Here is a 144,179-nt window from a genome sequence, read left to right on the forward strand (position 1 = left end):
CTGAATGCATCTTTGGGTTTGAAATGAGTCTCTTGTAGACAGCAAATGGATGGGTCATTTCTTTTTATCAAATCTGCAACCCTGTGGTGTTTTATGGGAAGGTTCAAACCATTCACATTAAGACTGAGTACTGAGAGATATTATTTTAATGATGCCATGTTGCCAGTAATGTCTTTGTTTATTGGCTGTGACTTTCTGTTCTGTATCACTCTTGGGGCCTTTTTACTTTTATAGAACCCCCCCTTAATATCTCCTGTAGGGCTGGTTTTGTGGTTATGAAATTGGTTAATGACTGGCGATTCTGAAATGTCTTTATTTCTCCATCAATTCTGAATGACAGCCTTGCTGGATAAAGGATCCTTGGCTGCATGTTTTTCTCTGAAAGAGCTTTAAATATGCTCCCCCAACCCTTTCTCTCATTCCAGGTCTGTATAGACAGGTCTGACGTAATTCTGATGCCTTTGCCTTGGTACGTGAGAAATTTCTTTGCCCTGGCTGCTTTCAATACTGTATCCTTGGATCTCATATTTGCGAAATGCACTATGACGTGACGTGGCGTAGGTTTGTCGTGGTTGAGCTTGGGAGGGGTCCTCTCTGCCTCTTGGACACGAATGTTTGTTTCCCTCGCTAGATTAGGGAAGTTTTCAGCTACAATTTGTTCAAATATCTCTTCTAGACCTCTGTTCTTCTCCACCCCCTTGGGGATGCCTATGATTTTATGATTCTAACATTGGATCGTTTCATTGAGTCAGTAATCTCCCATAACCTACATTCGTGGGCATGGATTTTTTTAAGACCATCTTCTATTTTCATTTTTTCCTCTATTAACCCATCCTCCAATTCACTAACCCGTTCCTCTGCTTCTGCGACCCTGGCCGTCAGAGCCTCTAGTTTTGCCTGCATTTGGCTCATAGAATTTTTAATTTCTGTCAGATTCACTCTCATTTCTGTCCTTAGGGATTCTATATTCTCAGTAACCTTTTCGTTAATAGTTTTTTCAATTCTACTCATCATTTTGACCATCGTTACTCTGAATTCCATTTCTGATAATTTGGTTACATCCATATCCATTATTTCTGTGGCAGAGGCCACAGACTCACTGTCTTTTCTTTGCTGGGGGGGGGGGCTTCTCCTTCTTGTCATTCTGATGAGGAGAGGTTGCGGGGTTGTCCAGAGCCCAAATTATTGACTGGGTCCCAGGCCGTGCGCCTTGTTTTATAGGGATCTTAGGGATGTGGGCTTCTTCTTTAAAGATTTTATTTATTTATTTATCTGAGAGAGAGAGACAGACAGTCAGCAAGAATGGGAACAGAAGTAGAGGTGTGGGAGAGGAAGAAGCAGGCTCCCAGAGGTGGAACCCAATGAGGGACTCCTTTCCGGAACGCTGGGGTCACGCCCTAAGCCGGAGACAGGCGCTCAATGACTGCGCCACCCAGGCGCCCTGGGTTGTTGGCTTCTTGAATTTTCAGCCTGTCTTCTGTGTTCTGGGGGAGGGGCCTGCCGCGCCGATACTCAGGCAACCCTGTTTGGGTAGAGTCTCCGTGTCCCCTGCGAGGGGATGGGCACTCTCTGAGCCGGTATTTCCAGGCTTTTGTTCTCTGGCAGCTTTCCCTGGCGGTTTACTGTGCCTCCTCTGAGAGTCAGATCAGCAGAGGCTGAATTGTCACAGAACAGAGGGATTGCGGCCTGTTCTCCACTGATGTTCTGGCCACTTGAACTCTGTTACTGTTGGTGTTGCTCAACCCTGCAGCGTCCCGGGATGTGCCCCCCACACCCGGCGTCCCCGCCCTCACTTCCAGGGCTGGTGCGTCTCTGTCCTTTGTGTTTCTAATGCCGCCAGCCGCCAGCCGCCCCGCGCGCTCCCGTATCTCCCGGTCTCAGTCTATGCCCGGTGAGCACAGCGGGATTCCGGAGTTCCGTGAGAAGCCTGGTGGCACGCGCACCCGGTTCAGGGTCTCAGTCTGCTGTTTCGTGGGTGCCCACCGCAAGTCCGCCCACTCCCCCGTGTAGGTGGCCCGCCAGCCGCCCCGCGTGCGCTCCGGGAGCTCCCGGCCTCAGTCCGGATCCCGTGAGCACACCGGGATTCCGGTGTTCTGCGAGATGCCTGGTGGTGCGCACTTCCGGCTCACCGGTCTCAGTCCGCTCTCTCTCGGGTGCCGTCCATGAGTCCGCCCGCTCCCCCGTGCAGGTGGCTGCCGCTTCCCGGCGCCCAAACTTGGCGGCTCCCTCCCCCTTCCGTTTATCTTCCGATATCTGTGCGCGGTTTCACGGCTCCCCTCTTCGTACCTCAATACTCAGCACTGGAGATGTTCATTTGTCGAGATCCAGATGTATCTTCCTGCATCTCAGGCTGATTCCATGGTGATTTAGGCTGGTCTGGTACCTATCCAGCTCGACTCGGGGGATCGGCTGAAAAAGGTGTCTCCTACTCCTCCGCCATCTTAACTCTTCTCTCTGGCATTCATTTCTTGGCATGAGTACCGCTGAGTACAACACCGGGCAGAGTCTTCTTTCTTCACCTGCAGAAACGACTACTAGATCGGAGATAGATAGTGACAAGGCTTGAGCACCTGGCAGGTACAGACGCGGTTGGTGAAAGGGTTTCCATCGAAAATGGAAGCCAGCATACCCTCCTCTTTATTTTTTGTGTGGTATGGACCACGTTTATAAAACCTAATTTGCTAATTATGGAAATCTTCTTTGTAATTTATGCCAATGATCAGTAATTATGTGCGTGAATATGCAAGACAGCAACTGTGCCTCGTGCATTTTTGTATCTCAAGCATCAAGCCAAGGTCAGAATTACAGCTTGTTCATATAAACACTTGTGCTTTTAATATTTCGCCTTTAAACGCAATGTAACAATTTCAAAATATAGTAGAAATATCAGTGAAATCATTTTGTGACTCCAGGTACACGAGTACTCAATCGGTCTTTTGCAATTTACAATTAGTATCTATCTAGGAGGATTATTTCTCTCCTCTCTCCTCTCTAATTTTGAGTCATCTTAGTGATTGCTCTGATGTGAAATTATTGCTTATATGATTTGCCTTCCTTTGCATCCTCCCCAGAAATCTCAGGAGGGTTGTTTCCCTTTAGGATCTGACATCTCTAGAGAACGGAAGAAGACCTAACAACTCAGGCAACCTAATAGCATAAACAACTAAAGCCGTCTAAGAACTCTACAGGGGCTTAATGCTAATTTTCTAACCACTTGCAAAGCTTTAAAACTCCCTGCAGTTTAGTGTGTGAGAGGAACGCTGGGATTGCGTGGGGATTTGCGTTATCTCCTCTCCCTGGGCAGCAAGGGGAGGGATGTGTTTTTCTGGGGTGGCAGTTTCATCACCCCATCTCAGGGACTGCGGAGTGCTCATCCTCCCTTGTAAGGGAGCCTGTCCTTAAGCTGAATACTTACTTCCTCCCCTGGGTCAGTATTTCAGGGAGATTACATTCCTTTCTCTCTTCATTTCCAAGTTATATGTGAAAAGTTACATTAAATCTAATGCCAATATTGATTTGGTCAAATAATTCAGTTGTGCAACTAGTTTGACCACGTCCCTAGAGATTTGCTATTTTAACTAAACGGGGGTTTCCCAGTTCACTTTTTTTCAGAAAACCTTACCTTTTTTTGCTTCCCAAATTACCCACCTATGCTTTCCCAAGCCCTTGTATTAACTTAGGGAAGAGTTAATGGCTACATCCTCTCAGGTTTCACCAGATGGTGCTAAAAATAATCTGTATATGGGCTTATGCTGCTAGCAATAAATGGAATCCATTAATTTTATTGATACAACAATATTCAAAGAACTGTGCTTTGTACACTGTGCAAAGCATTCTAAAATCTTGTCTTCAGTGGTTTTGCAGTTTGTTTTTCCATTGAGAACTCTAGATCCTTGATCGGGGCAACGGCTTCTATTCCTGTTGGCCATCTCCAGCTAGAGAGTGACTTAATGTACAGGTTTAGGTATTTCTGTTTGCCTTGTTTCATTTCGTATCTGTCACCAGCATCATTTGTCTTCTGCCATCTGTACTGACCATTCTCTATACCTCCAGATTTCCCCTTCCAAAACTAGAACACAGGCATTGTTCGAACGTAGACAACTGAGGCAGGAGCGGGATGTTGTTGATGTGCCACAAGAGCAGGACGAGTAAGAGATCCACCGCTGGCTTTTTGTAGCCCGTGAACTCAGCTGACCCTCCGCTTCAGACTCTGGGTGAGGACAAGGGCAAGCGCCTTCCTTGATCACTGCTTTCCTTCTTGGAGGAATGCCCTGGCTGCCCTCTTCCACCACCTGCCCCATTGACACAAGGCGTTGACTCTGGGAAGTGACTTCATCAATCTAGGGACAACCTCTCGTCCCAGACCTACTCATCGTTTCTTCTGAGAACTTGGTGCAGGTCAGTATAAACAATGGTGGTGCTGCAGTGAGGGGAAAACTTACCCAAAAAAGACCTGCTGGCAAGTGTATTTCATTTGAGGTCATGGGCTCCCAGAGCACTGTCCTAGAATACTGATGATTTTGTAAGTTTAAACATATGAGTCTTATGTTTTTGGAATTATTTTGTTATTTTTTCCTAGCAAATATTCTGATTTTCATTTTAAAAAAGAAGCTTTAGAGTGCCTTTAAATACAAGTATTTTAAGGAATGCTCTGAAAAACCCCGTGATACAGTCATTAATATTTCCTTGTAAAAGGAAACCAGTTCTCGTGATCATACTGGGATCCATGGGGTGTGTGGACCTACACCTCAGATCCCAGGACAAAGGGCTTTAAATGCTCCTGCAGTCCCACAAACCTGACTAACAGGCCATTGCTATACAGGTAATCAGGGAGGTGGATGGTTAGGCAAATGTATTTTTCAGATGTGTGATAAGCTTTCTAGATTTCTATGCACTTTTCTCAATATTTAGTAGTCTGTTTGAACATAAATTTCAGGAAGCTCGAGAGTGTTCAGACCAACCCCTGCAAACTAATACAGTATTCAGAAAGTCCTAACAAAGAGCACATCTGGCATTATTAACTGTGTTCTGTGGCAGAGGACGTGGGCGCGGAGAGCTGGAATTCACTCAAGGGACCTTCCTTAAACATGTGACCTCTAAGGTGTGGTGACTGAGCTCAGGTCACATGGACTTCTCAGCCCCGTTTCCAATGGCCAAACCATTAGAACACATGTCTGACAATTCTGGGGCTCCTCGGGAAGCATGCCGTCATTGGGAAATGTGCAGCTTACCTCCCTTCCAAACATCTGACTTCTCCTGAGGTCACAAAGGTCTCCTCTCCCCATGTAATTGTCTCATCCCATCTGCAATACCACCACCCTCAGAGCTAATAACGGGGGCATGAGAAGTGGGCAAACCTCTCTAGACCTTTGCCAGAGTAATTACACAGATGGAAACGTCCTCCTGTGTGAAGCTCATGGCAGAAGCCCTCTTGCTCTGTGGTGAGTCTGTAAATACACCTTTAAAATATTGATTGGTGGGGTGCCTGGGTGGCTCAGTCAGTTAAGTGTCTGCCTTTGGCTCAGGTCGCGATCTCAGGGTCCTGGGATCGAGCCCTGTGGCATGCACACTGCTTAGCGGGGAGTCTGCTTCTCCCTCCGCCTCTTCCCCTGCTCATGCTCTCTCTCTCTCTCAAATAAATCAGTAAAATCTTTACAAAAATAAAATATTGATTGGTTATGAAAAGGAATGGTAACATTATAAGGATGTTTGTACCTTGATGAGATAGCTGTAGGTCCAACAACTTTTTGTGTTCATGGACCTAATGTTCAGGCAACCCAAGGGCAATTGAGCCCAGGAAGCTTACTATTCCTAACCAAACCCACAGGATTTGGTTGAGAAGACCGAATGCTGTTTACTAGTAGAAGGGACAAGGGGTCCCCGGGAGGGCTGGACTATTGTCATTGAGGGTATGGCATTCAGGCCAGCAGGTGGAAAGCAAGTTGGCAGAGCAGGGTGGACGGTGGGAGGACGGTTAGCTGGTCCAGGGGGTATGAGAGGCCCACGACCTCTATGCCGGAGTGCCTGCCACCTACAGGAGGAGCTCCCACACCAGAGAGGGGGGACAACTTTCTTGCGTGTTTCTGAAAATGCCCAAGGGGATAATTATGCCTCTACTTTCTCTTTCCTTAATTCCATTCAGGTAACTCCTGTGACTCTGCTGAGATCATGGATTTTGGTTTAGTATCTTTAAGATATCAGACTCCAGACCTGGAGCAAAGCAGTGTGTGAACACATGGGGCAAGTGTTGAGCTCGTCATGCTAAGACAGTACAGTGCTCTTGCACGCACGCACACACACACGAACATGCGAGGTGATGGGTGTGGGGATGAGTTAGATGGCGGTTCCTTTCACAGAGCGTACATTAAATATCTTACAATTTTACATGCCAACCTCAATAAAGCAGACATACATATGTGTGTATGTGACTCATATACAAATAAGTTCTAAAAATCTGGAAGAAGAAAGTAGAGAAAGCAAGTTTATCAATAACCATTGATACAATTATTTTTTTTCTTTAATAGTCTTTTTTCTGTAACAAATGTGTATTGCTCTTATGCTGAGTTGTTTTAAAGTAACTAAATAGATAACAAGCCCTCATCTTTAGGGTATCACTATTCAGCTAAAAATAAGAAAGAAAAGTAAAAGTGTTGTCCCCTTTATGTGTGGTAATTACAAATCAAATGTTACGTCTCATTACAACGTGGTTTTTAAATTTAACTTTTAAAAAAAATTGGTGTGAAGAGTCTTCTACTAAAAAAAAAAAAAAAGAGAAAATATTCCTTGTGTCCATATTATATTTTCCAAACTTGCAATTCATGCTGACGTACTTTAGCTCTTGGTATGCATTTCCAGCAGGAGCTCTGCAGAGATGGTGTGCTCATAATATACTCCATTTCCAAGCCATCCCTTAAGCTAGTTTGTCTACCACTTTCAATTGATTTTTTTTTTTTAACCCTGGCTCTCATTGTCCTTTGTGTATGGCTTCACCTCAGACAGTAACTTCTTCCTGAGTTTAGGGTCTGTAGGTCTTTCTGACTGGACCACAAGTGGACATGCCTCACAGGTAGGCATGCGTTTACAGGCGTGCGACTCCCAATTTATGTCTTATTCTAACTTCTCCAGCAGCTAGCTCCTTGTCAACCCCAAGCAAGTTGATGGCAAGAAACTGTATACGTACGGCTAGCATTTAATTGTCGATATGGAGGACTTACATCTTTTTCTGTTAATTTCTGAATGTTAGAGGAGCTCACAAGCCAAATATTTGATTGGTGTCTGTTCAATAATGTAAATATTTAGTTCACTCTCAATGAAGCAATACAGGTTAACCACCACACCGTCATCTCCCAAACCTGCTACAAAAGTAAACTTGCACAATGATTCTTACTATTTCCTTCAACTGACCCATTGCGCAGAGTAGTATGTTGAGCTGGAATGTGCAAAAGAACGTCCCTCATTTCTGCTCACTCTGTGAATGCCCGTGGCAGGGAAGAAAACCCCCTCACCTCTGCACGGTCCAATCTGCTTTTGGTCTCTTGGGTAACTCGACCTTCATCACTGGGCCAGGAGACTGGACCAAATCATTAGCAGCTCAGAGTCAAGTAAATTCAGGGCTGTTTTATTTCAGGGCCCCAGGCCGTGACTTTCCTGACTGCGAATAGGTAATTTAAGTATTTTATGAATTGATGCTGTCTCTCATTCCTGTCTATACCTCAGAGTAATTCACCAATACATTTTTTTCCCACTTGAATTTATAATCATGGAAGCATGAGAGTTGATGCTATTAATGGAAGCTATTGTTCCACAAATTTTAGAGGATAATTTCTCAGTGAGCAGAGAAATAGGCTCAAAGTTAGTGGATTCTGACAAAATACAAAAGTATTTGCCTTTTTTTCTAAATTACTTTATTGTTAATTATGTCAGTAAAAGCTTATTTTTTAAAAGATCTATCCACTTATCTCACTTAACCAGATTATAAGATATTGAGGAAAAAGTTATAGCTTTCATTGCTTTACAGACAAATATGTTTTTAGCACCTCAGCTTACAGTTCCAGCATGTTCACCTCCGCGAACAGGTTTATCAGCCAAGAGTGATGGAAACGAGTAACTTGAGCTCTGGAGGAGACTTCATTCTGCTGGGGTTCTCTGACCGGCCAAAGCTGGAGACCATCCTGTTTTTCATTAACACGATTTTCTACCTTCTGGCGGTGGCGGGGAACTCGACCATCATCTTCCTCTCCCTGGGGGACCCCCGACTGCACTTGCCTATGTACTTCTTCCTCTGCAATCTGTCGCTCCTGGATCTCTGCTACACGACTAGCAGCGTTCCTCAGATGCTGGTCCACCTCTGGGGCCCCCGCAAGACCATCACCTATGTGGGTTGTGTTGTCCAACTCTTCGCTTTCCTGTCTGTGGGCGGCACTGAGTGCATTCTCCTTTCAGTCATGGCCTATGACCGCTTCGTGGCTGTCTGCAAGCCCCTGCACTACCTGGCCGTCATGCACCCACGGCTGTGCCTGCAGCTGGCGGCTTTTGCCTGGCTCAGTGGGATCGCCAACTCCGTGCTCATGTCCCCACTGACGATGTCCCTGGGGCGCTGTGGCCAGCGCCGCATCAACCACTTCGTGTGTGAGATGCCAGCCCTCATCCGCATTTCCTGCGTGGACGCCAGCCGCGTGGAAGGCCTGGCTTTCTTCCTGGCCATCCCCATTGTGCTGGTGCCTCTCGCCATGATTCTCGTGTCTTACGGCTATATCGCAGCTGCGGTCGCGCGCATCCGGTCGGCGGCCGGGAGGCGCAAGGCTTTCAACACCTGCTCTTCGCACATGGCCGTGGTGTCCCTCTTCTACAGCAGCATAATCTACATGTACATGCAACCTGGGAACGTGGCCAGCCAGGACCAGGGCAAGTTCCTCACGCTCTTCTACTGTCTGGCGACCCCCACTCTGAATCCTTTCATCTACACGCTGAGAAACAAAGACGTGCAGGGGGCGGTGCGCAAGGTTCTCGGGAAAGACTGCGGCGTGTGAGGCGCGGGAGCGCGCTGAGCGAGGCCGGCATCCCCGCGCCCAGGTGCGTCGGTCCGCGGAGACTGAGGCGCTCCGGTGCAGGAGCAGCGCACAGGGCCCGCCAGACGGGGAGGGTGGGCGCGGCGGGTCCTAGACTGAAGCATGGGGGTCTCTGCTTGCAGGGGCTGGACAGGACCCCTGTCGTTCCAGGGGACGGCGTTAACCGCAGGAGATACTGTGCTGCTGGAACAGGAAATGCTACTTCCTCTCTGCTCAGGGGCGTCTCACCTGAGACAGTGGTCTTTGCAGCGGACCTGTGGCTCGGACGCCAGGCACCTGTAATGTCAGTACGAAGGCAGCCGTCAGGGAGAGGACCGCAGGGCAGAGCACGTGTGCGCATGTGTGAGGGGGTGCTGGGATGCTGACGTTCCGTCCCATAAACCCTTCTGAGAGGAACGTTCTCGACCCCCCTGGAGATGGTGCTGTGACTTCTGCGGGCTGCTGTCACGTCTTCCTGCTCTGCTTCTCCAACGACAGTGGCTCTTTAAAATGTCAGGTCATGTGCCACTTGTTGATCATTAAATCAACTTAACGAGCACTCACGGCAACAAGGGAAGAGAACATTTCAGAGACGATCACATAGGGTAGGGTTAGGTCAGTTGTGTGCGTGTCTATCAGACGTGTTCCTCGCAGCGAACCATCGACACAGACGTTTGAGAGTCACCGCCTTAAAGAGTCGTTACTGCAGCAAGCTCCCATGCAGGCAGTCCATCTGCACTGGGGGAAAACACAGGGATGCAATTCTTTCTTCTTTTTTTTCTAAAGAAGTTTTTAAAATTTCAGTTAGTTAACATACAGTGTAATATTAGTTTCAGGAGTGATTCATGGCTTCCACCCATCACCCCGTGCTCGTGACAGGTGCCCTCCTTGTCCCCATCCCTGCTTCCCCCACCCCCCACCTCCTCCCCTCTGGTGACCAGCAGCGTGTCCTCTAGAGTCAAGAGTCTGTTTCTTGATTTGTCTCTTTCTCTTTTCCCCTCTGCTCATCTGTTTTGTTTCTAAATTCCACATATGACTGAGATCATAGAGTGTTTGTCTTCCTGTGACTGACTTAGCATAATACTCTTCAGCTCCATCCACATCCCCACACTTCCCTACAACACCTGGTGTCTATCACAGGTGCCCTTCTTAATGCCCATCACCCATTTAACCCACCCGCACCCCCGTGCCCCTGGTCACCATCAGCTTGTTCTCTGTAGTTAAGAGTCTGTTTCTTGGTTTGTCTCTCTCTTTAGGATTACCGTTCTTACTAATTCAAGAACCGAGGGTCACAGAAGGAGATAGTAGCGTGGGAGCACGTGGACGGGAAGAGGGTGGAAAGCCATGAACCTGCAGCTGCACAGTAGGCCAGAGTTGCCGGGATAAATGATGCTTATGATGAGGGTGATGATGCTAATTATGATGAAGTGGACCTGTACTTCATTAACTCATGTGTTTCACCTTCTGACAGTTCTGAAGTAGGAACGATTCAACATTCAGTGGGAAGGCGGAGTTTACTTTGGGATATTTTTTTCTCAGATTTACAGCAAAAGGTGAACATGAGAATCTAAGTTGTAAAAATTGATGAAATTAATAAAATTTCAATGAATTCTAGGAACTAATTAGTCTCTATAATGGTGAACTAGGCCACGGCACCCAGGTATTTGATCAAACACCATTCCTGATGTGGGTGTGGGTATTTCTTAGAAGAGATTAATGTTTAGATCAATAGACTTTGAGTAAAGCAGATTGCTCTCCATTGTGTGGTGGGCCACATCCTATCAGTTGAAGGTCTTCAGATAAGATAGAGATTCCCCTAGGAAGAGGGAATTCTGCTTTTAGACCACTGTTGGACTTCAGCTGCAACATCAACTCTTCATTGGGTCTCCAGCCTGTCCTGCAGATTTTGAACTTGCCAGCCCACAAAATCACAAGAGCCATAATCCTTAAAATCTCTACTTATCTACCATCTATCATCTATTTATCTATCATCTATCTATCTATCTATCTATCTATCTATCTATCTATCTATCATCTATCTATCATCTATCATCTATCTATATGTACATGTTCTATTGACTCTGTTTCTCTGGAGAACCTTAATGCTTTCCAAAAAATAATAAAAAATTAAGTATGTGTGGATTAACTTTTGCATAAGTTTTACTTATTTTTTTAACCCTAGATTCTTTAGGTTCATACTCAGTTTTCATATTTCTTCTCTTATGTTCAACCAACCATCTCCTTGAAGAGAAGCTTTGCTTTTATTTTCTGTCACAACTTCCTCACTGGATTTATAGAAATTAAAAAGAAAAAGTGGGTATTACAGAGAATGAGGAGGGCAAGTTAGTATATGTGTATACTACTTTGTTTTCTGATTTCTCCAGGTAAAAGGAAGTTCGTTGTAATCTTTGTGTCTTTTATGAAATCTCTGACATTTTTTCATGGTTTTGCCTTTTGGTGGTTTTGACACATTTATATTTATATGTACTTGGCATTGCAAGTTGTAAAGATAGGCACAGGTACTCTGGGTAGCTTCTGGTGCAATGTCATGTACCTGTCCTGTGGTCCTATATAAACGACGGTACTAAAACCAGGTTTTAGGCTATGTGAAAATAAGTCATTTAGGATTATTAATTTACTTTTTTTCATTTATATTTTTGGCCAGGAAACAATCCTATAGCACCATTCTAACTGTTTAGAGAATCCACGCAACTTTTTTTTTTTAAGAAAGGTATCCCTGAAATAAGATTTTATTTATTTATGTGAGAGAGACAGAGAGAGTGAGAGAGCACAAGCAGTGTGAGGAGCAGAAGGAGAAATAGAGTGCCTGCTGAGGAGGCATGTGGGGCTGAATCCCAGGACCATGACTGAAGGCAGACGCTTAACCAATGAAGCTACCCAGGCGCCCCACCCAGTTTTTATATACCTGCAGTATTAATTATAACAAGATTGATAAATGTCAATTAGGATAAGGTTGTAAGCATTTTCAGCCATTTATGAAAAACATCACTGATAAGTATCAGTGAGCATAAATAATTTTGTCTAATAAATATTCTGACATACACAGCTTCCCATAGCTAATGTACATAGGAGTTAAACATTAAAAACTTCTATGTTTTACCAAAAAGAACTTGAAAGCTTTTGAGTAAATGTATGTAGAGACACATTTTTCTTCATTATGACAAAATACAGATTTAGAATAGTTGCATTGTTGGATCATTTTTAGTTATGCTTTAAATGTACCCCCTTCCCTTATAAACAAAGGAAATCTCTGTGCGAGCCTCTTTCCATCACAAACGATTTCACGTCAAAGTGTTCTCAAGATTTGACATTAAATGTGATTCCAGTTTGTACACATGGTTCCCAATAGGATTTTAGTTAAGGTCTATAATACCTTTAGTCTATGCAACTGTACCACTCTATCTTGCTTCCTTTTCTTTCTTTCCATTTATTTATTTCATATATATATTCAAGAATAATTAGCATATAGTGGTGTATCAGGTTCAAATGTACAATATAGTGATTCAACAAACAATTACCTACATTACCCAGTGCTCATCATAAGTGTGCTTTTAACCCCTTTTACCTATTTCACCCATCCCCCCACACACCTTCCTCTGGCACCTACTACTTTCTTCTCTGTATTTAAGATTTTTTTTTGTTTGTCACTTTTATCTTTGTTCATTGGTTTTGTTTCTTAAATTCCACACATGAGTGAAATCATATGTATTTGTCTTTATCTGACTGATTTAGTTTGCTTAGCATAATACACTCTACTTCCATCCAGGCCATGGCAAATGGATTATGGTTTCATATCTCATATTTGGGTCTTTAATCCATTTTGAGTTTATTTTTGTGTATGATGTAAGAAAGTGGTCTTTCATTCTTTGCATGTAGCTGCCCAGTTTTCCCCATGCCATTTGTTGAAAAGATTTTTTTCCATTGTATTTTCTTGCTTCTGTTGTTGTAGATTAATGACCATAAAAGCATGGGCTCGTTTCTGGACTGTCTGTTCAATTCAGTTGATTTATGTGTTTATTTTTGCAGCAGTACCATTTGTTTTGATCTCTAGAGCTTTGATTTACTAGAGTTACATATAGTAAGTCTTGAAATCTGGGATTGTGATCTCTCCAGCTTTGTTCTTTTTCGAGATTGCTTTGGCTATTTGAGGTCCTTGGTGGTTCCACACAAATTTTAGGCTTATTTGTTTCAGTTCTGAGGAAAAGTGCTGTTGGTGTTTTGCTAGGAATTGCCTTAAATCAGTAGACTGCTTTGGGTAGTATAGACATTTTAACCATATTTGTTCTTGCAATTCATGAATGTGGAATGTCTCTCCATTGGTTTTTGTCATCCTCCATTTCCTTCATCAGTGTTTTAATAGTCTTCAGAGTACAAGTCTTTCATCTCCTTGGTTAAGTTTATCCTTAGGTATTTTATTATTTTTCTGCAATTGTAAATGAGATTGTTTTATTATTTTCTCTTTCTGCTGCCTCATTATTGCTGTATCGAAATTCAATAAATTTTTATACACTGATTTTTGTATCTTGAGATTTTATTGAATTCATTTATCAGTTCTAGCAGTTTTTTGGTGGAGTCTTTAGGGTTTTCTGTGTATAGTATATGTCATTTGCAAATAGCAAAAGTTTTACCTTTGCCTTACCAGTTTGGATGCCTTTTATTTCCTTTTCTTTTCTTCCTTTTCTTTTCTTTTTTCTTTTCTTTCCTTTTTTTTCCTTTTCTTTCTTTTCTCTTCCTTTCCTTTCATCCTTTCCTTTCCTCTCCTCTCCTCTCCTCTCCTCTCCTCTCCTCTCCTCTCCTCTCCTCTCCTCTCCTCTCCTCTCCTCTCCTCTCCCCTCCCCTCCCCTCCCCTCCCCTCCCCTCCCCTCCCCTCCCCTCCCCTCTCCTCTCCTCTCCTCTCCTCTCCTCTCCTCTCCTCTCCTCTCCCTTCCCTGCTTTCCCTTCCCTTCCCTTCCCTTCCCTTCCCTCCCCTTCCCTTCCCTTCCCTTCCCTTCCCTTCCCTTCCCTTCTCTTCTTTTCTTTTCTTTTTTCTTTTCTTTACAGTACTATGTTGAATAAAAGTGGTGAGAGAGACATCCTTGTCTTGTTCCTGGCCTTAGAGGCAAAGGTCTCAGATTTTCACCATTGAGTATGATCTTAGGTGTGAGTTTTTCCTATATATGACTTTTATTATGGCAAAATATTTTCCCTCCAAATCCACTTTGCTGAGTTTTTATCATGAATGGATGTTGAATCTCGTCAAATAATTTTTCTGCACCTGTTGAGATGATCATATGGGTTTTTATCCTTTCTGTTGTTTATGTGGTACATCACATTGATTTGTGAATATTGAAATGTGTTTGCATCCCTGGAAATTATCCCACTTGATTGTGGTGAATGACATTTTAATGAATTTTTGGATTAGGTTTGCTAATGTTTTGTTAAAGATTTTCCCACCTATGTTCATAAGATATTGATTTGTGTTTTTCTTTTTTGTAGTATTTTTATCAGGTTTTGGTATCTGGGTAATGCTGGCCTAATAGAATGAATTTGGAAACTTTCCTTCATCTTCTATTTTTGGAATAGTTTGAGAAGAATAGGTATTAATGCTTCTTTAACTGTTTGGTATAATTCATCTGTGAAATGATCTGGTCTTGGACGTTGTTTGTTGGGAGTTTTTTGATTACTGATTCAACTTCAAATTTTCTATTTCTTCCTGATTCAGTTTTGGAAGATTATGTGTTTATACAAATTTATCCATTCTTCTAGGTTCTCCAATTTGTTGGCACATAATTTTTCATGATATTGTATTTCTCTGGTGTCAGTTGTTTCTCCTCCTTCATTTCTGATTTTGTTTATTTGAGCTCTCTCATTCTCTGTGTCTCCATTTTATGAGTCTGGCTAAAGGTTTATCAATTTTGTTGATCTTTTCAAAGAACCAGCTCCCGATTTCAATGATCTGTTATATTGTTTTCTTCATCTTTATGTCATTTATTTCTACTCTGATCTTTATTATTTCCTTCTTTATACTGACTTCAAGCTTTGTTTGTTCTTTTTCCAGCTCCTTTAGGTGTAATGTTAGGTTTTTTTGTTTGTTTTGTTTTTTAAAGATTTTTCTTGCTTCTTGAGGTAGGCCTGTATTGCTATATACGTCCCTCTTAGAACTGCTGTTACTACATCCCAAAGATTTGGACCTTAGTGTTTTTACTTTCATTTGTCTCCATGTATTTTTTAAAAATTTTCTCTTTGATTTCCTGGTTGACCCATTCATTGTTTAGTAGCATGTTATTTAACCTCCACGTATTTGTGCTTTTTCCAGATTGTTTCCTGTGATCGATTCCTAGTTTTGTACTGTTGTAATTAGAAAAGATGCAGGATATGATTTCAATATTTTCTAATATATTGAGAGTTGTTTGTGGCCTATCATGTGCTCTATTCTGGAGAATGTTCCACGTGCGCTTGAAAAGAATGTGTTCTGCTGTTTTACGATGAAATGCTCTGAATAGATTTGTTAAGTCCATCTGGTTCACTGTGTATTCAAAGCCCTTGTTTCCTTGTTGGTTTTCTGTCTCAATGATTTGTCCATTGATGTAATTTGGGTGTTAAAGTCCCCTACTGTTATTGTATTACTGGCAGTTTCTTCTTTTACTGATAATAGTTGATTTATGTATTTGGATGCTCCATGTTGGTTGCATAAATAGTTACGATTGTTAGATCCTCTTGTTGGACTGTCCCCTTCACCGCTATGTAGTGTCCTTTGTCTCTTGTTTCAGTTTCTGTTTTAAGTCTATTTTGTCTGATGTAAGTATGGCTACTCTTGCTTTCTTTTCACTTCCATTTGCATGACAAATGTTTTCCCATCCCTTCACTATCAATCTGTAGGTGTCTTTAGGCAGCTTATAGATTGGTACTGATTTTTTATCCATTTAGTCACCCTATGTCTTTTATTTTTCACCCTATATCTTTTGATTGGAGCATTTAGTCTATTTATATTCAAAGCAATTATTGATAGGTTTGTTCTTATCATCATTTTGTTACTTTTTTATAGTTGTTTTTGTAGTTCTCTGTTCCTTTCTTCTCTTGCTCTCTTCCCCTGTGGTTTGATGGCTTTTTAAAATTATATGCTTAGATTCCTATCTCTCTATTTTTTGCATATCCATTACAGGTTTTAATTTGTGGTTACCATTAGTTATATATGTAAATATATAGCTATATATATATATATATATATATATATATATATATATATATAAAACATCCTTTGCATATAGCAGTCTATATTAATTTGATGGTTTCTTAAGTTTGAACCCACACTAAAAACACTAAATTTTTATTCACCCCCTGCCACACATTTTACATATATGATGTCATACTTTATATCTTTTTTATTTTGTGACTCCTTCGGCTGATTTTTGTATATATAATTGATTTTACTGCTTTTATGCTTTAACCTCTGTACTGGTTTTAGAAGTGATTAATCTGGGGCGCCTGGGTGGCACAGCGGTTAAGCGTCTGCCTTCGGCTCAGGGCGTGGTCCCGGCGTTATGGGATCGAGCCCCACGTCAGGCTCCTCCACTGGGAGCCTGCTTCTTCCTCTCCCATTCCTCCTGCTTGTGTTCCCTCTCTCGCTGGCTGTCTCTATCTCTGTCAAATAAATAAATAAAATCTTAAAAAAAAAAAAGAAGTGATTAATCTACTACATTTATTATGTTCTCATTTACTGTGGAGTTTTTTTCAGTCCTAGTTTTCTTTCTCCTGATTATGGTCTTTTCTTTCCACCCAAAGAATTTCTTTTAATATTCCTTTTAAGACAGGTTTAGTGGTGATGAATTCCTTTAACTTTTGTTTGCCTGGGAAACGTTGATCTCTCATTCTGTTCTGAATGGTAGCCTTGCTGGATAGAATATTGTTGGTTGCAGGATTTTTTCCTTTCAACAGTTTGATTATATCATGTCACTTCCTTTTGTCCTGCAAAGTCTCTGCAGAAAGATTAGCTGATAGTTTTATGGGGTTTCTCTTGTTTGTAACTATTTTCTTTTCTCTGCTGCTTTTAAAATTCTCTTTATCACTACTTGTTGCCATTTTATTTTTTTTATTTTTATTTTTTTTTAAGTACTTGTTGCCATTTTAATTATTATATGTCTTGGTGGGGACCTCTTTGGGTTGATTTTGTTGGGGGCTTTCTGTCCTTCTGTATCTGGGTGTCTGTTTCCTTCCTCAGATTAAGGAAGTTTTCAGCTATTATTTCTTCAAATAAATTTTCTACCCCCTTTTCTCTCCTCCTTCTGGAATTCCCGTAATGCAAATGTTATTATGTTTAATGATGTTGCTGTGTTCCCTTAAACTAGTCTCATTTTTTATTATTCCTTTTTTTTTTTTTCCTGTTCAGCTTGGTTGCTTTCCATTACTCTGTCTTCCAGCTCACTGAACCATTTTCTGCTTCCTCTAGTATACTATTTATTCACTCTAGTGTAGTTTTAATTTCAATTTTTGAGTTCTTCACAACTTATTGGTACTCTTGTGTGTTTTCTTTGTTGAAGGTCTCACTGAGGTCCTCCACTTTTTTCTCAAGTTCAAGATATCTTTATAATCATTACTTTGAATTCTTTGTTAGGCATTTTGCCTATAGATGAAGAGAACAGGGTTCAGCAAGGTGGATTTATTAACTGAGAACACATTGTCACTAAGGAGCCAGGTTCCACAGCAAGTATGACCTAACCTAATGCCGTACTCCAAAGCCCTGTGCTCCATGGCTTTTGTTCATTATGTACACAGTGGTGTTGGTCCTATAAAAATGTGAATTCTCCTCAAATTAATTTACACATTTAGTACAATACCAACAAAATCTCAATGAGATAATTTTTGCAGTTAGTAGGAAGGGACCCTGTTATGACATTTAATCTGGTAAAACAAAACATTGTAACAACCATGAAAAGTCTAAATTGAAAAAAAAGAAAGAAAGAAAGAACAACAATCCATGCCTTGATCTACTAAATATTGAAATATCCTATAAATTCAGTTACTAAAAGCATGTTACTCATATAGAGACTAGTAAATATTACCTGATCAGAATTGATATTCCCCCAAAGAAATGTATATATATTGGAAATTTAGTGTATGGCAAAGGTATAATAGAAGGACAATGGTGAAAATATAGCTAATAAAATTAATTGGGAGCTCTTAAGTAAACATTTGGAAATATTAATTATCACTTCTTTCTTTCTTTCTCTCTTTCTCTCACACACAGTCATTGCAGATGGAATGGATTCAAAGGCTAAGTATAGGGCGCCTGGGTGGCTCAGTTGGTTAAGCATCTGCCTTCGGCTCAGGTCATGATCCCGGGGTCCTGGGATTGAGTCCTGCATCAGGCTTCCCACTTGGTGAGAAGTCTTCTTCTCCCTCTGACCCTCTCCCCTCTCATGCTCTCTCTCTCTCACTTTCTCTCTTTCAAATAAATAAATAAAATCTTAAAAAAAATAAAAGGCTAAGCATAAAATAAAAAACTGTAAAGCACCAAGATAAACATAATCTCTAAGTACAACTTCAGGCATCCAACTATAAAATCGTGTCCTTTCCCAAATAGTCTGAAAAGGCAAAACAATATTCACCTGGGGTCTCTCAAACCCTTTATTACTGGGGCGCCTGGGTGGCTCAGTCGTTAAGCATCTGCCTTCGGCTCAGGACGTGATCCTGGTGTTATGGGATAGAGCCCCACATCAGGCTCCTCTATTGGGAGCCTGCTTCTTCCTCTCCTACTCCCCCTGCTTGTGTTCCCTCTCTCTCTGGCTGTCTCTCTCTGTCAAATAAATAAATAAATAATCTTAAAAAAAAAAATAAAACCCTTTATTACCTAGACCTCTGGGTCTCTCAGAACTCACTACCTTCCAGCCACACCAGACCTTTCCACATATGAATCTCTTCTTCCTCTAAACCCTTTGTACTCCTTCCTCTTGTGAGTTCCTCTACACCCTCGTTGTGAGTCTCCCTCCCTCATTTCATCAGGGAGAGCTCACTGGGCAATTCCCAGATCTCTTGTTACTTCCTCTAGGCTCACTCCATTGGATTGTTGGTCTTCTTCACCTATATTCTCCATTGGCTTGCTTACTTGGTGAACTTGTACATCTCTTAAAAGCAGTGACACCATTTCCTTGCTCTTGCATCTCCAGACAGGCTACATACATAAAATATGTTCAAATAATAATAATTCACTGAATTGAATGAAATAAGGAACACAAAAAGTCACATGTGCATGATTGACAAAGTTTAATACACAAAAAATAAAACTTTTGTACCACAAAGAAAATAAAAATAGCAAAAGTGTAAACACCCCACTGGAAAAATTATTCATTGCTTATATGATGACGTAGCAAAATAGATTTATACAGCAAAAGTAAGAAAAAAAAGGAAAAAGAAAATAAATCAATGAAGACCACAAATAGCCCCAGAACATTTCAGAAGGTGTTAAAACTCACTCTTGATCAAATAAATCGATAATATGTAAGATTGATAAGCAAAGACTGAAATATACAATCCAATGTTAGTGAAATTGTGACTATATGTCTTTCTAAATGTGGTTGGTAAAAGTCTAAATTTATTGTTTCTGAAGGAAAATTTGAAGATGTCTATAAAATATAAACATATGAGCATCATTTGACTGAGTATTCTAAGGTCCATCATCTAGAACTAGTAGTCAAGTTTGCAAGGATTTTAACACATGCAGATTCAATGTAGCTTCATTTCTAATTGTGAAAATGGGAGAATGCCTTTGGTAATTAGGTTTTCAGGATACATGTGCACAGCATATATTGATATGAAAAATATATCTATGACCTTGTCAGTGATGAAAATTGCCAGGAAGTCCTGAACCTGCTCTCTGGTTTGGTTCCTCAATTCTTGCATTCCTCTCTTGGAATGAGGAGCTTTCTATGTTGAGTGTGTTTATAATTTTTAACCTTCACATTTTTGATACCATCTGCCTCCTGACACTTCATCCACTGTTCTGTCCCAAACTGGAAGACAAATTGGTGTGTGCTGAGATTGAGGAAATCACCTTAGTTTGGGTGTCCTCAAGGCAGAGGCTGCGCCCAGTGCAGTTGTTCTATGATCCCTAAGAGCAGGGATGCAGGGCAAGGGCAAAGATGGATTTGGCCTTAGCCAAGAATGACTGGTGCTCTGTCCCAAGGGGGCCAGAGAGATTAATGAAATTCTGATATTATGATGTAATAAAAAACATATACATTGGTCTATTTCTATAGTCCACAATTCCTGGAATATAACTCACCAAACCCTTGTAATTTCCTCAGTGATTAGAGCAATAATCTTTCATTATAATATTGTTTTTTTTCCCCTTGGTTCCTGAAATATTTACAGAGATAAAAGTTAAATGGCTGTCATTTGTTATTTATATAAAAAAATCCCTTTCAACCACACTTGAGCTTACGGCAATGAAATGACTTTTGGAAAATCTCTTGATAAACACCAGATCAGGGTCATTGCCAGGTGACCACTCACATGATTAGAAAATTGGAACTTTCAGTCTCCACTCCTGCCCTGCTATCTGGGGTGGGGAGAGTGGCTGGATGTTGACTCAATCACTAATGGCCAATGATTTCCTCAATCATGCCTAGGTAAAGAAGCCTCCATAAGAACACAAAAGAAAGGGGTTTGGGGAACTTCTGGGTTGGTGAACAAGAACCTGTCCATGGGTCCAGAAACTCTTGTGCTTGGGACGCTTCTGGACCTCACCCTATGTATCTCTTCATCTGGGTATTTATTTGTATCCTTTAATATCCTTTGGAATAGACCAGTAATCTAGTAAGTAAACCCTTCTGAGTTCTGTGAGCCAGTTTAGTAATTAAACCTGAGGAGGGAGTTGTAGGAACTTGATTTGTAGCTGGTTGTTCAGAAGCTCAGGTGAGTACCTGGACTTGCAACTGGCCTCTAAAGTGGGGGTGGTTTTGTGGGACCGAGCACTTAACCTGGGGAGTCTGACATTATCTCCAGGCAGAGAGTAAACAAATTGGGTTAAATTGTAACACCCAGAGAGTTGGTTGGTGTGAGAAGAACCCCCACATAGAAATACATCTCAGATCAGTCCCCTGAGGGATGAAGGGGAAACACATCTCCATCAGCTTCTGTTCCTGTGGTCAGTCTGTCTTCATTTCCAGGCTGTGCATGCTTAAATTCAGCACCATCTTCACAGCAAGCAGTATGCAAGGAGATCCAGGAGGGGGGACCCATGAAGGGGTTCTGGGGTGATCCAGGATCTGTTGGCTTCTCTGAGAAGCCATCCAAGATTGTGCAACTTGTTGCAGCAAGAGGAACAGGAGTGACAAGAGAAGCACTGGAGTCTAGAATGTTCTGATGTGTTGGGCAGAAAAGGGACTCAATAAACGAAGGTAGGTGGTTGGTTTCCAGTATGGCATGTAAGCATCTTTTCTCCTGTTACTCTGACTATAGGACTTATACCCAAATACAATAAAAAAAATTCACTCTATTTAGGAAGACCTTCCCTCACTCATCCTCAGGCTGCACTGCCTCAGGGTTGCTCTGTTGGAGGCTTCCCCAAGTTCTACTGGACGTGGGGCCAGAAATTGTGTAATAGTTGGTGCTCATTTCACTTACTTTGGACACCAATCTGAGGCACAAATCATACTTCGAGTATATCTTCTTGGATTCCAGAGAGGATATCTTAATTTCATGTTAAATATTTAGGTAACAGTAGGGTTAGTAAATGACCCATCAGCCTGGGCACTGAAGGAAAGTGGAGGAAAATACGAGTAATGGTTATCATTCTCTGTGCCAGACAGGGGCTGAGAGAAGAGCAGGGCACCCTGTGCTGTCCTTCATGCTTCTGCGAGGACCTCAGTGGTTGGCTCTCCCTGAATAAACAGATGAGGACTTGCACTGCTATCCTGAGTTGAGATCTAGCTTTGAGATCAGGAAGATCCTGCATGTTTGGGAAAATGGGGAGCCCCAAGGGTCCTCCTGCCGCTTCCTTGCTGCTGTCTTTGGATTCTCTAGAAGCTTGTCTACTGAGCTTGAACACAAACACAAGCAGGCAAACCCCATTGATTTTTCATTAATCTTTCCAAGTAGTTAGGGAAAGTTAATATTCAGATTGAAGTTTTTTTCTTCAGATTGAAAATTTTTATGTAATACTTTAAAAATTATTTTCTTTTATTTTTTTCTTTTCATTTTGTGGGTACTAAATCAAATAAAAAATGTTAATGGATTCCATTACTCCCTTCCTGAGTCATGGACTAATGTTATGTATCTCTGACTCCAAAGGTAACTGCTGCCCTACTTTCTTACTTCTCTTCCCCTGTCTCTAAAGCCCCTGTCTCTAAAGCCCACAACATTTATGCTGTGTAATGTTTAATTATCAAAGGAGGAAAAAACATGTGCCATTTTATTGCTGAAACTACATTTTATATCAGCATCAGAGAGAAGAGAACATAATCATACTATGGTCCTGTTGGAATGTCCTAAAAGATAATGGTAAAAGGAAGCTTTCCCAGCGGGCAGACTGAAGTAAGTTCATCTAAATGGATGAAGAAGATGTGGAATATGCATACAATGGAATATTTCTCAGCCATAAAATGCATATAACCTTGCCATTTGCAACAATGTGGATGGAGCTAGAGTGTATTATGCTAAGCGAAATAAGTCACTCAGAGAAAGACAAATACCATGTAATTTCACTAATATGTGGAATTTAAGAAACAAAACAGATGAACACGGGGTGGGGGGGCAAAAAGAGAGGCAAACCAGAAAACCGTCTCTTAGCTATAGAGAACAAACTAATGGCTGAAGGAGGGAGGTGGGTGGGGGTTGGGCTGGATGGGTGATGAATATTAAAGTGGGCACTTATGATGAGCACTGGGTGTTGTTTCTAAGTGATGAATCACTTAATTCTACACCTGTAACCAATATTACACTGTAATAATATGTTAACTAACTGGAATTTGAATTAAAAAATGGAGAAAAATGTAAAGGCAGTTAATCTAGTTGTTTATTTTTCTATTGTTTATCATGGAAGGAGATATACACTTAAGTTTCGATATGCACTGATTTGGAGGCTTTGGCTAACAGGTTGTTCTTTTGTTCAGGGATTTGAAGAGAACAAGACTGGAAAATTAATAACAGGGAAATCTTGGGAAGAGGATGCAATGAACTTCTTGAAAGGGGCATAGGGCATGAAGATATCTGTGTTCTACAAAAATGTTCAGAGAATGATCTTGATAGTAAGGTAGATGAGATGACTCTCCAAGGATGTATCAGCCAACCCTTTTTTCTTGCCATTAGGTTTTCTCCTGGGCCCATGAAAAGCTGAACATGGAAACAGAGACAGAGACTCAACATTATGAATTTTCTTTAACCAAGGTTAGCCTCTTATTTGGCACATTCACAGGTCCCTGGGGCCCCACTCATGCCACGTGTATTGCATTAGACTCCTTTTATCATGGATTAAGTAGTGTTTGTCTTTGTAGGGGTACAAAAATATGCTGGGTGCAGTTCTGTCTTTCCTGAAGTAACCATATACAGAAGGGACTTTACAATGCCTTAACCACCACCATGGCATCTCACACAATACCACCTGTGTCCAGGGAACACATTTTCAAGAAAAGGGAGAGTAGCATCAGGGTCACTATTGGAATTCATGATTCTTACTTCATATTTCAGTGTTCAGAAACAGCAGCCTAGTAGATCGATGGAATAGACCACTAAAGGTTCAGATATGGTGTAAGCTGAGAGACAATGCTGTACAGATAAGCACTACTCTCCTACAGGAGCAGTGCATGCCCAAAGTCTGCAGTCAGCACGTGAGGTCACCTTCCCCATAACTTGACACCTGGATCCAGAAACCAATGAGTGTGACAGGAGTGTCTTCACTCACTGCTATATGTTAAGAGTCTAGTTGAAAGTATTTGCTTGGAGAATGTCACTGAAAATTTTGGGTTGGTGAGTGTGATGGTTAATTTGATGTGCGCCCTTGGCTAGACAATCGTACCTACTTTTTGTTCAAATAGCCTAGATGTTGCTATAGAGATATTTTTTAAAGATGTGATTAACACTAAATCAATAGACTTAAAGTATTTTATCTTCTAAAATATTGGTGGATCTCATCCATCCAATGAAGGCTTTAAGAGAAAAGACTGAGCTCCCATGAAGGTGAGGAAATTCTGACTTCAGACTGCCTTTGGACTCAAGATGAAACATTAACTCCTGTCAGAATTTCCAGCTCGCTGGCCTGTCCTGCAGAATTTGGATTTGTCAACCCCCAAATCACATGAGCCAATTCCTTAAGATTAATCCCCATTCTCCATCTTTCTTTTCTCCCCTCCCTCTCCCTATCCTCCTCTCTCTCCATATCTATGTATCTATCTATGTCACTTATATCTGTATCTATATAAAATTTGCACTGCTGTTATAGAATGTTTCAAGGGAAATAATTGGGGGAGAAACTTCTAGTACTTGCCCAATAGTCCTAGACAAGGAAACATGCAACATTCCAATAAAGCTAAGACATCAAATATTCAAATCCCACATGAGTTAAAAAGGGTGAATATATGGTTCACCTCACCCAGGTAAGATGCTGGAAGGAGGTTAGGGGGACATGGATTGGGTGGTGAAAGAAAATAGCTGTGGTAAAAAAACTCTTATACTTATCAAGAGTTATGGGGATTGTTAGCAGCTATATTTTATGTTAAATTATTGTCCCCTTCTATATTACTAAGTTATGTGAAAAACAATAAAGTGGTAGCTATCATTTTAGGTCTCAAAGAGCTTATTCCTTAACTGATAATCACTTCTTGTGATATGGTAACCAATAGGAGTTTCTATGTACTTGAAGTTGGAGATGTGAACTTTCACCTAAATTAAAGACCAGGATAGAGACAGAGAGCAATGAAGATGGACTCTGCCCCAGTAGCTTCACTCTCTACTTTCTCTAACTTGCTCTGTGCTCCACCTGCAGGGACAACACCAGCGGGACCTTAGCCTTTAGCTTGTGGTTGCATTCAGACAATGGGGGGCCATGCCAGGAGGTAGTAAGGATGGAGTAGAGTTACATCAACATATTGACCCCTGCTTTTTCTTCCTGGGAATGCCACATCTGGATGTTTCTCTCCCCTAAAAATAACAGCTCCTGTTGAACATCTGTCCCCACACAGCCCTTCTGTCCTCCAGTTCCTGTAACTGCTCCTGTCCTCTTGCTTTTGTCCATAAGTAGTATGGTCCCCATTGGGACTAGCCCAGGTTAATATACTACCCCTGGAAAGTTCCCTAGAGTCTGACCACACTCTAGGTGATTTTCTCTTTATTAAAATTATTCAAATTACCCAAATTATGTATCTGTTTCTTGGTGGGATCCTGATTAACATAATTGCCTGTAATTGGTTGACAAGTTTAATTTTTTTTTTTTAATGATTTTTTATTATGTTAGTCACCATACAGTACATCCCCGGTTTCCGATGTAAGGCTCGATGATTCATTAGTTGTGTATAACACCCAGTGCACCATGCAATACGTGCCCTCCTTACCACCCATCACCGGTCTATCCCATTCCCCCACCCCCCTCCCCTCTGAAGTCCTCAGTTTGTTTCTCATAGTCCATAGTCTCTCATGTTTCATTCCCCCTTCTGATTACCCCCCCTTTCTTTATCCCTTTCTTCCCCTACTGATCATCCTAGTTCTTATGTTCCATAGATGAGAGAAATCATATGATAGTTGTCTTTCTCTGCTTGACTTATTTCACTTAGCATTATCTCCTCCAGTGCCGTCCATGTTGTAGCAAATGTTGAGAACTCGTTCTTTCTGATAGCTGAGTAATATTCCATTGTATATATGGACCACAACTTCTTAATCCAGTCATCTGTTGAAGGGCATCTCGGCTCCTTCCACGATTTAGCTATTGTGGACATTGCTGCTATGAACATTGGGGTGCATATGGCCCTTCTCTTCACTACGTCTGTATCTTTGGGGTAAATACCCAGTAGTGCAATGGCTGGATCATAGGGTAGCTCAATTTTTAACTTTTTAAGGGACCTCCACACTGTTTTCCAGAGTGGCTGTACCAACTTGCATTCCCACCAACAATGTAGGAGGGATCCCCTTTCTCCACATCCTCTCCAACAATTGTTGTTTCTTGCCTTGTCAATTTTTGCCATTCTAACTGGCGTAAGGTGGTATCTCAGTGTGGTTTTGATTTGAATTTCCTTGATGGCTAATGATTTTGAACATTTTTTCATGTGTCTGTTAGCCATTTGTATGTCTTCATTGGAAAAGTGTCTGTTCATATCTTCTGCCCATTTTTTGATTTGTTTATTTGTTTCTCGTGTATTGAGTTTGAGAAGTTCTTTGTAGATCTTGGATACCAGTCCTTTATCTGTAGTGTCATTTGCAAATATATTCTCCCATTCCGTGGGCTGCCTCTTAGTTTTTCTGACTGTTTCCTTGGCTGTGCAGAAACTTTTAATCTTGATGAAGTCCCATAAATTCATTTTACCTTTTGTTTCTCTTGCCTTTGGGGATGTGTCATGAAAAAGGTTGCTTTGGCCGATGTCGTAGAGGTTGTTGCCTATGTTCTCCTCTAGAATTTTGATAGATTCCTGTCTCACATTGAGGTCTTTCATCCATTTGGAGTTTATTTTTGTGTATGGTGTGAGAGAGTGGTCAAGTTTCATTCTTTTGCATGTAGCTGTCCAATTTTCCCAGCACCATTTATTGAAGAGACTGTCTTTTTCCCACCGGATGTTTTTTCCTGCTTTATCAAATATTAGTTGCCCAAAGAGCCGAGGGTCCATTTCTGGTTTCTCTATTCTGTTCCATTGGTCTATGTGTCTGTTTTTGTGCCAGTACCATGCTGTCTTTGTGATCACAGCTTTATAGTACAGCTCGAAATCCGGCATTGTGATGCCCCCAGCTTTGTTTTTCCTTTTCAACAGTTCCTTGGAGATTCGGGGCCTTTTCTGTTTCCATACAAATTTAAGGACTGTTTGTTCCAGTTCTTTGAAAAATGTCCTTGGTATTTTGATCGGGATAGCGTTGAAAGTGTAGATTGCTCTGGGTAGCATGGACATTTTAACTATGTTAATTCTTCCGATCCATGAGCATGGAATATCTTTCCATCTTTTTATGTCTTCCTCAATGTCTTTTAAGAGTGATTTATAGTTTCTAGAATATAGGTCCTTTACGTCTCTGGTTAAGTTAATTCCAAGGTAACGTATGGTTTTTGGTGCTATTGTAAATGGGATGGATTCCCTAATTTCTCTTTCTTCGGTCTCGTTATTCATGTAGAGAAATGCAACTGATTTCTGAGCATTGATTTTGTATCCTGCCACGTTACTGAATTGCTCTATAACTTCTAATAATTTGGGAGTGGCTTCTTTTGGGTTTTCCATATAGAGTATCATGTCATCTGCAAAGAGAGACATTTTGACTTCTTCTTTGCCAATTTGAATACCTTTGATCCCTTTTTGTCGTCTGATTGCTGTTGCAAGGACTTCTAGTACTATGTTGAATAATAGTGGCGAGAGTGGGCATCCTTGTCGAGTTCCTGATCTTAAGGGAAAGGCTTCCAGCTTTTCTCCATTGAGAATAATATTTGCAGTAGGCTTTTCATAGATGGCTTTTATGAGATTGAGAAATGTACCTTCTATTCCTACACTCTGAAGCGTTTTAATCAGGAAAGGATGCTGTATTTTGTCAAATGCTTTTTCGGCATCGATTGAGAGGATCATATGGTTCCTGAGTCTTTTCTTGTTGATATGATGTATCACGCTGATTGATTTGCGAATATTGAACCACGCTTGCATCCCAGGGATGAATCCCACTTGATCGTGATGGATAATCCTTTTAATGTACTGTTGGATTCTATTAGCAAGTATCTTGTTGAGGATTTTGGCGTCCATATTCATTAGGGAAATCGGTCTGTAATTCTCCTTTTTGAGGGGGTCTTTGCCTGGTTTGGGGATCAAGGTAATATTGGCCTCATAAAATGAGTTTGGTAGCTTTCCTTCTGTTTCTATTTTTTGAAATAGCTTTAGGAGAATAGGTATTATTTCTTCTTTGAATGTTTGGTAGAATTCCCCAGGAAAACCGTCCGGGCCTGGAGTTTTGTTATTTGGAAGGTTGTTTATCACTGACTCAATTTCTTCATAATTAATTGGCCTGTTTAAGGAATCAATTTCTTCCGGTTTCAATCTTGGTAGTTTATAGGTTTCCAGGAAGGATTCCATCTCTTCCAGATTGCTTAGTTTATTGGCATATAGCTGTTGATAGAAATTTCTAATAATCCTTCCAATTTCAATGGTGCTCGTTGTGACCTCTCCTTTTTCATTCATAATTTTAATAATCTGGGTCCTTTCTCTTTTCTTTTGGATAAGTCTTGCCAGTGGTCTGTCAATTTTATTGATTCTCTCCAAGAACCAGCTTCTAGTCCTGTTGATCTGCTCTACTGTACTTCTGGTTTCTGATTGATTGATTTCAGCTCTAATTTTGGTCAACTGCTTCCTCGTGCGTGGATTAGGCCTGTCCCTCTGTTGCTGTTCCAGCTTCTTGAGGTGAGAATATAAAAACTGCATTTTAGATTTTTCTATTCTTTTGAGTGTGGCTTGGATGGCTATGTATTTCCCCCTTAGGACTGCCTTTGCAGTATCCCATAGGTTTTGGACTGTTGTATTTTCATTCTCATTGGTCTCCATAAATTGTTTAATTTGATTTTTGATTTCCTGGTTTATCGAGTCATTCCTGAGCAGGATGGTTCTTAGTCTCCAAGTGTTTGAGTTTCTTCCAAATTTTTCCTTGTGGTTGAGTTCCAATTTCAGAGCGTTGTGGTCTGAGAATATGCAGGGGATAATTTCAATCTTTTGGTATCGGTTGAGACCTGTTTTGTGTCCCAGAACATGGTCTATTCTTGAGAATGTTCCATGGGCATTAGAATAGAATGAGTATTCTTTGGTTCTGGGGTGTAGTGTTCTATATATATCTATGAGGTCCAACTCGTCGAGTATGGCATTCAAAGCCTTTGATTCTTTGCTTAGTTTTTGCCAGGGTGTTCTGTCTATTTCTGATAGTGGAGTGTTGAGGTCCCCTACTATTAATGTATTTTCATTTATATGTCTCTTTATTCTGGATAAGAGTTGGCTTGTGTATCTTGCTGCTCCCCTGTTGGGGGCATATATATTTATAATTGTCATATCCACTTGTTGAATACTTCCCTTAAGAATAATATAGTGCCCTTCTGCGTCTCTAACTATAGTCTGTAGTTTAAAATCCAATTTATCTGATATGAGAATTGCTACCCCAGCTTTCTTTTGAGGACCATTTGCGTGAAAGATGGTACTCCATCCCCTTACTCTCAGTCTGAATGCATCTTTGGGTTTGAAATGAGTCTCTTGTAGACAGCAAATGGATGGGTCATTTCTTTTTATCCAATCTGCAACCCTGTGGCGTTTTATCGGATGGTTCAAACCATTTACATTAAGACTGATTACTGAGAGATATGATTTTAATGTTGCCATGTTGCCAGTAAAGTCTTTGTTTGTATTGGCTGTGACTTTCTGTTCTGTATCACTCTTGGGGCCTTTTTACTTTTATAGAAATCCCCGTAATACCTCCTGTAGGGCTGGTTTCGTGGTTACAAAATTGGTTAGTGACTGGCGATTCTGAAATGTCTTTATTTCTCCATCAATTCTGAATGACAGTCTTGCTGGATAAAGGATCCTTGGCTGCATGTTTTTCTCTGAAAGAGCTTTAAATATGCTCCCCCAACCCTTTCTCTCATTCCATGTCTGTGTAGACAGGTCTGACGTAATTCTGATGCTTTTGCCTTGGTACGTGAGAAATTTCTTTGCCCTGGCCGCTTTCAATACTGTATCCTTGCATCTAATATTTGCGAAATGCACTATGACGTGACGTGGCGTAGGTTTGTCGTGGTTGAGCTTGGGAGGGGTCCTCTCTGCCTCTTGGACACGAATGTTTGTTTCCCTTGCTAGATTAGGGAAGTTTTCAGCTACAATTTGTTCAAATATCTCTTCTAGACCTCTGTTTTTCTCCACCCCCTCGGGGATGCCGATGATTCTAACATTGGATCGTTTCATTGAGTCAGTAATCTCCCGTAACCTACATTCGTGGGCGTGGATTTTTTTAAGACCATCTTCTATTTTCATTTTTTCCTCTATTAACCCATCCTCCAATTCACTAACCCGTTCCTCTGCTTCTGTGACCCTGGCTGTCAGAGCCTCTAGTTTTGCCTGCATTTGGCTCATAGAATTTTTAATTTCTGTCAGATTCGCTCTCATTTCTGTCCTTAGGGATTCTATATTCTCAGTAACCTTTTCGTTTATACTTTTTTCAATTCTACTCATCATTTTGACCATCGTTACTCTGAATTCCATTTCTGATAATTTGGTTACATCCATATCCATTATTTCTGTGGCAGAGGCCACAGTCTGTCTTTTCTTTGCTGGGGGGGGGGGCTTCTCCTTCTTGTCATTCTGATGAAGAGAGGTTGCGGGGTTTCCAGAGCCCAAATTATTGACTGGGTCCCAGGCCGTGCCCCTTGTTTTATAGGGATCTTAGAGATGTGGGCTTCTTCTTTAAAGATTTTATTTATTTATGTGGCAGCCAACCAGCGAGAGAGGGAACAGAAGCAGGGGAGTGGGAGAGGAAGAAGCAGGCTCCCAGCGGAGGAGCCCGATGAGGGACTCCTTTCCGGAACGCTGGGATCACGCCCTAAGCCGAAGGCAGGCGCTCAATGACTGCGCCACCCAGGCGCCTCGGGTTGTGGGCTTCTTGATTTTTCAGCCTGCCTTCTGGGGGAGGGGCCTGCCGCGCCGATACTCAGGCAGCCATGTTTGGGTAGAGTCTCCGTGTCCCCTGCGAGGGGGGATGGGGTTGGGCACTCTCTGAGCCGGTATTTCCAGGCTTTTGTTCTCTGGCGGCTTTCCCTGGCGGTTTGCTGTGCCTCTTCTGAGAGTCAGAGCAGCAGCAGCCGAATTTCAGCCTCTGTCACGGAACAGAAGGATTGCGGCCCGTTCTCTACTAATGTTCTGGCCACTTTAACTCTGTTTCTGTTGGTGCTGCTCAACCCTGCAGCGTCCCGGGATGTGCGCCCCACACCCGGCGTCCCAGCCCTCACTTCCAGGGCCCTCGCGTCTCTGTCCTTTGTGTTTCTAATGCCGCCAGCCGCCAGCCGCTCCGCGCGCGCTCCCGGATCTCCTGGTCTCAGTCTGGATCCAGTGAGCGCACCAGGATTCCGGGGTTCCGCGAGATGCCTGGTGGCGCGCGCACCCGGCTCACGGTCTCAGTCTGCTGTTTTGCGGGTGCCGACCGTGAGCCCCGCCCGCTCTCCCGTGCAAGTGGCTGCCGCTTCCCGGCGCCCGAACGCGGCGGCTCCCTCCCCCTTCCGTTTATCTTCCGATATCTGTGCACAGTTTCATGGCTCCCCGCTTCGTACCTCAATACTCAGCGCTGGAGATGTTCATTTGTAGAGATCCAGATGCGTCTTCCTGCGTCTCAGGCTGGTTCCATGGTTGTTTAGGCTGGTCTGGTACCTATCCAGCTCGACTCGGAGGACCGGCTGAAAATGGTGTCTCCTACTCCTCCGCCATCTTAACTCCTCCCCGACAAGTTTAATTTTAAACCCAGGTCCTCTGGTTCAAATCCAGACTCATTTCCATTCTTCCTCATAGCTGCAGTGGGGTGGCAGTTGGAAGACCATTTTGGGTTCTATTACCTTATTAGCTCAAAGAAGAGGAGTGCACACCCTTTTCTTCACTTCAGAGGGAGAAGTGGTACGTGAGTACCACTCCTGAGTCTGGTACTTGCAGTGCTTTATAGAGAAGTATAGGGTAGTACAATATGGAATAGAGAATCAAAGAAAACAAATAGGTATGATATAATATTTGGTATGCAGGTGGATTTCATTTTTTAAGGCAGATTTGTGAAGTAAATTGAATTGTATCAACAATCTGTTTCCCTCTCCAGCTGCCAGTATGTGGGCAATGTTTGTAAAAAAAAAAAATGCAATTCTTGTAATATTTTCCCCAAAGATATATATTCTGTGGAGTATTTTAAGAAAATGGTTCAATAAAAAAAAGAAACTTACATACATCCTGTAACGTAGCAAAACATAAAATAAAAATAGCCTGATATGTCTACAAACAGAAATAGTTGGAAACCAGGGAATATGTACTGATTAGATTGTTACACATTATTTTCAAAAAACATCATGAGACTGTGTCAGTGTGAACATTTTTGTGTCATTTAATGTAGAAAGTACTCAAGAAGCAGCAGGGGTACTCTGAAACTGACATCTGGATTAAAATATGAGCTTCCTGCATCCAGGCTCTGTTAATTTGGGCCTCAGTTCCCTCATTTATAAAATGGGGACAATGATGGTGCCTAATTAATAACTTCGCTGTGAAAATTAAGTGAGTGAAGCCAGGTAATTTTTTTAGAAATGTGCCTGGCAATACTAAGCAACTATGATGTCTCAGTCCCTGGGATCGAGCCCCATGTCAGGCTCCACGCTCAGTAAGGAGTCTGCTTGAGATTCTCTCTCTCCTTCTCCCTATGGTCCCCCCCTACCCTGCTCACGCATGTGCTCTCTCTCTCAAATAAATATATAAATCTTAAAAAAATAAAAGAATGAATGTATGTATGTTTGGATGTATGAGAAAAGTAAGCAAATGTACAAGTGAGTGAATGAAAACATCTTTACATATCAGGCAAAAGGAAGACCTAGAGTTGAACAGGAAAATCACTGGCTCAATAGTTATAGATAAATCAGTGCAGCAAATTATTGATGCAATCACTGACCTGCTGGAAATCTGATTACAGTTCTACTCTTGAGATGCTTGCATTTTCCAATTCCTCCTCCCAAAGAGGTGTGAACTGTTTCACTCCCAACACTTCTGACACTGAATGTGTGAGATTTTTCCCACCGACAACCAATTCTCCAACTCTCTGGACACCTATATTAAATGAAATTTTGACACTAACACCCAGAGTTAGCACCGACCCCTGAAGTTTGAGGGCTCATTGGCAAAATCAGGTATGATAGAAATGGCCTCATTCTGAATAACAAAAGATGTACCCCTCAACCAGATCATTCAGGAAATTCCAAGAGTCCTAGAAACTCTGTATTATCAGACACAAAGAGCAAATTTACATATATATTTCTTATTTACCGTTAGGGGTTACAGGCAAAATGGTGAATATGTGTATAATAGATAGATCTAGAGTTAAATCTCAGCATAAAATCTTAATAGTTTTGTAATTGCTTAACCTTTATGAGATTAATATTTGCCTTCGCAGTTGTTACACATATTAGGAAAAACATGTAAAAGACTTTACACAGATCATCATCTCCAAAGGCAATTATTATAAATGATTAACAAAATAACAATTAACATATATACGGCTATACAAGCAATTAACAATAAGCAAATTAGCATATATATTACATGTATACGACAATATAAACAACTAACAAAACAATAGGATTATTAGCAAAAAATAAAACAGAAAATACTGTATCTTTACCTTGGCCTGAAAATGATGTGTGAGAGCACATTCATATCAGACTGTCAGCTACCTTGAACTCAAGCAATATTGGAACAGAAATTACCTCCCACGTATCTTGCCCCCCCCCCCCAGTCAATTTTGATACCTTTTAATCTTTTCTTTCTCCTCACAAGTTACGAAAGACTCTAAATATGCCTCCGTGACCCTACAAAGCCACAGCAATTCTCTAACGTGATGCGCCCCAGAGCCTTCTTCACATCCTTGTTCCTGAGTGTGTAAATCAAGGGGTTCAGCATCGGGGTGACAACAGTGTAGAAGAGGGCTATGAACTTGCCCTGTTCGTGAGAGTTACTCTTGGCGGGCTGGAGATACATAAATATAATGCTCCCGTAGAACAGAGCCACAACCGCCACATGGGAAGAGCAGGTGTTGAAGGCCTTTCTCCGTCCCTCTGCTGACCCGATCTTCATCACAGCCTTGGCGATGTGGCTGTATGAGACCAGGATGAGACCCAGAGGCAAGACAACAAAGATAAAGCTAGCCACATACATCTCCACCTCGTTGAGGCTGGTGTCCACGCAAGCCAGTTGCATAATGAGGGGCATCTCACAGAAGAAGTGGTCAATGCGATTGTTCCCACAGAGGGGCAGGAGCATAGTGAGTGTGGAGCCCACCATGCTGGTGGTCAGACCCCCAAGCCACGAGGCAAGGGCCAAGCTGAGACAAAGCTGTGGATGCATGATGACAGTGTAATGTAGTGGCCTACAGATGGCAGCATAGCGGTCATAGGACATGACTGCCAGGAGGACACATTCAGTCGCTCCCAGCCAGTGGGAGATATAGAACTGGACCGCACACCCTCCATAGCTTATGGTTTTCTGTGGTCCCCAGAGGTTGACCAGGAGTTGTGGGACAATGCTTGTGGTAAAGCTAATGTCCAGGAAGGAGAGGTTGCCAAGAAAGAAGTACATGGGAGTGTGGAGGTGCACATCCATGCAGGAAACCAGAATGATGATGCCATTGCCCAAGATAGATGCCACATAAAACCCTGAGACAACGATGAAGAGGATAGGTTCTAGTGAGGGTCGTGCAGAGAAGCCCAGGAGTACAAAGACTTCTGGAGAACTTACATTGGCTATTCCCATCATCACATGCAGCCAGGTGTGGGACAAAAAGACCACCTGTGGTGAGTGGGGGTACAGAATATGAAGCCTCAAGTGATTATAGCAGTTAGCCGACTTTAAACATAATTTTATACCCTATTCCTTGAAAGCATCTACTCAACTGCTCCTTGGGTGATGTTGCATCATCTTCCTGAAGGCCAGTTTGGAGAGATGTGAAAATATGCATAGCCTAGGGAAAATGGACCTTCATGCAAAGTTGTTGGCACTGATTTTTTATTGAAATATTACTTATAGTAGCAACATCTGGAGTCAGTATGAATGTTTAGTGATGAGGTTTTCTTGGGTAAAAGATGGCATTTCTTATGAAGAAACACTGCAGAGGCACTAAAATAATGCTTGTGCTACAACCTCTCTCAGTTAATGGCCACATGGAGTCCACCATGACATTTCTCTTTCCTTTAAATCCCACAATCAGCAAATTTTTGCTTTAACATTAAATTCAGAGTCTCACCACTTCTTGCAAACTCCCTGCTGCCACCCTGACCTATGCTGCCATCATTTATCATCTCGATTATTGATCTAATATCCTAACTTGTCTTCCTGCTTTCCCTATTAGTTCCCTTCAGAGTATTCCCAACACAGCAGCTAGAAGATTACCTTAGGACACAATATGACCATATTGCTTTTAACAGCCCTATTGTCTTGTAGCACGGCTTACAGTGGTTTTCCCCCCAGACATCATCCATAAACTCAATTTCTTACCTCCTTCAGATTATTTTTCAAAAGTCATCTTTCACTGAAGCAAAAGTGGTATTTTTAAAAGTGTTTATTTAAATTACAGTTAGTTAAATTACAGTGTAATATTAGTTTCAGGTGTATAGTATAGTGATTCAGCACCCCCATACACTGAAGCAAAGGTACTATTTAATATCGAAACCCCTCTCAGCTCCCTTCTCTTCCTTTCCTGCTTTAGTTTTATTCATAGTACTTACCACCATAGAACAAATATGCTATGCTAAGTTATTATGTTTGTACCTATCTCACTCTGCTAGAGTTTAAATTCCATGGACTCCTGGCTTTCTGTTTATTTTGTTTGCTTCTGGGTCTGCAGTGCCTAGCCCAGTGTCTGGAACACAAAAATCCCTTAATCAATAGTCACAGAATGGGCAAATTGTGAAAAAGCTCATTAGAATGGGTACATGGAGGAGAGCAGTATAAAGGCATAGTTAAGGAATGCTCAGTTGTACTCTCAAGGCAGTGTGTCAGGAAAGAACTCTTGGAACTGTTGGGAGTCATGCGCTGATGACCCAGATTATTCCTTCCTCTCATGGAGGTGGAAGAAAGCAAACCATGGGACAATGTGGGAAACCAGAAATCCCCATAGAGAAACATGGACAATCTCAGCGTGCTTCAGATGTCCTTAAAACTTCTGGGGTCATTCTTACAAAGACATTACGTTTTTCTTCCTTGTCTTTTAAAAGGAAGAGTAAATTCATTATAATTAGAATCCATCCAGGTGTGAAGAACAAAGCATCTATAAACTCAAAGGTCATCCCTTTTAAAATTCCAGGGAGTGAAACTTACTCATCTCTAAAACTGGATGTTGACCAAGGAAAATAAATTTGAACACACATGTTTATTCACAAATTTTCAAAATACGTGTAGAGTTTCCATCATGTGTATGTAAAAATGGGGCTCAGAGAGCTTCAGGCATTTGCTGAAATTTATGCACAGAAGCTGTACCAGTGTGGACCTCACTGAGCCGCAATGCTGAGACAATTGTCTGCTTTGCATGTAGCAGAGCAGTGCAGCACTGACGCTCTGAAAAAGCATCTGGGAAATGGATTCTGACCCCCTGCAACCCGGGGAAGCATCAAGAGCTGCAAGGACACGGGTGGTTTCATAATGTGGACGTGAGAGAGAAGTAAATAAGGACAGATATGAGCAACAAAGTCATGACACAATGAGGTGATTTCTCCATATAGAGGGTCATTTCAGATGAGCTGATGAGGACATAGAAAAGGGCAAAACTCAAAACTGTATTGTCCCCTGTGGATATAAGTGTCCCCTCCATGGAGATATGTAAACGTTGTGGACTCACATATGAAGAAAATGTACGAACGTCACCAAGAGATGGCCTGTCAATATAAGGTCAATCACGAGGTAACAGTTCAGTAGAATTTTTGAGGAAGTAGAAACCTTTGTGGTGTTCTGATCTATTTCTAGAAATGTTCAGTGGTTTACCCCAAGTCCCAGAGCTGCTCAGTGCTGGTACGGGAGCTACACCCAAGACATTCAGATTCTCAGTACAAAAATAACATTCCCAGTATGAAGGAGGTTTGCTCATTCATAGAGATACACCAAACTGTCACAATAAATAATCATTCTTGAAAATGTGATCTCACCCCAAGTCTTGTGACATTATGACAAAGAAAGATAGCACAGAGACAGTTGTGAAAACATTTTGAGTTCAAATTTTAAATCAATTATGCAGTCACAAACTCTACTCCTGGCTGTAGGTAACCTGCCAAAATACCAAAGACCTCAAGAAGAACAAGTCAGGTTATTGAAATGGATCCATGTTTGTCAACCTTAACTGGAATTGCCAGAAAATCTGTGATCCCAGTTCATCTTAAATACTGTAAAAAACAAACAAATGAACAAACAAATAGACAAACCCAAGAATGTCACTTACTGATGGTGAGCTAGTAGCAGCATCTCCCTGTATGGAGAGTGGAAATGTCAAAAAATGGGGAGTTTTTTACTGCAAAGATTGGCAAAACCCATGAACTCAATGGATGTGGCATTAAAAAGTAGGAAGGTAGTCATGGGATTTGAGAAGCCCTAAAAATACTGGAAAACTCCCAGTCATTGGTGGCAGACGTGTTAGATTCTGTTCAAATGCACGTCTAAAGAACACATTCTTGAAGTTTTAAAATCAGAATAGGTTTAAGTTAGAAAGAAACACATTTTTCCCCTATGAAAACTGTTAGTAAAGGAGTGAGGATGGCTCACGTGTTTCCAGAATGAGAACTATATGCCCACTCTCAAAGGACCTAGTGTGTCATAAAACCCGTGTCATCACAAGACACTCATGTTATCGTCTGGAGCATTCAGGAGGGAGATAGACGGTGATGTATATGTCAGGGGAGTAAAATTGGAGGGAAAGACTCTTTGGAGAATTTTTTCCCTATTGAATAATTACAATTTCATTGTAATCAAATTAATGATTACCTTTTTTTGAATTAATGATTGCTTTTACGAATAAAACGTCATTTTAAGTTTTTATACTGCCAAACACTGTTTACAGAACATAAGAATCAAGTCTCTACTCAAAGATTTATCATGCAGTGGAGGACCGAGTCTGAAATATTTGCTCATTACAGTAAGTTTTTGGCACATGTTGCTATAGATTTTCTTTTCTTTTTTTTTTTTAAGAGAGAAGACAATCAAGAATTTTATTTTTTATTTTTGCTATTTAAATTCAATTAGCCAAGGTATAGTACATCATTAGTTTTTGATATAATGTTCAATGATTCATAAATCGCTAAGATTTGTATTATTTTATAGCTGAAAGATTGTACTTCTTAACCCCCTTCACCTATTTTGCCCACCCCCAACACCCCCCATCTCTGGTAATCAGATTTTTTTTTCTATATCTATGAGTCTATTTCTGTTTTGTTCATTTATTTCACTTGTTAGATTCCACATATAAGTGAAATCATGGTATTTGTCTCTCTCCGTCTATTTCATTTAGCATAACCTTTAAAGTCCATCTAAGTTGTCAAAATTGTCAAGATTTCATTCTTTTATATGGCTAAGTAATATTCCTTTGTGTATGTGATATACGAATATATGTACATGTATACCCCACATTTTTGTCCATTCATCTATTGATGGGCACTTAGGTTGCTTCCTTAGATATTGTAAAAAATGATATAATGAACATAGGGGTTCACATAGCTCTTCAAATTGGCGTTTTCATTTTCTTTCTGTGAAAAGCCAGTATCTGGAATTGCTGGATCATATGGTAGTTCTATATTTAATTTTTGAAGAAACTTCATTCTACACCAATTTACACTCTTACCTGCAGTGCATGCATGCTCCATCTATCCACACCCCCAACAATTCTTATTTTTTTGTCTTTATAATAATAGCTAAACTGACAGAAGTTAGGTGATATATCATTGTGGTTTTGATTTGGTTTTCCTTGATGCTAGTGATATTGAATATCTGGTCATAAGCCAGTTGACTACCTGGATGTCATCTCTGCAAAAATGTCTATTCAGGGGCGCCTGGGTGGCGCAGTCATTAAGAGCCTGCCTTCGGCTCAGGGCGTGATCCTGGAGTTCTGGGATCGAGCCCCACATCAGGCTTCTCTGCTAGGAGCCTGCTTCTTCCTCTCCCACTCCCCTGCTTGTGTTCCCTCTCTTGCTGACTGTCTCTCTCTGTCAAATAAATAAATAAATAAAATCCTTAAAAAAAATGTCTATTCAGGTCCTCTGCCCATTTTAAAAATCATATTGTTTGTTTATTTTGGTGTTGACTATACAATTGTGGATTTATTTCTGGGGCCTCTATTCTGTCCCATTGTCTTTTTATGTCAGTACTGGTTTCATTACTATGACTTTTTTGTAGTATTGATAATGTAGTAATGATAATGGTTAATATGTAAAATATATGGTCAATTAATTAATGACAAAGGAGGCAAGGATTTACAATGAGGAAAAGATAATTTCTTCAGTAAATGGTATTGGAAAAACTGGAGAGCTACATGCAAAAGAGTGAAACTGGGCTACTTTCTTACACCATACACAAAAATAAACTCAAAATGGATTAAAGACCTAAATGTGAGACTTGAAACCATCTGTGACCTGGGCCACAGCAACATTTTTCTAGATAGGTCTCCTAAGGCAAGGGAAACAGAAGCAAAATTAAACTACTGGGACTTCATCAAAATAAAAAGCTTTTGCACAGTGAAGGAAAACATTCAATAAAATGAAAAGGCAACCTGGTGAATGGGAGAAGATATTTTCAAATCATACATTTGATAAGGGGGTTGAACACTTGCATTCTGGAAAGACACAACGAGGCCACCAATCTCTACAGTTTGTTAAACCAAATTGCAACATTCATCAGTCAGGCAAATGTTTGCAGTTAGGTCTTGATTCTAAAAGGGATGGTGGGCAGGACTCCTCAAACCTCCAATACTGTTAGCTTCAACTTTTGTGTCCTTCAGAGTTTCTGGTCATTTACGGGCAGCAGCACTGGATGAAATACAGCACATGCTTGAGATATATTCCAGGCAAGTGGCATCATAATAGGAAAATTTTCTTCTACATTTGCAAATATTTTATGACTACCAAAGTACATTCTCCACAAATTCCTGATGAGGACCAATTAGACTAATTTCAAAATTCTTAGGCACAAAATAGTAGTAATAATAATAATAATAATAATAATAATAATGAATAGCCAAGCAATTGAGGAAAAACTTAAGTTAAAACTTAATAAAAACTTTATTAAAAACTTACTTCCTGGGGTCCTATGAATTAAACTGATAACAGACAGATTGACAGGAGACAAAGTATACAAATTTATTAATTTTTAATTTTACCGTGATGGGGCATCACGGAAAAGAAGTGACTATCCAATGAAGCACCATCCTTTTTTAAAAAATTTTTTTCTTAAAGATTTTATTTATTTATTCGACAGAGATAGAGACAGCCAGCGAGAGAGGGAACACAAGCAGGGGGAGTGGGAGAGGAAGAAGCAGGCTCATAGCAGAGGAGCCTGATGTGGGGCTCGATCCCATAACGCCGGGATCACGCCCTGAGCTGAAGGCAGACGCTTAACCACTATGCCACCCAGGCGCCCCAATAAAGCACCATCTTAACAGGGAGAGTAAAGGGTCAAAGGCCACTTAGGGGAGAGAAAATGAATTTTAAGAAAGATAAATAAGCCTTAAGAGATTAGGTTGGAAGATATGATGGTTTTGACAATGTCTTTCTTTCTGTGATGCCTAGTTCTCATCTCCTGTCCTGTGATGAGTTAAATTTCCTTGTTGGTGAAACTGCCAGGAAGGAGACTTATAACAATTGAAATGTGTGTGTGTGTGTGTGTGTGTGTGTGTGTGTGTGTGTGTGTATCTGGTTGTTTGTTTTTGTTTTTGTTTATCTTTTTTTAAATATTTTATTTATTTAACAGGGATAGAGACAGCCAGTGAGAGAGGGAACACAAGCAGGGGGAGTGGGAGAGGAAGAAGCAGGCTCCCAGCGGAGGAGCCTGATGTGGGGCTGTTCCCAGAACGCTGGGATCACGTCCTGAGCTGAAGGCAGACGCTTCACGACTGAGCCACCGAGGAGCCCCTGTTTTTGTTTATCTTGATCATGATTTTTATTTTTAAGACTATATCACAAAACCCCAGTCCTGGAACAGAGGACTTTTTAAGCAGTTTCTGGGATAGGAAAGCATTTAAAAATAATTTTAATAGCCTATTTACTTTCTATTTTTAAAATAGTGTATAAATATCTTTTGAACAGCAATTCCACTAGGAATCTATTATAATATTTTCTTACAAATGTACCAGAATTATAGAGAAGGTGGTGACATTCTATGGTGACATCATTTGTAGTGTAGAGAATTTGAAGATATCTTACGTCTATATCAGTGGGGGTTATTCAAATAAATACAACATAATCTGTAACATAATTTGATTTGGTTGTTAAGATGCATAAGTTAGATTCCAGTGAATGTGTACTGTGTTATAACAATGATTTTTTTTTTTAAGAGAGAAAGAGAACAGGGTGGGGGTGGGGGCAAAGGGGAGAAGGAGAGAGAGAATCCCAAGCAGGCTTCATGGCCAGAATGGAGCCAGACGTGAGGCTTGATCTCACAACCCTGAGACATGACCTGAGCTGAAATCAAGAGTCAGATGCTTAACTGACTGAGCCACCCAGGTGCCCCAGCTTTTATAATAATTTAAAATGAGAAAGAAAAAATTCAGAAAAGTCTGGAAGCTAGAAAGCATTTTTAGGAGTACAAATGGCAGGCTATCTTACAAACTGGACTTAGATTTTTATTTTCTTCTTCTTCTTCTTCTTCTCCTTCTCTTTTTCCTTTTTTTTTCTTTCTTTTTCTTTTTTTTTTTTTGTTTCAAGTTTCAAGTTTTTATTTAAATTCCAGTTAGTTAACATACAGTGTAATATTAGTTCCAGGAGTAGAATTTAGTGATTCATCACTTACATGTAACACTCCGTGCTCACCACAAATGCCCTCCTTCATCCCCATTGCATGTTTAACCCATCACCCACCCACCACCCCTCTGGAAACAACCAGTTTGTTCATCAGTTGATGGTCATTTGGGCTCTTTCCAATAGTTTGACTATTGTTGATAGTGCTGATGAGGGAACAGAAGGCAAGCTGAGGACAGAAACTGAGGCCCTGCAACCCCCCCCCCACCCGAAGGGATGTAAGTGACATTCCTCAGGCACTCCTGGCTGCCCTAAGGCTAAGGAAAAACAAATGGTTAACTGACAGATCACAATCCTGCAAGACCTGAGTCTCCCTCAGTTTACACATGTCCTAGTGATTTACAAGGAAGAAGCTTTCTTATCAATAGTCTAACTTCCAGAGACCCGTAATTCAGTTTCCTGAAGCCCTAATGTTACCCTCCCCCCATAAAATTGAGGGAAGCTGAGGCAGAAGGAAATGTAAGTGAAATGGAATTTCTTTTAAACCTGCAGCCCACTGACAAGGACACGTGATAGGAGGAAAGTAACATTCCCCTGGGAAGCTCCCAACTATCTTACTATCAACACCTTCTAAAGGGGTCAACAACCTTAACTTGACAATGGCAAGGCCTCCGATATCTTTCAAGTCTTCTTTTACATGAAAGTACTTTCTCAACCTCCCTTTTTTCCTTACCTCCCCCAGCCCCATAGTAGATAATCAGCCACCTCTCACAACTGCAGCGCATCTCTTTCTGCCCACGGGTCCTGTCCCCGTGCTTTAATAAACCACCAGTTTTGCACCAAAGGCGTCTCAAGAATTCTTTCTTGGTCGTTGGCTCTGGACTGCACCCCACTGAACCTCACCTGAATCCCACAACCTCATCAGTGCTGCTATAAACATCAGGGTGCCTATATCCCTTTGAATCAGTATTTTTGTGTCCTTTGGGTAAATACCTAGTGAAATTGCTGGGTCATAGGGTAGCTCTATTTTTAACTTTGAGGAACCTCCATACTGTTTCCAGAGTGGCTGCACCAGCTTGCATTCCCACTAACAGTGTAAGAGGGGTCCCCTTTCTCTGTATCCTCACCAACACCTGTTGTAGAGTTGTTAATTTTAGCCATTCTGACTGGTGTGCGGTAGTATTGATGAGGTTTTGGAATATAGGTGAGGTTCAGTGGGGTGGGGTCCGGAGCCGACGACCAGGAAAGAATTCTTGAGATGTCTTTGGTGCAAAATGGTGGTTTATTAAGCACGGGGACAGGACCCATAGGCAGAAAGAGCTGCTGCCCCCAGGTAGTAAGAGGTGGCTGATTATACACTCTGGGGTTGGGGGAGGTAAGGAAAAAGGGAGGTTGAGAAAGTACTTTCATATGTTAAAGAAGACTCACAGGATACTGGAGGCCTGGCCATTGTCAAGTTACGGTTGTTTACCCCTCTAGTAAGGCATTAACATGAAGATAGTTGGGAACTTCCTGGAGGCTGCAGATTATAAGGACATTTAATTATATCTACATTTCCTTCTGGAAGCTAGGTTACTGATAGAAATGCTTTGCTCTTGTAAACTGCTTAGACATTTGTAAACTGAGGGTGATTCAAGTCTTACAGGATTGTGGTCTCTATAAGTTAAGTATTTCTTTGTCCTTTAGGGCAGCCACGAGTGCCTGAGGAATGTCACACACATCCCATGCAAAGTGTCAGTTTCTGCTTTCTGTTCCCTCATCAGTATCTCATTGTGCTTTTAATTTGTATTTCCCTGTTGCTGAGTGATGTTAAGCATCTTTTCATGTGTCTGTTGGCCATCTGTATATTTTCTTTGGAAAAATGTCTGTTCATGTCTTCTCATTTTTTAAAAAGATTTTATTTATTTATTTGAGAAGAGAGCAAGAGAGAGAGAGCACAAGCAGAGTGAAGGGCAAAGGGAGAAGCAGACGCCCCGCTGAGCCGGGAGCCCAATGCAGGGCTCAATCCCTGGACTCCAGCATAATGACCCGAGCTGGAGGCAGACGCTTAACCTACTGAGCCTCCCAGGTGCCCTGCTTCTGCTCATTTTTAATTGATTATTTGTTTTTTGGGTGTTGGGTTTTATGTATTCTTTGTATCATTAGGTTCTAACCCTTTATCTGATATGTCATTTGCAATTATCTTCTCCCATTCCATAGGCTGCCTTTTAGTCGTGTTCATTGTTTCCTTTGAGGAGCACAAGATTTTATCTTGATGAAGTGCGAATAGTTCATTTTGACTTTTGTTTCACTTGCCTCAGGAGACTTATCTAGTAGGAAGTTTCTACAGCTGAAGAGGTTGCTGCCTGCGGTCTTCTCTAGGATTTTAATGGTTTATTGTCTCAAATTTAGGTCTTTAATCCATTTTGGATTTATTTTTGTGTATGGTATAAGAAAGTGGTCCAGTTTCATTCTGCATGTTGCTTTCCAGTTTTCCCAATGCCATTTGTTGAAGAGACTGTTTCCCATTAGATATTCTTTCCTGCTTCATCCAAGATTTGTTGACCATATAGTTGTGGGTCCATTTCTGGGGTCTCTGTTCTGTTCCATTGATCTATGTGTCCGTTTTTGTGCCAATACTATGCTGTCTTGATGATTACAGCTTTGTAATGTACCTTGAAGTCTGGAATTGTGACGCCTCCAGCTTTGCTTTTCTTTTTCAAGATTGCTTTGGCTATTTGGGGTCTTTTGTGGTTCCATACAAATTTTAGAATTATTTGTTCTCTGTTAAAAATGCTGGTGCTATTTTGATAGGGATTGCATTAAATGTGTTGATTGCTTTGGGTAGACATTTTGACAATATTTGTTCTTCCAGTCCATGAGCATGGAATTTCTTCCCATTTTGTTGTGTCATCCTCAATTTCTTTCACCAGTGTTTTATAGTTTTCAGAGTACATATATGTTCCTCTTTGGTTAGGTTTTTTTCCTAGTTTTCTTGCAGTTTTTGGTGCTATTGTAAATCTGATCAATTCCTTGATTTCTCTTTCTGCTGCTTCATTATTGGTGTATAGAAATGCAACAGATTTCTGCACATTGATTTTGTATCCTGTGACTTTACTGAATTTGAGTATCAGTTCTAGCAATTTTTTGGTGAAGTCTTTTGGGTTTTCTATGTAGAATATCATGTTGATGAGGTTGGGGAATATAAGTGAGGTTCAGTGGGGTGGGGTCCGGAGCCGATGACCAAGAAAGAATTCTTGAGACATCTTTGGTGCAAAATGGTGGTTTATTAAAGCATGGGGACAGGACCCATGGGCAGAAAGAGCTGCTGCCCTGGGGTTGTGAGGAATGGCCCATTATATACCCTCAAGTGGGGAGGGGGTTAGGGATAGCGTAAGTCTCTAAGGAATTTTGGAAGCAAGGTTTCCAGGACCTTGAGGGGGCTAGCTGTTGTTGGGAAAAGGTCATTTATTACTGTCTAATAAAACCTGAGTCATGAGACCCTTCAGATGTATATCGGTGGGCCATATGCTTGGGGGGTGATTGCCAATACGTATCTTGGGGGGTTAGAGATAAAGGAAGTTTCCAAAGCAACTTTTATAGTTAAAGTAGACTTACAGGATCTTGGTGGAGGGAGGGACTCAGGCTAGGACTGCCTTTTGCCCTTAGCAAAGTATTAACATCAAGGCAGCTGAGTTCTTAGAGGAATGTCACCATGCCTGTTTCAAGGACTTGTCAATGGGCTGTAGGTAGTAAGGAGTGTTTCTTTGTCCTTTAGGGCAGCCAGGAGTGCCTGAGGAATGTTGCATACATCCCATGGGGAGGGGGTTGCAGGGTGTCAGCTTCTGCTTTGTCCTCAGCTTGCCTTCCGTTCCCTCATCAATGTCACCTTCAAAACATTTCACTTCTTCCTTGTGATTAGGATCCCTTTTATTTCTGTTTGTTGTCTGGTTGCTAAGGTTAGGCCTTCCAGTACTATGTTAAGTAACAGAGGTGAGAGTGGACATCCCTTTCTGTTTTCCAACTGTAGAGGAAAAGCTTTCAGTTTTTTCCCACTGAAGATGATAATAGCTCTGGGATTTTGTAGATGACCTTTACTAGTTTGAGGTCTGTTCCCTGTATCCCTACTTTGTTGAGGATTTTTATTATGAATGGATGTTGTACTTTGTTAAATGCTTTTTCTGCATCTATTGAGAGGATCATATGGTTTTTATCCTTTCTTTTATTAATATGGCATATCATATTGATTTGTGAATATTGAACCACACTTGCAGCCTAGGAATAAATCCCACTTGATCATGATAAATGATTCTTTTAACGTACTGCTGGATTTGATTCATTAGTAATTTATTGAGAATTTTTGCATCCAGTTTCATTAGGATGTTGTTCTCTTTTTAGTGGAGACTTTGTCTTGTTATGGTATCCGGGTAATACTGGCCTCATGGAATGAATTTGGAAGTTTCCCTTCCTTTTCTGTTTTTTGGAACAGTTTGAGAAGAATAGGTATTAACTCTTTGAATATTTGGTAGAATTCCCCCTGGTAAACCATCTGGCTCTGTACTTTTGTTTATTGGGAGATTTTTGATTTCTGATTCAATTCCTTTCCTGGTTATTGGTCTGTTCACATTTTCTATTTCTTCCCATTTCAGCTTTGGAAGTTTGTACGTTTCTGAGAATTTATCCATTTCTTCTAGATTGTCAAATTTGTTTGCATATAATTTTTCATAATATTCTCATAACTGTTTGTACTTCTATGGTATTGGTTATTTCTCTTCACTCCTTTGTGATTTTATTTACTTAGGTGCTTTCTCCTTTCTTTTTGATAAGTCTGGCTAGGTGTTTATCAATTTTATTATTTTTTTCAAAGAAGGAACTCCTGGTTTCATCAATCTAGTCTACAGTGGTTTTTTTTTGTTTGTTTGTTTCTTTGTTTGTTTTATTTGTTTCTGTATCATTTATTTCTGCTCCAATCTTTATTATTTTTCTTCTGTGGTCCGTAGGTGTTGTTTGTTGTTGTTGTTGTTTCCTAGGTCCTTTAGGTGTACAGTTAGGTTGTTTATTTGTGATTTTTCTTGCTACTTGAGGGAGGCCTGTATTGCTCTATACTTCCTTCCTATGGCCACTTTTGCTGTATCCCAAAGGTTTTGGACCATAATGTTTTCATTTTCATTTGTTGCCATGTATTTGTTTCCTCTTTAATTTCCAACCAGGAAATGTCCAACCTGGTTGGCCTATTCATCTGTTAGTAGATGTTCTTCAACCTCCATATATTCGTGGTCTTTCCAAATTTTTCCTTGTGGTTGACTTCAAGCTTCCCATTATTGTGTTCAGAAAATATGCATGATATGATCTAAATATTTTTGTTGCTTCTTGAAGCCTGCCTGATTTGTGACCTAGTGTGATCTGTTCTGGAGAATGTCCCATGTGCACTTGAAACGAATGTGTATTCTGTTGCTTAGAATGAAATGCTCTTAATGTATCTTTTAAGTCTGTGTGGTCCAGTGTGTCACTCAAAGCCATTGTTTCCTTGTTGATCTTCTGCTTAGCTGGTCTGTCATTGCTGTAAGTGGGGCATTAAAATCCTCTGCTATTATTGTATTATTATGAATAAGTTCCTTTGTGTTTGTTATTAATTGTTTTATATATTTGGATGCCTCAAGTTAGGGGCATAAATAGTTAAAATTCTTAGATCTTTATGGATGCTCCCTTTTATTATGATACAGTACCCTTCTTCATCTGTTGTTAGTCTCTGGTCTAAACTCTAGTTTGTCTGATGTAAGCATTTGCTACTCTGGCTTTCCTTTGATGTCAATTAGCATGATACATGGTTCTCCACCCCCTCACTCTCAATCTGCAGGTGTCTTCAGGCTAACTTGAATCTCTTGTAGGCAGCATATGGCTGGGCCTTGTTTTGTTATCCATTCTGACAACTTATGTCTTTTGATTGGAGCATTTAGTCCATTTATATTCAGAGTACTTGTTGATAGATACATATTTAATGCCATTTTATTACTTGTTTTGTCATTGTTTCTGCAGATTTTCTCTGTTCCTTTGTAGTCTTTGTTGTTTTTTGTTCTTCTCCCTCAAAGAGTGCGCTTAGTATTTCTTGAAGGGCTGGTTTAGCAGTCACAAATTCCTTTAGTTTTTATTTGCCTGGGAAACTCTGTACCATTCCTTCTATTCTGAATGATGGCCTTGCTGGACAAAGTATTCTTGGCTACTGATTTTTCCCATTCAAAATTCCTGACTTTAAAAGCCCAAACCTAGATGATAGTTGTTTGAGTATCAGAGTCACGGGATAGTAGTTTGTGTAAAACCTGAACTTGTTGATAGGCAGAAGACTAAGTAGTGAGACCAAATAGGATAGCGAACAAGTAGAGGGTATTAACTGACAGAACTGTAGAGATATAAATGACTTGCATCCAGTGGGTAAGTTGAAACACTGGCATTGAAAAGACTACTGTCTCTTCTACATGGCAGTGAGCGTCCAAATGAAGTTGGATGTGTGCATGTCTATTGTGGTTCATGAATAGTCACTACCAGCATTCCTGCAGAACACTTTACAGTTCTCTAAAACTCACTTCCTTATGTCCTATCCATCCTACAGAAGAGGATGAGTTCCAGGATGTCCACTGGTTAGACACTGGTAGTGGAATTAAAGTCTTGTCCTTTTCCAGATAGATTCATGCTAGTGTGAACAGAAAGGGGAGTTAAAGAGGCTGAGGAAACTAAAAATATTCTGAGTAACCACATCTCTATCATTTAGTGTTGGGGTTAATGTAGAGCATGAAACCAGTCATAATACCTGGCTTGCTACAATGTAACACAGAGAGGGGAGCGATGGAAGGTTTTGGAGAAGGGCATATAGGTTTTTGGAATGCGGAGGCCTGCGTGACCACTCTGCCATTGGAATGCCATGGGGAGTTGCCTTCCCAGAAGCTTTCTTAGCCCAAATAGCTGACCTGTGATCTAAGAGATGTACACATTGTCCCTTAGGCTATGTTTAGCAGAACTAGTAGAACCAGAAGATTAGCATCTCATATCTTTCCTGTAAACAGATCCTCCTGTTCCAGGGAGACCCCTGGTCACACATCACATGCTGAGAAACAGTGATAAGGATTTGTGATTATCCTGAAGGACCAATAAAAGTGGGAGCAAAGAAGAGCAAAGAGTCTTTGCCTCTGAGTGTTGATCCCCTTGTCTTCTCTTTTTTACAGCAAAGTTTGTAGTAATCTTTCATCCGATGGCACAGGGATTGCTGGCCATTCCTGGCAATTTAGTGTCTGAAACCCAACAGGGACCTACTTAACTGAGCATTTGTGCGTTAATGACTTTTTCCATGAGTAATCAGAACAAAAGCTGATTGCAGTGCTTCTCAAATTTCAGCAGGCAACAGGAGGATTCTACTCACAGAGTTTATGATTCAGCAGGTATGTGTGAGTTAGGACCTGAGAATTTGTATTTCTAGTAAGTTCAGGTGAAGCTGGTGTTGCCAGTCTGGGACCATGCTCTGAGGGCTGCTGACCTAGTGTCTAGCTACTCAAAGGAAGAGCAAGAGCTTGTTAGAAAGGCAGAATGTTTATTCTAGTTTGACAGAGTCAGAATTAGTATTTTAACAGAGCCCTCTGAGGATTGGTAAGATGTGAAAGTTTGGGATGCAGGGTTTTAGTACATAGGTTCTCGAACATGAGTTAGGTAAAACATAAACCCAGCATGGGTTTGTGACACTCCTGCTTCAAATACTTTTTTCCCATGCTATGATTGAAACATAAAATAGTAATACAAATTTTAGAAATGACTGCAAAGCATTTGAGACCCCTGAGAACTGCCAACGGATAGCTCTAACAAACTTCCTCACACTTGATACCTTCATTTGGTTTAAAAACAGAACAAAACAAAACATTGGGTTAGATGAACATATAATTTCCAACTTCGATTTCATGTTGGATAAAAACGAGAAGTTTTAATCTGTTCTGCACCCCATTGGGTGAGAAACAATATGAATAAACTATTTCATTCCCCCAACAGCAACAGATCAGGGTCAGCAGTCAGCTAATTGCCTGCATGAAATTATCACTGAGGCCAGCTTGTACTCTGTGGCTCTGGTGGGTAGTGTAGGGGAGGAAGTGGGGGAACAGATGGTGGAGATGGGTCTGTCAGGCCCTGTCTCCTTCCCCATTGCATGCTAGCCTTGGAACAACAACAGGAAGAACAATTACTCCTTGACCTAGTTTATGTAACATCAATACTCTTCTATTTTCATATTCTTTTTCTCTTTCTTTCCCATTTTATTATTATTATTTTTTGAAGTATCAGAGCTTTTAGGAGAGACATTTACATTTGATTCAATTTTTATAACCTGAGGAGCAAACAGGTTTTATTTCTAACTTTTTTTTTTCCTTACAAGAGGCTTTCTTTTTGTGTGTGTGGAAGAGAATGGAATATTGGTATTCTGGAGATCTAAGCTTTCTGAAGAATTGGAAAGTCCCTACCTCTTCTGATTCTCCAATCCTGGAGTTCCCTTGAAAGCAAAGTGGACCCGGAGTCTTAGATTTATTCTCTCAGCCTGATTTTTTTTTTTTTACCCACGTGCCTTTCTTCTCCCCTCCCCTTCAGAATGTTTCCTGCCTTCTCTACCATGCCTGTCCCTTGGCAGCTCATGGTTGGTAGGAGTACAAGCCAGTGGTCAGATGCAAAGTCCTGCCTCATATTGTGCCCATCACTGCCGAAAGTGGAGTGAAACTCAGGAGCTGAAAAGCAGAGTCACAGTGAAAGAATGGGGAATTACCTCCTGAGAGAATTCAGGTAAGACTGAAGCTGGGCAGGGCCCTTCGTTGGAAGAACAGGGAGCAGGAGCCTGGGTGTATGCATTTGGAACAGTGAGACAGTGGTGCTTTAAGAGGTTTGGACCTGAAGACAGCATTCTTTCAGAACACAGAGTGACCCCTCGCCACCTCAGTTTACTCACTCTTTTTGCCTTACTTTGGAACTATGGTAGGTGGCCAGATTTAGAAAAAAAATAACAGGTTGCCAAGTCAGATTTGAATTTCAAATAAACAAACTCTTTTTTTGTTGTTGTTGTTGTTTTAGTGTAAATATGCCTTATGCAATATTTGGAGCATTATTGCATGGGTCATAGTTATGCTAAACAAATTGTTGATTATCTGAAACTCAAATTTAACTGTGCGTTCTGCATTTTATCCAGAAACCCTAGTCTGTAGTCACTTGGATCTTTCCATACATTTCTATCTTCATCTGAGTATACGGTTTAACTTCCCGTTCATCAACTTCATGGGGTCTGCATGAGAATAAACAGATTCTTGAAAATTATGGATGCAAAATAATGTACTCAAATGCTTTTAAGTACTGATTTTTAGCCTTCCTCATCTTTGAATGGTTTTCTTTTTTTTAAGATTTTATATATTTATTTGACACAGAGAGAGAGTGCACAAGCAGGAGGAGTGGCAGGTGGCGGGTGAGGGAGAAACAGGTTCCCTCCTGAGCAGGGAGCCCAACGTGGGACTTGATCCCAGGGGGATCATGACCTGAGCCAAAGGCAGACACTTAACCGACTGAGCCACCCATGTGCCCCTCGAATGCTTTTGAAGTTGTAGAATAGATATGGAAAACAGACAGTATTCTTCTTACAGCTTGCTTAATCTTAAAGGATTGTCTTTATAGCACACCACTCTCCCATCCACTCACCCTAACTCCTTCCAGTCTTATTATATTATATAATGACTAGATTTTTTAAAAAATTAAGATATAATTGACATATAACATTATATAAGTTTAAAGTGTACAACTCGTTGGTTTGATACATGTATATATTGCAATATGATTACTACCATAGTATTAGCCAACACCTCTATACATCACATAAATTATCACTTCTTTTTGTGATTGGAATAATTAAGATCTAGTTACTTAGAAAGTTTTAAATTTACAATACCATGTTGCTGATTATAATAACTATTTGTGCATTAGATCTTCAGGACTTATTTATCTATGAGTTGCAAGTTTGTACTCTTAAACAGTATCTCCCTAAAGCCTCCACCTCCAGCCCTGATAACCACTATTCTACCCTCTGTTCCTAAGAGTTAGCTTTTTAAAATTCCACATAGAAGTGATATTTGTCTTTCTCTGTCTGACTTTTTCACTTAGCATAATGCCCTCAAGTTCATGCCATGCCATGCCATGCCATGCCATGTTGTCACAAATGGAAGGATTTCTTTTTTTCTCATGGCTGAATAATATATATGGACTACCCATATATCCATATATCCATCCATCATATCTATCTATCTATCTATCTATCTATCTATCTATCTATCTATCTATCATCTATCAATCTATCTAATCTATCATCTATCTATCATCATTATCATCATCTATCATTTATCTATCATCTATCTGCCACATCTTCTTTATTCATTCATCCATTGGCAGATGCTTAGATTGTTTCCATATCTTGGCTATTGTGAATAATTTTTCAGTAAACATGGTACTGGTATCTTTTTGATACCCTGTATGCATTTCCTTTGGCTCTATATCCAGAACTGGGATTGCTGGATCTTATGGTAGTCCCATTTTTAATTTAAAAAATTGTTTTCCATAGTGGCTAGATCAATTTCTATTTCTACCAATAGTATAAAACGGTTCCCTTTTCTTTACATCCTTGCCAACACTTGATACCTCTTCTCTTCTTGATGGTAGCCATCTGACAGGGATGAGGTGATAACTTGTTGTGGTTTTGATGTGCATTTCCCTGATGATTAGTGATGTTGAGCACCTTTTAATGTACCCTTTGACCATTCATTTGTGTTCTTTAACACAACTAGATGGATCTGCCCGTGGCAAAACTCTAATCACATTACTCCCGTGTTTCAGAGAACATCCATTTCCCACTACTTGACATGTAAAGTGTAGACCATCTATTTTGGAATTTAAGGTCTTACATATTCTGTTTTAATAACTCCCTTCTTCTTGTTCTCTTTTCACTTTGGGCATTGCCTCCACCACCTGTCTTGGCTATGAGCCTCTGATCAACTGTTTTCTGTTTAGTAGAGAATCTCTCAAGGATAATTGTTGCCTTGAATATATCTTTGCAGTCCCTATGTCTCCCTAGAACTTAGAACAAAACAGGGATTTAAAGAAAGTAAAATTAATTTGGTTAAATATACTTTTCTGCCCTTTCTGCCATAAATATATCACATGGACCTTATACCCTTGTCAATCTGACCACTGGGTCATCTTTTGACTTCAAGCTTGGCTATCAAAACTCTTACTTCAAAGTACATTTTCAACCATCTTTACTTGTCAAAATATTAATTCTGCAATGCCCTGGCCAAATGTGACATCTTCCTGATCTTTGCCAGGAATTATTCTTTCACATTTTTATGACTTATAAATGGTTTATATGCATTTATGACACTAACCATATTCTACCTAGTGTCATTATTACACATGTACAAGTCTTAGATTATGGATCCTTTGATTACAGTGACAGTGCCTTTAAAACTTGGGCATCCCTGAAACTTGTGCTTATGCTCTACAGAAAGGTTTTCTATAAATGAATTTTGGCTATTCTGAAAAAGCATGTGTATTTCTAACTTGAGGGAAGCAGAGGACAAAATGATCTGCTTCAGAATATGGAGACTTAGAGGAACTTTCCACATTTAATTATCTCCCTTTCTGAATTGGTTGTTAAATTTTCTGATATACATCTGTTACCATATTCTGATAGAGACAGCGGTCTTTGGAAACAGCCATGGACTTTTACTTTATAAATATTAAAGCAGCGAGAGAATGCTTCTTCAATTCAACCATGTTGTAGTGAAGCCATTTAGACTCAGAGAGGTGGAAATGTTTTGGTTTGCTCACATTTGAAGTACAAAGACTCCTTCTCATTCTGCTCTTCAGCCATTACTCTCTGCTTAGGGTCCTAGGCCTGACTTTCTGGAGAAGTCCATTTGCTGGGTTTCGGTTCTGTTTGTTTTTTAAGTTTTTATTTAAATTCCAGTTAGTTAACATACAGTGTGATATCAGTTTCAGTTCTATTTTAAAATCCATACAGACACAAAGAGGATAGAGGAGGACATTGACTCCAAGGGTCTCACTGTGGGTATCTGTGAATGAGACCTCTGCAGTCCCACATTCCTACACACTTCCCGGCAGCCAGATTCAGTGGCACTCAAGGAATTCACAGGGCTGAACACAGTAGCAACTTGCACTGATAATAACAAGTGATGATCATTTCAGGTTTCTTTCTGCCCACATAGTGTTAATAATCTCACAGGGTTATCTCATTATTTTTCCATAACTACTATATGACGTGGTTGTTGTTATTACCCTCATGTACTATGATTGTGAAATCAATCAATAAGCAAGTAAGTGAATAAATAAATAAATAAATAAATGTGAATTGCATAGTTGGATATGTTTACTGGTGATGGAGGTATTTTATTCTCAGTAAGTAAAATATGGGTAGTTTCTGTCTAGAGCACTCCTTTCATTGGTGAACCATATTATTATTATTATTATTTTTATTATTATTAATTATTTGTTTGGTCTGTAGTAATTTTTTTATATTACTGAACAATTTTATTTGTCAGTTATATCTTAATAAAGTAGGGTGAAAATAATGTGTCTTCTGAGGAAAGTCCACAAACCACCTATGGAGTATCCTTCTTCTCCAATATCAACCCTGAATTTGATCAAGTATCTAGATATAACCACAACTTACAAGAATATTTGAAACAATTGGAAATTTTAATTTGAAATGTATTTCAAACAATAGCATACAGATACAACCAGCAAAATCCAGAACATTTCTTTAACAGATAAATTCCAAGGGAGGTAAACAAGAGGGGAAAAAAATCCTAGAGGTTAAAAGGATTTTAGACAGCTATTAATTAATTGGAATATATGGATATTATTTGGGTTCCTTTTTTAAAATTTTCATTTTAATTTCCGTTAGTTAACATACAGTATTAGATTAGTTTCAGGTGCACAATATAGTAATTCAACATTGCCATACATCACCCTGTGCTCATAACAAGTGCCCTCCTTAATCCTCATCACCTATTCAACCCATCCCCTCCCCCATCTCCCCTCTGGTAGTCATCAGTTTGTTCTCTGTCATTAACACTGTTTCTTGATTTGTCTTTCTTATTTTTTCCCCTTTGCTCATTTGTTTTGTTTCTTAAATTCCACATATGAGTGAAATCATATGATATTTGTTTTTCTTGGATTGACTTATTTTTCTTGGCATTATACTCTTTAGCTCCATTCATGTTATTGCAAACGGCAAGACTTCATTCTTTTTTATGGCTGAGTAATATTCCACTGTACATATACACTGCATCTTCTTTATCCATTCATCAGTTGATGAATACTTGGGCTGCTTCCATAGTTTGATTATTGTAGATAATGCTGCAATAAACATAGGGGTGCATTTATCCCTTTAAATTAGTGTTCTTGTATTCTCTCAGCAAATTATTGGTGAACTTTGGGAAGCAGGTTAGCAGCATTGCTTGGAGCTCATACAATTAGATAAAAGGGAAACAGTTTCCAATAAAAGTTCGCCTGGGAAATCTCAGCCTGCTTTTCCTATAGTACTGAATACATTCCTTGGTTTCTCTGATTCTATATTCCCATGCCCAAAGTAAGGATATGAATATTGCCAGATCCTAGATTTTGTGAAGATAAAATGAAACAATGCTTTTATGTTAGCAAGAACATGGTAGGATTACTCAGTATTAGCTGATATTTAACTACTTACAGTGCTCTGAAGTTGGCCTTGTTTTCAGGTTCTTAAGCTATATATTTTGTTTCAATGAACCACTCCCAGGAATTAGGTAGTTCTCAAGAAACCTCATTCAATGCACTGTAGATATGATTGAGAACAAGATGGAAAGATTCCACCTCATGGAACTTATTCTAGTAGGATGAAGGGATTGCAAACAGTTATATAAATCATGTAATTCAGTTGGTCATAAGTACTATGGCTGAAATCCAGGAAAAGGAAGGGTGTGATGCTATGGAGACCTGACTTCTGAGGAAAGACCTGCATAATTAAGAATGAGCAGGTTAGGCAAAGATCTGTAGAATTAGCTTCTAGACAAAAGACCATATGTAAAGACCCCGAGAAGGGTCTGAGCATGTGTGTAGTGAGACAAAAATGACAGGAGTACATGAGGTTAATGAAATGAGTTGGTTCACTAGTTGGCCACTCCACATCCCACAGATGGTTATCTTGAGTTTTTTTCCCCCTCTAAGTTTTATTGAGGTATAATTGGCAGACAAAAAATTTGCTCGTAGTTAAAGTGTACATTTTGTTGAGTTTGGACATATGTGAACTCTTGTGATAGCATCACCACAATCAAGGTACTAAACACATCCCTTACTTTCAATTTCCTTGTGTTCTTGTGTGTGTGTGTGTGTGTGTGTGTGTGTGAAGAACACTTAACATGAAATCTATCCTTTTAACATATTTTGAAGTGCACAGTATTCTAAATTATAGGCACTATGTTGTACAACAGATCTTGGGAAACTATTCATGCAACATAACAAACTTGGTATATATTAGGCAAAAGCTCCCTGGCCCCTGGCAGCTGCCACTCCATTTTCCACTTCTAAGAGTTTGACTATATTCAATTCCACACATAAGTGAGGTAATTCAGTATTTGTTCTTCTGTTACTGGATTATCTCATTTAAGCACAATATCCTTAAGGTTCATTCACGTAGTTGCAAATGGTAGTATTTCCTTCTTTTTTAATGGCTGATGAACATTTCACTGTATGTATATGTCACATTTTCTTTATCCAGTTATCTACGGAGAGACATTTGGGTTGTTTCCATATCTTGGCTATTAGTAAATAATCCTACAATGAACATGGGTGTGCAGATAGGTCTTTAAGATCTTGATTTTGATTCTTTTGATACACTGCACTTAATCACTATGCTGTAGCTTAAGCTTAAGAGAGATGACATAGCTAAGAGAAGATGAAAACTTGTCAAGGTCTTTGCTATTAAATGATGAAGTTATAGTGTAATTTCTGTCTTCCTTTTTTTTCAGGGTTTATGGGATGATGATTTAATATAATATGTAAACTACTGTAAAGTGAGTATGAAGGTAAAATTTCCGATGTCAGGTCATGTGTCATTTCCACTATACTGCCATAGTCTCTTTTACAGATAGGGGAGAAGTTAATGTGTGAATGCCCATCACCCATAAAAAAATATGTAATTGAGACAAGCAAAAATTTAAAACTTCTTTGAAAGATGTAGTGAGATTAAAGGGAAAGCCACGGGGCACCTGGATGGCTCAGTCAGGTAAGTGTCCAAGGCTTGGTTTCTTTGGCTCAGGTCCTGATCTCAGGGTCCTGAAATTGAGCCTTGGATTGGGCTTTGTGCTCAGCACAGATTCTACTTGGGATCCTTTCTCTCTTCCTCTTTCTCTGCACTTTGTCATGCTTTGTCTCTTTCTCTCTCTCTCAAATAAATAAAATATTTGAAGGGCAAGAAAAAAAAGGAAGTTAATGTATTTTAGGTAGAAGCACAAAGAATGTGCTATAGAAATGAGAGGAAAGAATGAATGCAATTCTGATTTGGAATGGCCAGAAGGAAGGTCACACTTGAGGAATGGCTGCATGGTTTGTGCTGCAAATGTTTAACAAGCTAATAAAAGTCAGAAAAGACTTTTCCTAACTGAAGGGACAAGGTGTGAAAATGTATGAGTTTGAAGTATCTGGTGGTTCAGGAATGACAATAGCTGTCAATAACAAGCATATTGTTCAAGAATAGAGCCAACGGGTAAAGAGGTTCGAAATGAGGTTAGGCATTTGATGATGCAGTCTTCAAAGGCCCATAGGAACTGGTGATTCAATGGATATTTGTGAATTGGAGAAAGATGTAATGTGGCTCATATTTTAGGGAGAAATGTCTGTCCTCTGTGCATTAGATGGAATGGCAGACAAAAATGGACAAGCTAAGAAATTTAAAATATACCAAGCAATAGATGGTAAAGAGCTGAAATTTGGCAGGAACAACCAAAATTAAAAAAAAAAAAAGGTTCAGTAAAAGTAACATCATTTCCAATGATTTGTCCTGACGTTTGTCAGTCATTTAGATCACAGATGTGGTGTAAGAGAAGGCTAAGAATATGTCCCCAAATGAAATTTAAAGTTACTCCTGGTATCTCCCAGAGAGCTCTCCATCATTAGAGAATCTTGGAATATACTGTATGCATATGGAGGGAGAGCAGGGATGGATTTTATGTGAGGAGATACTGAGTTGGGAAATTCCCAATTTCCTCCCTGGCTGTCAGATCCTCAACAAGTGTACCAGATGGAAGAAACAGAACGGATAAGAAATAGACACTCACTCTATATCATGAGTCACTTTCACTTTCTATGATAAAGTGTTTCACTGTCTCCAGAGCCAACCATTACCCAGTTCCCCTGTGGGGTCAGCCATGCAACAAAAGAGCCACAGGACATATACCAAAGTCTCTCCAGATTTTATTCTCAGTCATTCTCGTCCAATGGAATTAATGGGGAAGGGAAACAACGTTTGTGAAGCTATTGAAGGGTGCCAAGCATGTTGGCCTTACTCTTCCTAATGATATTATAAAGGAGACATTGTTATTCTAATTTTTGTAAGTTTTGAAATTAAGGTTAAAGGATTGTAGTTTCACAGTAAGAAAAGGTATGTTAAATCATTAGACATGAACCAAACAAGACTCCAAAACCCACTGGTCTTCTCTACTTACTTGAGAGAGGTCTTCTATAGGACTCTTTTCCATGTTAAGTGAGCCCATGCTGTGTCCAGGACCTTCTATGGTTCTCAAAGGGGATTAAGGGGATGAAATGAAGCATTCTAACTGTTGCTCATCTATGGAGTTCAACATTAAATGAATAATGGGGAGTGTTCCGTCTTCTAGAAACCTATAGCTGGTACACACATTACATGCAGAATGCAGGAATTATTCTTTCAATATATCCATTGATGGATTTCAGGATGCACTACCCCAAAATATGGCAACTTGTCATACCGAATATCTTTTTTTATAATAATTTTTATTATGTTATGTTAGTCACCATACAGTACATCCTTAGTTTTTGATGTAATGTTCCATGATTCATTGTTTGCATATAACACCCAGTGCACCATGCAAATTGATCTTTGTGATAGATCATATCAACAAGAAAAGAGTCAAGAACCATATGATCCTCTCACTTGCAGAAAAAGCATTTGACAAAATACAGCATCCTTTCCTAATTAAAACACTTCAGAGTGTAGGGATAGAGGGTACATTCCTCAATTTCATAAAAACCATCTATGAAAAGCCTACAGCGAATATCATTCTCAATGGGGAAAAGCTGAAAGCCTTTCCCTTAAGATCAGGAACACGACAAGGATGCCCACTCTAGCCATTATTATTCAACATAGTACTAGAAGTCCTTGCAACAGCAATCAGACAACAAAAAGGGATAAAAGGTATCCGAATCGGTAAAGAAGAAGTCAAACTGTCTCTCTTCGCAGATGACATGATACTCTATTTGGAAAACCCAAAAGACTCTACCCCTCAAACTACTAGAAGTTATAGAGCAATTCAGTAATGTGGCGGGATACAAAATCAATGCTCAGAAATCAGTCATACTGAATGTCTTACACTGAAGGAGTCTGAGAAAATGGCAGAAGCAGAAAGGTCACTCTGATATCCCTAACCCCTCACCCTTCTTCCTTGGAAGCAGGAGCTAAATCTCTCACATAAAGGGTTTTCTTCCTGTACCAGAAGGAGAGGAGACATCCTCATCACCAGAGACAGGGAATTTAGGGTTGAGAAAGCTGTAAAAACAAACCTTGTTAATTCACCATTTACTATCTCTAGTGCAAATCCCTCCGCCTTGCCAATTCTTCACAAATGTATTGTTTGTCTAAAAGGTATGAAAGCTTCTGGCTCTGGTCACTTCTTTGGGTCTTCATTCTCTTGTGAAGGCTCCTATATTTTCTTCCACTGTTATATGACAAAGCTATTTCTCTAAATTTTCTCTGACTTTCTTATTTAGATCTTTATTCCCCACTGAATATAGCATGAAGTAGGGGTTTTGCTTTTTTTTCCCTCTCCAAATAGTGAGTCAGATTTTTCAACTTCATCTATTAAAACATTCACTCTTTCCCCATTGAATTATGGTTACTTTTTTATTACATATCAAATATCTACATATAGATAGATATGTTTCTTTGTACTCAATATCTTTATATTGACCTGTTTTTTGTTTGCCTTTACTAGCAGCATACTGTTTTTATTATTATGACTTTGTAGCATCATTTGGTATCTGGTGTGTTGTCATCCTCTATGACGTCATAGAGGCTTAGCACAGGAGATCTAAACCATGGCAGATTTTTTTTTTTAAAGTAAGATGGGTTTCAATAGAGAGAATTATGTGCTTACAAAATCGTTGGAATGGCTGAAGGTGTGGGTTTGAGGCTGGACTCTTGTAAAGATACCCTCACCCGACAGAATTGACCCAAGGAGCTACTGCTGCCCAGGAGGCTTTTTGAGTGATTCCACATTCAAGAATTTACCACCAGCAATGTCTGCAAGGTTGGAGAATGGACACCAGAATGTAGATGCAGAAAACTTCCCACCTCTGAGCCTGATTGTCAGAGGAAGATCCACAAAAGGCCTCTGGGCACTTTGGATAGCACCTAATTTGCAGCCTGAATACTGGCTCTGAGTCAGAGAAAGGTAGCTAGCTATCGCTTTGCTTTCCTCTTTGACCAGAAAGAATGTGGAATGGACGTTAACATTTCCTGTTAACAGTTTCCAGGACATGCCTTCTTCGTTCTTTGTTTCAAGACTGATTTAGCTCTTTGTGGACTTTCTCTTCCCACATTTACTTAACACTGAATTTGTTGGTTTTATCAAAAGGACAAGCTTGGATTTTGATTGGGATGACACTGACTATGCAGATCAATTTGAGGGAAAAATGTTATGTTTATGCAAACACATTATTCAATAAAAACAATTATTTATATGGCATTTACTCAAGTCTCCCCTCATGCTAAAATGTAGAGTGATAATTTTTGTCTTTCTTGCATTGTTAGGTTGATTTCTAAAAGCCACTTACAACAGTCAGTTTATGGAGTGTTTTATTTTCTAGCCTGCTATTGTGAAATGCTACTAAATTTTGTAAGATTATTGTATATCTACCAGCCTTGCTGACCTCATTTCTTTTAATGCTTTATAAGTTTACTGAGCTTTCTACATAGTTAACATATCATCTATAAAGTTAAAGATTTTCTCTCCTTTTTCATCTTACAACTAATACCTTTTTTCTTGTTTTATGTCATTATTATGTTTAAAACTCTCAATATTCTTGGATGTCCTTGTCTTGTAAATGATCTTAGATTTTTTTTCTGAATTGTTCATTAAGTTCGCTGTATGTTTTTGGTATATTGACCTTATCACAGTAAGGAATATCATCTTATAACAAGGTTTATTGTTTAATTTTGATTGTTAATGGGACTAGATATCATCAAATGCATTTTTCTGAAACTATTACGATAAACTTGTAATTTTTCTCTTAGACCCCTAAGGTGGTAAATCATAGCAATAGGGTTTTTTGTTGATGACTTATCCTTTAATTTCTGGGATAAAACCCACTCAATTGTCATGTGTGTGTTGTTTTTACTGAACTTTTAGAATTAGTTAATTCCTATTTTATTGAGGATTATTGTATCTATTTTCGTGAGTAAATTGGACCTACAATTATTTTCTCCCATTATTTAATTTTGGAATGAAGAGTCTTCTAATCTCATTAAATGGATTTGACATCATTTTCTGTTTTTCCATTTCTGGAACATCTTATATAAGAGGATATATTTGTCACATGAAGTTTGGTAAAGCTTATATGGAAACGTTGGCTAGACTATTTTGAGGTATGGATGATGCTCAAGAGACAATTTTTGCATTTTGTTTTTCTCAGATATTCAAGTCATCACGTTTATTATATAACTGTTCATGTTACTTGCTTTGTATCTCCGTAGTACTTACTCTGAAATTTGTTTTGATGTTAGTTTCGTTCCCCTTTTCTTTTTACTTAAATGATCCTGCCAGATTTTTGCCCATCTTGCCAATATTACTCTTTTCTAATATTTGGTTCTCACATTCATTTCTGCTCATAACTTTCCTTGAAAGTTATACCCAAGCAGATACCTTGAAATATCTACTTACTTTGTCATTTTCAATCCTTTGTGTTTTCTTGTGAAAACAACTCATTTTCTTCACATTTCCCTTTTCCATATCCTAGAAATTGTCTTCTGTGACTTTCACTATCATTAGTGTTTTAGGAATTTTCTTTATATCCCCTTCTTTAAGATAAGGATTACTTATATTAATGTCTAGACATATGTACATTTTTAGGTATTTCATTGTTGATTTTCAATTTTATTGCTTGGTAAAGAAATAGAATGTAAACTGTTGATTTTTTGGTATTTAGATTTCCTTTGTGGAGTTATGATGTCTTAAATTAATTCCAAATATTTGAGAAGTTAAAAAAAATGAATTGAAAACAAACAAACAGAAAATCAGGAAAAATCACCCATGATCTCAACACTTTGACCAAGATACATTTTTTTTAAAGATTTTATTTATTTATGTGACAGAGAGACAGCCAGCGAGAGAGGGAACACAGCAGGGGAGAGGGAGAGGAAGAAGCAGGGTCTCAGCTGAGGAGCCCGATGTGGGACTTGATCCCAGAACTCCAGGATCACGCCCTGAGCCAAAGGCAGATGCTTAATGACTGCGCTACCCAGGCGCCCCTGACCAAGATACATTTTTAAGATTCACTTAATGTCTATTGTCTTAACGATAGAGTATAAGATGATATATTAATTCAGTCAACAAATCTTTGTGTATCACTTATGGCCTGACATTATCTGAATTCTGCTTGATGAAAAAATTACTTCATGTACAGCAGAATTTAGTGTCCATTTATGTTCAGTAGTAATGGCATGGGATTCCCATTATGTTTCTGCTAATGTTAAGGATTTTATGTTCCTGTTTTTAACTTTAAAATGCAAACATCCATGAGAAGGGAAAGTCAGTGAATCAATAACCTCAAGGAGAAATATTTTAGCAGAATCTTTTTTCATTGATCAGTTTAGAAAAATGGAGTATTGAGGAAATTGGACTCTAGAGAAACACAAGAGAACACGTGGAACACTGAAATTAACTTTTGCCTGATTTGCAATCTATGCTATGAAGTAATCATTACATCCCAATTTAATCATTTGTGAATATTATCCAGAAATCGCTACATCAGAACACATCTCCAAAAAGGGCCCTTCTTTCTCAAATTTGATTTACTTGGTATTCAACAAATTCTATTCTTTGCTTACTGGCCCCATATGTTAATATCTAACCATATTCTTGAACTTTTAAACATCAACACTGGGGAAATGTCTCCTTCAAATATTGACAGTGAGCAAGAGCGAGGCTCATAGTCTGGGATATTTTGCATGCAGCCCTATGTAGAAGTGGGAGAATAGACAAGTGTTGGGGATGTGATAATAAAAGAAAAAGACCATTCAAAGAAATACTGTTTGGATAACCAGTATAGTGACAAATTTGATTAACTCAATCACGGGTTTGGGTCTGTATCTCACTCTTGTGTAACCATGAAAGTCACTGATTTCTCTAGCCTCAATTCCATCACTCAGTGCTTGCTTGCTTCTTATAAGGAAGATGATAATTGTTGGGAAAACACCAAGAGTAACATGCACAACAAACTTCTCTGAATGTAGGTGTGGATCATAGTGTCCTATATGTGCAGGGATGGCCAAACAGCAGGGTTTGGAGAATCTTGCTCTGGCTCAGAGGGCCAAAGTTAATGGTGCAAGTATTTCACCGGGATGGATGCACGGGAGCTGATGGTCTCCTCTGGGCTCACTGGAGAAGCCACACCTTCCTTTTGTTAAGATCTTTCTCTATTCTTGGTCCCTCCCACCTCTTCTGGAGAGGTCGGACTATAGATATTCCAACCCAGTGTATGCCTGGGCTCTGTGGTGAATTCCTGACCTGTTTCTGTATTTGTGACTGCCTGCCAGTTCTAAAGGACAGAGAGGCTTGTCAAAAAGGAAAAACAGGCTTTGTCTTATTGGTAAGGAAAGAAAGAAAAGGGGATGAAAACTTTCGAGGGAAAATAAGAGTCTCTTTTCTATGTGTTTCCATCTAGTTGCCTGAGAAACAATCAAAAGAAGCTCAAGAAGGTAAACCACGATGTGGAAAGAAAACGGTAAGCGCACAGTGTATCGGAGCATTTTTCTTTGAGATGTACCTGTCTCACTAGGGACTGAGACTCTGTCTCATAAGAGCTAACATCTTACTTTAGACCTCATAGAGCTACAATCAAAGAATTCTTTGGTGATTGCCTCCAGGACTTGGTAGAAGGTTAGTTGGAGGCTGTAAACAAAAGAAATGGGGTATTAGTGCACATATTTCATTTTTTCATGATTATATAAAGCACATGTACAAACATAGAGCTGAAACAAAGGATGCTAATTTTAGTTTGGTTATTTCCACCTCCAACTTATTCCTCACACTTAGAATAGTCTTTGGAAAATTTAAGTCTCATCATGCCTTTCTCTTGAGAGCCTTAAATTGTTCTCTGTTGCTTCCAGAATAAAATCCAAACTCTTCACTGGGGACTACAATCCTATAAGGACTCACCCCTGCATACCTCTCTGATTTCATTCCCAACCCTCCACCCTCAGCCATCATCTTCCAGGAATTCTGCTGTTATTTCATGTTCTTTAAGCCACCAAGCTCAGCCTGAACTCAGTGCCCTAGTGCACAAGGCTCTTTTAGCACTCATGGTTTTTATTTTCCATGCTTGTGCCTCATAGCATCTCTTCCTGGAAATTCTGGCTTTCACACTCTCCTCCAGAAAACATCCCAGACTACACAACGTGGGAACATTGCTTCCACACTGCATGGATTTTCTGCACTGCCCACTCTGCCTTTCTATCACCTAGTAACGTTATATTAGTTTAGCTTTTTGTAATCCATCTTCCTTTATAGACCATGTGGTCTTTGAGGCTCTGACAACTGCTTGACTTGCCTATCTGTTGCTCAACCTTTATGATACACTCAATGGAAAAAAGGAAAAAAAAAGAGTGGAAAAACAACAGCTATCTGGACACTGATTATCTTACCCCAGCTTTGATAAACCCTGCCTTGTTTGCTGACTGTGGGGTTTCCATATCTTTGCACTCAACCTCTTTCCTAATCATATTATCTCAAGATCTGGGTTTTTATCTGAGATGGCTCCTTCCTCTCTAAGTGTGAAAGGGTGAGGGATTGAAGGGAAGGCCCATATTTATTGCTGATATGAAATGATGTTTGCAGGAATCAGCCACTACCTGAGTATTTCACTTACGTCGGCACAAAGGAAAAGGTAGACAGTGGGGTGGCTATGCCATCATTGTAACTAACTCCCCTTTACAGTGTGTGCCTGAAGAGGTGATGTGATTGACCCAAGTTCCTTTTCTCAGGCTGCCACAAACCAGTCCTGTACAACATAAAGTCTTTTAAACGTGGCTTTTGCTTTCTTGTGTCTAAAATGAGATCTGTGCTAGCTGATGTTCTCCAAATCTTCCCTTTAAAGGAACTGAAGTGTTGACATTGTCAAATACAATCAAGTCTTTATTACAAACAGACAGTAACTAAATGAGGAGATATTAAATGTCTCCAGGGTGTCTTCCTATCCAAACAATTTTTAAAGTTTTATTTAAATTCCAGTGAAGTTAACATGCAGTATTATATTAATTTCAGGAATACAACTTAGTGATTCAACACTTAACATACAACACCCAGTGCTCATCATAAGTGCACTCCTTATTCCCCATCACCTGTTTCCCCCATGTCCCCTCACACTTTGCCTCTGGGGACCATGAGTTTGTTCTCTGTAGGGTAAGAGTCTGTTTGTTGTTTGGCCTTTCTCTCTCTCTTTTTTTCCCCTTTGATTGTTTGTCTTGTTTCTTTTTAAACAATTTTTATTTTATTTTATTTATTTTATTTTTATTTTTTTTAGAGCAAGAGAGAGCATGAGCAAGGGGGAGGGGCAGAGGGGGGAAAGAGAGAGAATCCAAAGCAGGGTCCATGAACAGCACAGAGCCTGACCTGGGGCTGATCTCATGACCCTGAGATCATGACCTAAGCTGAAATCAAGAGTTGGACACTTAAGTGACTGAGCCATCCAGGCACCGCTGTTTCTTTCTTAAGTTCTACATATGACTGAAATCAAATGGTATGTGTCTTTCTCTGACTGACTTATTTCACTTAGCATAATACCCTCTAGTTCCATCCACACCACTGCAAATGGCAAGATTTCATTTTATTTGATGGCTGAGTAATATTCCACTCTGTATATATACACCACATCTTTATCCATTCATGAGTCTAGGGACATTTGGTCTCTTTTCCATAGTTTGGCTATTATTGATAATGGTGCTATAAAGCGGGATGCATTTATCCATTTGAATTAGTGTTTTTGTATCCTTTGGGTAGATACCTAGTAGTGCAAGTGCTGGATCATAGAGTAGATCCATTTTTAACTTTTTGAGGAAACTCCATGCTGTTTTCTGCAGTGGCTGCAAATTTTATGAGTGGGACTCACAGAACTTTAACCAGTCAGTTTGGTAAGGAAGAACTCAACTGTTCTGACTACCTGAGACAATTGCAATCAAATATATTATATAAGACTTATATGGGCTAGGGGCACCTGGGAGGCACAGGGGTTAAGCGTCTGCCTTCGGCTCAGGGCGTGATCCCGGCGTTATGGGATCGAGCCCCACATCAGGCTCCTCCGCTATGAGCCTGCTTCTTCCTCTCCCACTCCCCCTGCTTGTGTTCCCTCTCTCGCTGGCTGTCTCTATCTCTGTCAAATAAATAAATAAAATCTTTAAAAAAGACTTATATGGGCTAGAACTAAATTCAGTTTCATTTTGGCTAATTTGGCCAGATGATGTTCTTTTAAAGTTCCATTCTCTACATCTTCCTGAGTCCATTTTGGTTATTTCATTTTCACTAGAATATTATCATTTAATTCATAATTTTAAACATATTTACCAAAAGTATAGTATGAGCTCTTCCAAGTCATTTAGCTTTTTAAAGTTTAGGTTTCTAGAGGTATAGCACAGTAAAATTCATCCTTTTTTAGGTAAATTGTTTGATAAGTTTAGAAAAACATACAGTCATGTGACCACCATCTCAATCAAGATATGGAATATTTTTATCACCCTTCCCCTCACTGACAACCTCTGGCAACCACTGATCTGACTTCTGTTTTGCTTTTTTCCAGGATGTCACTGTGTCATTGCTTTTATCTTCATTAGGTTCTTATTTTTGCTATCCTTAGTTTTTTTTTTCATTGTTGCTATTCTAATTGCTTTGAATTCAAAACTTAATATTTGTGTTTTCAATTTTTTCTTGTTTAAAAATGGGGGCATGTAGGGGCGCCTGGGTGGCACAGCAGTTAAGCGTCTGCCTTCGGCTCAGGGCATGATCCCGGCGTTATGGGATCGAGCCCCACATCAGGCTCCTCCGCTATGAGCCTGCTTCTTCCTCCCCCACTCCCCCTGCTTGTGTTCCCTCTCTCACTGTCTGTCTCTATCTCTGTCAAATAAATAAATAAAATCTTAAAAAAAAATAAAAAAATAAAAATGGGGGCATGTAAAATATAACTTTTTCTCCAATATTTTTTCTTTTAATTTTTTATTTAAATTCAATTTAATTAGCATATTGTGTATTAGTTTCAGAGGTAGAGTTTAGTGATTCATCACTTGCATATAACACCCACTGCTCATTACATCAAGTGCCCTCCTAACGTCCATCCCCCAATTACCCCATACCTCCACCCACCTCCCCTCCAGCAACCCTGTTTGTTTCCTATAGTTAAGAGTCTCTTATGGTTTGTCTCCCTCTCTGATTTTGTCTTATTTTATTTTTTCCTTCCCCTCCCCTATGATCCTTTGTTTTGTTTCTTAAATTCTGCATACGATTGAAATCATAAGGTATTTGTCTTTCTCTGGTTGATTTATTTCACTTAGCATAATACATTCTTGTTCCACCCATGTTGTTGCAAATAATAAGATTTCATTCTTTTTTACGGCTGAGTAGTATTCCACTATATCTCACCTCTTCTTTATTTGTTCTTCTGTCAATGGACATCTGGACTCTCCATATTTTGGCTATTGTGGACATTGCTGCTATAAACATTGGGGTGCATGTGCCCCTTCAAATCACTATGTTTGCACCCTTGGGGTAAATGCCTAGTAGTGCAATGGCTGGGTTGTAGCATAGCTCTATAACATTAAAAATTTTATCTCACTTACTCCCACTCAAAGTACTAAGGACAAAGTTGTAAACAGGAACTAGATTAAAAAATAATAACATACAAAGCAGAAAACATATTAAAGGCAGATAGATGTAATCATCTATTAATAATTATTGTTAAAAATAATAAATAATAATATATAATAAATAAATAATAAATAAATGGAGAAAGAAAGTGGGTAGCATAAAGCAGGAAAACAATGGAAAGGAATGATAAAATCTTTAGAGATTAAAACATTAAAAGCAACAATAAGTACAACCAGTTCTCTTTCTTTCCTTCTTTCTTTTTTTTTCTGTTAGTTTCAGAGGTAGAATTTACTGATTCATCAGTTTCATACAACACCCAGTGCTCATTAGTTCAAGTGCCCTCCTTAATGACCATCCCCCAATTACTCCTTCCCCCCACCCACCTCCCCTCCAGCAACTCTCGATTTTTTCCGTATAGTTAAGAGTCTCTTATGGTTTGCCTTTCTCTGTGTTTTTATCATTTTATTTTTCTTTCCCTGCCCCATGTTCCTCTATTTTGTTTATTAAATTCCACATATGAGTGAAATCATATGGTATTTGTCTTTCTCTGACTGACATATTTTGCTTAGCATAATACCCTCTAGTTCCATCCACATTGTTGCAAATGGCAAGATTACATTCTTCTTGATGGCTGAGTAGTATTCCATTAGCTCTGTATCCCATGTGTTGTTAAAGGAAATAATATTATTGCCCAATATTTTGTTACTTTGCTTTTTATGTTTTCTTGGACTTGATTGTTTTTAATTCCAAACATTGTTTTATTTTTTTAATAATAAGTTCTGATTTTATTGCATTATTATCAGTATCTGCTTGTGGGTTTTATCAAAGTTCATTGTCATGTATTGTGCATCACTTTATATTACTTACATTCTTTAAATTATTGTTTCTTTGTATGGAAAATAGTCTTAAAATTAAAAATACTGCAACATTAGATTGTGGTTGTAAAAGTAACATTTTAAAGATTAACGTTCAGACATTAGCCCATGTCTGGATGGAACCAGCATTTAATAAGTGTAAGCTAGACTTATGTCTATTATACCTCATAGGCTTTGAAGATTCCAATGATAATTTTTTAAGGATCATAATTTGAAATTTATCTATTAGAGAAAGCTGATTAATTATGTATTTCAGATATTCTATGTCCTTATTTTTCTTACTTTTTGTTTCTGTCTGAGAGAAATTAATCTGCTACTATTTCATTTGAGTTAATGCTCGTTTTTTTCTTTGCTTCATATTGATTCTAAGTATTTCAGTAAGTAACATTTCATAAGAGTTGCTGGTGTTTGTGGTTTTGTCTTTATCATGTCATCTCCTGTCCATCTTTGTTCTGAAATGAGAGAAGGGCAATTTGTTTGTCTTTATCTTCTAACATGTATGAAGATGCATGTGGTGGAAGGGTCAATCTAGATGGGGGAATGGCAGGCAACTCCCTTTCAGGAAACAAAGAGGATAAGGGTGATTATCATATTAACACTTAATATTGCCTTATTAATTTCTACATATAAAGCTTCATTGGTTTGCTTGGGTTGCCATAACAAAGTACCACAGACTGGAAGATTTAACAGAAATTTATTTTCTGGTAATTCTGGAGGCCCTAAGTCCAAGATCAAAGTGCTGGCAGAGTGGGTCTCTTCTGAAGCCTCTCACCTTAGCTTATAGGCCTGTCTTCTCCCTGTGTCTTCATATCATCTTCACTCTATGCCTGTCTGTGTCCAAATTTCCTCTTATAAGGACAACACTCAAATTAGATGAGGTCTCACCTCAGCAACCACATTTTAATTTAATTCCCTCTGTAAAGGCCCTGTCTCCAAAAACAGTTGCATTCAAAGGTACTGGGCATTAATTTGGGTAGCACACCATTTAATCCATAACACAGGTCAATAAATAGTAATGAAGAAGAAGAAGAAGAAGAAAACGAAGAAGAAGAAGAAGAGAGAAAGAAAGAACAGAAAGAAAAGAAGGAAGGAAGAGAGAGAAGAAAGAAAGAAAGAAAGAAAGAAAGAAAGAAAGAAAGAAAGAAAGAAAGAAAGAAAGAGGAAGGAAGGAAGAAAGAAAGAAAGAAAGAAAGAAAGAAAGAAAGAAAGAAAGAAAGAAAGAAAGGAAGGAAGGAAGGAAGGAAGAAAATCTAGGGATAGTTCCAGTCTGGAAGTTACAGCTAGCCACACGACCCAGAACTATCTCATTCTATTTAAGATAGACGTCAGTAGTAGACGGTGATAATCCACAATGTGAATTTGGACAGATTTGGATTTTATGGCCAGACCCTCAGTGACAGAGCTGGCTGAGCAAGTTAGACTCATCATTCATCGACTTCTTTGTAACATGACTTTGCATTCTATAATATTCAAATGCAGTTTACAGTCATCTTCTGATTTGTCCTTTTCCTTAAAGAACTCATAGGTTTTATATTCCCTGGGTACTAACGTACCTGACAGCACATTTTCATTTCTTGGAGAATCATAGAATTCTTCTCGTCATCTTATTTTCCTCACCACTTTGTGGGCTTGGCTTCAGGTGGGAAGGTTGGGCTACCTTAAGCTCATCTCATTGACGAATTAGTATTACAATAAGTGTTTTCCTCATGGATGTTTTAGAATTTATTATTTATTCTTGAAGTTCAGAAGCTATTACATATCTCAAGATTCCATGTGATTTGTGGGTTTTTTCCCCCATAAAATACATTTTCAGGTTGAAGTCTTTATTTCAGGTATCTTATTACATCTTTCAATACTTTTGTTTCATTTATGTGGTTCTCGTCTCCAAGATTAACAACTGTGTGTATGAGATCATTTTTTTCCATTTTACTATTCTTTCTATAACCGTACTACATTCTCATTTTCTATCACTTAATGTTCACTTAAAGCATGCATTACATGCTGCTGGCTTGTTTTTAGAAATGCCATTTGCAATGACATGGAGGGAACTAGAGGGTATTATGCTAAGTGAAATAAGTCTGTTAGAGAAAGACAAATACCATTTGATTTCACTCATGTGCAATTTATGAAACAAAATAGAGGAACGTAGGGGAAAGAAAAGAAAAATAAAATAAGATAAAAACAGAGAGGGAGGCAAATCATAAGAGTCTTAACGATAGGAAGCAAATTGAGGGTTGCTGGAGAGGAAGTGGGTGGGGAGAAGGGGTGATTGGGTGATGGGCATTAAGGAAGGCACTTGATGGAATGAGCACTGGGTATTGTATGAAACTGATGAATCACTAAATTCTACCTCTGAAACTAAAAAAAAAAAGAATTGATTGTATACTTATTGATGCTTTTAATATTGTTTTAATCATTCCTTTCCATTGTCTTCTTGCTTTATGGTGGCCACTTTCTTTCTCCATTTATTACAATTTTTTAACAATAATTATTAACTGATGATTATACCTGCCTTTAATACATTGTTCTGCTTTGTATATTATTATTATTATTTTTAATCTAGTAATGTTTACAACTTTGTCCTTAGTACTTTGAATGGAAGTAGGTGAAATAAAATGGTGTGCTTGTACCTTTGTGTATCTGTTTGGGGAGGACACAGAGAAGAAATAAGCTAAGATTCAGGCTTTGATTTTGTTGTGCGGTCTCAGACTGCCTCCTCACCAAATACTCTCTCCCCTCTGCACTGGACACATCTCTGTTCTGTGCATATTGCCCTCTTTGATGTGGGCAGGTCATTGCAAGATTCTGTATCTACGTTTCCCTTCAAGCTTGGGAGTCTGGGACACAGAGAAATAAAAGGTGACATGCTAGCTACTCCATCCCCTCTTAACCACTCACTCTCTGTTGTGGTGTGTCCCTGTAGAGAAAATCTCTATTTTCTCTCATCAACAACCCACACTTAATAATATTGGTCACTGTAAATTCATGTTCAGAATTTTTAGGACCTTCTCATTTACCTTTAAAGATATAGACTTCCTCATCAAGGACAGCAGAGAAATAAATTGGCTTTCAATATTCTCCTTTAAATTGTTCCAAATTTTAGGGATGCCTGGGTAGCTCAGCCAGTTAAGCATCTGGCTTCATCTCAGGTCCGCCTTCAGCTCAGCTCATTATCCCAGGGTCCTGGGATCAAGTTCTGACTAGGGCTCCCTGCTCAGCAGGGAGCCTGCTTCTCCCTCTCCCTCTGCAGCTCCCCCTGCTTGTGAGCACACACTCTCTCTGTCAAATAAATAAATAAAATCTTTAAAAAAATAAATTGTTCCAAATTTTATTATAGTGCACATCTGTTCTTCATACATTTGGTATTATACATAGTATGATAATCTAGTAATTCCTTAAGTTTCATAAAATATGGAATTTTATTTTCTGCTTCTTATTCTTTTCCTAAAAAATTTTTTTTGAAAGAGAGAGTGCACATGTGTGAGAGCAAGGGTGGAGGGGTGGAGGGAGAGGAAGAGAATGAATCCCAAGCAGGACCCATGCCCAGCACATAACCCACTGCGGGGCTCGATCTCATGAACCTGAGATCATGACCTGAGTTGAAATCAAGAGTTGGACATTTAACCGACTGAGCCACCCAGGCACCCCTCTTTTCCTAGATTTTTGGTTTTTTTCAGCTTTATTGTGTTATAATTGACAAATAAAATTTTAAAATATTTTAAGTGTGTGTGGTGATTTGATATATGTATACTTTGTGACAGAATCCTCCTCGTCACGTTAATTAACATACCCATCAGTCTCACAGTGTTATCAACTATATTTCGTGGTTTTTCAGAAACAACTAGAGTAAGCAAGCTTTTAATTTTAATGAACATTTGAATTGTAAATGTACCAGCGACATTAGGTTGATAGCAATGAACCTTTCTTTCCAGTGTGTTTTCCGCTTCACATGACTGGGCAGTCTCATGTTATTATCTCTTTCCTTTGTAGGCAGGAAATGACTACATTCGAGAGACAAAATCAAGTTCAAGATAAGAAAAGTAAGTAATTGCTTCATAATATTTTTCATACAAGGGAAGCTGTAAATTTAAACATCTAAATTAGTTCTGATGCTGTGTTAGGATTGAAGGAAAAACAGCTTCGAGTCCTTATAGGGATGTCTTAGTCCTTTTTTTTTCTTTGTCTAGCAAAACTGATCTCATTACTTTTTGTATGACAGTAAAATCTACATATGATTTATTTCATTTTCCTTAAAATGTTGAGTTTTTACAAGTTTTTTATTCATTTTTTTTGTTAGCGGTAGTAATTTATTTACCTTGTTAAAAATCTAATAACTCAATAGAACGTTAACCAAATGACATGTAAAATACAGAAAAAGACAGAAAAAAGGCAGATTCTTAGCTATTTGTCGTATTAGAAATATTCTAATTCTTTCCTGGGTAGCCTGAATTTCTTCTTTTTTTTTCTTGTAAATTGTACATTTTTTTATTTATTAAGTTTTTATTTTAATTCTAGTATAGTTAACATACAGTGTTATATTAGCTTCAGGTGTACAATGTGGTGATTCAACTGTTCAAAACATTACTCCGTGCTCATGACAAGTGCACTCCTTAAGCCCCATCACCTATTTCACCTATCCCCCTGCCCACCTCCCCTCTGGGAACCATCAGTTTGTTTGGTGTTTTGTTTCTTAAATTCCACATATGAGTGAAATCATATGGATTTGTCTTTCTCTGACTGTCTTATTTTGCTTAGCATTATACTATGTAGTTCCATTCATGTCATTGCAAATGGCAAGATTTCACTCTTTTTTTATTACTGAATAACGTTCCGTTGCATATTTATATATACTCTATCATCTTTATCCTGCATCAGTCAATGGACTCTTGAGCTCCTTGTATTTTGGCTATTGCAAGCAATGCTGCTGTAAACACAGGGGTGTGTATATTCCTTTGAGTTTGTGTTTCTGTATTTTGGGGTAAATACCCAGTAGTGCAATTGCTGGATTCTAGGGTGGTTCTGTTTTTAAATCTTGAGGAACCCCCACACTGTTTTCCAGAGTGGCTGTACCAGTTTGCTTTCCCCCCAACAGTGCACAAGGGTTCCTTTTTCTCCACTACCTCACCAACATTTCTTGTTTCTTGTGTTAATTTTAATCATTCTGACAGATATGTCATTGTAGTTTCAATTTGTATTTCCATTTTTTATTATTTTTTATTATGATATGTTAGTCACCATACAGTGTGTCATTATTTTTGATGTAGTGTTCCATGATTCATTGTCTGTGTATAACACCCAGTGCTCCCTGATGATGAGTGATGTTGAGCATCTTTTCATGCCTATTGGCCATCTGTATGTCTTTTCTGCAAACATGTCTATTTGGGTCCTTTTTCCATTTTCGTAATTGGGTTGTTTAGCTTTCTGGTGTTGAGTTGTGTAAGTTCTTACCACATTTTGAATATTAACTCCTTATCAGATCTATCATTGCAAATATCTTCTCCTGTTGAGTAGTTTTCCTTTTGTTCAGCTGTTGGTTACCTTTGCTCTGCAAAACCTTTTTATTTTGGTGTAGTCCCAATAGTTTCTCTTACTACTTTTATTCAACATCATACTGGAATTCCTAGCCACAATAATCAAACAAGAAAAAGAAATAGAAGGAATCCAAAGTGGTAAGGAGGAAGAAAAACCTTCATTTGCAGATGACTTAATACTATTTATAGTTACCCTATAGACTCCACCAAAAACTACTGGAACTGATATTTCAATTATATAATTGAATGTTGTATATAAATTGAATAATTGTATATAAAATTACAAAATAAATTAATATACAGAAATCTGTCACATTTCTCTATACAAATAATGAAGTACAGGAAAGAGAAATTAAAAAAAAAATTCCCATTTACAATTGCACCAAAAAGAATAAAATACCTTGGATTAAACTGAACTAAGGAGGTGAAAAACCTGTACCCTGATAACTATAAAACATTGATGAAATAAGTTGAAGACAACACAAATAAATGGAAAGACATTCCATGTTTATGGATTGCAAGAACCAATTTGTTAGAACGTACACACTACCCAATGCAATCTACAGATTCAAAGCAATCCCTATCAGCATGCCAACATTTTTCATGGAACTAGAACAAATAATCCTGACGTTTGTATGGAACCACAAAAGACTCTGAAGAGGCGGAGCAGTTGTGAATAAGAACAAAACCAGAAATATCACGATGTCAGATTCCAGTATGTACTACAAAGGGCTAGTAATGCAAACAGTGTGCTGCTGGCACAAAAATAGACACATAGATCAATAGAACAGAACAGAAAAACCAGAAATGGACCCACAACTATTAATCTATGACAAAGGAGGTGAGAATAAACAATTGGGAAAAGATGGTCTCTTCAACAAATGGTGAAATGGTCTCCAGAAACCTGAACAGCAACATGCAAAAGAATGAAATTGAACCGCTTATCTGCAACACACACACACACACACACACACACACAGCTCAAAATGAATTAAAGACCTAAATGTGTGACCTGAAGCCATAAAACTCCTGGAAGAAAACAGGCAGTAATTTCTTTGACATCAGCTGTAGAAAAAAAATTAGATATGTCTTATCTGGCAAAGGAAACAAAAGCAAAATTAAACTATGATATATGATTTATTTTGAACAACACTTTATAAACTTCCATGGGAAGCAATTAACCCAAATCCTGCTGATTTAAATTTCTATATAAACATTTTAAATAGGCCTTTAAAAAAATTAGCTGTGTTTTCTTTTTTCTTTTCCTTTCCTTTCCTCTCCTCTCCTCTCCTCTCCTCTCCTTTCCTTCTTTCCTTTTCTCTTCTCTCTTCTTTTCCTTTTTTTTGTTTTGCTGTAGCACTCACTTTTTTTTTTTTGACATACTAACCAGGTGTAGTTATAATATAACTACTCAGAATGAACAATTATGAATAGCATTATTTGTTCCCTGGGGACAGACACATGTGAAAGAAACTCACTTCTTTTTTTTTTTTAATGTTTTTGAGTATATTATGTTAGTCACCATACAGTACATCCCTGGTTTTTGATGTAAAGTTCCATGATTCATTAGTTGTGTATAACACCCAGTGCACCATGCAATACGTGCCCTCCTTACTACCCATCACCGGTCTATCCCATTCCCCCACCCCCCTCTCCTCCGAAGCCCTCAGTTTGAAGAAACTCACTTCTTATTGCTGTCTTCTCATCTTACAGCCAGGTTTATTGAAAGAATTGAGTAGTCTCATTATTCGGAACTTCGCATTTCTCAATCACCTCTCAGCTCATGGTGGTTTGCTTCTGACTACTGTTTCATTGAGCACATTTCATGGGCCATGCAATAAATGTATTTCAGCAAATGTCATCAGATCCATAAATAGAATGATATATTTTAAAAGCATCATGAGGTGTTGCACATTAAACTGTCATATGAGACAATTATATTGATCGTATGTATGTGTATATGATTGTACTAAAGCATGGTAGAAAATATATTCCTAACTGTGGGTTTAAAAAAAAAAAAAGCAGAATGCTTCTGCCAAAATTAACTACGGACTCTAAAGGACAATTGTCAATCTTAACTTCAATTACCCTATCTCTAGCACTTACAAATATTGCTCAACATCTCCCTCCTAAAATTGTTCCTTTCTCCATTTCTTTGACTTCTACACTTTACTATTCGTGTCCTAGGTCACAGCCACCTTTCTGATATCTGACTTGCCCTGTTTTGGGGACACCTAAAATGCTGGTGCTCCTCAGTGAATCAGCCTTGGATTTTTTCTGCTTTCATGAGGAATTTGGGTCTGATTAATCTTTCTTCTTCTAATCTTTCATAGAATTTTCTGATGAAGCTATCTAGGGGAGATGATATTTATTAAGAAATTTTTTAACATACAGATGAAAACACTTTTGTAGTTACAGACTATTACCATTTTCTGTTTCATCTTGTCAGCTTCACAAGTTCCATTTCTCATTAAATTTGTCCTTTTCAATTAAAATTTGAAAGTATTAAACCTTAAAATTATTCATTATATCCTTGCATGTATTTAAAGTCTTCAGGATCTATAGTGGTGCCTTCTTGCTCATTTCTTTTTTTTTTTTTAAAGATTTTTTTAAAAAATTTATTCGACAGAGATAGAGACAGCCAGCGAGAGAGGGAACACAAGCAGGGGGAGTGGGAGAGGAAGAAGCAGGCTCATAGCGGAGGAGCCTGATGTGGGGCTCGATCCCATAACGCCGGGCTCACGCCCTGAGCCGAAGGCAGATGCTTAACCGCTGTGCCACCCAGGAGCCCCTTCTTGCTCATTTCTAACATTGTTTCTGTGTGTGTGAATGCGTGTGTGTGTGTGTGTGTGTGCTTTCCATCTGTTTTTTAATTAATCAGTCTTGCTAGAGTTCATTCACTTCATTCATATTTTTAAAGAATAAAATTTTGATTTTTTTTTAGTTCTCTACCACAGAAGAATCTCTTTTCAGGTTCAACTCCAACTGGTATATGGCTTACTCAAATTCTAACAGACTCCCAAATACTGTGCTGTTTTACAGGAAAAAGAGATGCAAATTGATTTGGATGGGTTTACCCTGAAATAATTCAGACTACTAAACCACCTGAAACTTCACTGAGGTGCTGCTACTTTCATTTTCCTTAGACATGCTGTGTATTTAAAGTAGGCTAGGGTACCTGCTCCTTGCAGATCACCTGGATTGGCTTTATGTTCTCCATGTAGTAGACCATTACTGTGTCCTGTGGATATATGAAATGATCAATATTCCTGCAAAGCAGATTTTGATAGACAGAAATGGATAAAACCCCAAAATACACTAATGCAGCTGTGCTGGTGTTCCTTCATGTAAAATAAAAGGCATGTTAGATGTCTGTCCTATTACTTTAGTCAAGTAAACAGACCACATTCACAATAATAAATGTGATTAAACTTGACATTTAATTAAATTTGTGAAAATGTCCAAAAGGGGAAATTAAAAGGAGAAGCTGGGGAGTAAGGAGTGATGAGCACCAGGTGTTGTATGGAAATGTTGAATCACTGTATTGTACACCTGAAACAAATAGAACATTGTATGTTAACTAATCGGAATTAATTAATTTAATTAATTAATTTTTTGTTTTATTTAAATTCAAGTTAGTTAACATATAGTGTATTTTAATTTCGGGGTAGAATTTAGTGCTTCATCAGTTGCATTTAACACCCAGTGCTCATTGCATCAAGTGCCCTCCTTAACACCCATCACCCAGTTACCCCTTTCCTCCACCCACTTCCCCTCCAGCAACGCTCAATTTGTTCCCTATAGTTAAGAGTCTCTTATGGTTTGTCTCCCTCTCTATTTTCATCTTATTTTATTTTTCCTTCCCTTCCCCTGTGTTCCTCTGTTTTGTTTCTTAAATTCCACATATGAGTGAAATCAAATGGTATTTGTCTTTCTCTGTCTTATTCTGCTTAGCATTAATACCCTTAGCATAATAATTCCATACACATCATTGCAAATAGCAAGATTTCATTCTTTTTGCTGGCTGAGTAATATTCTATTGTATATATACACCATATCTTCTTTAACCATTCATTTGTTGATGGACATCTGGGCTCTTTCCATATTTTGGCTATTGTGGATGTTGCTGCTATAAACATTGGGGTGCATGCGCCCCTTCAAATCACTATGTTTGTATCCTTTGGATAAATACCTAGTAGTGCAATTGCTGGGTCCTAGGGTCATTCTATTTTTAACTTTCTGAGGAGCCTCCCTACTGTTTTCCAGAGTAGCTGCACCAGCTTACATTCCCACCAACAGTTGAAGAGGGTTACCCTTTCTCTGCATCCTCACCAACATCTGTGGTTTTCTGAGCTGTTAATTTTAGCCATTCTGACAGGTGTGAGGTGATATCTTATTGTGGTTTTGATTTGTATTTCCCTGATGATGAGTGATGTTGAGCATCCTTTCATGTGTCTGTTAGCTGTTTGTATGTCTTCCTTGGAGAAATGTCTCATGTCTTCTGCCAATTTATTGACTGGAATATTTGTTTTTTGGGTGTTGAGTTTGATGGGTTCTTTATAGATCTTAGATACTAGCCCTTGATCTGATAATGTCATTTGCAAATATCTTCTCCCATTCTATAGGTTGCCTTTTAATTTTGTTCATGGTTTCCCTTGCTGTGCAAAAGCTTTTTGTCTGGATGAAGTCCTAATAGTTCATTTTTGCTTTGTTTCCTTTGCCTTTGGAATGTGTCTAGGAAGAAGTTGCTGCACCTGAGGTCGAGGAGGTTGCTCCCTGTGTTCTCCTCTAGGATTTTGATGTGTTCCTGTCTCACATTTATGTCCATCCATTTTGAATTTGTTTTTTCTGTATAGTGTGAGAAGGTAGTCTGTTTTCATTCTTCTGCATGTGGCTGTCCAATTTTCCCAAAATCATTTGTTGAAGAGACTTTTTTTCCATTGGATATTCAGTCCTACTTTGCTGGAGATTATTTGACAATAGAGTTGAGGGTCCATTTCTGGGGTCTCTATTCTGTTCCATTGATCTGTGTGTCTGCTTTGTGTCAGTACCATACTATCTTGATTACACATTGTAATATGGCTTGAATAGCCTGGAATTGTGATGCTTTCAACTTTGGTTTTCTTTTTTAACATTGCTTTGTCTATTTGGGGTCTTTTCTGGTTTCATACAAGTTTTAGAATTGTTAATTCTAGCTCTGTGAAAAATGCTGCTGTTATTTTGATAGGGATTGTATTCAATGTGTAGATTCCTTTGAGAAGTATAGACATCTTAAAAATATTTGCTCTAATCCATGAGCATGAAATGTTGTTCCATTTCTTTGTGTCTTCCTCAATTTCTTTCATAAGTGTTCTATAGTTTCTAGAGTACAGATCTTTTGCCTCTTTTGTTAGATTTATTCTGAGACATCTTATGGTTTTTGGAGCAATTATAAATGGGATCAATTCCTTGATTTTTCAATTTGTTGCTTCGTTGTTGTATAGAAATGCAATAGACTTCTCTGTGTTCATTTTATATCCTGAGACATTGCCGAAATTCTGTAGCAGTTCTAGAAGTTTTGGGGTGGAGTCTTCTGGGTTTTCTGTATAAAGTATCAGGTTGTCTCCAAAGAGTGAAAGTTTGACCTCTTCTTTGCTAATTTGGATGCCTTTAATTCTTTTTGTTATCTGATTGCTGAGGCTAGGACTTCTAGTACTATGTTGAACAACAGTGATGAGAGGGGACATCCTGTCATGTTCCTGACCTTAGGGAAAAAGCACTCAGGTTTCCCCATTGAGAATTATATTCACTGTGGGTCTTTTGTTTATAGCCTTTATAATGTTAAGATATGTTCCCTCTATCCTTACCTTGTTGAAGGTTTTTATTATGAAAGGATGCTGTGTTTTCTCAAATGCTTTTTTTGCCTGTATTGAAAGGACCATATGTTCTTATCCTTTCTTTTATCAATGTGGTGTATCACATTGATTTGCAGATGTTGAACCACCCCTGCAGCCAGGAATAAATTCCACTTGGTCCTGGTGGATAATCCTTTTAATGTACTGTTTGATCCCATTAGCTATTATCTTGGTGAAAATTTTTACATCCATATTCATCAGGGATATTGGTCTGTAATTCTGTTTAGTGGGGTCTTTGTCCCATTTTGGGATCAAGGTAATGCTGGCCTCATAGAATGAATTTGGAAGTTTTTCTTCCATTTTTATTTTTTGGAACAGTTTCAGAAGAATAGGTATTAATTCTTCTTCAAAGGTTGTAGAATTCCCCTATGAAGTCATCTGGCCCCTTGACTCTTGGGAGATTTTTTGATTACTGATTCTATTTCTTTGAGCATTATGGGTCTGTTCAGATTTTCCATTTCTTCCTGTTTCAGTTTTGTAGTTTGTTTCTTTTTTTTTTCAAAATTAGAAACAAATTTTTATTTTTTATTTTTTATTATAATAATATTTTTTATTATATTACATTAGTCACCATACAGTACATCCCTGGTTTTTGATGTAAAGTTCGATGATTCATTAGTTGCGTATAACACCCAGTGCACCATGCAATACATGCCCTCCTCACTACCCATCACCAGCCTATCCCATTCCCCCACACCCTCCCCTCTGAAGCCCTCAGTTTGTTTCCCAGAGTCCATAGTCTTTCATGCTTCATTCCCCCTTCTGATTACCCCCCTTTCTTTATCCCTTTCTTCTCCTACCGATCTTCCTAGTTCTTAAATGTATCCATTTCTTTCAGATTGCCTAAAAATTTGTTGATATAATTGCTCATAATATTCTTTTATAATTGTTTGTATTTCTGTGGTGTTGGTTGTGATGTCTCTTCTTTCATTCATGATTTTATTTTTTGGGTCCTTTCTCTTTTCTTTTTGATAAATCTGGCTAGGGGTTTATCAATCTTGTTAATTCTTTGAACGAACTAGCTCCAGCTAATTGAATTTAAGTTTAAAAAATGAGAAAAAACAAGAACAAAAACAAAGAACCAGCTCCTAGTTTTGTTGATCTATTCTGTTTTGTTTTTGTTTTTCTATTTCTATATCACTGATTTCTGCTTTAATCTTTACTCTGTTCTTTCTCCTGCTGGTTTTAGGCTTTATTTGCTGTTATTTTTCCAGCTCCTTTAGGTGTAAGGTTAGGTTCATATTTGAGACTTTTCTTGCTTCTTGAAAAAGGCCTATATTGTTAAATACTTCCCTCTTTGCCGCATCCCATAGGTTTTGAACTGTCATGTTTTCATTTTCATTTGCTTTCATATACTTTTAAAATTCTTCTTCAATTTCTTGGTAGACCCATTCATTCTTTGTTAGGATGTTCTTTAACCTCCATGTATTTGTGGTCCTTCCAAATTTTTTCTTGTAGTTGACTTCAAGTTTCTTAGCATTGTGGTATGAAAATATGTATGGTATGATCTCAATCTTTTTGTACTGGTTGAGTCCTGATTTGTGACCCAGTATGTGATCTATTCTGGAGAATGTTCTGTGTGCACTTGAGAAGAGTGTGCATTCTGCTGCTTTCGGAAGAAATGTTCTGAATATATCTTTTAAGTCCATCTGGTTGAGTGTGTCATTCAAAGATCTTGTTTCCTCGTTTATATTTTGCCTCCATCATCTGTCCATTGCTGTGAGTGGGGTGTTAAAGTCCATGCTGTGATTGTATTATTATCAATGAGTCTCTTATAATTTGTTATTAATTGATTTATATATTTGGCTGCTCCCAAGTTAGGGGCATATTTACATTTGCGAGATCTTCTTGCTGGATAGACCCCTTTATTGTGATATAGTGTCTTTCTTCATAACTTATTATAGTCTTTGATTAAAAATCTAGTTTGTCTGATATATGGGTGGCTACTCCAGATGTCTTTTGATGTTCATTAGCAATGATAAATGGTTCTCCACCCCTTCACTTTCAATCTGGAGGTGACTTTGGATCTAAAATGAATCTCTTGTAGGCAACATATTGATGGGTCTTTTTTTTTTTAAACCATTCTGATATCCTGTGTCTTTTTATTGCAGCATTTAATCCATACACATTCAGAGTAATTATTGAAAGATAAGAATTTAATACCATTGAATTACCTGTAAAGTTGCTGTTCCTGTAGATTGTCTCTGTTCCTTTCTAGTCTTTTTTACTTTCTGTCCCTTGTTCCCACTCAAATGGTCCCCTTTAATATTTCTTGCAGGGTTGGTTTAGTATTCATGAGCTCCTTTAGTTTTTGTTTATCTTAGAAACTCTTTATCTCTGCTTCTATTCTGAACAATAGCCTTGCTGGATAGGTATTCTTGGATGCATATTTTTTCCCACTTAGCATGTTGAATATGCCAATTTTTTCTGGACTACCAAGTTTCTGTGGACGGGTCTGCTGCCAGCCTTATGTGTCTACCCTTGTATGTTAAGGACTTTTTCTCCTGAGCTGCTTTCAGGATTCTCTTTATCTTTGTATTTTACAAGTTTCACTATGTTATATCTTGGTGTTGAACTGTTTGGGTCAATTTTGAGGGGAGTCCTCTGTGTCTCATGGAGTTGAATACCTGCTTCCTTCCCCAGATTACAAAAGTTCTCAGCTATAATTTGTTCAAATGAACCTTCTGCCCGTTTTCTCACTCTTCTTCTTCTGGGACTCCTATGATATTGATATTATTTTGCTTTATGGAATCACTGAGTTCCCTTAGTCTATCTTCCTGACCTAATAGTTTTGTTTCCCCTTTCATTACAGCTTCATTATTTTCCATAATTTTATCTTCTATATCGCCTATCCTCTCCTTTGCTTCTTCAGTCCTTATAGTGATTATATCCAGTCTGTTTTGCATCTGTTCTGTTATAGCATTTTTTATTTCAGCTTGACTACTTTTTAGGTCTTTTATCTCTGCAGCAGGTGTTTCTCTGCTGTGTTCTGTGTTTTTTTCATGTTCAGCTCATAGACTTATAACTGTTGATCTAAATTCTAGTTCAAATATATTGCTTACATCTGCTTTGAGCAAGTCCCTGGCTATGGTATCTTCCTGACCTTTCTTTCAGGGAGAATTACTCCATCTTGTCATTTTGGCTAAGTTTCTGTCTTTTGAGTGTTATGAAAACTGCATCTCAGAATAATGATATATTAAAAAGAAGTCATACACTGTTCAGGGACTGGCCAGTGTTTCTGGTTTAGGCTGTGTGCACTCTGCTATTGCATTTTGGCTCTTTCCCAGTGGTTTGTCCTTTACATAGTTCTCCCTTGCTTTTAGTGGGGAGTGTTTGGACCTTTAACTAGGTGTGCTTTGATTTGTTTGTTAAGATAAGCCTGGAAAAGAAAATTAAAAAAAAAAGTCTGATCCAAGACAAGAGGAAAGAAAAAGAAACAAAAAAACAAACAGACCAAAAAATGTAAGACTGATTCCAAATAATAAGAAAGAAGCAACAAAGAGTAAAGAAAGAAAAAAAGAAAAGAAAAGAGAAAAGAAAAGAAAAAAATCCTGATCCAAAAAATAAGAGAAGGAAACAATCCCACAAAAGAAAAAAAAATTATAAGCCTGATTTAAAAAAAAAAAGGACAAAAAAAGAAAATATATAAAATAAAAGACAAAAAATTAAAAAGAAAGAAATGAAAAAATAAAAAAAATTAAAAGAAAAAAAGAGAAAGCCTTATCCTATTTTCGCCAGAACTGAAGCTGATGCTTTGGAGCACTCTTTAATCAGTAGACTTGTTGTATGTGTATGTGTGCGTCAGGGGGGGCTTGTGTTGGTCTTCTCAGGGAGAGGCTCACTGGTCTGACTCACAAGCTGACTTGCCCTTGTAAAAATGCCCCTATCAAGAGCTGAGGGAGTCTGGCTCAGGGTAGAGGATTCCAGCCTCCACTGGAGGTGCAGTGTTTCTGTCTGTAGTCCAACTGTGCTAAGGAAAGGGAGTGGTGGTGGAGGAAGAAGATGGCATCACACCATCCTCTCATCTCTGGGGAGGGGAATTCATGGCTTGCTGCTATTCAGGTGGCCCTCACAGAAAAGCAAATACTCTCCCATGTTCTGGGTTTTCCTCAGATCCCTGCCCTTAACCTGTGTGTGCCCAGGCCATTGGGGCACCTGGCTCTGCAGATCTCCCATATTTTATCTCTGGCCAGTGGCTGGAATTCAAAACTCCCAATTGTTAAGGGCCTGGCAAGGTGCAACCTCACTTCTCTCCCCCAGAGGAGAGCCTTAAGTCGTGCCCAGCACCATCCTGTCCCAGAAAAGCAGTTGCAAAGTGTGTGTACTGTGGCTAGAGTTTATGGTGTCACACAACGAAAAGTGACCAGGTTATCTACCATCTGTGCATGCCTCAGTCCCAGAAAAGCACAGTATTGTGTCTATTGATTCTCTTGTGCTCAGTTCTGGCCCAGAAGAGCAGCTGCTCAGCACGTGCTCAGTAGCTTGAGTCTATTGTGGATCACAGTGAAAGACTGTTACCAGGATATCTGCCCTCTGTGAGCACCTATGTCTGAGCTCCCACCTGTCCTTTTGTCCTTGGAGAGGTAAAACACACTCTTCCAAATGTACTCCAGGAACGGAACTGATCTCTTCCATGCTAGCCAGAGGATCCCCTCACCCAGGCTTATTGAGCAATCCTTACCTGCAGCACTCTCTCCTGCTCTCTCCCTCTCTTTGACTTTGCTCCATGAAAAGGGTTCCCTCCTTTTTGCAGCTCTATGGCTTTCCTCTCCTCCAATTCATACCTCTGAAGCTCACATTCTCTCCCCCTCCCACTGTGCAGATTGTTTCCTTAATCCTCAGATAGTATTCCTAGTTATTCAAAATAGTTTGATGTTGGGGCACCTGGGTGGCTCAGTTGGTCAAGTGCCTGCCTTTAGCTCAGGTCATGATCTCAGTGTCCTGGGATCGAGTCCCACATTGGGAATCCCTACTCAGTGGGGAGGCTGTTTCTCCCTCTGTCTGCCACACCCCTGCTTGTACGGGCACTCTCTGTCAAATAAATAAATAAAATCTTAAAAAAAATAGTTTGATGTTGATCTAGCTGTGTTCAAGGGACAAGGCAAGCTCAGAGGCCCCTACTACTCTTCCGTCTTAGGTACAATTTAAATAAAAACTTTTAGGAGGGAGTTAAGATGGTGGAGGAGTAGGAGAACACTTTTTCAGCCGGTCGCCTGAGTTGAGCTGGATAGGTACCAGACCAGCCTGAACATCCACGGAATCAGCATAAGACGCAGGAAGATACATTTGGATCTCTACAAATGAACATCTCCAGCGCTGAGTATTGAGGTACGAAGCGGGGAGCCGTGAAACCACGCACATATATCAGAAGATAAACAGAAGGGGGAGGGAGCCGCTGCGTTCGGGTGTCATGAAGCGGTAGCCACCTGCACGGGGGAGTGGGCGGACTCATGGACGGCACCGTGAGAGAACAGACTGAGACCATGAGCCAGGGAGCGCGCGCCACCAGACTTCTCACGGAACTCCGGTGTGCTCACTGGAACCAGACTGAGACCGGGAACTCCGGGAGCGCACGGGGGTGGCTGGAGGCTGGCGGCTGGGGGCTGGCGGTATTAGAAACACAAATGACAGAGACGCGCCAGCCCTGGAAGTGAGGGCTGGGACGACCAGTGGGGAGCACACATCCCGGGACGCTGCAGGGTTGAGCAGCACCAACAGAAACACAGTTAAAGTGGCCAGATGATCAATGGAGAATGGTCCGCGATCCCTCTGTTCTGAGACAGAGGTCGAGATTCGGCCACTGCTGCTCTGACTCTCAGAAGAGGCACAGCAAACCGCCAGGGAAAGCCACCAGAGAACAAAAGCCTGGAAATACCAGCTCACAGGGTGCCCATCCCCATCCCCCCTTGCAGGGGACATGGAGACCCTACCCAAACAGGGTTGCCTGAGTATTGGAGTGGCAGGCCCCTCCACCAGAAGGCAGGCAGAAAAATCAAGAAGCCCTCATCCCAAAGATACCTATAAAACAAGCGTGCACGGCCTGGGTCCCGGTCAATAATTTGGGCTCTGGACAACCCCACAACCTCTCCTCATCAAAATGACGAGAAGGAGAAGTCCCCCCAAGCAAAAAAAAGACAATGAGTCTGTGGCCTCTGCCACAGAACTAATGGATATGGATATAACCAAATTATCAGAAATGGAATTCAGAGTAACAATGGTCAAGATGATGTGAAGACTTGAAAAAAGTATTAACTAAAATGTTATTGAGAATATAGAATCTCTAAGGGCAGAAATGAGAGTGAATTTGGCAGAAATTAAAAATTCTATGAGCCAAATGCAGTCAAAACTAGAGGCTCTGATGGCCAGAATGAATGAGACAGGAGAACAAATTGGCAGGAGGATGGGTTAGTAGGAGAAAAAACTAAAATAGAATCTGGACTCAAAAAAATCCATGCACAGGAATGCAGGTTACGGGAGATTACTGAGTCAATGAAACATTCCAATATCAGAATCACTGGCATCCTTGAGGGGGTGGAGAAAAACAGAGGTCTAGAAGAGATATTTGAACAAATTGTAGCTCAAAACTTCCCTAATCTAGCAAGGGAAACTAACATTCATGTCCAAGAGGCAGAGAGAAACTCTCCCAAGCTCAACCATGACAAAACTTCGCCACGTCACGTCATAGTGCATTTCACAAATATTAGATCCAAGGATACAGTATTGAAAGAGGCCAGGGCAAAGAAATTTCTCACGTACCAAGGCAAAGGCATCAGAATTACGTCAGACCTGTCTACACAGACCTGGAATGAGAGAAAGGGTTGGGGGGGCATTTTTAAAGCTCTTTCAGAGAAAAACATGCAGCCAAGGATCCTCTATCCAGCAAGGCTGTCATTCAGAATGGATGGAGAAATAAAGACCTTCCAGAATCGCCAGTCAATGACCAATTTCGTAACCACAAAACCAGCCCTACAGGAGATATTAAGGGGGGTTCTATAAAAGTAAAAAAGCCCCAAGAGCGATACAGAACAGTAAGTCACAATCTATAGAAACAAAGACTTCACTGGCAACATGGCATCATTAAAATCATATCTCTCAATAATCAGTCTCAATGTAAATGGCCTAAATGCTCCCATAAAATACCATGGGTTGCAGATTGGATAAAAAGACATGACCCATCCATTTGCTGTCTACAAGAGACTCATTTTGAACCTAAAGATACATTCAGACTGAAAGTAAAGGGATGGAATACCATCTTTCATGCCAATGGACCTCAAAAGAAAGCTGGGGTAGCAATTCTCATATCAGACAGATTGGATTTTAAACTAAAGACTACAGTTAGAGACACAGAAGGGCACTATATTATTCGTAAAGGATGTATCCAACAGGTGGATATGACAATTATAAATATATATGCACCCACCAGAGGAGCAGCAAGATACACAAGCCAACTCTTAACCACAATAAAGAGACATAGAGATCAAAATACGTTAAAAGTAGGGGACCTCAACACTCCACTATCAGAAATAGACAGAGCACCGGAGCAGAAAACCAACACAGAAACAAGAGCTTTCAATGCCATACTCAACGAATTGGACCTCATAGATATATATAGAACACTACACCCCAGAACCAAGGAATACTCATTCATTCTAATGCCCATGGAACATTCTCAAGAATAGACCATGTTCTAGGACACAAAACAGGTCTCAACTGATACCAAAAGACTGAAATTATCCCCTGCATATTCTCAGACCACAATGCTTTGAAATTGGAACTCAACCACAAGGAAAAATTTGGAAGAAACTCAAACACTTGGAGACTAAGAACCATCCTGCTCAGGAATGACTCGATAAACCAGGAAATCAAAAATCAATTTAAACAATTTATGGAGACCAACGAGAATGAAAACACAGTGGTCCAAACCTATGGGATACTGCAAAGGCAGTCCTAAGTGGGAAATACATAGCCATCCAAGCCTCACTCAAAAGAATAGAAAAATCTAAAATGCAGTTTTTATATTCTCACCTCAAGAACCTGGAATAGCAACAGAGGGACAGGCCTAATCCACTCACGAGGAAGCAGTTGACCAAGACTAGAGCAGAAATCTATGAATTAGAAACCAGAAGTACAGTAGAGCAGATCAACATGATTAGAAGCTGGTTCTTTGAGAGAATCAATAAAATTGACAAACCGCTGGCAAGACTTGTCCAAAAGAATAGAGAAAGGACCCAAATTAATAAAATTATGAATGAAAAAGGAGAGATCACGACCAACACCAATGAAATTGGAAGGATTATTAGAAACTTTTATCAACAGCTTTATGCCAATAAATTAAGCAATCTGGAAGAGATGGAGGCCTTCCTGGAAACCTATAAACTACCAGACTGAAACAGGAAGAAATTGATTTTTTAAACAGGCCAATTAATTGTGAAGAGATTGAATCAGTGATAAACAACCTTCCAAAAAACAAAACTCCAGGCCCAGACGGTTTTCCTGGGGAATTCTACCAAATATTCAAAGAAGAAATAATACTTATTCTCCTAAAGTTATTTCAAAAAACAGAAACAGAAGGAAAGCTACCAAACTCATTGTATGAGGCCAATATTACCTTGATCCCCAAACCAGGCAAAGACCCCCTCAAAAAGGAGAATTACAGACCGATTTCCCTATTGAATATGGATGCCAAAATCCTCAACAAGATACTGGCTAATAGAATACAACAGTACATTAAAAGGATTATCCATCATGACCAAGTGGGATTTATCCCTGGGATGCAAGTGTGGTTCAACATTCACAAATCGATCAGTGTGATAGATCATATCAACAAGAAAAGTGTCAGGAACCATATGATTCTCTCAATAGATGCAGAAAAAGCATTTGACAAAATACAGCATCCTTTCCTGCTTAAAACCCTTCAGAGTGTAGGAATAGAGGGTACATTCCTCAATCTCATAAAAGCCATCTTTGAAAAGCTTACCGCAAATATTCTCAATGGGGAAAAGCTGGAAGCCTTTCCCTTAGGATCAGGAACACAACAAGGATGCCCACTCTCACCACTATTATTCAACATAGTAGTAGAATTCCTTGCAACGTCAATCAGACAACAAAAAGGGATAAAATAGGTATCTAAATCGGCAAAGAAGTCTAAATGTCTCTCTTCGCAGATGACATGATACTCGATATGGAAAACCCAAAAGAATCCACTCCCAAACTATTAGAAGTTATAGAGCAATTCAGTAATGTGGTGTGATATAAAATCAATGCCCAGAAATCAGTTGCATTTCTGTACATGAATAATGAGACTGAAGAAAGAGAAATTAGGGAATCCATCCCATTTACAATAGCACCAAAAACCATACGTTCCCTTGGAATCAACTTAACCAGAGACGTAAAGGATCTGTACTCTAGAAACTATATATCACTCTTGAAAGACATTGAGGAAGACAGAAAAAGATGGAAAAATATTCCATGCTCATGGATTGGAAGAATTATCGTAGTTAAAATGTCCATGCTACCTAGAGCAATCTACACTTTCAATGCTATCCCGATCAAAATACCAATGACATTTTTCAAAGAACAGGAACAAATAGTCCTTTAATTTATATGGAACCAGAAAAGGCCCCGAATCACCAAGGAACTGTTGAAAAGGAAAAACAAAGCTGGGGGCATCACAATGCCAGATTTCGAGCTGTACTACAAAGCTGTGATCACAAAGACAGCATGGTTCTGGCACAAAAACAGACACATAGACCAATGGAACAGAATAGAGAGCTCAGAAATGGACCCTCGGCTCTTTGGGCAACTAATATTTGATAAAGCAGGAAAAAACATCCAGTGGAAAAAGGACAGTCTCTTCAATAAATGGTGCTGGGAAAATTGGACAGATACATGCAAAAGAATGAAACTTGACCACTCTCTCACACCATAAACAAAGATAAACGCCAAGTGGATGAACGACCTCGATGTGAGACAGGAATCCATCAATATCCTGGAGGAGAACATAAGCAGCAACCTATACGACATCGGCCAAAGCAACATTTTTCATGACACATCTCCAAAGGCAAGAGAAACAAAAGAAAAAATGAGCTTGTGGGACTTCATCAAGATAAAAAGCTTCTTCACAGCTAAGGAAACAGTCAAAAAAACTAAGAGGCAGCCCACGGAATGGGAGAAGATATTTGCAAATGACACTATAGATAAAAGACTGGTATCCAAGATCTACAAAGAATTTCTCAAACTCAATACACAAGAAACAAACAAATCAAAAAATGGGCAGAAGATATGAACAGACACTTTTCCAATGATGACATACAAATGGCTAACAGACACATGAAAAAAAGTTCAAAATCATTAGCCATCAGGGAAATTCAAATCAAAACCAGACTGAGATAGCACCTTATGCCAGTTAGAATGGCAAAAATTGACAAGGCAAGAAACAACATTTGTTGGAGAGGATGTGGAGAAAGGCATCCCTCCTACATTGTGGGTGGGAATGGAAGCTGGTACAGCCACTTTGGAAAACAGTGTGGAGGTCCCTTAAAAAGTTAAACATTGAGCTACCCTATGATCCAGCCATTGCACTACTGGGTATTTACCCCAAAGATACAGATGTAGTGAAGAGAAGGGCCATATGCACCCCAATGTTCATAGCAGCATTGTCCACAATAGCCAAAGCGTGGAAGGAACCGAGATGCCCTTCAACAGATGACTGGATTAAGAAGTTGTGGTCCATATATGCAATGGAATATTACTCAGCTATCAGAAAGAAAGAATTTTCAACATTTGCTGCAACATGGACGGCACTGGAGGAGATAATGCTAAGTGAAATAAGTCAAGCAGAGAAAGACAATTATCATATGATTTCTCTCATCTATGGAACATAAGAACTAGGACGATCAGTAGGGGAAGAAAGGGATAAAGAAAGGGGGGTAATCAGAAGGGGGAATGAAGCATGAGAGACTATGGACTATGAGAAACAAACTAGGGCCTCAGAGGGGAGGGGGGTGGGGGAATGGGATAGACTGGTGATGGGTAGTAAGGAGGGCACGTATTGCATGGTGCGCTGGTTGTTATACGCAACTAATGAATCATCGAACTTTACATCGGAAACCGGGGATGTACTGTATGGTGACTAACGTAATATAATAAAAAAAATTAAAATAAATAAATAATAAATAAATAAATAAAATCTTTTAAAAATCACCACCTTTGCATCTTTTCAATATTCAAATCACTAATTTCCTGATTTCCTTGGGGAAGATACATTGCTATTGGTTAGTTTGTTTACATTCCATATGGACCAGGTCACCAGAGCAGAATAGGAGAATCAATGTGATCATGTTGCCCATTGGTCAATATATCTATTTTACCCTTGTTTTCATTATGTGGTGATATTCACAGGCTGTGTTTATGGTTCGTCTCCACTCACTGTGAAATAGATATAGGAGAAAAATATTTTACCCTTTACTGTGATTAGTGGGCTCAGGTACAAAGGATATTCTTTCAGAGCAATTTACTTGGTCTTTTAATTCTTGAATTACAAATTTAAAGTCATGATGGTATCTTGATTTGTGTTTATGTGCTTCAGAAGCAATTGCTCAGTCTTTGTACTCCTCATTTTTTTCATAATGGTCAATTGGAGCAGCCATTTCGGGTGGCCTCTTCCACGGAGATGACTGCAGGTTAACTTTAGCAAACTCTTTTTTTTTATAATAATTTTTTCTTATGTTAGTCACCATACAGTACATCCCAAGTTTTTGATGTAAAGTTCCATGATTCATTACTTGCATATAACACCCAGTGCTCCATGCAATACACGCCCTCCTTAATACTTTAGCAAACTCTTAGCAGTGGTGCTGTGGACCACTTGTGTCCCATATTTCAATACCATTGTGATTCTCTCTGCCTGTGCAGCAAACCTGATGATATAAGTAAAACCAGTTTCTCATACTTTGGGAAGTTTGTTGCTTTCAATCATTCATGGTACCAACTGCAGAAAAGACATTGCAGTCCACTAAAGTCTCATGAATAATATAGTAGGGCTACCAGATTTACTAAATAAGAAACAAACAAAAGATTACTTTTGTATTTCAGAAAAAAAGTTGTGATGCTCCCCAGTATATTACATCATGGACTTAGGAAAAGGGGGGGTTTCATTTTATGAAATGTTGGGGGATGGATGAGCAGGTTACATTAATATACATTATATATATTCATATATTCATATTCAATATTCATATACTCCCAAATCTGTAGATGTTTTCCTCAATAATAAGGGATACATGCGTGGTAGGCAGCATAAAGGCCTACCTTTAGGTCTTTATGGTAGGCCTAAAGATAAGGCCCCAAAAGATAACAGGCCCCGAAAGATAACAAGTTTAAATCTGAATTATTTTTTCTTTAAGATGACAAAATGGGATTTTGAGGATATAATTAAGAATCTTATGGTGGAGAGAGTATCTTGGGTTTTTTTTAAAAAGTTTTTATTGGGGCGCCTGAGTGGCTCAGTCGTTGAGCGTCTGCCTTCGGCTCAGGGCGTGATCCCAGCGTTCTGGGATCGAGTCCCACATCAGGCTCCTCCGCTGGGAGCCCGCTTCTTCCTCTCCCACTCCCCCTGCTTGTGTTCCCTCTCTCACTGGCTGTCTCTCTCTGTCAAATAAATAAATTTAAAAATCTTTAAAAAAATAAATAAAAAGTTTTTATTTTAAGTCAAGTTAGTTAACCTACAGTGTTTTATTAGTTTTGGGTTACGATGTGTTTATTTAAATTCTGGTTAGTTAACATACAGTGTGGTACTAGTTTCAGGTGTAGAATTTAGCGATTCATCACTTACACAGAACACCCAGTGCTCTTCACAGCAAGCGCTCTCTGTAATCCCCATCACCTATTCAATGATACCCCCACCTGCTTCCCCTCCGGTAATCATCAGTTTGTTCTCTAGTAGTTAAAAGTCTGTTTCCTGGCTTCTTTTTTTTTTCCTGCCATGTTCATCTGTTTTGTTTCTGAAATTTCACATATGAGTGAAATCGTATGTATATACCACATCTTCTTTATGTATTCATCAGTCGATGGGCACTTGGGCTGCTTCCAGGATTTCACTATTATTGATAATGCTATAGACATAAAGCTGCATGTACCCTTTTGGATTAGCGTTTTTTTCATTCTTTGGGTGAAAACCCAGTACTGGGATTGCTGGATCATAGGTAGTTCTATTTTTAACTTTTGGAGGGACCTCCATATTGTTTTCCACTGTGACTTCACCAGTTTGCATTCCCACTAACATTGTGATAAGGTTTCCCTTTCTCCACTCCCTCACCAACACCTGTTGTTTCTTGTGTTATTGATTTTAGCCATTGTGAGTGGTGTGAGATGGTATCTTATTGTGGTTTTGATTCGTATTTCCCTCATGACGAGTGATGTTGGGTATCTTTTCATGCAGAACATCTGTTGGCCATTTGTATGTCTTTGGAGAAATGTTTGTTCATGTCTTCTGCTCATTTTTAATTGGATTCTTTGTTTTTTGGGTGTTGAGTTTTATAAGTTTCTTACATACTTTGATACTAACCCTTTGTCAGATATGTCATTTGCAAATATCTTCTCTCATTCCATAGGCTGCCTTTTACTTTTGTTGATTATTTCCTTTGCTGTGCACAAGTTTTTGTTTTGATTAAGTTCCAATAGTTTATTTTTGCTTTTGTTTCCCCACCCTCAGGAAACATATCTAGAAAAAATTTGCTATGACAAATGTCAGAGAAGTTAGTGCCTGTGTTCTCTTCTAGGGTTTTTATAGCTTCAAGTCTCATATTTAGGTCTTTAATCCATTTTAAATTTATTTCTTGTGTGTGGTATAAGAAAGTGGTACGTTTCATTCTTTTGCATGTTGCTGTCCAGTTTCCCAACACCATTTGTTGAAGAGACTGTCTTTTTCTCATTGGATATTCTTTCCTGATTTTGTGAAGAATAATTCACCATATAATTGCAGACTTATTTCTGGGTTCCTTATTCTGTTCCATTGATCTGTGTGTCTATTTTTGTGCCAGTACCATATTGTTTGGATTACTATGTCTCTATGATATAACTAAGTCCAGTATTGTGATGCCTCCGGCTTTGCTTTACTGTTTCAAGATTGCTTTGGCAATTTAGGGTCTTTTGTGGTTCCATACAAAATTTAAAAGTGTTTGTTCTAGTTCTGTGAAAGATCCTGTTGTTATTTTGATAGGGATTGCATTAATTGTGTAGATTTCTTTGTGTAGTATAGACATTTTAACAATATTTGTTCTTGTAATCCATGAGGATGGGACATCTTTCTATTTCTTTATGTCTTCTTCAATTTCTTTCCTCAGTGTTTTCTACTTTTCAGAGTACAGATCTTTTACCTCTTTGATCAGGTTTATTCCTAGGTATCTTATTTTCAGTACAATTGTAAATGGGATCCATCCCTTAATTTCTCTTTCTGCTGCTTCCTTATCAAGGTATAGAAATGCAACCAATTTCTGTACACTGATTTTGTATCCTGCAACTTTAATGACTTTGTTCATCAGTTCTAGCAGATTTTTGGATGAGTCTTTCAGGTTTTCTATGTAGAGTATCATGTTATCTGCAAATAGTGAAAGTTTTACTTTTTCCTTATTGATTCGCATGCCTTTTATTTCTTTTTGTCTGATTGCTGCAGCTAGGACTACCATGTTGAATAAGAGGTGAGAGGGGACATCCCTCAGTTCATGATTATAAAACAATATTAAGATTGAAATTTTGTTTCATCAAATTATTTTATATGAATAAATAAATAAATAAAGTCCCATACATGAAATTGGTGCATTGAACATGACATTTTATTTTTGAAAATAGTGAGCTATGAGAAACTATCAGCATGTTGTTTTTGCAGAATCTGTTAGATGTGCCTCGTATAGTGACTAAAGGTCACTATCAAGCTTATTAAGTTGTAAATTTCAGAATTACTTGATATTCCGCTTATAATTTGGTATTTTTGCCATATTTAGTGTTCTGTGACCTCTCTCATTCAAGATTGTTAATTAAAAAAAAATACTAGTTGTGGGGATCAGGAAGATGGCAGCAGAGTAGGACCCCGGGCTTGCCTTATTCCATGAACATGACTAGATAACAAGGAAATCATCCTAAATACCCTAGAAATAGACCTGAAGACTGACAGAACAAACTCGACAACTAAAGGGAAGGAAGAAACCATATTTAAGAAGGTAGGAAGTGCAGAGATGTGGTTTAGGGGAGAACAGATCACAGGTGCTGTGAAAGGGAGGGAACCTGCTCATGAAGAAGGGCAAGAGAGAGAGAGGAGCAAACAGATGAATGCACAAGGAGAATGTTTCCCCAAAGCCACTGGCTTGGAAAGTGGGGGTACCTGAATATCATGAGGTCTTGCTACCAGCAAGGCTTAAAACTCGGAGTTTTAAAGGCTTGAGCTTGGCTGGAATAGAGCCCGGAGGGCACAGTGCTGCTCCTGGAGAGAAGGCAGGCAAATAATTGGGCCTAAATACATATCCATCTGTGGGAAGCAGTGCAGTCCCTACACTGGCTGCCTAACTTGCTTACCCCAAGACCCACACCCCTGTGCTCTGGTGGAACTGCACCTTTCAGTCACATTTGCCTCAGTCCCAGTGCAGTGGTCCCTTTCCCCAGAAGACACGTCTCTTGACTAAGGAGTTTTGCAGGACTTCCCTTCCAGTGGAGGTGGTGTCAAGTCTCATTACACAAGCAGACTAGAGCACACCTCGTTAAAACTCACCATATTCAGGTCAGGGACCAAACACTGCCCACAGCAGGCAAGGAGAGCCTCTGCAGATGACTGGCCTGAAGGACAGAGCAGCCAGAACACAACAGCAAAACGTACACAGCTCACACCAGAGATACTCCCTGATGTACCAGGTGCTACATGACATATTCACAAGGCCATTATTTTCAGAAGCAGGAGACATAGCTGGCTTTTCTAACACACAAAAGAAGACAGAGACTTAGACAAAATGCAAAATCAGGAATTTATCTCAAATGATAGAACAACATGAGGACTGGTCCAGAGATCTAAGTAAAACAGATATAAGCAACATGCCTGATAGAAAATCCAAGGCAATGATAATACAGATACACACGGGTTGAGAAAAGAAGAGAAGACATCCATGAGACCCTTACCACAGAGACACAAGGTATACAAAGGAATGAGTCAGAGATGAAGAATACAATAAATGAGATTAAAAACAGGCCTGATGCAATGAGCAGCAGGTCAGAAGAAGCAGAGGAATAAATTAATGGCTTATAAGACAAAGTAATGGAAAGCAGTGAAGCTGAACAAAAGAGAGAAGGAAGAATTATGCAAAAGGAGAATAGACTCAGGGAACTCAGTGACTCCATCAAACATAATATTTGTCTTATAGAGTCCCAGAAGAAAAGAGAGAAAAGGAGGCACCTGGGTGGCTCAGTTGGTTAACCGTCTGCCTTCAGCTCATCATGATCCTGGAGTCCTGGGATTGAGCCCCACATTGGGCTCCATGCTCAGCAGGGAGTCTGCTTCTCCCTCCGCCCCTCCCCCTGCTCATGCTCTCTTTCACTCTCTCTCAAAAAAAAAAATCTTAAAAAAAAGAGAAAAGGACACAGAAAGTTTATTTGAAGAAATAATAGCTGAAAACTACCCTAATCTGGGGAAGAAAACAGACATCCAGATGCAGGAGGCACAGAGAACTCCCTTCAAAATCAACAAAAACAGAAGAACAACAATATTATAATTAAATTTGCAAAATATAGCAATGAAGGAAAAAAAATCTCATGAGCAGCAAGACAAAAGAAGTCCTTAACTTACAAGGGAAGACCCATAAGTCTAGCTTGAGATTTCTCAACAGACAGTTGGCAAGCCAGAAGGGAGTACCATGATATATTCAATATGCTGGATGGGAAAAATATGCAGCCAAGAATATTCTATACAACAAGGCAGAATAGAAGGAGAGATGAAGAGTCTCCCAAACAAACATGAAAGGAGCTCATAACCAGTAGACTAGTCCTGCAAGAAATATTAAAGAGGACTCTTTGTGTGGAAAGGAGAGATCGGAAGTGACAGTATAAAGACAGGAAACAGAAGCAGTAAAAAAAATAAGTGTTTCTGTAAAAATCAGCCAAGGAACTCACACCAAAAACAAAAAAAGATATAAAATATAGCAACATATACCTAAAATGTGTGGGAGGAAAGGAGAAAAGACTGGGTTCAAACTTGAATGACCATCAACTTAATATAGACTTCTACTTGCAAAAGAGGTTGCATACAAGTGTAATACCAACCATATATCAAAAACCACTAATGAACATACAAAGAATGAAGAGAAAGAAATCCAAATATATCACTAAAGAAATCAGCAAAGCCTAAAAATAGAAAGACAAGAAAGGACAAGAGAAAATGTCCAGAAACAACCACAAAATAAATAATAAAATGGCAACAAGTACATATCTATCAATAATTACTTTGAATTTACATTCAAAGTACATGGAGACTAAATGCTCCAATCAAAAGACATAAGGGGTCAGAATGGACAAAAACAAAACAAAAACAAACAAACAAAACAAAAACAGACCAAGCCCATCCCTTTCCACAGTACCCAAGGAGGGGTCCCTATGGCATTGTTTGTGTTTCCATCATAACTTACGGGGAAACTTTCACAAAGTTCAGAGCCCTTGATGTCCTGAAAATGAATGGAGAGGGTGTCCTCAAATTCCTTGCAGCAGGAACACACTTATGTGGCACCAGCCTTGACTTCCAAATGGAACAGTGCATCCACAAAAGGAAAAGTGATGGCATCTACATCACGAATCTGAGGAGAACCTGGGAGAAGCTTCTGCTGGCAGCTCATGCCATTGTTGCCATTGGAAACCCAGCTGATATCAGTGTCATATCATCCAGGAATACTGGCCAGACAGCTGTGCTGAAGTTTGCTGATGCTACTGGAGCCACTCCTGTTTCTGGCTGCTTCACTCCTGGAACTGTCAGGAACCAGATCCAGGCAGCCTTCTGGGAGCTGAGACTTCTGGTGGTTCCTGATCCCAGGGCTGAACACCAGCCTGTCACAGAGGTGTCTTATGTTAACCTGCCTACCATTGCTCTGTGTAACACAGACTCTCCCCCGTGCTGTGTGGACATCGTCATCCCTTGCAACAACAAGAGAGCTCACTCAGCAGGTCCCATGTGGTGGATGCTGGCCCCAGGGAAGTTCTGTGCCTGAGTGGCACCATTTCCCATGCACACCCATGGGAGGTTGTGCCTGATCTCTACTTCTACAGAGATTCTGAAGAGATTGAAAAGGAAGAGCAGGCCCCTGCTAAAAATGCTGTGACCAAGGAGGGAGTTCAGGGTGAATGCACTGCTCCAGCTCCTGAGTTCACCATTACTCATCCTGAAGTCACAAACTGGTCCGAAGGCATGCAGGTGCCCTCTGTGCCTTTTCAGTAGTTTCCTAATGAAGACTGGAGTGCTCAGCCTGCCACTAAAGACTGGTCTGCATCTCCCACTGCTCAGGCCACGGAATGGGTAGGAATAACCACTGTGTGGTCTTAAACTGCTCTTCCAAAAAGGCAAAGTTGAAATAAAGTTGACAGAAAATAAACAGTTTCTAAAAGTTGAAAAAAACAAAACAAAACAAAAGACCCATCTGTACGCTGCCTGCAAGAGACTCATCTCAGACCTAAAGATTCCTGGAAATTGAAAGTGAGAGGATGGAGAAACATTTATCATGCAAATGAGTGTCAGAAGAAAGCCAGAGTAGCAATACTTACACTGGATAAACTATACTGTAAAATGAAGACTAACTTTTTGAGGAACCTCCATACTGTTTTCCAAAATGGCAGCACCTGCTTGCATTCCCACTGAGAGTGCAAGAAGGTTCCCCTTCCTCTACATCCTCACTAACACCTGTTGTTTCTTATGTTGTTGATTTTATCCATTCTGACTGGTGTCCGGTGATATTTCATTGTAGTTTTGATTTGCATTTCTCTGATGATGAATGATGTTGAGCGTCTTTTCATGTGTCTGTTGGCCATTCGTATGTCTTCTTTGGACAAATGTCTATTCATGTCTTCTGCCTATTTGTAATTCGATTATTTGTTTTTTTTTTTTTTGGTTTTTGAGTTTTAAAAGTTCTTTATATATTTTAGAAACTAACCATTTATCAATATGTCATTTGCAAATATCTTCTATCATTCCACATGTGTCATTTAGTTTTGTAACCTCTTTGACATTGTCCATAGCAACTTCTTTCTAGGTATGTCTCCTGAGGCAAGGGAAATAAAAAAAACAAAAATAAACTTAAAAAAATGAACATGAACAAATCAAGAAATAGTTCTCTAAAAAAATACTAGTTGTGGATCTCAGATTAACAACAAAAATATAAATTACTTTAGCATTCATAGATGCAGTTAACCTGAATCTTTATATTTGTATTTAATTTGAAATAGTTAATTTTGTTACTTCAGTGTCTATCTCTGCTATAACTATTTATCTGTAAGAATTAAGATTTCCTTATGACAAAAAGAAAGATTTCCTTATGATAGTTTTATAGAATTTATATCTTAAATTTCACACATAATTGTTCTTTCTTTGAACTTGCCGTACTTTATTGTCATGGCATGTTTGTGAAGAAAATTTTATTACTCAATTCCAAAATCTACTTTCATTTAGCAAATTTACTTTATTTTAGCAAATTACACAGAAACATAGTATTAATGCTTCTTGAACATATATTCACATATTTTTTTACATATATTCACATATATTAACATTTATTCTTTCCTGATCTTGTCATTCCGCTTGAGAACCTGAGTAATAACATGAGATAATGTCACATACTTGGATGGTGGACTTCCTTGCAGTTTTATCACTGCATTTTATCATTTTCCCCTTTCCCTCCAACTTGTGATAGTTCAAAAAATCTTAGTTTTGTTGTTTTTTTTTCTTAATCCTTCAGGTAAAGAAGTTTCATCTACTTCTAATCAGGTAATAAAAAATATTAATTTGTGTGATAAATGTCAAAATACAGATGACTTTATTTAAGGATAGCTGTAGGTCTTTCTTGTAATTTCTGAATGAGCTTATCAATGTATTTTATGCTTTAAATAATTTTCTTTATAATTTTAATGAAGAAACAGAGAACATTAAAAAAAACATTATTTTAACTGATTTTAGTGACTGGCAAATTCTTATTGTTGACCCAATTCTACTGAAGTTTATTATTTTAATTTTCAAAGGTACCATAACAAAACTAAAATGAAATAAATTTACACATATTATTTAACTACCATAAAACATTAATTCCTTTGTTTTCCATGTTGCCTTCCAATATTTAAGCCCAGGAATTAGCATTTATATTTACAAATATGGTGGAAATTAATAGACATAAAAGTGTTTATTCCTTTTAATATTACATCACAAGCATTTTATTGATTTAATTACAATATAATATCTTAGTGTTTTCATTTTTCTTTCATGGTCTATGTAACTGAGGATGTATTTAAGCTCAGAAATTTAATTTTAAATTGCTTATGAAACTTGATTTTTATGTAGTTTGATTAATTACTTACTTGAGGTATGATTATTGCATATATTATGTCTGAATATGTGTGACTTAATGTATACAACGACTTTCTTTTAGATACTCAGAAGGGTAATAATATCCTTCTTTTTTCTTTTGTTATTTGAAGTGAAATGAAAGAATAATGAATAGTAGCTTAGAACACAGTACATATTTGCTAAAATGAAGTCTGTAAGGTATTAGGACTTGGAGAAAGGGTTTTGGATACCTGCTGTGTAAGATTACCGTCAGACAATAAGAAAGGAGGTGCGGTCACTGAGCTTAAATCTGATGGATGGTCCTGGATCCTTGATTTATGATTGTTACTATTTTTGTGCTTGGCAGGAAAATGAGAATGGCAGTGGTTCTGAGGAACTGTGCTACTCCGTCATTAGTCACAGACCTTATCGGAGGCCCTCCCTAAGCTCCAATGATGATGGTTATGAGAATATCGACTCTACCACAAAGCGAGTGAAGCCATTTAGAAATGGGTCAGAAACAGAATATGCCCTTGTCAAGATGACTTATGTTACCAGGCCTTCTTCCTGTACCCTCGAGCATGATTATGAACTTGTGCTTCCCCACTAGAAATCTCATGCTTCATCATCTTACACTAACAAAGATGATACAGAATAGTGACCTCCAGGGGAGTGTTTCTGCCTCTTTGGAACATGACGACTCTGTGATTTGGGTTAAGCACTATAAATGGACATAAAGGTATAGAATAGTCTACGTATTTTTGCCTGTAAGGTTTGAAGACATGGAGATGCTGGAACCTTCATAGGGCAATGGACATCCATAGATATATGACATAATTTCCTATTCCAACACTGCTCTCTAAATTTCAAATGCCAAAAATTTCCACTCATAACTATCTATCTCACTTTTGAGGTGTAATCTACTCAATAAACTTTTAAAATATAAGACCAGTGACCAGACCCTCTGCTAACCTGATTTTTACTTAAATTTTTATTTCTTCATGTATTGGAAATTCTTGTTTGTAAGCTGTGGTAAGCAATATGTTTTGATACTGACCTTTCTGAGAGGGGAAGCTGAAAGTCATTAAAAAAGAAGAAATGCATCAAGTTTAGTTACCCACTGTCTTTTTCTCCAATGGTAAGTCAGGGGATTCTGTTCAAAGATTAGGAAAACAAACAAAAACAAAAACAAACAAAAAAAGTAAACTTTGTGCATATAGCTTTGTTCACAACATACTAGTTAATTTAATCTATTACTAGGAACCTCTGCTGAAGGATTGTGAAGAGGGTTTGTCTTAACTTCAGGCATATTGGGAGTTCTGGGAAGATGGCAGAGTAGGAAGATCCTGAGATCACTTCACTTCACAAACACACTGATATAATAGGCACATTAGTGCAATTAACTCTGAAAAGACCTGGAGACAGAACAGATTTTCCATAGTTAATTACAGAGAAGAGGTCATATCAGAAAAGACAGGAAGGGCAGATGAATTGGGAAACAAGCATGTGACAAGACTAACCACAAACACAAGGGGCACCATAAGCATGGTGAACCAAGATAAGACTCCACACCTGGCACCCCAGGTGTGGGGGACCTGCACGAAGACCAGTCCCCATAAGATTTGGCCTTGATAACAAGTGGAGCTTAAATTTGTGAGTTTCTACAGTGGGCCTTAACTCCAGGTACTTTAAAAATCAGTGGGCTTAGCTCCAGGAGAGCTGGGGGTCAATAGAAAGCTGAGTCTCCACCCCTAAAGAGATAGCTTAAAAAAATAACCCTGCTGAGATGCAACATGGAAGCAGCAGTTCGAAAAGTGCCTGGAATATGCAAGAGGAGATTTATGTACCAATCTTAAGTAAATAAATACTTCTCCAAGAACAAAAAGGCATCACTTTCTAGATAGCCAGACATTTGCCGGGGTTGGCGGGAATGCCCTTCACCTCCCTTGCTAACACCATGCCCCTCACCCACATCTTCCCCTGCAGACCCACCCCAATCAACCCACCCCACTCTGTAGGTCTCCCTCCAAAGTGATTACTGCCCCCCAAACACCCTGGAAGCAACTCCAACAGGAACAGGCACCAATTGGAAGTGACTCCCGCCCTAGGGAGAGGGGAAGATAATCAGACCAGTGCACCAACCATCCTAGCAGCTGAATCTTATAGCTGGCAGCACAGAGAGAGTGCAACTGCAGCTCTGGTGGGTAAACTGGGGGCAGGCATCTCGTCTGTCTGGTCCCACCCACCAATGACAGCCTTTCAGGGGACAACATAGGGAAGAGCACCCTGCAAGATGGTGTGACTGCAGTCTCAATAGATGGACTGGGAGTAGGCATCTGGTTTGATAGCCAAATCAGCACAGCCACAAAAGTCTCTTGGGTGCAGCATAGTGAGAGGGCCTTGCAGTTCAGTGTGACTGCGGTCCCAGCAAATAGGCTGAGGCAGGCATCAGCTCTGACTGCTGACATGGCAACTACAAGCCCATGGTGGCTCCAGACAGGCCCATTAACAGCACAGGAACAAAACCCTGCCTACTGTGTTGGGCCATTGCAGCCAACTGGACTGAAAATAAACATGGCTCAGCCACAAGAGTTGGGCACATGCAACCTACATAGGAAACACACCTGAAGTGCTTGGTCTGGGGAGTAAGGGGTATTGTATGACAGGGCACCATAGAACCTCTTCTTTATAAGGCTACTATTTTCAAGATCTGGAACATAGCTGACTTTCCTAATACATAGAAACAGAGAGTCAGACAAAATGGAGAAAGAGAAGAGTATCTCTCATATAAAAGAACAGGACAAAGCCACAAAAAAAGAACAAAATGAAAGAGATAGGATATGCCTGATAAAGAATTCAAAGTAATGATCATAAAGATACTCACTTTATGAAAAGAATGGAAAATCTTAGTGAGACCTTCAATAAGGATATAGGAAATATAAAAATGAACTAGAAATAAAGAACATGATAACTGAAATTTTAAAAAAATACAGTAAAGGGAATCAATAAAACGTTAGAGGAAGCAGAAGAGCAAATCAGTGATCTGGAAAACAGGGTAATGGAAAGTAATAAAGCTGAATAACAAATAAAAAAATAATAAAAAAATAAGGAACTAGGTGACATCATTAAACCTAATAACATTGGCATTATAAGGATCCCAGAAAGAGAAGACAGAGAGATGGGGGCAAAAAAATTTATTCGAATAAATAATAGCTGAAAATTTCCCTAACCTGAAGAAGGAAAACAGATATCCACATCCATGAGGCACAGAGAGCCTCTGACAAAATCAACCCAAGGAGGTCCAGACCAAGACACATAACAGTTAAAATGGTAAAGGGCAGTGATAGAGGGATGCCTGGGTGGCTCAGTTGGTTAAGCATCTGCTTTCAGCTCTGGTCATGATCCCAGGATCCTGGGATCGAGTCCTGCATCAGGCTCCCTAGCACGGAGCCTGCTTCTCCCTCTGCCTGCCTCTCCCCCTGCTTGTGCTCTCTTTCTCTGACAAATAAGTAAATAAAATCTTTATTTAAAAAAGTAGTGATAGAGAACTTTGAAAGGAGCAGAGAAAAGTTACAAACAAGGGAAAGCCCATAAGGTTATCAGCTATCTTTTAAAAAAACTTTACAGCAAAAAGAGAGTGGCATGATAGGTTCAAAGCCCTCAAAGGGAAAAAAAATGGAATAAAAGAAAAAAACATGCATCTAAGAATGCCCAGCAAGTCCATTATTCAGAGTAGAAGGGGATCTAGAGTTTCCCAGACAAATAAAAGTTAAAGGGGTTTATCACCACTAAACCAGCATTACAAAAAACATTAAATTATGTGAGTGGAAAGAAAAGACCATAATCGGGAGTAGGAACATTATTTATAATAGGTAAGGAAAACATTTAAAAGTTAATGCAAACATACAAAAAGTAGTAGACTAACGATTATAAAATCAGTATGGTGGTTGAAGCACAATGGCAGTAAAATCAATTATAAATACAAAAATCAGTCAAGGGAAAGTAAAAATAAAAGAATGTAAACTATGAGATCACATTCATCAAACATGGGGAGGGGAGTAAAAATTTAGTGCTTTTAAAATGGGTTCAAATTTAAGTGACCATCAACATAATATAGAGTGCTGTATTCATAAGATGTTATATGTGAACCTAATGGTAAACACAAATAAAAAACCTATAACAGATACACAAAAAATTTAAAGGATTCCAAGCATATCACTAAAGAAAGCCTCAAACCACAGGAGACGATAGCAAGGCAAAAATAAAGGACAGAGAAGAATTACAAAAACAACCATAAAACCAGAAATAAAATTACAATAAGTATATACCTATTGATAATTACTTTGAATCTAAGTGAACTAAATGCTCCAATCAAAAGACAGGGTGTATGTCAGAGACATGAACAAACATTTCCCCAAAGAAGACATCCAGATGGCCAACAGACACATGAAAAGATGCTCAACATCACTCATCATCAGGGAAATGTCAATTAAAACTACAATGTGATATTACCTCACACCTATCAGAATGGCTAAAACACCCCCCCAACACACACAGGAAACAAGTGTTGGTGAGCATGTGGAGAAAAAGGAACTCTCATGTATGCTTGGTGGGAATGCAAACTGGTGCTGCCAGTGTGAAAAACAGTATAGAGTTTCCTGAAATAATGAAAAATAGAATACCATATGATCCAGTAATTCCACTACTGGGTATTTACCCAAGAATGCAAAAACACTAATTCGAAAAGATATCTGCACCCCTATGTTTATTACACATTATTTACAGTAGCCAAATTATGTAAGCAGCCCAAGTGTCCATCAATAAATGGGATGGATAAAGATGTGATATTATATATATACATATATATATGTTAGAATATTACTCATCTGTTAAAAAGAATGAAATCTTGCAATTTGCAACAACATGGATAGCTCTAGAAATTGTAATGCTTAGTGAAATAAGTTGGTCATCTTATTTGAATGCTGAAAACTGCAAATAATCCCTTGCTAAGTAGTAAGATTAGACTGACACAAATTTCTTTCTTTTTTTTTATTTAAAGATTTTATTTATTTATTTGACAGAGAGACAGGCAGTGAGAGAGGGAACACAAGCAGGGGGAGTGGGAGAGTAAGAAGCAGGCTCCCAGCGGAGGAGCCTGATGCCGGACTCGATCCCAAAACGCTGGGATCACGCCCTGAGCCAAAGACAGACACTTAACGACTGAGCCACCCAGGCGCCCCTAGACTGACACAAATGTCTATCCTACAGGCATCCTTTTCCCTAAGTGATTCCTGATGAACTATACACTAGTGAACACGCGTCTTAATTACTTCCTTGGGGTTCTTTGCCCCAGTGACCTCAGCCAAGTAAACATACTGTATATCCCTCTTTGTTACTTCCTTACACGCTCATTTTAGAGACGAAGGAGAGTCTACTCCAGGAGGAGACTCATTTTCCCTTTGCCGGTGCCTGCTTTTTGACCTCAGGTAAACAATGTCAGTAACAATGCCCTTATTTCTCTTCACGTGTATGTGTCCATAGATCTCACGACAAGAGGCTCTATGGGAAGTAAAGCAATCACTTATTTGTGGCTCTTTTATAATAAATACAGAATTGAATAAAGTTTTCCGTTATTAATTAGATTTAAGGGGAGCTAGTATGATTTTTTTCAGTATTTTACCAGACAGATACATGTTTCTCTTATGTCAGTTAATTGAAAGAACTATTTGCACATAGATCCCAAACTACCAATCTGTTCCCTCTATGTCGTGGAGGAAGTGCTAACTTGAAAACAATGCTATTTGGATTTCATGTAAATATCTCAAATAGTTCCGTCCTTTTCCAATATATGAATGTTATTATGTAGACAAAATGTGCCATACAACACATTTATAGTTCAATTAAATTTTCAGAAAGTATAAACTGATTAAAAAATATTAGGAAAGTAAAATATGGATGGTGTTCATTGTGAATATACCAACATAATCCATTTTAAAGTGGTCAAATGTACTTTTGTTTTCCTGCCTATTCTATATTAGGATGATGTTTAAGGAATTTCTTTGGTAATAAGGATCTGGCAGATGGAGCCTTCCAACAAAGCTCCAAGCATGCTGCAACATACATGAGGTCCTTAGCTAGGTTCAGAATGAAAATTTCTGTTCCCGATTTTCAAAATAGGGGGGATATATGCATATTTGAAGGCAGAGGTAAAAAAAAAAAATGGGAGTAGTCAAGGTTCCAGGCGATGTAAATATATAAAATAAGTAAATGACAAAAATCCTAAGGAAGGCAGGAAGAAAATATTAATGTAGGCATAAGAGAGGGTGAGGGTTTAAATTTAAAGTGCTTATTTATGGTTCAGAGAGGAATGTGCTCTCCTACTGGGTGTTTACCCCAAAGATACAGACGTAGTAAAGAGAAGGGCCATATGCACCCCAATGTTCATAGCAGCTTTGTCCACAATAGCTAAATCGTGGAAGGAACCGAGATGCCCTTCAACAGATGACTGGATTAAGAAGTTGTGGTCCATATATACAATGGAATTTTACTCAACCATCAGAAAGAACGAGTTCTCAACATTTGCTGCAACATGGACGGCACTGGAGGAGATAATGCTAAGTGAAATAAGTCAAGCAGAGAAAGACAACTATCATATGATTTCTCTCATCTATGGAACATAAGAACTAGGATGATCAGTAGGGGAAGAAAGGGATAAAGAAAGGGAGGGTAATCAGAAGGGGGAATGAAACATTAGAGACTATGGACTCTGAGAAACAAACTGAGGGCCTCAGAGGGGAGAGGGGTGGGGGAATGGGATAGACCGGTGATGGGTAGTAAGGAGGGCACGTATTGCATGGTGCACTGGGTGTTACAAGCAACTAATGAATCATCGAGCCTTACATCGGAAACCGGGGGTTGTACTGTATGGTGACTAACATAATATAATAAAAAATCATTAAAAAAAAACAAAAACGGAGAGGAATGTGTTCTCTTTGCCTCTTTTAGGTTGGCACCCAGGAAAGATGATGACCGTATAGATTTCTATTCAGTCTCATATTTGCAGTGAAAGGTAATGGTTATTCGTAATGCCAGCTCCTTTGCTGGATTTTTCCTGTTGGGCTTCTCTGAGCAGCCTCTGTTAGAGATGACCCTTTTTGTCATCATTGTGCTTTTCTACTTGCTGACTCTGCTTGGCAACATGGCCATCATCGTATTGGCTCATCTGGATCCCCTGCTCCACACCCCAATGTATTTTTTCCTCATCCACTTGTCTTTAATGGACCTCTGCTACACCACCAGCACAGTCCCCCAGCTGCTGTTTAACCTGCAGGGCCCAGAAAAGACAATTAGCTATGGTGGCTGTGTTGGTCAGCTGTATGTGTCCTTGGCAATGGGTTCTACAGAATGCATTCTCCTTGCAGTCATGGCTGTGGACCGCTATGTGGCAGTATGCTGGCCTTTGCACTACACTGTTCTCATGCATCCACGTGTCTGTCGGCAACTGGCGGCCACCACCTGGCTGACTGGCTTGGCTAGCTCACTGGTACAGACTGTGCTTATCACACAGGTTCCCCTTTGTGGAAGGAACGTCATAGACCATGTCTTCTGTGAAGTACCAGTTCTCCTCAAACTCGCTTGTGTGGATACCACATTTAATCAGATGGAACTCTTCCTGGTCAGTGCACTTTTACTCCTGGTGCCTCTCACTCTCATTCTTATTTCCTACAGCTGCATTGCTCAGGCTGTGTGGAAGATGAAGTCCCATGAAGGTCGCCAAAAGGCCCTAGGGACTTGCTCTTCCCATCTGGTGGTGGTGTTTCTCTTCTATGGCACTGCTATGGCCACTTATCTGCAGCCCACAGCAGCCACCTTCCAGAACCGGGAGAAGTTCATGGCCTTACTGTATGGAATTGTCACCCCAACTCTAAATCCCTTCATCTACACATTACGTAACAAAGACATGAAAGGGGCACTGAGGAAGATGATAGGGAAAGATTAAAGAACAAGGAGTTTGAAGAGATGATGGAAACTGGAGAACTGCTTAATGCAAACAATTCATGAGATGCTTTTAATTCTGAAGAAATGGTCAAGTTTATTTTATTTCTGAGTAGCCAAACTCCTGTGTCAGAATTCATTTTATCATGTTATTATATTTTTATAGCTTATTTACAAGGATAAGGTAAATGAGTTTAGCTACACCTATCTTCACTCTACCAATTAACTAGCTACATAACAAAGGTCAACTTATGTAATTTCTTTTATTGTCATTATTATTTTCAATGGGTATGAAAATACCCATCCTACAGAGCTGAGAGTCTATTTTGAAGATGGAGCTAGACAAATTATGATTTATTGCCTAAAAATATAAAACATAAGCAATCCTATATACAATTTTGGGGGATTAGTTTTAGTTTTAGGTTGCTTATTTGGAAGTATACAATCTCCAAGTTGGTAGGGACCTTGGAAGACATCTGGCTTTATCTAGTATACAAATCCCTGTCAAATACTTTTGAGTAGTAGTTGTTCAAGCTTGCTTGAACATTCCCACAAAATCTGTTTTATCCCAAGGTATATATTCCACATTTTGAAATATATGCTCATTATACTGTTTTTTAAATTAGATTAAGCTGGAAATTTGCTTTTTTACTAATTTAACCTTATTGATTTGGGATTTGGCCTGCAGAGCCAGAAAAAAAAATGACCCTTGAAAATATAATGTTCCCTTTACCTAAACGTGTTCAATATATGGAACAGACCAGAAATCTTCCTCAATTTATGATGGGATTGCACCCCAATAAACCTATCATCAACTGAAAATATTTTAAGTAAAAAATGCACTTTATACATTTAAACTATTGGACACTATTGGACATTCATCCTAACCTACCTTAACCATACTCAGAACACTTATAATAGCCTGCAGTGGGCAAAATCTAATACAAAGCCCATTTTATAAAAAAAAAAAAGTGTTAAATACCTCATGTAGTTTATTTAACACTACACCTTTTAAAAGTGAAAAACAGATTGGCTGTGTGGGTACAGAACGGTTGTGGGCGTATCATTCTTTACCTCCGTGATCACGTGGATGACTGGAGGCTGTGCCGTGGCTTCCTGTTGCTGCCCAGCATCATGAGACTAAAGTACCAATGTTGTTATCCTGCAAAAATACCAAATTTAAAATTTGAAGTATGGTTTCTACTGAATCACTTTTACACCATTGTAAAGTCAAGAATTTGTAAGTCAAATTGTTGTAAGTCAGGGATTGTCTGTAAAAGGTGTACAACTTCTTTGAATGAATGCATAATTATTTGAACTCTTTCTTTGGTACCATGATGCCAACTCTTTTTTTTTATAATAATTTTTTATTATGTTATGCTAGTCACCATACAGTATATCCTTAGTTTCTAATGTAGTGTTCCATGATTCATTATTTCATGATGCCAACTCTTCTCACAATCTTGGTATTTATTTTTTAAATTAATTAAATTTTTTGAAAAATCTGCTTCAATTAATCAACTTTTTGATCAAGTTGATTTATATGGACATAGTAAGGTGGACTGAGTTTGTATTTTACATTCCATGAGTATATTTTGCTAAAAGCCAACATGACTTAAAAACTGGGAGGTTACTGTCTAGTTAATTCCTATAGGCATTCCTCTCTGTCTTTGTAGAAAGGAAAATGGCTGTAATATCATTGACGGGCAATAGGCTGCCACATCCACTAAGATTAAGCAGTGGCCATTATGAATTACATCCCTACTCCACAGGAGTAGTACTTTCAGGACTGTTCAAAGCTCAGGAGAATACACATGTTGCTGAAGTCCTTTTGTCACTTTCCCACCAAGTATTCTTTCTCAGTATAGAAACTGTTATATTATGTCTCTGTAAAATACACAGTACAGCAAGAAAAAAGACAAAGTTTTCTCCTTCCGCTTGGCTGCCTCAACCAGAAACATACGAGACATCTGTGAATCCTCTCTTCTCTCACTTTCCATATCCAATCAACCATTATATCCATGGATATATCTCCTTAGTGCTCCTCAGACTAGTTTACCGTCATTTCTAGTCTAACTTAAAAGAGAATGTTATTTGCTTACAATAGGCTGTATAGATACTTGTTGAATAAGTGAATGAATCAAATAAATAATGATTAGCTTCAATAAATTGGTTAGGTAACAATGCTATATTAAATACAAATAAACATTTATATAACAATGCTACTTCAAACACACTCTTTATACACCAGCAATAACAAGTTAAGGGTAAACTCCGTTTATTAGTTTATAATTTTGAATTGTGCATTAAGCATGTTTTTCCTTATCTTATATTGACCTGGGCCATTAGTACGGAGCAGTAATGGCAGGCAGTCTTTTTTTCTTTCTTCTTCTTTTTTTTAATCTTAAAAGTAATGTGTTCAAGTTTTTTCCACTGAATATATTATTAAAAGTTGGTTTTGGTATATAATTCTTAATAGATACAGAATGTCCATTTCATTTCTGGTTTTCTGAGATTTAAGAAAAACCACAAGTTGCTGTTGAACTCTACCAGATGCTTTTTTCCCCCTGTATTTACTTTAAAAATTATGTGAAAGTTTTCTTTTGGGCTATTTTTCTAATGAATTGTATTCTTATATTTCCTGTGATTGACTCACTTTGCAAAACTCATATAAACTCTATTTGATAATAATTTAAAAATGTTTACTTGTATTTAATAAATATTTCATTTCTGTATTTTCAGTCAATGTTGATAAGTCTTTGTAATTCTTCCGACCTAGCACTTTTGTAGGAACACAATTCTGATGATCAGTGAAGAATACCATAGGACATTCTACTTCTGAAGACGATCAAAATGAGAGCATAGGATTGAAATGGGGATATAAAGGCAATGCAAAACGGACAGCATTGAGAAGGACTTATTCCAAGAGGACGTTGCATTTAATTTAAAATCTACGTAGGACAGTGGAGTGAGTTTTGGTGCGAGGAACAGGAAATCTGTGCAATTACTTTAAATGTTAGATGGGCTATATTTCTTAGGCAAAAAGTAGTCTGGTAGGTTGGTGGCTCAATCATACCATTAGAAATCATTCAAGTATGGGTGGAGGGGGACTTTACATATAAGAGATATCATCCTGCATGGTTTAGAAAAAGTGACTCTGATGTCTAATGAAGTTATACCTACCATTTTGAGTGGGAATCTGGGAATACAGAAGCGGTGGTGAAGCATCAAGGAATTAGCTCAAGGGGAAGCATGTTCCCCATTGTCTGAAAGAAAAAAATGGAAGGAGAAAGTGTCATCCCTCTAGAGGGCTATTGGGAATTGTGGATGGAGCTGCTTTGAGCATGCTGTAGGGATGTTGCCTCTCTCAGAGATGTATTTAAACAGAGACAAAGTAGGGAGAAATTACCCTGATGGTTTTCATTCTAAATTTGTTCATGTCTTCCTGGTGCCTTGAATTGCCTAGACTCAGGAACTCCAACTAGAATTCAGCAAGCAAATAAACCTGAGATACAGTCCATAGGGATCAGCTTTCCCTAGCAGAGAGCAAAGGTTAAAGAAGGGTAGATAATTGGTAGGAGGCCAAGTGGAAAAAACATTTTCCACAGTGGCTGCACCAATTTATCATTCTCACCAACAGAAACGAGGATTCCTTTTTCTCCACATCCTCATCAATACTTGTTATTTCTTGTTGTTTTTATTCTAGTGATTCTGACAGGTGTAAAGTGTTATCTCACTGTGGTTTTGATTTGCATTTCCCAGATGGAAAGTGATGGTGAACATCTTTCATGTGTTTGTTCATTTGTCTGCTCATTTTAAAATTGGACTATTTGTTTTTTGAGTGTTGAGTTGTATAAATTCTTTATATATTTTAGATAATGACCCTTTCTCAGCTATGTCATTTGCAAATATCTTCTCCCATTCCATAGGTTGCCTTTTAGTTTTGTTGTTTCCTTCACTATGCAGAAGCTTTCTATTTTGATGAAGCCCCAATAGTTTGATTTTGCTTTTGTTTCCCTTGTGTCAGGAGGCATATCGAAAAAGAAGTTGCTACAGCCGATGTCAACGAAGTTCCTGCCTATGTTCTCTTCAGGGACTTTCATGGTTTCAGATCTCACATTTAGGTCTTTCATCCATTTTGAATTTATTTTTGTGTATGGTGTAAGAAAGTGGTCCAGTTTCATTCTTCTGCATGTTACAGTTTAAATGCTATACCACAAACACCATTTGTTGAAAAGACTTTCTCATTGGATATTCTTTCCTGCTTTGTTGAAGATTAATTGACTGTATAGTTGTGTGTTTATTTCTGTTTTTTTTTTAATTCTGTTCTATTGATCTGTGTGTCTATTTTTGTGCCAGTACCATATTGTCTTGATCACTATAGCTTTGTAATATACCTTTAAGTCTGGACTTGTGTTGTCTCCAGCTTTGCTTCTCTTTTTTAAGGTTGCTTCGGGTATTTGGGGTCTTTTGTGGTTCCATACAAATTTGAGAATTGTCTATTCTGGTTCTGTGAAAAAATGCTGATGATATTTTGATAGAGATTGCATTAAATGTGCATATTGCTTTGGCTGATATAGACTTTTTAAAAATATTTGTCCTTCCAATCTATGAGCATGGAAGGTCTTTCTCCATTGTGTCCTCTTCAGTTTCTCTCATCAATGTGTTTTACTTCTCAGAGTACAGCTCTTTCACCTCTTTGGTTAGGTTTATTCTTAGGTATCATCATTTTGGGTGCAATTACGAATAGCATTCTTTTCTTATTTTTTCTTTCTGTTGCTTCATTATTGCTGTATAGAAACGCAACAGATTTCTGTGCATTGATTTTGTATCCTGCAACTTTACTGAATTTGTTTATAGGTTCTAGCAGGTTTTGGGTGGAGAATTTCAGGTTTCCTATATACTGTCACATGTCATCTGCAAAGAGTAAAAGTTTTACTTCTTCCTTATGTTTTAGATGCCTTTTATTTATTTATTTGTCTGATTCCTGCAGCTAGCGCTTGCAGTACTACATTGAGTAAAAGTGTGAGAGTGGACATCTTTGTCTTTTTCTTGATCTTAGGGGAAAAGCTCTCACTACTTCCCCATTGAGGATATTGGCTGTGGATTTTTAACATATGGACTTTTTTATGTTCAGGTATGTTCCCTCTAAATCTAGGTTGTTGAGGGTTTTCTTTTTTTTTTTTAATAATAATTTTTTTTATTATACTATGTTAGTCGCCATACAGTACATCCCTGGTTTTTGATGTAGGTTCCATGATTCATTACTTGCATATAACCCAGTGCACCATGCAATACGTGCCCTCCTTAATACCCATCACCAGTCTATCCCATTCCCCCACCCTCCTGCCCTATGAAGCCCTCAGTTTGTTTCTCAGAGTCCATAGTCTCCCATGCTTCACTCCCCCTTCTGATTAGCCCCCTTTCTTTATCCCTTTCTTCCCCTACTGATCTTCCTAGTTCTTATGTTCCATAGATGAGAGAAATCATATGATAATTGTCTTTCTCTGCTTGACTTATTTCACTTAGCATTATCTCCTCCAATGCCATCCCTGTTGCAGCAAATGTTGAGAAATCGTTCTTTTTGATAGCTGAGTAATATTCCATTGTATATATGGACCACATGTCCTTTTTTAGTTTTTAAAGATTTTATTTATTTATTCAACAGAGATAGAGAGAGCCAGCGAGAGAGGGAGCACAGGCAGGAGGAGTGGGAGAGGAAGAAGCAGGCTCCTAGCGGAGGAGCCTGATGTGGGGCTCCATCCCAGAATGCCGGGATCACGCCCTGAGCCTAATGCAGATGCTTAACCACTGTGCCACCCAGGCGCCCCAGGACCACATCTTCTTAATCCAGTTATAGGTTGAAGGGCATCTCGGCTCCTTCCACAGATTTAGCTATTGTGGACAATGTTGCTATGAACATTGGGGTGCATATGGCCCTTCTTTCTTATTTTTAAAAAAATTTTTAATGTTTTTTTATTATATTATGTTAGTCACCATACAGTACATCCCTGGCTTTTGATGTAAAGTTCGATGATTCATTAGTTGCGTATAACACCCAGTGCACCATGCAATACGTGCCCTCCTTACTACCCATCACCAGCCTATCCCATTCCATCACGCCCCTCCCCTCTGAAGCCCTCAGTTTGTTTACCAGAGTCCATAGTCTCTCGTGCTTCATCACCCTTCTGATTACCCCCCCATCCTTTATCCTTTTCTTCCCCTACCTATCTTCCTAGTTCTTATGTTCCATAGATGAGAGAAATCATATGATAATTGCCTTTCTCTGCTTGACTTATTTCACTTAGCATTATCTCCTCCAGTGCCGTCCATGTTGCAGCAAATGTTGAGAACTCGTTCTTTCAGAGAGCTGAGTAATATTCCATTGTATATATGGACCACATCTTCTTAATCCAGTCATCTGTTGAAGGGCATCTTGTCTCCTTCCACGCCTTGTCTATTGTGGACATTGCTGCTATGAACATTGGGGTACATATGGCCCTTCTCTTCACTACGTCTTTATCTTTGGGGTAAATACCCAGTAGTGCAATGGCTGGGTTATAGGGTAGCCCAATTTTTAACATTTTAAGGGACCTCCACACTGTTTTCCAGAGTGGCTGCACCAAACTGCATTCCCACCAACAATGTAGGAGGGATCCCCTTTCTCCACATCCTCTCCAGCAATTGTTGTTTCTTGCCTTGTCAATTTTTTTCATTCTAACTGGTGTAAGGTGGTATCTTAGTGTGGTTTTGATTTGAATTTCCTTGATGGCTAATGATTTTGAACATTTTTTCATGTGTCTGTTAGCCATTTGTATGTCATCATTTAAAAGTGTCTGTTCATATCTGCTGCCCATTTTATGATTTATTTGTTTCTTGTGTATTGAGTTTGAGAAGTTCTTTTTTTTTTCTTAAGATTTTATTTATTTATTTGACAGAGATAGAGACAGCCATCGAGAGAGGGAACACAAGCAGGGGGAGTGGGAGAGGAAGAAGCAGGCTCCCAGCAGAGGAGCCTGATGTGGGGCTCGATCCCATAACGCCAGGATCATGCCCTGAGCCGAAGGCAGACGCTCAACCGCTGTGCCACTCAGGCGCCCCTGGGTTTGAGAAGTTCTTTGTAGATCTTGGATACCAGTCCTTTATCTGTAGTGTCATTTGCAAATATATTCTCCCATTCCGGGGGCTGCCTCTTAGTTTTTCTGACTGTTTCCTTGGCTGTGCAGAAGCTTTTTATCATGATGAAGTCCCATAAGTTCATTTTATCTTTTGTTTCTCTTGCCTTTGGAGATCTGTCATGAAAAGGATTGCTGTGGCCCATGTCATAGAGATTGCTGCCTATGCTCTCCTCTAGAATTTTGATGGATTCCTGTCTCACATCGAGGTCTTTCATCCACTTGGAGTTTATTTTTGTGTATGGTGTGAGAGAGTGGTCAAGTTTCATTCTTTTGCATGTAGCTGTCCAATTTTCCCAGCACCATTAATTGAAGAGACTGTCTTTTTTACACCTGATGTTTTTTTTCTGCTTTATCAAAGATTAGTTGCCCAAAGAGCCGAGGGTCCATTTCTGGGTTCTCTATTCTGTTCCATTGGTCTATGTGTCTGTTTTTGTGCCAGTACCATGCTGTCTTTGTGATCACAGCTTTGTAGCACAGCTCGAAATCTGGCATTGTGATGCCCCCAGCTTTGTTTTTCCTTTTCAACAGTTCCTTGGCAATTCGGGGCCTTTTCTGTTTCCATACAAATTTAAGGACTATTTGTTCCAGTTCTTTGAAAAACGTTCTCGGTATTTTGATCGGGATAGCATTGAAAGTGTGGATTGCTCTGGGTAACATGGACATGAGAACTCTTAATCCAGAATTAACTATGTTAATTCTTCCGATCCATGAGCATGGAATATTTTTCCATCTTTTTGTGTCTTCCTCAATGTCTTTCAAGAGTGATTTATAGTTTCTAGAATATAGGTCCTTTACGTCTCTGGTTAAGCTGATTCCAAGGGAACGTATGGTTTTTGGTGCTATTGTAAATGGCATGGATTCCCTAATTTCTCTTTCTTCCATCTCATTATTCGTGTAGAGAAATGCAACTGATTTCTGAGCATTGATTTTGTATCTCGCCACATTACTGAATTGCTCTATAACTTCTAATAGTTTGGGAGTGGATTCTTTTGGGTTTTCCATATAGAGTATCATGTCATCTGCGAAGAGAGACAGTGTGACATCTTCTTTGGTGATTTGGATACTTTTTATCCCTTGTTGTTGTCTGATTGCTGTTGCAAGGACTTCTAGTACTATGTTGAGTAATAGTGGCAAGAATGTGCATCCTGGGGCGCCTGGGTGGCACAGCAGTTATGCGTCTGCCTTCGGCTCAGGGCGTGATCCCGGCGTTATGGGATCGAGCCCCACATCAGGCTCCTCCGCTATGAGCCTGCTTCTTCCTCTCCCACTCCCCCTGCTTGTGTTCCCTCTCTCGCTGGCTGTCTCTATCTCTGTCGAATAAATAAATAAAATCTTTAAAAAAAAAAGTGTGCATCCTTGTCGTTTTCCTGATCTTAAGGGAAAGGTTTCCAGCTTTTCCCCATTGACAATGATATTTGCTGTAGGCTTTTCATAGATGGTTTTTATGAGATTGAAGAATGTACTCTCTATCCCTCCACTATGAAGGGTTTTAATCAGGAAAGTATGCTATATTTTGTGAAATGCTTTTTCTGCATCTATTGAGAGAATCATATGATTTTTGGCTTTTTCCTTCTGGATTAAATCTAAGACACCAATCAATTTGCGAATGTTGAACCACCCTTGCATCCCAGGTATGAATCCCACTTGGTCATGATGGATAATCCTTTTAATGTACTGTTGGATTCTATTAGCCAGGATCTTGTTGAGGATTTTGGCATTCGTATTCATTAGGGAAAGCAGTCTGTAATTCTCCTTTTTGATGGGGTCTTTGCCTGGCTTGGGGATCAAGGTAATAATGGCCTCATAGAATAAGTTTGGTAGCTTTCCTTCTGTTTCTATTTTTTGAAATAGCTTTAGGAGACTAGGTATTATTTCTTCTTTGAATGTTTGGTAGAATTCCCCAGGAAAACCATCCAGGCCTGGAGTTTTATTTTTTGGAAGGTTGTTTATCACTGTTTCAATCTCTTCATAATTAATTGGACTGTTTAAAATCAATTTCTTCCTGTTTCAATCTTGGTAATTTACAGGTTTCCAGGAAGTCCTCCATCTCTTCCACGTTGCTTAATTTATTGGCATTAAAGCTGTTGATAAAAGTTTCTAATAATCCTTCCAATTTCAATGGTGTTTGTCGTGACCTCTCCTTTTTCATTCATAATTTTAATAATTTGGGTCCTTCCTCTTTTCTTTTGGATAAGTCTTGCCAGTGGTCTGTCAATTTTATTGATTCTCTCAAAGAACCAGCTTCTAGTCCTGTTGATCTGCTCTACTGTACTTCTTGTTTCTGATTGATTGATTTCTGCTCTAATTTTGGTCAGCTGCTTCCTCGTGAGTGGATTAGGCCTGTCCCTCTGTTGCTGTTCCAGCTTCTTGAGGTGAGAATATAAAAACTGCATTTTAGATTTTTCTCTTCTTTTGAGTGAGGCTTGGATGGCTATGTATTTCCCCCTTAGGACTGCCTTTGCAGTATCCCATAGGTTTTGGACCGTTGTGTTTTCATTCTCGTTGGTCTCCATAAATTGTTTAATTTGATTTTTGATTTCCTGGTTTATCAAGTCATTCCTGAGCAGGATGGTTCTTAGTCTCCAAGTGTTTGAGTTTCTTCCAAATTTTTCCTTGTGGTTGAGTTCCAATTTCAGAGCGTTGTGGTCTGAGAATATTCAGGGGAAAATTTTAATCTTTTGGTATCGGTTGAGACCTGTTTTGTGTCCCAGAACATGGTCTATTCTTGAGAATGTTCCATGGGCATTAGAATAGAATGAATATTCTTTGGTTCTGGGGTACAGTGTTCTATATATATCTAAGAGGTCCAACTCATCGAGTATGGCATTCAAAGCCTTTGATTCTTTGCTTAGTTTTTGCCAGGGTGTTCTGTCTATTTCTGATAGTGGAGTGTTGAGGTCCCCTACTATTAATGTATTTTTATTTATGTGTCTCTTTATTCTGGTTAAGAGTTGGCTTGTGTATCTTGCTGCTCCCCTGTTGGGGGCATATATATTTATAATTGTCATATCCACTTGTTGAATACTTCCTTTAAGAATAATACAGTGCCCTTCTGCGTCTCTAACTATAGTCTGTAGTTTAAAATCCAATTTATCTGATATGAGAATTGCTACCCCAGCTTTCTTTTGAGGTCCATTTGTGTGAAAGATGGTACTCCATCCCCTTACTCTCAGTCTGAATGCATCTTTGGGTTCGAAATGAGTTTCTTGTAGACAGCAAATGGATGGGTCATTTCTTTTTATCCAATCTGCAACCCTGTGGCTTTATGGGAGCATTTAAGCCATTCACATTGAGACTGAATACTGAGAGATATGATTTTAATGATGCCATGTTGCCAGTAAAGTCTTTGTTTGTATTGGTTATGACTTTCTTTTCTGTATCACTCTTGGGGCCTTTTTACCTTTATAGAACCCCCCCTTAATATCTTCTGTGGGTTTGGTTTCATGGTTACGAAATTTGTTAATGACTGGCGATTCTGGAAGGTCTTTATTTCTCCATCAATTCTGAACGATAGCCTTGCTGGATAAAGGATCCTTGGCTGCATGTTTTTCTCTGAAAGAGCTTTAAAAATGTCCCCCCAACCCTTTCTCTCATTCCAGGTCTGTGTAGACAGGTCTGACGTAATTCTGATGCCTTTGCCTTGGTACATGAGAAATTTCTTTGCCCTGGCCGCTTTCAATACTGTATCCTTGGATCTAATATTTGCGAAATGCACTATGACGTGACGTGGCGTAGGTTTGTCGTGGTTGAGCTTGGGAGGGGTCCTCTCTGCCTCTTGGACATGAATGTTTGTTTCCTCTTCTAGATTGGGGAAGTTTTCAGCTACAATTTGTTCACATATCTCTTCTAGACCTCTGTTTTTCTCCGCCCCCTCGGGGATGCCGATGATTCTGACATTGGATCGTATCATTGAGTCAGTAATCTCCCGTAACCTACATTCGTGGGTGTGGATTTTTTAAAGACCAGCTTCTATTTTCGTTTTTTCCTCTATTAACCCATCCTCCAATTCACTAACCCATTCCTCTGCTTCTGTGACCCTGGCCGTCAGAGCCTCTAGTTTTGCCTGCATTTGGCTCATAGAATTTTTAATTTTTGTCAGATTCATTCTCATTTCTGTCCTTAGGGATTCTATATTGTCAGTAACCTTTTCGTTAATACTTTTTTCAATTCTACTCATCATTTTGACCATCGTTACTCTGAATTCCATTTTTGATAATTTGGTTACATCCATATCCATTATTTCTGTGGCAGAGGCTACAGACTCAGTGTCTTTTCTTGCAGGGGGGGGGGCTTCTCCTTCTTGTCATTCTGATGAGGAGAGGTTGCGGGGTTGTCCAGAGCCCAAATTATTGACTGGGTCCCAGGCCGTGCCCCTTGTTTTATAGGGATCTTGGGGATGTGGGCTTCTTCTTTAAAGATTTTATTTATTTATTTATCTGAGAGAGAGAGATAGACAGTCAGCAAGAACGGGAACAGAAGCAGGGGAGTGGGAGAGGAAGAAGCAGGCTCCCAGTGGAGGATCCCGATGAGGGACTCCTTTCCGGAACGCTGGGATCATGCCCTAAACCGAAGACAGGCGCTCAATGACTGCGCCACCCAGGTGCTCCGAGGTTTGGGCTTCTTGATTTTTCAGCCTGCCTTCTGTGTTCTGGGGGAGGGTCCTGCAGCGCTGATACTCAGGCAACCCTGTTTGGGTAGAGTCTCCGTGTCCTCTGCGAGGGGGGATGGGGATGGGCACGCTGTGAGCCTGTATTTCCAGGCTTTTGTTCTCTGGCGGCTTTCCCTGGCGGTCTGTTGTGCCTCTTCTGAGAGTCAGAGCAGCAGCAGCCGAATCCCAGCCTCTGTCTCAGAACAGAGGGATTGCGGCACGTTCCCCACTGATGTTCTGGCCACTTCAACTCCGTTACTGTTGGTGCTGCTTAACCCTGCAGTGTCCTGGGATGTGTGCCCCACACCCGGCGTCCCTGCCTTCACTTCCAGGGCCGGCGCGTCTCTGTCCTTTGTGTTTCTAACGCCGCCAGCTGCCAGCCGCCCCCGCGCGCTCCCGGATCTCCGGGTCTCAGTCTATTTCTGGTGGGCACACCGGGATTCCGGAGTTCCGTGAGAAGCCTGGTGGCGCGCGCACCGGGTTCAGGGTCTCAGTCTGCTGTTTCACAGGTGCCGACTGCGAGTCCGCCCGCTCCCTCGTGCAGGTGGCCCACCAGCCGCCAGCGGCCCCGCGTGCGCTCCAGGAGCTCCCGGTCTCAGTCTGGTTCCAGTGAGCTCACTGGGATTCCGGTGTTCCGCGAGATCCCTGTGGCGCGAGCTCCCGGCTCACCAGTCTCAGCCCACTCTTTCGTGGGTGCCGGTCCGTGAGCCCGCCCGCTCCTTGGTGCAGGTGGCTACTGCTTCCCGGCGCCCGAACGCGGCGGCTCCCTCCCCCTTCCGTTTATTTTCCGATATTTGTGCGCGGTTTCATGGCTCCCCGCTTCGTACCTCAATACTCAGCACTGGAGATGTTCATTTGTAGAGATCCAGATGTATCTTCCTGTGTCTCAGGCTGATTCCGTGGTTGTTTAGGCTGGTCTGGTACCTATCCAGCTCGACTCAGGGGACTGGCTGAAAAAGGGGTCCCCTACTCCTCCGCCATCTTAACTCCCCTCCCATTCTTAACTCTGTTTCTGTTGGTGGTGCTCAACCCTACAGCATCCTGGGATGTGCGCCCCACACCCGGCTCCCAACCCTCACTTCCAGGGCCGGCGCTTCTTTGTCCTTTGTGTTTCTAACACCACCAGCCACCAGCCGCCAGCTGCCAGCCACTCCTGCGCGCTCCGGAGAGGTCTCAGTCTGGTTCCAGTGAGCACACGGGAGCTCCATTTCAGTCTGGTGGCGCGCATTCCCCAGCTCACGGTCTCAGTCTGCTCTCTCGCGGGTGCCGGTCCACGAGTCCGCAGGCTCCCCTGTGCAGGTGGCTACCCAAACATGGTGGCTCCCTCCCCCTTCCATTTATCTTCCGATATCTGTATGAGGTTTCACGGCTCCCCGCTTAGTACCTCAATACTCAGCGCTGGAGTTGTTCATTTGTAGAGACCCAGATGTATCTTCCTGCTTCTCATGCTGATTCTGTGGATATTCAGGATGGTCTGGTACCAATCCAACTCGACTCAGGGGACCGGCCGAAAAAGGAGTCCCCTACTCCTCCACCATCTTAACTCCCGAGGGTTTTCTTTTATCATAAATGGATGCTATACTTTGTCAAACGCTTTATCTGCATCTATAGAAATGATCAGATGGTTCTTATCCTTTCTCTTACTGATGTGATGTATTACATTGATTGATTTGTAAATATTGAACCACCCTTGCAACCCAGGAATAAATCCCACTTGCCCATGGTGAATGATATTTTTTAATGTATTATTGGGTTTGGTTTGCCAGTATTTTGCTGAAAATTTTTGTATCTCTGTTCATTAGGGTTATTGGCCTATAGTTTTTTGTTTGTTTGTTTTTTGTTTTTGTTTTGTGGAGTCTTTATCTGGCTTGGTATCAGGGTAATGTTGGCCTCATAGAATTGATTTCCTTCCTTTTCTATTCTTTCGAACAGTTTGAGATCAATAGGTATTAACTCTTCTTTAAAAGTTTGGTAGAATTCACCTATGAAGATATCTGGTTCTGGATTTTTGTTTGTTGGGAGATTTTTGATTACTCATTCATTTTCTTTGCTAGTTATTGATCTGTTCAAGTTTTCTATTTCTTCCTCTTTCAGTTTTGGTAGTTTATATGCTTCTAGGAGTTTATCTGTTTCTTTTAGGTTGTCCAATTTGTTGGCATATTGTGATTTTATGTAATTGAGTCCTTTCTCATTTTTTCTTGATATATATTATTACACTTGAGTTTCCTATTTTTTTTACATCATTCTTTTTTCTTTCTTTCTTTCTTTCTTTCTTTCTTTCTTTCTTTCTTTCTTTCTCTTTCTTTCTTTCTTCTTTCTTTCTTTCTTTCTTTCTTTCTTTCTTTCTTTTCTTCTCTCTTTCTTTTTTTTCCCCCCCAGCTTGGTTACTATCCATTGCTCTGTCTTCTAAACCACAAATTCATCCCTCTGCTCCTTCTGGCCTACTATTCATTCCATCAGGCATATTTCTCATTTTGTTTATTGAGCCCTTTATCTCTGCTACATTATTCCTTATCTCTGTGTTAAGGGTCTCACTCATGTCTTCCACTCTTCTCAAGTCCATTGAGTTTCCTGATGATCATTGGTTTAAATTCTCTGTCAGGCTTGTTACTTATATCTGTTTTGCTTGATCACTTATGGCCTTGTCCTATTCTTTTATTTTGAGTTAATTTGTCTCTCTCCTCATTTTATCTGCCCCTCTGTGTCTGTTTGTCTGTGTTATGAAGTTCAGCTATGTCTTCAGCTTTTGAAAGTACAGATTTTATGCATAAGAGGTCTTGGAGTGCTCTGCAGTGCAATGTCTCCTGTTCACCAGAAACTAGCACTTTAGGAGAGTCTCCTATGTGTGTTGCTTACACCCTGCCCTTGTTTTGAGTCACTTTTCCTTTCAGTGCATTCATCTCACTGATTCTTTGCCTGTTTCAGGCTCTGTTTGCTCTTTGTGATGTTAGTGGGACCCAGGCATGCCAGGTCTTGGGGGGGTGCCTGCTGGGGGAGCTTTGAAGCAGGTTATCAATGTTAGCAAAATTTGCATTGGACAACCAGTCTTATGCTGGATCCCCTGAGGTGCTGCAATGGCTGGGAGCTGCATACTAGGTGGCTTGGCACATGAGTCTTGGTGTGGCATGTGGCGACAGCTGTGTACCTGGCAGCTGGGCTGTGTGCATATCTTTAACAAAATTTGTCCTCAGCCCAGGGCCAAGGCTATCAGGCTTGGAGTATTTGGGTTCCTAGGAACACTTCTGGATGTGACACAGTGTTAGCAGGATAGGTAACAAGTGTCTGTCCAGTACCATTTACCACTTATGGACCTGTGTTTATGCTAGTGTCAGGGAAGGAAAATGATGCCTTCCTGCATCCTCATTTTTGAAGAAGACCCTCAACAAGCTCCAAAATCAGTTAGACAGGTTTGTCTCTCATTTGCTCCCAGCATTGTGTAAATTGCTATTTTTATGTTACCTCCCTGTGCAGGCTGCTGTCTCTTTAACGGTGGTGACCCAGCTCTCATTCATCCTCTCTACTTGCTCAGTGCCGAGTCAGTTGACACTGAAAGCTCCAGATTCCATGTCCACTGGATGTACAAAGTCATGGAATTCAGCCACTCTGGTTTTCAAAGCCATATGTTATGAGAATTAGTCTTCTCCATGTGAGCTCCCTGGTGTGAGGGCCCGTTTCTCTGCCCCTTCCATGCATGCAGCTCCCTCCCTCCTGCAGGCAGTCTCCCTTTGCCTTTCTGACATTCCTCACCTTTAAATACAGCTTCTTCTTTATATTTAGCTGTGGAGTTTGTACTCCCAGTCTTCAGATTACTCTCTGGTTCCCTGACCTGGATGTGGATGATATGCATTCATAAGTGTGGGACAGCGTGAGCTCAGGATCCTCCTACGCATCATCTTCCCAAGTTCCTCCCTATACTGATTTAGTGACATTTTTAAACTGAGACTCTGAAATCAGATTTTTAAAATTCCACAAATTTTATGAGATCATATAGTATTTGTCTTTCTCTGACTTATTTGGTATAATGCCCTAAAGGTTCATCCGTATTGTCACAAATGACATGATGTCCTTCTTCCTCGTGGTGGAATAATATTCCATTGTATCTGTGCATACAAGTCATGTATATATATGTATATCACATATAATCTATTTGTTAGGAGTGTACAGATCTCTTTGAGATAATGATTTGATTTCTTTTGGATAAATACCTAGACATAGGACTGCAGGATCATAAAGTAGTCCTATTTTTAAAATTTTTTTTTAAAGAATATCCATACTGTTTTCCATAATGGCTGTACTAGTTTACATTTCCACTGACAGGACATCAAGTTTCCTTTTTCTCCACATCCTTACGAACATTTATCTCTTTTCTTTATGATGATAAAAATACTAACAGGTGTCAGGTGATATCTCAATGTGGTTTTGACTGGATTTCCCTGACAATTAGTTATTTGAGCAACTTTTCGTATACCTATAGGCCATTTGGATGGCTTCTTTGGGGGAAAAAAAGTCTATTCGGATCCTTTGCCCATTTTTTAAATGAGTTCTTTATTTTGTTATGTAGTTCTATGAGTTCCTTATATATTTTGATATTATCCCCTTTCAGATATATGGTTTGCAAAATTTGTTTTCCGATTTTGTAGGTTGCCTTTTAATTTTGTTAATTGTTTCTTCTGCTGTGTAGAAACTTTTACTTTGGCATACTCCCACTTGCTGAATTTGCTTTTCTTGCTTGTGCTTTTGGAGCCACATCCAAAAAATAATTGTCAAGATCTATGTCAAGGAAATTCTTTCCTGTGTTTTCTTTTAGTACTGTTATGGTTTTAGATCATACATTTACATTTTTCAAAGATTTATTTATTTATTTTTGAGAGAAAGAGAGTGGGGGGAAGGGTAGAGGGAGAGGGAGAGAAACATAGACAGATGGTGCTAAGCGGAGTCCTATGCAGAGCTCAGTCTCATGACCCTGAGATTACGACTTGAGCTGAAACCAAGAGTCAGACACTTAACCAACTGTGCCAACCAGGCTCCCCCACTTACATTTTTAATACATTTAAACCAAATCTTTATTAATGAACTATTCCAAATGTAGATCTTGTATATATTTTCTTAGAGTTATATCTAAGTATTTCATTTTGGGGGGTGCTAATGTAAATGGAATTGTGTTTTGAATTTTAAATTCCACTTTTAATTGCTGTTTAGGGGAACGTGTTTGATTTGTATATTAGACTGCATATTGTAACATTGCTATAATCACTTATTTGTTCCAGGAGGATGTTTTCTTATTGTTAAAATGTTTGGATTTTTTACATAGATGTTAAGTCATTTACAAACAAAGACAGTTTTATTTCTTTCTTCTCAAAGCTTACATCTCTTATTTCCTTTTCTTGTCTTACTGCATCACCCAGGATTGACAGTACAATGTTGAAACAGAGTTGTTCTTGATCTTAGTAGGAAAGTTTCTAGTTTCTAGCCATTAAGTAGACTGTTAGCTCTAGATTTTTCATAGATAATCTTTATAAAGTTAAGAAAGTTTTCCTGTATCCCTTGTATACTGAAAATTTTTATTAGGAATGAGTATTCGATTTTGTCAAATATGTTTTTATTTTCTGCATCAGTTTATATGATTATTTGATTTTTCTTTCTTTTTCCTCTTGATATGACAGATTCCATTAATTGAGTTTTATTTTTTTTAAAGATTTTATTTATTTATTCAACAGAGATAGAGACAGCCAGCGAGAGAGGGAACACAAGCAGGGGGAGTGGGAGAGGAAGAAGCAGGCTCATAGCGGAGGAGCCTGATGTGGGGCTCGATCCCACAACGCCGGGATCACGCCCTGAGCCGAAGGCAGATGCTTAACCGCTGTGCCACCCAGGCGCCCCTAATTGAGTTTTAAATGGTTGAACCAGCCTATCAAGGTGTCAGTTCTTACCAAATCGATATATAGATTTAAAGCGATCTAAATAAAAAATCTCACCAAATTATTTTATGGATATCAACAAACTGACTAAACTTGATATTGAGATGCAAAAGACCCAGAACGGCCACATAATTTTGAAGGAAAAGAACAAAGTTGGCAGACTCATATTATACAACTTCAAGACATAATATAGAGTTATAGTAATAAAGAGTTACAGTGTGGTGTTGGGTGTTGGTTAAAGAACAGGTAAATAGATTGATGGAGCAGAATGTAGTCCAGAAATAGACCCACACAGATATATCCAACTATCTTAGATAAAGAAATATAATTCAATGGAAAGTGATAGTCTTTTCCACAAACAGTGCTGGAACAACAGGACATCTTTATGCAAAACAATAATAATAATAATAATTAATAATAATAAATGTAGGCCGACATATGTGTTATAAAAATTAACTCATAATGGATCGTAGACCTAAATAGTAAATGCAGAACTATAAAACTCTTAGAGGTTAACATTGGGAAAAATCTAGATGATTTTGGTTCTCCATGACATTTTAGGTAAAAAAAAAAAAAAACAAGTCACAATTTATGAAAGAAAAAAAATCGATTGGCTATACTTCATTGAAATAAAAAACTTGTCTTCTGTAAAAAGTAATTTCAAGAGGATGAGGGCATAAGCCAGACGCCAATATTCTAATTATTCCAAAATACACATATGGTAGAGAAAGCACTGCTTTCTAAAATACACACACACACACACACACACACACACACCACACAAGTTCTTAACTTTCTTTTTTTATAAGATTTTATTTATTTATTTGATAGAGAGCACAAGAGCACAAATAGAGGGAGCAGCAGACAGAAGGAGAGGGAGAAGCAGGTTCCCCACTGAGCAGAGAGACTTGGGGCTCGATCTCAGGACCCTAGGATCATGACCTGAGCCAAAGGCAGATGCTTAACTGACTGAGGCACCCAGATGCCCCATTAACATTTAAAATAAAACAATGAACAACCTAATTAAAAAAATAATAAGCAGAACCTTAGTGTTTATAACAACACTCTCAACAATAGCAAATTATGGAAAGAGCCCAAATGTCCAGTGATAGATGAATGGATAAAGATGTGGTATATATACAATGGAATATTAGTCATAAAAAAGAATGAAATCTTGCCACTTGCAATGTTGTGCATGGAGTAAGAGAATATTATACTAAGTGAAATAAGTCAATTAGGGAAAGACAAACACCATAGGATTTCACCCATATGTGGAATTTTAGAAGCAAAACAAATGAACATGGAAAAAAAAAAGCAGACAAACCAAGAAACAGTCTTAATTACAGAGAACTAACTGAGGGTTACTGGAGAGGGGGTGGTGGTGGGATGGGTTAAATAGGTGACGGGGATTAAGGAGTGCACTTGTGATGAGCACCAGGTGTTGTATGGAAGGGCTGAATTACTAAATTCTACACATGAAACTAATATTACACTGTATGTTAACTAATTGGAATCAAAATAAAACTTGGGTAAATAAATAAAAATGAGCAACAGATCTGAACAAACATCTCACTAAAGAAGATATGCATGTAGATAGGGGCACCTGGGTGGCTCAGTGGGTTAAGTGTCTGCCTTCTGCTCAGGTCATGATCCCAGCTCAGGTCATAATCCCATCATCCTGAGGTGAGCCCCACATCAGAAACAGGGAGTCTGTTTCTCTCTCAGCCCCTCCCCCCCTGCTCATGCACTCTCTCTTTCTCTCTCTCATTCTCTGTCTGAAATAAACAAACAAAATCTTTAAAAAAAGACATGCATGTAGATAGAAAATTTATGGATAGATGTTCAACATCATGTATTATTAGATAATTGCAAATTAAAACGACAATGAGATACCACTACAAACTTATTAGAATGGCAAGATCCAAAACATGGATGATGTGAAAATGCTGGTGAGGGTACATAGAGTAATAACAACCCTCATTTGTTGCTGATGAAAGTTCAAAATGACACAGCCACTCTGAAAGACAGTTTGGCAGTTTCTTGCAAGAGTAAACATACTCTCACCATACAGCCCAGCAATCATGCTGCTTGTTATTTACCCAAAGAGTTGAAAACATGCCCTCAAAAAACCCTCACAGAAACGTTTATAGCCACTTTGTTCTTAATAGTCCAAATATGGAAGTAACCAACATGTCATCAAGGAGGTGAAAAGATACATAAACTTTGGTATATCGAGACCATGGCATATTATTCAGTGCTTAAATTAAATGACCATCAAGTCATGAAAAGACATGGATGAATTTTAAATGTACATTACAAAGTAAAGAAGCCAGCTGTAAAGGCTACACGACCGTGATTCTAATATCATGACATTATGGAAAAATATTAAGGCAATGAAAATATGAGTAGGAGTAAGGGGACAGGGTGATAGGTAAGTGAAACATGGAATTTGGGAGGTTGCAAACTATGATGCATAATATTATAATGGTGGATGAATGTAATTATGTATTTGTCAAAATCCACAGTGTGTACAACAAACACCAAGAATAAACCATACTGTAAACTATGCACTTTGATTAACAAACAAACAAATATCCTGGTCAACATGGGGATGTAGTAAGACCCTGAGTCTACATCCTCCATGAAACGTCACATATACACCTATTTATAGAGCAATTCCCCCTGAAGAAGAACTGAGCAATGACTGAACAGCGTCTGCACAGCACAAGAGAGAGAGACTGCATAAACAACAGCAAGAGAGATGGAAACACAGGAACAAAAGGAAGGCTCACTCCAGCTGCTGCAAACTGCAGTGGGGAGTGATAGTACTGACAGAATAGGAGCAGATTCATCTTCCCTGGGACACAGAAAACAGTCATGGTTTAAAACAACTAAACAATAAAAGACCCAGCTTCAAAATTCTGCCAAATGGTAGAGGAGATGCTTGAACTCACTCTCCGTCAGAGGAGCTGCTGAGCACCATGGTTTATGTTCCCCTTCCACCTTGACAATGCAGACAGGAGTAGGATTGGGATGCCATGGGTGACCTGCCACCTTAGCCAACTCTGGGCTTTTAGTCCATAGCAGTCCTGGATGCCCTGGGGGACAAAGAAAAAGCCATGGATTAAAAGAACAACTGGACTATGAAGGAACTAGAACTCTGACAAATAGCAGGTGAGCTGCTGGAACTCACTCTGGGTCAGAGGGACCAGTGACTGGCATGATTTACATTCTCCCATGATTTTGATAGGGTGTATGGGAGAAGGGTCCAGATGTCCTATTTCACCCACCACCTCAGTAAGCCTCAGACCCACGGCCCACACCAGCCCCAGCCATCCTTAGCATAGTGCATACTGAGACACACCTGGTCAGTCCTCACTACAGCTCCAGCCCTCTTGCCAAGGTGACAAAGGTGCAAAGCACTGTGAAACACTCCAGGCCTGCATCACTTAGGGTCCAGATGGCTGCCTAAGGCATCCCTTGCTCAGAGTGCTCAGGGAACTCCCAGCTCATGACTGCTTCAGCTCTAGTGTGCAGAGCACCCCACATATTTCCAGCCTATGCCCATCTCAGCTATAGGCACAATACCAGGGTGTCCCCAGTACCCCACATGCACTCAGCCCATGCCAATTTCAGTACCAGCCACAAAGCCAGGGTACTCGCTGCACTGAACATACTAGGATCCCACGATGTGCATGCAGTTTGACTTCAGCTATCTTTTGAGGATGTCCTCTATGTGAAGAGACCCTGCTTCCACCCAATTGATATAGGACAGTCCAATCAGGGTGCCCCCTGCATGGAGTGCTCTGGGACCCCAGGACATTAATGCACCTTGGCTCCAGCCACCCCAGCAGAGCTCCCCATCCAAAGAGGACCCCATGATGCCACAGACTACACCTTACATCAGCCCCAGTGAGCCTCCATAGAATTTCCCTGTGTGGAGCACTCCAGGAAGTACAGCTTGCACCCACATTACCTTCAGCTATCTTGCCAGGATACCTTCTGTGCAGATCATGTTTCCCCAACTAGCATCTGTACCAGCTTCAGCTGTCCTGCTAGGCTGTCCTCTGCATGTAGAGCCCAGCAACCATCTTGGCCTATGGCCACTTCACCTCTGACCACCCCACTGTGGCAGCCCTGACATAGAATGCCCTGGGAACCCCAGCTTATATCCAACACAGCTCCAGTCAGCCAACCAAAGTCACCAGGCACAGTCTAAACAGGGAGTGACTATACATAAGACCTGTTCTCCAAGCCTAGAAGAAATGGCAGTACCTCCAAATTCATAAAAAACAAAGACAGAAAGGCAAGCAAAATGAGATAGAAGGATATGCTCCAAATGAAAGAACAAGACAAAAATCTCAGAAATATAACTAAGTGAAATGGAGATGAGCAGTATGCCAGGTAAAGATGTGTGATCATAAATGATCATAAAGATAACTAGACTGGAGAGAAGAAAGTGAGAACTTCAGAGAAAGAGAAAATGTAAGAAAGCCAGAGAGTTGAAGAATACAGTAACTGAAATGAAAAATACACTAGAGGGAGTCAACAGCAGATCAGGATTCAGAATAGGTCAGTGATTTGGAAGACATGGTAATAGAAAGCACGCAAGCAGAACAGAAAAATGAAAAATAAATAAATAAATAAATAAATAAATAAATAAATAAATAAATATGAGATGAGGTTAAGGAACATTTGAATGACATGAAGTAAACAAACATGCACATTATAGGGGTCCCAGAAGAAAAGAGAAGGAGTAGGAAAGTGATTTGAAGAAATGATAGCTGAAAACATTTGCAGTGATGTGGATGGAGCTAGAGGGTATTAAGCTAAGCGAAATAAGTCAGCCAGAGAAAGACAATTATCATATGATCTCACTGATATGTGGAATTTAAGAAACAAAAGAGATGACTATAAGGGAAGGGAAGGGAGAAAAAAAGATGAAATCCGAGAGGGACGCAAACCAAAAGAGACTCTTAATTCTAGGAAACAAACTGAGGGTTGCTGAAGGAGAGGTGGGGGGGAAGGGGTAATTGGGGGATGAGCACGAAGGAGGGCATGTGATGTAATGAGCACTGGGTGTTATATGTAACTGATGAATCACTAAACTCTACTTCTGAAAATGATAATACACTGTATGTTAATTAAATTGAATTTTAAATAAAAAATTAAAAATCAAAAAATGGGCAGAAGATATGAACAGACACTTTTCCAATGAAGACATCTGAATGGCTAACAGACACATGAAAAAATATTCAACATCATTAGCCATCAGGGAAATTCAAATCAAAGCCACATTGAGATACCACCTTACACCAGTTAGAATGGCAAAAAAAGACAAGGCAGGAGACAACAAATGTTGGAGAGGTTGTGGAGAAAGGGGATCCCTCTTCCACTGTTGGTGGGAATGCAAGTTTGTATAGTCACTCTGAAAAACAGTGTGGAGGTCCCTCAAGAAATTAAAAATAGGGTATTAACTTTTCTTTAAATATTTGGTAGAATTCCCCTGGGAAGCCATCCAGCTCTGGACTTTTGTTTGTTGTTGTTTTGTTGTTTTGATTACTGATTCAATTTCTTTACTGCCTATGAGTCTGTTCAAATTTTCTATTTTTCTATTTTTTCCTGTTTCAGTTTTGGTAGTTTATATGTTTCTAGGAATTCATTCATTTCTTCCAGGCATATGATTTTCATAATATTCTCTAATAATTGTTTGTATTTCTGTGGTTTTGGTTGTGATCTCTCCTCTTTCATTCATGATTTTATTTATTTGGGTCCTTTCTCTTTTCTTTTTGAAAAGAAAGAAGTCTGGCTAGGGATTTATCAATCTCATTAATTCTTCTAAAGAACCAGCTCCTACTTCCACTAATCTGATTTACTGTTTTGTTGTTTTTGTTGTTGTCTCTGTATCATTTATTTTGGCTCTAATCTTTATTATTTCCCTTCTGCTGTCTTTATGCTTTATTTGCTTTTCTTTTTTTCCTTTACGTGTAAAGTTAGGCTCTTTATTTGAGATTTTCCTTGCTGCATCCCAAAAGTTTTGGACTGTAGTCTTTTCATTTGTATTTGTTTCCATGTATTTATTTATTTTTTCTTTAATTTCCTGGTTAAACCATTCATTCTTTAGGAGTATGTTATTTAACCTCCATGTGTCTAAAGTCTATCCAAAATTTTTCTTATGGCTCACTCTAGCTTCATAGTATTGTGGTCTTAAAATATGCATAGTATGATCTAAATCTTTTTGTATTTGTAAAGTACTGATGATATATCTGTTAAGTCCATCAGGTCCAGTGTGTCACTCAAAGCCATTCTTTCCGTATTGATTTTCTGCTTAGACGAGCTGTCCATTGGTGTAAGTGGGGTGTTAAAGTCCCCTACCATTATTGTATTATTATCAATGAGCTTCTTCATGTTTGTTATGAATTGATTTATATATTGGGTGCTCCAAAGTTTGGGGCATAAATATTTACAATTGTCATATCTTCTTGTCAGATTGTCCCCTTTATTGTGATATAGTGCCCTTCTTCATCTCTTGTCCCAGTGTTTGGTTTAGTATCTAATTTGTCTGCTATAAGGATGGCTACTCTGCTTTCTTTTGACATCTATTACCATGATAAATGTTCATCCATCCCCTCACTTTCAATCTGCAGGTGACTTTAGGTCAAAATGAGTCTCTTGTATGCAGAATATTGATGGGTCTTGTTTTTTGTCCATTCTGGCACCCAAGTCTTTGACTGGAGCACTTGGTCCATTTACATTCAGAGTGAGTATTGGTAAGTATGAATTTAGTGCCATTGTATTACCTCTAAATTTGTTGTTTCTGTAGATTTTCTCTATTCTTTTCTAGTCTTTGTTGCTTTTGGCTCCCCTTTCCCCCCAGCCTCACACACACACACACCCTCAAAGAGTCCCCTTTAATATTTCTTGTAGGGATTCTTTAGCGGTCACAAATTCCTTTAGTTTTTGTTTGTCTGGGAAAATACATCTCCTTCTATTCTGAATGACAGCCTTGCTGGATAAAGTATTCTTGACTGCGTATGTTTTCCCATTCAGCACATTGTATATATCATGCCACTCTCTCTGGTCTGCCAAATTTCTGTCGATAAATCTGTTGACAACCTGATTTGTCTTCCCTTGTAACTTATGGATTTCTTTTCCTTGCTGTCTCAGGATGCTTTTCTTCAGTTTGTATTTTGCAAATTTTACTAAAGAATGTCTTATTGTTGGCCTGCTTTTGTCGATTTTGATGGGAGTTCTCTGTGCCTCTTCGTTTTGGATGTTTCTTTCTTTCCCCAGATTAGGGAAGTTTTCAGATATAATTTGCTCAAATAAATCTTCTTCCCCCATTCTCCTCTCTTTTTCTTCTGGGACTCCTATGATATCAATGTTAATATGCTTTATGGAGTTGCTTAGTTCCTAAGTCTACATTAATGAACTAATATTTTTCTTTCCCTCTTCCTTTCAACCTCATTATTTTCCATAATCTATCTTCTATATCACTTATTCTTTCCTCTTTCCATCTTTGTGGTCATTACATACAATCGGTTTCACATCTCAGTTATAGCATTTTTTAAAAATTTCAGCGTCCTTAGTTTTTACATCTTTTATTTCTGTGCTAAGTGATCCCTAGGTGTCTTTTATGCCTTTCTCAAGCCCAGATAGTAACCGTATGGTTGTTCTTTTAATTCTAGTTCTGGGATATTACTTATATCTATTTTGATTAGATCCCTGGCTGTGACCTTTCTTGTTCTTTCATTTGGGATGAATTCCTCTGTCTTGGCATTTTGCCTAGGTCTGTTTTCTCTGTGTTAGGAGAGTCTGCTGTATTTCCTAATCTTGAGCATAAAGTCTATATTAAGATGTCATATACTGACCAAGTTCTGGCTTCAGAAAGTGTTTCTGGTGTATGCGCTGTGCTCTCTGCTGCTGTGCTTTGGCATTCTATTCCTAAGGTCAGGCCTCTTCAGAGTTTTTCCTGGCCTGCTGTGGGGAGTGTTTGGACCTTGTCCAATGTGTAGGGAGTTTTAACTAGGTGTGTTTTGGTCTGCTTGTTAAAAGAGGCTAGATCCAATTTCCAATGGAGCTGAAGTTGTACAGCACACTGGGTCACATTGGGAGAGACAGTTCCCCTTCTTGGAGTGGATTTAGGGAGTGGCACTGCCACTCAGGGGTCAAAAGAGCTGGTGGGTGCCATTGACCTGACCCACGCATTAGCATAGGCTCAGAGGCACTGCTAAGGGCAGCTAACCTGAATGTTGGCTTTTTGCTGTGCTTTACCATAAACTCCAAGCCCCCAAACATTCGTGCAGCTGTCCCTCTGGGACAAACTAGCACTCACCAGAGAAGGGAGAGACCCTCACCCAGAGGATCAGTACAGGTCCACATCGTGCTGGCTCCCTAAAATTTAGAGTTTTGAAACACAGCCAGAACACCTGACATAAAACACAGGAGCACAGCACCACCAGCTGGTCAGATGGCTTAGACACAGAAAGGGTGAAGGCAAGGATCTGAGGGATGCCTAGAACACATGAGCGGAGATTGTTCACTCTTCTGTGAGGGCTTCCTGAACAGCAGTGGGTGCAAACTCCCTTCTCCAGGGATGAGAGAACATGCTAATACCATTTTTATTCTGTGCCAGTCAGCACGGACAGACTTCATTGAGCAGTAATGTGCCTACAACGGAGGCTTGAGCTACTTATACAAAACCCCATCGCCCTTCACTCTGCAAGTGCTTTTTTATTAGGGCAACTCAGCCTGAGAGCCAGAACACCAGGAGCCCCCTTTCCCAGAAGACCAGCAGAAACCAACCCCCCACGTGCATCAAGTCTACTGACCATAGAGTGCTTCACAACTTCAGTTCCAGTGGAAATTGGAGATAGCCTCTTTAAACAAGTAGACCAAAACACACCTAGTTAAACTCTCCACACACTGAACAAGGTCCAAACACTTCCCACTGCAGGCAAGGAAAAACTCTGAAGAGGACTCAGACCACACTGTCTTCTCCTTGGACCCTGCTGTCCTTCTCCACAGGAGTCCTGCTATACCTGCCAGGCTGCACTCCAGCAATGGTGCAGACTTCTAAACTTCGGACTTTGAGCTCTGCTGCTTCTTCAGAAGAACCTGACACTTTTGGAGGGTATCCTATGCTTGCTGCATATGCTGTGATGTTTTGTCTGATTCACTTTTACTTTCATTTAAAAAAAAGATTTTATTTATTTATTTATTTGACAGAGAGAGCATAAGCAGGGGGAGTGGCAGGTGGAGGGAGAGGGAGAAGCAGACTCCTTGATGAGCAGAGATCTCGATGCAATGCAGTTCTCCATCCCAGGACCCTGGGATCATGACCTAAGCCAAGGGCAGACACTTAACTGACTGAGCCCCCAGGTGCCCCAGATTCACTTTTACTTTCAGTGCAGTTGTTTGCACTGACTTTTTGCCTGTTGTGGGCTATTGTTGCTCTCTGTGGTGTTAGTGGATGTACACAAGTCAGCTCTAAGGGGCACGACTACTGGGGAATCTAGGAACAGGGCGGTGGTATTAACAAAATTTGCACTGGGCCACTAGTCCTGTGCAGGATCCCCTGAATCTCTGTGTCAGCTGGGGGTTGCATGTTGGAGTAGCTGGGGCATGATGCTGGGAACAGCACAAAATGATGGTTGGGCATTGTTGCACCTGGTGCATGGCATAGTTTGATGGCCCATGACTGAACTCTGTGCAGTGGTTTAGCCTGACAGGTCAACTGGGCATGGCACACAACAGCAGCTGTGCACCCGGAAGCTATGTGCATTGTGCAATGGTGGCTGGGGACACACACCTGGGCCCTGCGCAGCAGATGTGCAGAGCACACAAGGGCAGCTGTGGACCCAGCATGTGCATGGGGTGCAGACACATCTTTAACAAAATTTACTCTGAGCCCAAGTCCCAGGCTAGCAGGTTTGGAGTGGGCAAGTGCTCAGGAGAACTCATGGGTGTGAAGCACTTCAGCAGGTCTGTAGTAAGTGTTTGTGCAGCTTCATCTCTAGCAGGTGTCTCTGTGTTTATGTTGTTGGGTGATAAAGGAAAAAGGAGAGTGCCAGTTTCCTCTTTTTCAAAGAATTCCCTAACATCCTCTAAAATCGGTATAACAGATCCGTTTCCTGTTTGCCCTTGATGTTTTATAAACTGCTGTTTTGATGTTTCTTCTTTGGGCAGGCTTGCCGTCTCAGTGACCCAGCTATTACTGACCCTGCTGGCTGGCCCAGTGATGACTCATGTGATTTTGAACATTCCAGGCTCCAAGTCCCACTGGTTTTACAAGCTCATGGAATTCAGCCCTCTGGTTTTTAAAGCCAAATGTTATGGGCATTAGTTTTCTATGTGTGGGCTGTCTAGTGCAAGGGCTGGTTTCTTTGCCCTCTGTATGCATGCAGGTCCCTCCTTCCTTCTGGCAGCCTCCCTCTGCCTTTCTGACGTTCCTTACCTTTCAGATGCAGCTTCATCTCTATATTTAGAGAACGGGTTTTGTTCTGCCAGTCTTTGGGCCACTCTCTGGCTTACTGACTTGGATGTGGATGATAGCTCATTTTAAACATAAGACCAGGTGAGATCATTTACCATCTTCCCAAGGTCCTCCCCGCCATGTTTCTTTATTGATTTTCTGTCTGGAACATCTATTTATTGATGTAAGTATGGTACTAAAGTCTCCTACTATTACTGTATTATTATCTATTTCTCTTTTTAGGTCTGTGAAGATTTTCTTTATATATTTAAGTTCTCCTATGTTTAGTGCATAAATATTTACATTTGTTGTATCTTCTTGTTGGATTGACCCATTTGACATTATACAATGTCTTTCTTTATCTATTTTTACAGTCTTTGTTTTAAAATCCATTTTGTCTGATGTAAGCATTTCTCAGCTTTCATCTGGTTTCCATTTGTATGGAATGTCTTCCATTCTTTCACTTTCATTCTGTATGTCTTTACATCTAAGGCTCTTATAAACAGCATCTAACTTTTTCCCCTCTATTTAGCCACTATTTGTCTTTTGAGTGGATAATTTACTTCATTTACATTTAAAGTAATCATTAATATCTATGTACTTGCTGGTTTTTTATTAATTGTTTTCTGGATGTTTTGTAGTTTTTAACCTCTTGTTTTGTTCTTTCTCTCTCTTCCTTTGTGGTTTGGTCGTTTTATTTAGTGGTATGCTTAGATTACTTTCTACCATTTAGGATCTTGCTTTGATATTACAATGAGTCTTATGTATAACAACTTATATCTATAACAGTCTATTAAAGTTGAAAACAACATAAATTTGAATACATTTTGAATCTCTGTATTTGATTTTTTCCTCCATTTTTTTTGTTTTTGATGTCACCTTTTACATCTTTTTACCTTGCATATCCCTCAACAAAGTAGGTAGTTCTAGTTAATTTTACTGCATTTTTCTTTAACATTCATACTAGATTTATTAGTGATTAATTCACTAATTTTTTCTGTATAGTAACCTTTGCCAGTGGCATTTATACTGGTGGTGATAAGTTTTTTCCACTTTTGCTTGTCAGGAATACTTTTTATATGTCCTTTAATTATGAAGGACATTTCTGGGTAGAGTGTTCTTTGTTGGAAGTTTTTCTTTTTTTCTTGCACTTTGAATATACTATGCTACTCTTTTCTGGCCTGCCAAGTTTCTGCTGAAAAATCTGCGTATAGTCTTTTGGGGGGTTTCCTTGTCACAAATTATTTTTCTCTTGCTGCTTCTAAGATTCTCTGTCTTTAACTTTTGGCAATTTCAGTGTAATGTCTTTGTGTGGGCCTTTTTGGGTTTATCTTATTTGGAACTCTGAGCTTCCTGGATCTGGATGTCAGTTTCCTTCCCCATTTTGGGAAGTTAAAGACGTTATTTCTGCAAATAACTTTTCTGCCCCTTTTGTGTTTCTTTTTTTTGGGGGGGGAATCCTATAATGTAAATGTTGGCATGATAGATGTTGTTCCATAAATTCCTTAAGCTATTTTCACTTTCTCTTATTCTTTTTTTTTCTTTTTGCTGCTCTGATTGAAAGACTTCCACTGCCGTGTCTTCAAACTCATTGCTTTTGTCTTCTGCTTCATCTAGTCTGCTTTTGAAACCTTTTATTTTATTCTTTCAGTTAAGGTATTCTATTCTTCAACTCTGATTTTTGTTTGGTACTTCCTCATATTTTCTATCTCTTTATTGAAATTCTCACTTTGTCCTGAATTGAATTATTCAGTTCATTGAATCGAATGAATTGTTCATCTGGCCTCTGTGAGCATCTTTATGACTACCATTTCGAACTCCTTATCAGGTAAATTAGTTATCTCCATTTCATTAAGGTCTTTTCTGAGGTTTTTAAAATCTTTTTGGGGGAACATATTCTTTTATTTTGTTTTTCGTTTTTATTTAGTATCTATCTTTCTGTGCACCAGATAAAGCAGCCCTTTTCCCCAGTCTTATGAGGAGTAGCCTCATGTAGGAGATGAATCTTATTATTCAACCTTGCCCTAGCTTTTGTTTGTCTCTCAAACCACTGGGATTGTCCAAGTTGTCTACTTTGTTTTTTCTGGCTCTCAATAGTTGAGGATGTGCCAAGACTTGTCAGTGTCCCAGAGGAGAAAATCTTAGTGAGAGCCTTGATTCAGGCTCACAGAGAACTGGACCCTCATGCAGTATCTTTTAAGGTATGCAAATATTCTTCTTTCAAACTTGATAGGGTTTTTTTTTCTGACTCTTCTGCACTAATTCCTGAGGTGATAGCCAGATACGAACTGTTTATTTGTTTGCTACCATCTTGTTAAACATGTGAACACAGGCCCCACTGACCATTTGAACCAGGCTATTAACCAGGCTATTATGATTCTCTCCAGAAACTGGGGAGGTCAGCAGCCACAAAAGCTGTGACACCCACTCTCTGCACAAACTCCTTTCTTGAAGACACTGGTAAGAGAGGCAGAGCAGAAAGAAAGTATGAAGATGGTGCCTGCTGGCCTCCCCAGTTTCTGGAGAGAACCATAGTCCATCCCTAGGTGTGTGTTTAATTAGAAGATTCCTGCCCAAACTACAGCTGTGAGGGTAAGCTATAGGCCTCTTTCATGGGAAAACCCTATTTCTGTCTGCTGCTTCTGTGCTGTGCCCAGGGGTGGTAGCTGGTTAAGATGTGTTATTCTATTTGTTACAGTCTTGAGGGACCCACAAACATAAGCCCAGTTGGCCACTAAAGCCAAGCAATTAATGGGTGTTCCTTGGGTGATGGCTGGAGAAACTAGGGCTCTGGATGAGTGCAAGCTCCTTTTTGGGAGATACTGGTACCCTGTGGTGAGGCAGAGGAAGAGTGTGAAGATAGTACCTGTCCTCCAAAGTCTCTGGAGAGGATTACTTTGGCCCTTAGGTGTGTGTCTAATTAGAAACCTGTCTCTCTGGCCACCACTATGAAATACATGTGAGCAAGACAGAGGGCGAGTGTGAATATGGTGTCTGCTGGCCTCTGCAGTCTTTAGAGAATATTTCAGTTGGTCCCTAGATATGTGTTAAATCAGATGCTTGTCTGTTATGTCAAAGCTTTTGAGATAAGCAAATAGTCCCTTTCACAGAAAAAACTGCATGCATTTTAGGCAGCTGCCTCTGTGCTCTGTCCTGATGGGTTGGCCAAGGTGAGTCAGCTATAACCCTTTAAGAACTGTTTCTCTGTTCACTAAAACCTATGGATCTCATGGATGCAAACCCTGTTAGCTTTCAAAGGTAGATGTTTTAGAAGTCTATCTCTCAGATGCAGGTCTTAAAAGTTGGGGTGCCTGATGTGAGGTTTATACCCTTCAGTCATCAGGGAGAACCTAGATGTTGTGAGTTTCACCTTAACTGCAGGTCACCAGGCCAAGGATGAGGTTTATGGCAAGACTTTGTTTCAGCCTCTCTTACCAACTTTGATGTGGGTTTTCTTTCTTTTGCCCAGTGTGTAAGCATCACTTAGCTAATTTTTATATTTATATCACAGGGAATTGTTTCATATATAGTCACAGATTTGGTAAGTCTGTGGGAGGAAGTGAGTTCAAGGGTGTTCTTAATTGTCATCTTGAATCAGAGCTCCTATCCCTTCAACTTTTCATAGACAAGTGGCTTTTCCAGTTTTTAATACTTTTGAACAATGCTGCTATGAATGTGTCAGTGTGTGTTCTTGTGCATATGTGGCCACATTTTTCTAGGAATCTTAGATATAGAATTTCTGGGCAATCATGTTTACCAATATTCAGCTATACTAGAAAATGCCATATGATTCCTAAATGGCCATATTAAGTCCTAGCATCATTGTATCAGAGTTTTTGATGGATGCTCCACATTGTTGTCTGCCCTTCCTGTCGTCAGTCTTTCAAATTTTGGTAAGTATTATAGATAGATGTACAATGAAACCATGTTCTTATTTTAAATTATATTTCCCTTGAAGACCTTAATTTTATTTATCAATTTATTTTATAAAGTATATATTTACTTATTTGGAACATATTTCCTGTAGATTTTATGTTTGTATTGATTTCTAGGATGTGTTTATGGTGCTGGATACAAGTCCTTTGCTATGTATTTGTGTTATAAGTATCAATTCAAATAGCTTTCCTTCAACTTTTTTTAATGAGCAGAATTTCTTAATTGTTCTGTCATTAAATTTCCCAATCTCTATTTTATTTATTACCTTTTAAAATCTTACTTAAGAAGAAATCAAATATAATGATAAATTCAATATTCTTTGTTATATTTATTGTGTTTTCTCTCACTATATTCTCTTGGGTATTTTAGGTATACTATTGATAGCTGTGCAATTTTAATTTTTACTGTAGTAAAATATACATAACAAAAAGTTTGAGATAAAGTATATATAAATAAGAAATGTACATTTATAAGTGTATAATTTAGTGATACTAAAAACAATCACTATTGTTTTTTTATTGTGCAAATATTATCTCTGTTTCCAGACTTTTTCATCATTCCAAACAGAAACTTTTAGCAATTTTATTTTTATTTATGTATCCAATTAGCATAGAACTATTCATTCAAAAGAAAAAAAAATCCCTTACTGATCTCCATTGTCCATTGGTCACATATCACGGATGCACGCTCTTGTGTCTGGGCTTTTTCAACCTTCTGTCGACCTATTTACTTATCGGTGCCCTGATATTGCAAACCCTTGATTACTATTTTCTTTGTAATATACTAGAATGAATTTGTCAACTTTTTTGTGTTTTCAAAAAATTCTTGACTTTCCCATCCTACTGAACTTCCATATAACTTTAAGAATCAGCTTGCCATGTGTCAATAAAACCTGTTAAATTTATATTAAATCTATAATTTTTCCCCCTTTTCCTTGAGCTTTTTGATTAAAATTTTAAAATGTATTAACTATTATCATGGAAAGTGGCTAAGTTTACTCTCTTAATCTGTCATGTCTTCTATAGTCCTATGTATTTATCTACATTGCTATACACACACTATCTCTCATGACCTCTCTGTGGTCTGGTCTAACAAAGCTATTTGCAGAAAAGTAATATGATTTAGATAGCTCTTTTTTCTTTTTGAAGTATAGATTACATTTTTTGTTCTTTTTTCCTACATGATAACATGACATTGTATTGGCTTTTTACAGTAGATTTAATCTTTCTTCTGCTATCAAATGATCTGGCTGAGAGCGAGTTCATTGCTACATATCCATTTTTGGTGCAGAGACTAGAAGAAGATAGATACTCAAGAAATAACCATGGAATGAAACCTTGCTTAATAATGCCTGAATCAGTTTTGTTCATTTACTACTCAATTTAATTCAGTATGCATTTATTACTACAGAAAAGTTTAAAAGAGTAGTAAGACATGATATCTGTTTTTAAAAACATAAGGTATATATGATTATTAAGTATCATATGCTTACATAAAAGTATTTCAAATGTGAAATAAATTTTGATGGAAACTATGCAAGTACGAAAGGGTAGATTAAAATGATTATCCCAGGGACGCCTGGGTAGCGCAACCGTTAGGTGTGTGCCTTGGTTCAGGGCATGATCCCGCGTTCGGCGTTCCGGTATTGAGTCCCACATTGGGCCCCTCCGCTGGGAGTCTGCTTCTTCCTCTTCCACTCCCCCTGCTTGTGTTCCCTCTCTCGCTGGCTCTCTCTGTCAAAAAAAATAAAAAAAAAATCTTTAAAAATGATTATCCCAGACAGAACAAAGCTCAGGCTTCAGGCTGTCCTGGTGGGTTTCAGGGAAAGCGGGAGCACAGACTATTCTCCAGGCCTCCGGCCGGGTGGTGGGCTCTGGAGCTCCCAGGGCCCCGGGGGCGGGGAGGTGAGAGGGAGCACCGGGGAGGGGCGGTTCCCTGGCGGAGCCACAGGGCGGCCGGCAGCTGGCGGCTGGAGGACCTCGGAAGTCCAGGATGCAGCCCAGGAGGAGGGGCCGTGGGTCAGGCTGCCTCGCCGATTCCGGGGGAGCCTGGAGCCGGGAGGCCGTCAGCCCGGGCTGTGCGCCGCACTTCCCTTGACCAGGCGGCCGGCACCGCAGGGGAGCCCGAGCCAGCCCAGCGACCCGCAATGCAGCGGGGTCACTGCCACCCATGTGCAAGGCAACGTGTGCAGTGCTGGAGTGACAGCTTTGGACAGGGAAGTGTCAGCCGGGTCCTGCCACTGAAGATGGGTAAATTAGAAATCACAACACGACCCTGCTATTCTACTCCTTGCGGTGCTCGGCAGTGGTGTTACACTGCGGTTTTAATTAGCATTTCTCTCACGTCTAATGAGTCTGCATCTTTTCATGTCTGTTGGGCATTTGGCAACCCACTTACAGTGGCAGATGCTGTTGGGCAACTGGATTTCTCCTTAAACAAGCAATGAAAAAAGGCAATTACCAAACATCAGCATGTTTGGCGAAAAGGACAAGTCATGTCGTAAAATGAGAAACTGAAACTTCTAAACCTACATGTGTTAAGAAGATGAAAGTATTAGGTTAGTTTCTAAACTTTAAACTACCATTAAGGAGAGAGGAGTTAAAATGGCGGAGGAGTCGGGGTCCCCTTTTTCAGCTGGTCCCCTGAGGTGAGCTGGATAGGTACCAGACCATCCTGAACATCCACGGAATCAGCCTGAGATGCAGGAAGATACATCTGGATCTCTACAAATGAACATCTCCAGCACTGAGTATCGAGGTACAAGCGGGGAGCCATGAAGCCGTGCACAGATATTGGAAGATAAACAGAAGGGGGAGGGAGCAGCGGTGTTTGGACACTGGGAAGTGGTAGCCACCTGCACTGGGGAGCGG

General features: G+C 39.4%; 4 protein-coding genes and 1 pseudogene across 4 annotated transcripts; 4 read left to right on the forward strand and 1 right to left on the reverse strand.

Annotated features, from left to right (window-relative positions):
- The first annotated feature begins 8,093 nt into the window (after positions 1-8,093).
- On the forward strand, positions 8,094-9,029 carry LOC113247494 (putative olfactory receptor 2W6). The gene has a single exon (XM_026488588.2). It carries the CDS (start codon positions 8,094-8,096, stop codon positions 9,027-9,029), a length of 936 nt encoding a protein of 311 aa, XP_026344373.2.
- Positions 9,030-33,763: 24,734 nt separating this feature from the next.
- LOC113247495 (olfactory receptor 2C3) lies at positions 33,764-34,726 on the reverse strand. Its single transcript, XM_026488589.2, has one exon. The coding sequence runs from the start codon at positions 34,724-34,726 to the stop codon at positions 33,764-33,766; it is 963 nt and encodes a 320-aa protein (XP_026344374.1).
- A 15,810-nt stretch (positions 34,727-50,536) lies between these two features.
- On the forward strand, positions 50,537-102,084 carry GCSAML (germinal center associated signaling and motility like). The gene is made up of 5 exons (XM_057307194.1): positions 50,537-50,679; positions 64,123-64,182; positions 73,175-73,224; positions 100,580-100,608; positions 101,528-102,084. Exons 1-5 carry the CDS (start codon positions 50,651-50,653, stop codon positions 101,768-101,770), a joined length of 411 nt encoding a protein of 136 aa, XP_057163177.1. The 5' UTR covers positions 50,537-50,650; the 3' UTR covers positions 101,771-102,084.
- Positions 96,426-99,174, forward strand: LOC113247471 (40S ribosomal protein SA-like; annotated as a pseudogene).
- A 6,148-nt stretch (positions 102,085-108,232) lies between the features above and the next one.
- On the forward strand, positions 108,233-109,159 carry LOC113247504 (olfactory receptor 2G3-like). Its single transcript, XM_026488597.2, has one exon. It carries the CDS (start codon positions 108,233-108,235, stop codon positions 109,157-109,159), a length of 927 nt encoding a protein of 308 aa, XP_026344382.2.
- The last annotated feature ends 35,020 nt before the right edge of the window (positions 109,160-144,179 follow it).

This window comes from Ursus arctos, unplaced genomic scaffold, assembly GCF_023065955.2.
Source record: "Ursus arctos isolate Adak ecotype North America unplaced genomic scaffold, UrsArc2.0 scaffold_5, whole genome shotgun sequence".
Classification (NCBI taxonomy): Eukaryota; Metazoa; Chordata; class Mammalia; order Carnivora; family Ursidae; genus Ursus; species Ursus arctos.

What these genes read in the sequence shown, in the direction of transcription:
- LOC113247494 (XM_026488588.2), top strand. Translation starts at nt 8,094, where the DNA reads ATGGAAACGAGTAACTTGAGCTCTGGAGGAGACTTCATTCTGCTGGGG.
- LOC113247495 (XM_026488589.2), bottom strand. Translation starts at nt 34,726, where the DNA reads ATGATGGGAATAGCCAATGTAAGTTCTCCAGAAGTCTTTGTACTCCTG.
- GCSAML (XM_057307194.1), top strand. Translation starts at nt 50,651, where the DNA reads ATGGGGAATTACCTCCTGAGAGAATTCAG. An exon ending in TACCTCCTGAGAGAATTCAG is followed by an intron (nt 50,680 to 64,122) that starts GTAAGACTGAAG and finishes GTTTCCATCTAG; the next exon opens with TTGCCTGAGAAACAATCAAA. An exon ending in CACGATGTGGAAAGAAAACG is followed by an intron (nt 64,183 to 73,174) that starts GTAAGCGCACAG and finishes TTTCCTTTGTAG; the next exon opens with GCAGGAAATGACTACATTCG.
- LOC113247504 (XM_026488597.2), top strand. Translation starts at nt 108,233, where the DNA reads ATGGTTATTCGTAATGCCAGCTCCTTTGCTGGATTTTTCCTGTTGGGC.